We start from the raw sequence: 144,179 nt of genomic DNA, 5'->3' as shown, positions 1-144,179 counted from the left end.
ATGTGTCTAGCACATTTTACAAGAATAGTAAATAGAGGACAGATACCAGAATCCTGGACAACATTGATCACTATTCCCATACATAAAAAAGGAGACAGGGCATGGCCTGAGAATTATCACCCAATATCACTGCTGGATGCGATAAACAAACTCTTTGCCGGCATACTCCTAAAAAAACTAAAAGAATGGCTTAAAAGCTCTGTAAATTTTGATCACAGGTAATCAGGTTTTGTAGAAAACGTAGATTGCAGTTTAAATCTACTAATTCTCAACCTACTAAAAGCAAAGGCCATACAAGAAAATCAAAAATGGTTTATTGCTACAATAGACATGGTCGCAGCGTTTGACAGGGTAGATCGACAAACCGTGTGGTAAAAAATGACAGAAAAAGGCTGTTCGCCAGATCTGATAGAAGCCATTAGAGCTCTGCATACAAATACATTGATGCAAGTGAGATTGGACCAAAAGGGAAACCTAACGAGTGCAATTGCTAGAGAGGGCTAAAACAAGGATGCCCGTTAGCATCCATACTTTTTAACTTCTACATTTTAGAAGTAAAAGAGCGTCTGGAACCGTTAAGAGCATGCTCGCCAAAAATAGGTGAAACAAAAATAGGTCACCTCTTATATGCAGATGACCTAATAGTGATGGATAAAACTCCAATCGGTTTACAGAAAAAATTGGAAGCTCTAAACACATATGTAAAAGAAATCAAACAAAAAATCAATCTGGAAAAATCAGCAATAATGATAATTAAAAAGGCAGGTCCTATGGCAAGAAGAGCCTTCAAATGGCACATAGAGAATAAAGCAATAACAATAGTGAAAAGTACGAAATATCTGGGAGCAATTATAAGCGCCAACTGGAGTGACCAGCCTTGGATTGACCATCTCCAGCAGACAATGGATCAACTAACATCTCAAGCACTAATATTGAAAAGCAAGTTTTGCAAATTCTCAATATGCCCGATTGTGGAATTTTACAATGCGAAAGTAATTCCATCTATAACATACGTGGGCGAAACTGCCCTGAGGATCCCGTGGGAAACTTGGGACAGACTTGAAGCCAGATTTTGGCATAAAATCTTGAAAATCCCATCTTGCGTTCCAATAAGCATCATACGACATGAACTGGGATTGCATTCTATGCAAGTCTGAAATGTCTGGAAAGCACTCGCCACCTGCAGAAAGACAATTGTGTTCAACTGTCCTCTGCAATACTTAATATTGAAAAAAGAAACAGAAAAAATGCCTTTCTGGCCACTAGCCAAATGGAAGTCGAAATGCAAGGAAATACTGCAAAACATGAATGTAACAACTGAAGCACTGTGTAAATAGCCAAGGAAAGTAAAAATACTCTTGTTGTCAGTCGATTGGGCGGAAACAGAAAATGCACAAGCAGTTTCAAACTTTCAAACTTTATCTACTAAGATCACCAGATGTCCACAGATCTTGCCAGGATACCTAGAAAAAAGCGCTAACCAGAACCATAGAGATCTGATAATGCGCTTTCACTTGAATATCTTAAGAACGAAGATCAATCTGGCCAGATATGGCCTGGGAAAAGAAAAAGGATGTCAATTATGCAAACAAGACGAGGAATCAAAACGACATCTAATTTTGTTTTGTCCTGAACTGCGAACAGAAAGGGGATGTCTACTACAACCAATATTAACACCATTATGTGATCTAGACCCAGACTTATGGTGGTCAGCGGTGTATGATGAGCCGAATCAAAAGACCACAAAAAGCTTGGGAATGTTTCTGGAAACAATGCTAAAGAGGCTGGATCATGCCTAAAGAACAATTGAACAATGGACCTGTAAAAATTGAATTTTTTAGGAATAATCAAAACATATAGCCAAATCAGGACTGAAACTGATGTAGGAACAGAAAAAGAAGGGGGGTTTGGCTTGTGTTTGTGGAAGTGGAAAAATGTCTGTATAAGCAAAAGTTTAGATTTTTTTAAGCTGAATGCTTTAATAAAAAAAAGTTCCTGATTATACACCCTGCCCCATGATTTGTTCTTTTCCTGAGCGAGTTGTGTTGTACCTTGATTGGTTGATTCTATTTTGAATTGTCAATGGCCTTGCTATCTTATTATCCTAAAGCATTCCACATAGGTCATGATATAGTTGTTTCAAATTAGATTATCTAACTGGCAGAGGGCTTAGTTCAGTGTGGGGCCATTGTCGACATTTTGGATTCGCCAGGGTTTGAGTTTGTAGCTCCGCAGGGTTTAGTGAGTGTAGGATTCTGCTGTGTCCTGCATTCTCCTTCTAAGCAGGGGAAAGCTTCCTACAGGTTTGCGAGTGAAACTCATGCTGCCTGAGTGGTGAGCTTGAAAGTATGCTGTTTGTTCGGCTTGTCTGCAAACTTTTGTGCTTTTGTTCTGTCTTTTTTGTAGGCTCACGAACATAGCGAGCACCACAATTAGGCTTCTCATAATCATAGGGTCTTTCTTTATGACCATGCTTGTGTATTACATGGAGTTGCAAGTTGAACAATTTTCTCTGGCTACATTCCCTGTGGCTCAAAGAATGCTGGGACTTGTAGTTCTTTGTCGGATTGTGAGGGATTAGGTTTTCCACAGAAGATGACAATATTGGATTTGTATTTTATGCATTGTATTTCTAATAGTATTTATTTGAAGAATAGGGGTGTCTATTTTGATCAGAAATGACTTAGAATAAAAGAGATGACATACTCATTGGCATAAAGTTAGTGAAGTTTTAGCCGAGTTTTGAAAAAATCCACAGTTGGGCTGGCTTTGATTGTTCTGTGTATTGGGTTCCAATGGAGCAGGGCAAGTAGGGAGAAATAGCGGATGCTAGAGGAGGGTATGGGATGTTGAGGTTGCATGCAGAGGAAGATGGTGAGTAAACTGTCATGCCTGCACTGAAAACTGTATTTGTCACCCTACCTGTAACTAAGAAAAAAATGGCTGTAACAAGCGCCACAATGCCTCCGGGCTGCTGCACGCTCAACAAATGCGAATAAATAAATAAATAAATAAAATTAGACAGAAACTTGAGGAGCAAGACCATTGATAGTTTTGTAGACTAGGAGAAGGAGCCAAACAGCATGCTGTCAGTAGGAAGAAGTATGGTATCTGGGTCAGTTGCAGAAAGTGCAGATAGCAAAGTTGAGGACTTTACAAGTCCGGCGGTTACCCTGCTGGTGCTACCGACAGGTTGCCGCCAGACTCGTAAAATTTGACCGCCACCTGACTTCCTGGTGCCCCCCCTGAAGTCCAGCGGCACGGGAAGTCAGGCACCAGTAAAGTTTAAGTCCGCATTCGCATAGAGTCCGACTTGGAAGTTCTGGCACCATTGTTAACAGGGCCGGCGCTTCCATGAAGAGCATGCCTACAATGATGCAGTGCCCGTTAGGGTCAGTTCTGTCGGGCGCAGCGGCCACGGCAGGCAAACACGTAGTTTGCCGGTCCAGAAACAAGGGTGCCAGTGAGCTTACCGGCATCCTTATTTGCGGACCGGCAAACTTGTTATGAGGCCCTTTGTCTAGAAGTAGAAAGGAAGGCCATGGAGTAGGCTTGAGCAGTAGTCCAGTTTGCTGAGCACAAGAAGGGAGATTAGAGTTTTTGTAGAGTAGTTAATAAGAAAGGGACAAATTATCAGAATGTTGAGCAGGTTATGAGCAGCAGGGGCAATGATGAATTGCTTCAGTCGGAGGTCATTATCAAAGTGGATGCCAAGATTGCAGGCCTATTTTGAGCGAGCAAGAAGGTCAGGTGGGAAGGATATGGGATAGGAGAGGGAAGGGTTGGCATTGGAAGCTGGGAGAAAATTGACGGTTTTTGAAAGGTTCAGCATGAGACAGTGGAGAGTCATCTAGTGTCGAATTGCAGTCAGATAGTTTATAATATGTTCAGAGATGGCTGGAGTGAAGAAGGGAATGGACAACAAATATTTGAGCATAATCAGCAAAAAGGTGATAGTGAAAGTCAAAGGATGTGATAAGTCTTCCTAGGGCAGAGGGCCAAGGACTGATCCTTCGGGGACAATTGATGGAGAGGGGTGGGGTCTGAGGTTTGCCAGTTCCAACAGATTTTAAAGGTAGGAAGCAATCCAGGTAAGAGCAGATTTGCGGAACCCACGGTCCTGGTGAGTGAGGAGGAGAAAGGAGCTGTTGACAGCTTCAAGAGCATCAGAAAACTCCAAAAGGAGGAGTATAGAATAGAGTTGGAGGGTGAGCATTGGAGAGAAAGTTGGAGACATACATAAGTGCAGTCTCTGTGGAGTGTTTACTAGGGGACCCAGATTGAAGTGGACCCCAAGGCCATCATTTTATGGGACATTTGGGTCAGCGAAGAGTTTCTTCCTTCGGGGTGAGACAGTTGCAGAATTGAAGTAGGGAGGGAAGAGTCCAGCGGTGAGGGGGGACATTTAAAGAGCTCAGATATAAGCCCAAGTGATTGAGACTATTTGAGCAAAAGGGTCGATAGGAGCGCTAGATGGGTTGTTACTGGAAAGGATGGGCACTAATTCAATAGATAAGTTAGGGAAGAAGTAGTCAAGTATAGGAGAGGTAGGCTTGGAGAGATGAACAGAAGAAGAGTTGGGGAGAGAGAATGGCATTAATAGTGTCATGAATTCTAGAGGTTTTAGGGGAAAGGTAGTGGGCAAAGCCATTAGCAGAAAGGGAGGAGGCTATGGATATTGGCTTGACAAGTGTGAGCAACTATTGGAAGGTAGATGAAAGTTTGCGGGGTTGATTGACAAGGGAGGAGATTAGGTTTGTGAAGTAGGAAGACTTGGCAGATTCCAGGGCAGAGGTGTTCTAAGAATGGGGTCGGAAGGTGTGAATATGCGAACAGGATAGTGTTAGTCAAATGGAGTCATAAGTGCATAGTGAAAGCCAGAGAAAGTGCTGCCAATGGAAGAAGCATGAAAATGGGAAAGGGACAGGAGATAGGTCCTCACATCATCAAGGTAAGTGGTAAGAGAGTCCTGCGGGAAAGAGAGTACCTTCCTGAATTTCCTCTTAGTCATTGAAGAGGGGAGATGAGGAGTGGAAGGTGAAGGGACCACAATGTTAAAGCGAACAATGGAGGATCAGAGAGAGAAAGAGAGGGATCGATGGAGTGGGAGAGCAAATTAGAGAGAAAGAAAGAGTCAAGAGAGTTCCCACTGGAGATGGTAAGCCGGTCATGGAGGGAGTAGAGGGAGTGGTCATATAGGAGGGATTTAAGTTGTGGCAGATGGCTGCAGGGGGGAAGTCCATCAGCATGACAATGGGGAATTCTTTAGGAAATGACTCAGGAGAAGGGTCAGATCACGGAAGAAGGAATTTGGAGAACCAGGGGGTCAATAGGGAACCAGAACAGTGAGAGGAGTATGGGAGGAGTTGAATAGTAGCATATTAAAAAGAGGAAGAGTTGATGTGGCTAGTTTGGCAGAGTTGAAGGCCTTATTGATAAGGAAATCCACGCGGCCACCCTTCCCAACAGGTCTGCGACAGTTGGAAAAGGTAGCAGAGTCCGTTTGGAGAAATGCTAGTGCCGCCGGGTCTTGAGGGGAGATCCAGGATTCTGTGAGAGCAAAAAGTGAAAGTTGAGGATGAGTCAAAGTGGTCAGTGATGTAGGAAGACTTGTAGCCAAGTGAACGAGCGACAGGAGGTGAGGGACAGGAGCAGGTGTTGTGTGGTAGGCACGGGGATAGATTAGGTCGGAGACCCTGAGAGCATGGGAGTGTCTTATTTGAGGGATGCGGGTGCAGTGTGAAGGAAGAAGATGGGGAGGCTGGAGACTGATGCAGATGTTACACCAATTTGAGGCTGAAGGCTAAGAGAGAAGGGAAGAGGAAGAGAGGAGTGAAAAGAGAAATGGAGCGAAATCAAGATGCGTCAGGGAGGTTAGAAACATTAGGCAAGTGAAGACAGTGAAGAAAGGGTGCAGCACAGGATAGAGGGTGGGTAAGCTGAAAGGGAAGGGGTGGATAGCTAGCTGAGAAGAAGCTTGTGGACATTCTGAGCATGGGGCTCTAGGTAACCAAATGACAGCTAACAGACCCAAAACAGCAATTGGGGAGGAAGGATAGCTCAGGGGCAACACGTTTGTCTTGGAAGCAAGACAATGCAGTGGATTATGTGCATTATAAAAGAACAATATGAAATAACTATTATAATGCTGCTTGGACCTGTGAGGTAACAGGAGATCTACTGTGAAAGGATAGTCAATGGGTGGAAGAATCCCTCTGAGCAGAAGTCAGGTAAAGGATGAGCTTGCTGAAGTCCTGGCTTGAAAAGGGGTCCTGGCCCTATGCCCTTTCCAATCCTAACAGGCCCAAACAGGGTGTTGCCCTCTGCTACTTTTGGCCATTGGCTGCAGATGCCCAAGCTGAATGTGAAGGGAGACAGAATAAAGGCAGCAGGGTGTCACACGTTCCTCTGAGAGACAGTTACTGTGTTTCAGGTGACTTCCACACTTGCAGGCAAAGCCCTCAGTGTTGCAGGCCCAGGGAGCTTCGTTTCGTAGCTACGACCCTCAGATGGTGTACAGGGACAGCTGGCAAAGCACAATGGATCCCATCTCTGAAGGAAAGGGATGCTTGCAGGATCCCACTCGTTCCATCCTCTGGGAGACACATCGGGTACCATCCAGCATGGCACGCTCCTGGGTGTCTCATCCCCTTGTACTATTAAATAGGGAGTTCATTCAACTCACCAAAGGAGATAAAGGAAAGGAGGTCTTTTTGCCAGGGTAAGTCCCTTAAAGGAGATTCCAGCCCTTACCGCAAACCAGCCAAGCCTATTTTAGGCAGGCAAATTGTGTTCTCTTCTTGGGCTGTTAGAGATGTGTGCTGCAAAACTGAAGCGTACTTGCCACCAGGTTTAAGTCGTTGCAGATGTCTTGGGCTCCCAAAATGGTACAAGGCTTGGTAGTAAATAATTTTCTCTGAAAGGAAGGGCCAGGTCTCATACAGATTCATGAGATAAAAGTTAGTTGAAGTAATGCTGGGATTTGCTTGCACGGATATAAAGAGTGAAGAACCGATTACGACTCAAACAAAATTTGCATGGCATGGCTTTGAGTGGCGGTAATCCACTTTGGAATCAGAACCTCTGAGTAGACTTAATCATTCTTTCTTTTAGCGTGATTTGTAGCAAGAGGAGAAATTCACTCTTAGCTTGATTAGCATTCATAAAATCACCTCAATAAAAACAGTTTTTTGGTGGGGGTCGGGTTATCAGCAGAGTCCCCAGGTAATCTAAACCCCATGAGATCAATCTAACCTGGCTAGACAAAGTGTAATGCATACATGTGCCAGAAACTGTAACCGGTGTACAATACTCTGGGAAGATTTTTTGAGCCCACATAAAAGACACAATGATGGAGAGAGACAGCCTCAAGGGACAGACATCCTCTTCCGAATACAAACGTGGATATACTTTGGGTGTCATCAGCATAGTGGTCAATGAAGATGCTGCAGTCAGCAACTACATCCCTCAACATTACCATGAACAGATTGAATAGTGTTGATCACCGGGTGCGGCAAGAAGGAGGACATGGAGGGGCAACACTAGACTAATTGAAATTGGTTCAATATAAAAGATGAAAATCACTCTGGAACCACCCAATCAGCGCTTGCGTATTGAATGCCTCTGAGAGATCCAGTCATTCTCATTAACAGGTGCCGTCACGGCTAGTGATCCAGAGGATTGCATTGTTCTCCTGGGGGGGAACCGACTCTGAACTGTGCCTAGAAGTCTGACTGACATAATTGAACCAGTATAGGCCTACAACTGAGTTGGTACTGACTTCTCAAGAAAGTGCATAGAGCTGGGGTGGAAAATGATAGAGGCAGGGTCATCAAAAAATGATTCAATCGATTTGGAAAAGCACACTTCTTAAGAGAGGAGTTAGGAATGTACAGAAGGGCTGAAGTAACCTGCTGGGAAGGTGCTTAATCATGTGAGCAAGAATAATATCATACGCCTAGAATGGTGATTGCAGCTGAGACCAACCCTCTCTTTCTTTCCTGCTCAGAGGCCCATCAATTTCTCTATAGTTGTATGAGCTCATTTTAAGTGTGTGTGGGCCATGTGTTTCAATTTTGGGTCGGACATTGGGCCTCATTACGACCCCGGCGCTAAACCATGGTGCTATTAGCACCATGGTCCATGCCGGGGTCCGCCATGGTGAATGGCGGAATTACCGCCCCATTCCAAGGTTGGCGGGCGGTAATTCCCCATTCACCATGGCCCCTTCCCCATTCCCATTTGTGGCCCATAGGGCTCAATGGGAATGGGGAAGGCGCTAATTACGGCACCGTAAATTACGGTGCCGTAATTAGCTCCTACATCCCTTTGCGGGTTGGTTTTTTAACGCCTGCTAAAAGCAGGCGTTAAAGTGCAACCCACAAAGGGACCTCGTAATCAGGCGTTAAGGGTTTAACGGCGCCGACACCTTTTACGGCGCCGTTAACCCCTTAACGTCTGGGTTGTAATGAGGCCAATTGAGTGGTTTGTAGTTGGACTAACTGGGGACCAACTAAATCATGTATTCTGAATGCATGTCTGGCAACCCACAATAGAATAAGGAGATCTGTTTGTCACCTGGCTGGGTAGTTTCTAGGATCCAGTTATTAACAGTGGTTATGGATGATAACAAATTCTGAATCCCTTCCTGTAGCGGTCAGCTCATTATCTAGGAGTTGGGAATGTGCTTGCTATAAACTCAGTTTTCTGATTCTATCTTGAGAGCCAGATCATTTGGCAGAAATGGATCGTCCCGCTGTACTAACAGGTCAGACAAGTTAAAGGTATTCTCCACTCCCCCCCACCCTCCATGAAATGATATGATGAAAGCTGCCCTAGCCTTGTCATTCAGAAATGCCAGAAGACTGACACTGATTCATCAAAGCAGAAAATGTCTGTGAGTCCACACTAAACCGTTCAGAAGGGCGGAGTGGATACAGTGTAGAGTAATCACTTCAATGAGTGCGGACTGGGTGGTTATTAACTAAGGGAGAACTATTCCCCCCCTCTAGATCCTAGATTCAAAGGTGGGGTTAATTTATCCTCCATGGGCAAGGGGCATAAATTGACTTGCGATGCATTCACTTGCACTCCAAATTTGTCACATCTTGCCGGAGTGCGTTTGTCTCTTTCTTACTGGCTTGTACTTCTAAACACAAATCCCTGATTGCAATATCCAGCTCTGCCAATGCCACAAGGGGAAAGCAAATCATAGGCTTACCAGACGGTGCCCTGTCATCTACCCCGGGGGTGCATGTGAATCCCTCATTAGCTCCACCAAACACTCCAAAATCATTCAACGGCGGGTCTCCTACCCCACTGTGGATGGGTGATAATGCATCCTCCCCATGGCATGTGGAATGTCAAGGAGATTGTTCAGGGTGCTATGCTTTTACTGGACATGTAGTACACTCCAGTAAAACCGCATAATGGGTATATGGGTCCCAATGTGCTGGACATGCTGTGTGCACTCAGGATGGAGCAGAGTACTATTGAGATGCATTGAGATTGGAGCCGCCACAATCCTCTTTTTACCGGTCATCCTGACCTGCTGCCACTGCCTTTCCTTTTGGGGACAGTTACAAGGGGGATTAGCCAGGCAAGACATGGGCCCCAAGCTGACGTGGCAGCTGCATGCATCGCATCCGTTCTAGGGCCAGACACCCTGCTTCAATCCATGTTCAGCCTGCGGAGTCCCCTGCATCACTGCGGTCGTTCCCAGGAGAGAGCAAAGCTTTGCAACTGATGTACCACCCATCCCCCTTTACCCTGCATGTCTGACCCAGTCCTATCACTTCCAATTTGGAGGCAATCACACTGTGAGCATGGCCACTCTTTACTGGCCTCAAACAAAATTGCTCTGGTGTCAACCGACCTGATTGCCCTCTCCCCCCATTCATCTGTTGGAGGTCATTTTACCCACCCTATTGCACCTGCGTTATCTTTTGTTTATCACTACCGGCCCTATTGCACCTGATCTGTTTACTGTTGGCCGCTCCTGGTCCTATTACTTATAACTTATCTGTTTTTTGTTGTTCACTGCTTTCTCTACTGCATCTGATCTGCTTGATCTATCCTCACACACCTTATCATACACCCTGTCACACCATCTGACTCCTACTCAATTCTCTTTATCATGCTTCTTATGACCACACATCTCATTAGAGTCTTTCTCTCTCTCAGAGGCTCTGAGAGAGAGTTCTTCCTCTCTCTCAGAGCCTTTGCCAACATCAAGCTCTGTCCCACCTCTTTCCCTGTCCATCTTTCATGCCCACCCATCCTGCATTCTCCCAACAAACGACTCACTCACCACTCCTCTTCCTCACGCACACTACCCACGCCATCTACTGTGTCTATTTTACATCAACTTCTCCTCACACACCTCTCCATCCTATACCGCCTCTACTGACCTCACCCTGAAATACCCTGAAATACCCAATCCATCTGTAATGAGACTTCTTTCCTCACTGACCATTTTGATTCAAAACCCTCTGAGATGACCATCACCAAAACTGATCTCCACTCTGATCATTGAAGCTTTAGCTACCTTCTGTACTGACTGCCTCACTTTTTTAACCTCCCATTGCCTTACTTAAAGATTGGGTGGAGGGGATCGACCGAACATTATTAGTGAGTGATGTGGTGTTCCTTTAAGTTAGCACATGCAGCGGAGTGACGTAACTCTCTTGCATGTGGATACAAATAAAAGGGGCTGGTCACGTGTGCTCGGGAGAGCACGCGTGGAGCCTCGACGAGATGCAGAGCCTCACAAGTCTTCGGCTTGCCAGGTGGAAAGGGCTCATGGTGCGCAGGGTGGTTCCTACTGAGGGGCCTCTTACCACATTGGCGACGAGGTGGTCGTCCATGCTGACATGGACCAGCTGGGCCATGTGGCAGTGAGCGGAGAGTGACGGCTCATAGTACAGCTTTCTCTCATGCCAGCGCATACAGCATTTTCAGCTGCCATTTTTGCTGCATATAGGAGTGCTCGTGCACCTCCCACATCCATATTTTTGGAAATACCACAGGCATAAGGGTGCTGACTGCATTCCGGAGGTTTGGAGTCCTCCATTAAAAAATAAATAAAAAGAAGGTGAGAGATCATGGACTGAGAAGCAGGGAGGAGGAGCACATGGCTTTGGTGTCTCTCTCTATCACTCACCATTCTTATTTCCTTTTCAACTCACTCATTGGTTGTGGGGGTTGTTTTCTTTTTAGTGGAAGTGGTCTGTTACCGTGTACAGCTGGGGAGGATCTGCCTTTCAGGCTGTGCTCAATATTTACTTTGGCCCCTCTGTGTGGTGTGGAGGCGCAGGACTTGCTAGAAAAAAAAAGAAAGAATCCTAGTGGTGCTGAACATTTCTGGTGGGGTTTTGTTTGCTCTCACTCTGATTCCAACGTGGAGTGCGGCCCCTAACAGGGAAGGGCTGCTTGTGTGCTCACCAACATGTCGGTCGACTTATAAGCAGGTAGAGGTCCTGCTGGAATTCTGCCAGCTGTGCAAGGGGGCGCCCCAGTCCCGCCCCAACAGGGTGCATTGGCCCCTATGCTCAAGTTTGACATCTTGGGGTAGCCATCGTGCCTGGGTCCATGTTGGAAATCCTGGATTGATCGCATGAACATATATTTCAAGGCCACAAGAGAGACTGATGAAGAAAGAAAGGTGGCAACTCTCGTGTAATCAGCTGGATGGCAGTGCATCAGCTGTTTCAGTCGTTAGAACCCATGGATGAGTCCTATGCTGCAGGAAGAATTCACTGCACAAACGTTTTATGCCTCTAGCAGATGTAGACCATGAGAGGTTCATAATGTGCAGTGTCAGGCAAAAGTAGACGAGTATCTGGACGGGTTCCTTGAATGCCACCGGCGGATGGCCATATCAGGTGTGTGGGACAAGGAACAGGCCATGATTCAGAACCAGCTCATTCAGGGCTGTGTGTCGTGGAAGCTATGACTTCAAGTCCTTCAGGAGCCTGGCCTCATGCTGCCCTGTATCGTGGAGCTTTGACGGTAACATGAGGTGTCAGAGACGCGGGCATCAAGAATGGACATGGAAGAGAGGTATGCCATTGGCTGTGGCCAAGGGGAGAGGGGGGCCAGTTGGTCCACTGTGCAGCAGTGGCACCAGTTGGTCTGCTGTGCAGCAGAGGGACAGGAACAGCTGGGGTTCCAAGTCATGTTTGAAGTGCGGGTATGATCTGCCGTGCCCTGCAGAGTGCCCCGCAAAAGGGAAGGCTTGTGGACGGTGTGGCACGATGGAACATTTTGCCTACATGTGCAGGGCTCCGTTGCCGGTGGTTGTCCAGAGAGGACCAATTCGGGTTGGGTTCTTCTGACAACGTCCAATGAATGTGGCACTCGTGCATCAAGAGGAAGATGGAGCCACACAGGACCCGGAGGAAGAGGACGATGATGAAAACATATTCTTCATCTCGAGTGTGAAGGTCCTGAAGGCGAGGGCCAGTGAATGATACAGGTGGATGGGTCGCCAGTACTGGTGTTCGTGGACACAGTTGCATCTGTCAATGTCAAGGCCAGGGCACACTATGAGGCATTGAGAGAACCCCCAACCCTACAATATCCGAAGGCACAGATATTCACATTCAGGGGGGACCGGCCCATCCCGCTGGTGGGGGCGTTCAAGTCAAAGATCGAGCATGGCGACAGCTCATTCAAGGCACGCTTCTTTGTGACGGACGTGAGCACCAACACCCTCCTGAGCTGTGCTGCTGCAGAGGCGCTAGGCATCGTCAGTTTTGCCTAAAGCGTGTATGTGGAGTATGTACAGGTGGTCCTTGAGAGGTTTGGAGAGCTGTTCACAGGGATTGGGCAGATGGTTGGCGAGCCTGTGAGGTTACACATTGATGTGTCCATTCAACCGTTGATCTCAGGCATCAAAGAGTCCCTTTTCATCTGCAGGACCTAGTGGACAAGGAGTTGGAGAACCTTGTAAACCTGGACATCATCGAAAAGGTGAAAGGCCAGACGCCCTGGGTCTCACCCATCGTAATTGCTCGCAAACCCAAACAGCCGGACTCCATGGGGATTTGCATGGACATGTGGCTGCCTAACAAGGCAATCAAGCGGGAGAGGCACCTTACCCTGACAATTGACAACATCAACATGGAGTTGTAGGATGTAAGGGTCTTCTCTAAGCTGTATTTGAGAGCGGGTTACCACCAGGTTGTGTTACAACTGTAATCTCGATATATCACGATGTCCATGACACACCGAGGGCTGTATCTATACAATTGCCTCAGTTCCAGTGTGCCGTCAGCTGCTGAGGCCTTTCAAAACCTGATATGGGGGCCCTGGCGGACTTGGAAGCTGTCCTGAACATCAGTGATGATATCCTGGTGTTCGCCAAGTCGGAAGTGGAGCACATGGCACGGCTGGTCAGAACCTTAAAATGCATTCAGGCTCTGGGTTTGATGCTGCATCGAGAGAAATGTGAGTTCCTTCAGACGAGCATAGAGATCTTCAGATTTGTGTTCAAAGAAGGAGGGGTGCCCTCGGATCCCCACAAAGTCAAGGACATCATGGAAGCAAGGCCGGCTGAGAATGTAACAGAAGTTCCCAGATTTCTGGTAATGGTCACCTACTGTGCCCAATTCATCAAGAACCTCTCCACAAGGTCGGAACCACTGAGGAGCCTGACGAGGAAGGACACAACCTGGAAGTGGGGCCCTCTCGAGCAAGCAGCGTTCGAGGATGTGAAAGGTGCCCTCACTGCTGATGACACAATGAGATGTTTCGACTCCACTCTCCCGTCAGAAGTGGTGGTGGACGCCAGGCCGTCCGGTCTGGGGGCAGTCCTCATGTAGGCGGACGTCAAGGGGGAGGCGAGACCCATTGTATATGCTTGTCGCACTCTGTCAGGCACCGAGCAGAGGTACTCCCAAATTGAGCGTGAGGCCCTGATAGTACGGTGGGGGTGAAGGCATTTTGCACTCTACGCACAAAGGAGGCTGATGACGTTCATAACAGATCACAAGCCTCTGCTGCCCATAATGGCTGGCTAGTCCTCCAAGCCACCGGCCAGGATTGAGTGATGGATGCTGGCTTTGCTGGAATATGGGGTCTCACTGGTATACTGCCCAGGAGCGAAAAATGCAGCAGTCTATCTGTCGTGTCATCCCAAGGACGAAGGGGAGGGCGTGGATGCGTCCAACATTGAGGAAGCCAAATAGCATGTACAGCTTGTCGTGGAGTCTGCTACCCCGAACTCGATGCCCATTCAGGAGCTAGAAAAGGCGTCTGAGAATGATGAATGCTTCTGGATCCTTAGGAGCGCACTGCAGAGGGGGGAGTGGAAATCAGTGCTGGAAGGTCTAGGCAAGAGAACTCAGGAAGCTCGAATAGCATTGGAGCAGTTGTGGAGGTTCTGGGATGAGCTAACATTCACTGACTCCGGGTTACTGCTGCAAGGAGACAAAATTGTGGTACCCGCTCAAAAGATACAACAAGTGATCGAGATAGCACATCATGGTCACCAGGGGATGGCCAAGACCAAGGCCGGATGATGGCTGAAGATGTGGTTCCCGTACTTGGAGAAGAAAGTGGAGGAGTTTGTGGGGTCTGTGTCTGGTGTCAGTGGGCCTCCTCAGCGCAGAAGGACCCCCCCCCCCATCGAGTCTATGCCTCGAGGAACACGGCCATGGGAGGCAGTACACATGAACTTTGGATCCATGGGAAGAGATGTCCACTTCCTGGTCTAGATACCCAGAGGTGAGGATTGTGGTGTTGGTGGCGGTAACGTTCAACAAACTCTTCACGACCCATGATCTCCCACAGACTCTGTGCTCAGATAATGGACTGCCTTTCCAAGGTGAGAGCTTCACCGAGTTTCTGAGGGAGTATGACGTACACCACAGGAAAATCGCCCCAGTGTGGCCCTGCACCAGTGCCTTTGCAGGGCCCTCTACCAGTTCCTCAGGGAATATCGAGCAACTCCCCACTGTTCGACTGGGGTAGCTCCTTTGGGAGCCATGTTCAGGAGAGGCCCCAGGGGCCTGCTGCCAGATACGAGTGACCAGGAGCCAGACGTAATTGATGATGCTCAGGTGGAAGAAGAGAGGAGGTGGCAGAATAAGAATGAAAACATGACAATGGGGCTGCAGCAGCACCAGTTGGCCCCAGGGGATGAAGTGATCGTAAGGAAGAAACATCCCAAGGAAAGCTGTCACTGATGTATGAGCCGAGCCCCATGGACGTGGTTGCAGTGAAGGGGTCAATGGTGACGGCCTCAGATGGGACGGCAACTGTAACCAGAAATGCTAGCTTTTTCAATAGACTAGGAGAAGGCACACGGCTGGGGTTGTCCCCGGGCAAAGACTGTGCTGTGCCAAAGAACCGGATGAAGGTGGTGGGGCTGGCAGCCCTCAGGGTCCCCTGGATCGAGGGGGCACAGGTGAGGAGAGGCCGAGCTGAGAAGAGGGCAGGCGGTATCCCCAGCGAACTGGGAGGGGGGGGACCTGCCTGCCTCATTGATTATGTACTGGACCCCTGAGTCAAGCACCCTAGAGAGGGTGGAGACTGTGTCACTTGTCTGCTGTTGTGGGATGTTCAATTTGCTTGCCACATTTTTTGAGAGAGTGATGGTTACTGTTAAATTGCTGTTTGTTGTTATGAAAAAGGAGGAGTGTGGAGGCCTTTTAAGTTAGCACAGGCGGCGGAGTGACGTATCTCCGTCGCGTGTGGATGCAAATGAAAGGGGCCGGTCACGTGCGCTGGGGAGAGCATGCGTGGAGCCCACACGAGATGCAGAGCCTCACAAGTCTTCTGTTTGCCAGGGGGGGGCGCGCGGTGCTCCGGGTGGTTCCTACAGAGGGGCCACTTACCACAGGTGACAGAGGCACAGCATGATTCGCGCTGCGCCTCTGTCACTCACTAATAGAAAATCATTGACTGGCAAAAGAGCACCACCAGCTCACACAATGTAAAGATGTGACACACTGGTAGCCCTGGGGCTGGCACTGGCTCTCACAGGTGTCGACCCTGTCCTCTTATCTCTTTTAATGGAAAATAGATCACTGCAAACACGTGAAGACTAATGTTGCACGAGCAACTACTGTGATTGTTTCTTTCGTTTTTGGTGGAGGAGGTAGTGTTAAGAGTTTACAATTTCGGGGATGTGTTGTTGTAGGGTTGTGGTTTTTGGGTTGTCGCTGTTTCTATCTTGTGGGGCACGCTTTATCTCTCAGGGTAAGTTACCTGAGGGAGTCAGGTGGTACACATAGGGCCTATCTTAGACGAGAAGACATATTTAGAATGGTAATCATGGTTGTTATAGGTACTGTGTTTATTAATAGCATTACCATGAGTAGTTGTGCAAGCATTACACACCATTAGCATTTCAAGTATTAATATTGTTATGTACACTATCGTTGTGATTATCGCTATGCACCTATTATCGCTATTATTTTGGGTTACCATGTCATGAGGATGGGGTGCGATTGTCACACATCGTGGGCACTGTCTGCGTTATTAACTGACAGTGGTATGATCTGATTGTGGTTTGCATGTGGCATAGAGTGGCTGTGGCACGTGGTTAAATGTACTAGATAATAGTGAATTCGGTAACATGGGGTTCTGGTGTAGTAGCAGCATGGAATTATGGGTGTTCCATTCAGATTATTTTGTACACCGTCGCTAGTGCAAGAGTTCGAGAGTCATAGGATGTCTTGGAGTATTGTCCATGGCACCGTTTCAGGATTCAAGATGTTCATGGTGTTTAATGGTTCCACAGGGTTCTCATGCATAACTCAGGAGTCACTGCTGTGTATGCTGGGTTCCCAGATGTCCTTATGTTTGAGCGTTCAATCATTCATTACTCTGGAGTGGTTTCTCTGTGTGAAGTGTGCCTGTTGGAAGCCAGAAGTATCAGACCATGCGTAGTGCTCCAGTGGATTCTCTGTGTGAAGTGTGCCTGTTGGAACCCGGAAGTATCAGACCATGCGTAGTGCTCCAGTGGTTGCTCTGTGTGAAGTGTGCCTGTTGGAACCCGGAAGTATCAGACCATGCGTAATGCTCCAATGGTTGCTCTGTGTGAAGTGTGCCTGTTGAACCTGGAAGTATCAGACAATGCGTAGTGCTCCAGTGGTTGCTCTGTGTGAAGTGTGCCTGTTGGAACCCGGAAGTATCAGACCATGCATAGTGCTGGAGTGGTTGCTCTGTGTGAAGTGTGCCTGTTGGAACCCGGAAGTATCAGACCATGCGTACTGCTCCAGTGGATGCTCTGTGTGAGGTGTGCCTGTTGGAACCCGGAAGTATCAGCCGATGCGTAGTGCTTCAGTGGTTGCTCTGTGTGAAGTGTTCCTGTTAGAAGCCTGAAGTATCAGACCATGCATAGTACTCCAATGATTGCTCTGTGTGAAGTGTTCCTGTTGGAAGCCGGAAGTATCAGACCATGCGTAGTGCTCCAGTGGTTGCTCTGTGTGAAGTGTGCCTGTTGGAACCCGGAACTATCAGACCATGCATAGTGCTCCAGTGGTTGCTCTGTGTGAAGTATGCCTGTTGGAACCCGGAAGTATCAGACCATGCATAGTGCTCCAGTGGATGCTCTGTGTGAAGTGTGCCTGTTAGAACCCGGAAGTATCAGACCATGCGTAGTGCTCCAGTGGATTCTCTGTGTGAAATATGCCTGTTGGAACCCGGAAATATCAGACCATGCGTAGTGCTCCAGTGGATGCTCTGTGTGAAGTGTTCCTGTTAGAAGCCTGAAGTATCAGACCATGCGTAGTACTACAATAGTTGCTCTGTGTGAAGTGTTTCTTTTGGAAGCCGGTAGTATCAGACCAATGCGTAGTGCTTGAGTGGTTGCTCTGTGTGAAGTGTGCCTGTTGGAACCCGGAAGTATCAGACCATGCATAGTGCTGGAGTGGTTGCTCTGTGTGATGTGTGCCTGTTGGAACCCGGAAGTATCAGACCATGCGTAATGCTCCAGTGGTTGCTCTGTGTGAAGTGTTCCTGTTAGAAGCCTGAAGTATCAGACCATGCGTAGTACTACAATAGTTGCTCTGTGTGAAGTGTTTCTTTTGGAAGCCAGAAGTATCAGACCATGCGTAGTGCTCGAGTGGTTGCTCTGTGTGAAGTGTGCCTGTTGGAACCCGGAAGTATCAGACCATGCATAGTGCTGGAGTGGTTGCTCTGTGTGAAGTGTGCCTGTTGGAACCCGGAAGTATCAGACCATGCGTAGTGCTGGAGTGGTTGCTCTGTGTGAAGTGTGCCTGTTGGAACCCGGAAGTATCAGACCATGCGTAGTGCTGGAGTGGTTGCTCTGTGTGAAGTGTGCCTGTTGGAACCCGGAAGTATCAGACCATGCGTAGTGCTCCAGTGGTTGCTCTGTGTGAAGTGTGCCTGTTGGAACCCGGAAGTATCAGACCATGCATAGTGCTCCAGTGGTTGCTTTGTGTGAAGTGTGCCTGTTGGAACCCGGAAGTATCAGACCATGCATAGTGCTTCAGTGGTTGCTCTGTGTGAAGTGTTCCTGTTAGAAGCCTGAAGTATCAGACCATGCACAGTACTCCAATGACTGCTCTGTGTGAAGTGTGCCTGTTGGAACCCGGAAGTATCAGACCATGCGTAGTGCTCCAGTGGATGCTCTGTGTGAAGGTGCCTGTTGGAACCTGTAAGTATCAGACCATGCATAGTGCTCCAGTGGTTGCTTTGTGTGAAGTGTGCCTGTTGGAAACCGGAAGTATCAGACCATGCGTAATGCTCCAGTGGTTGCTCTGTGTGAAGTGTTCCTGTTAGAAGCCTGAAGTATCAGACCATGCGTAGTACTACAATAGTTGCTATGTGTGAAGTGTGCCTGTTGGAACCCGGAAGTATCAGACCATGCGTAGTGCTGGAGTGGTTGCGCTGTGTGAAGTGTGCCTGTTAGAACCCGGAAGTATCAGACCATGCGTAGTGCTCCAGTGGATGCACTGTGTGAAGTGTGCCTGTTGGAACCCGGAAGTATCAGACCATGCGTAGTGCTGGAGTGGTTGCTCTGTGTGAAGTGTGCCTGTTGGAACCCGGAAGTATCAGACCATGCATAGTGCTGGAGTGGTTGCTCTGTGTGATGTGTGCCTGTTGGAACCCGGAAGTATCAGACCATGCGTAATGCTCCAGTGGTTGCTCTGTGTGAAGTGTTCCTGTTAGAAGCCTGAAGTATCAGACCATGCGTAGTACTACAATAGTTGCTCTGTGTGAAGTGTTCCTGTTGGAAGCCAGAAGTATCAGACCATGCATAATGCTCCAGTGGTTGCTCTGTGTGAAGTGTTCCTGTTAGAAGCCTGAAGTATCAGACCATGCGTAGTACTACAATAGTTGCTCTGTGTGAAGTGTTTCTTTTGGAAGCCAGAAGTATCAGACCATGCGTAGTGCTCGAGTGGTTGCTCTGTGTGAAGTGTGCCTGTTGGAACCCGGAAGTATCAGACCATGCATAGTGCTGGAGTGGTTGCTCTGTGTGAAGTGTGCCTGTTGGAACCCGGAAGTATCAGACCATGCATAGTGCTCCAGTGGTTGCTGCATGTGTAGTGTTACCGTCAGAATTCAAGTTTTAGTCATTGGTACATGCGTGGTTCTGGAGTGGTGCTCTGTGTGTTTTGCTGTTTGTGTTGTCCGGTTCTTGGATGGTGCATCCTTAGCTTTCTTTTTCTTTGTGTTTTTCCGATCACTGATTCCCTACGCTCTGTCTATTCTGTGGTTACTTATGCTCTTCCTTTCTGGTACATGAAGTAGGTTCGTGTTGGTGCCCAACTATTCGCAGGGTATTGAACGGTGGTGCTCTCCCACGTGGCCAAATGAGCATTACCCTTTTCTTTTCTCCTGGCTTTGGCCGTATAGTTTTTGCTCCCTTGGAAGCCGTGTAAGTGCGCGTGCGTGCATATATGTGCGTGTGTGAGTGTGTGTGCGTGCGTGCACGCATGTGTGTGTGTGACCCTCTCTTCCAGTCCCTTCGGAGAAGGGCTGTGAAGATCCGGTCTGTGGATTCTAGGATGTAATGAGTGCCTGAGGTCAGCTGTGGAATTTTTGGAATGATGTGTGCAGAGTGTTCCACTGGTGGCAGATGGACGGTGGGGGCACCAGTGGGGTTTCCCCATGCCTTCCCTCTTGTACCTGTGAACTTACTTTCAATAAAGAAGACTTACCTGATACCCACACCTCTGCCACCTTCTTCCTGTGGACTCACTTCACTGATCACAACAAACATCCTGTCATGACACTGGCCATCTCACATCAAGGTGCTGAATACTGGAGTCGTTTTGAAGTATGCAGATTCCGGGGGCCAAGAGGGGAGGTTCAGTTACAGAGGGGTCTAGCCATCTTGGATTTTGATAGGATTCCCAAACGTCCTGCTCCCCCAGCCCACTTCTAGCAGACAAGGCTCTTTGGGTATGACATCAGTAGGCAAAGGACATTTGTCACAGCAACCTGAATTGGGCCCTTAAGAAAAGGCTTTCTCTGGCCCAAGCCGCTGTAGCACTTTGCCTTTTTCGTTGGTGGGAGACCCTCCTCTTAGTTGATTTATCTTTGGAATATTATTAAATAAGGATTTGCTGGACCCTGATTGGGAGTATAGGCTATTCCAAAGTGCTCTCCCACAGACGTGAAGAAAGAGGAAAACTCTTGTCCCCAATGATTCCAAGAGCATTTTTTGGGAGGACCAGCTGACTGGAAAAGACGTATTACAACTGAGAAACCGGTACCCACAACCCTGCTCGCTGAAGGTGACAGAAACTTGCAAGGGCTTTCTGCAAACCGTTCTGGTTGGGAAGGGGAGAAGAAAGAGCTCACCTTGTCCTGAGACTTGGCTGGGTCTCGCAGCCACCACTGAACTCGAAAAGCAGCCCCTGCCTCTCCCAATTGCCTCAACACTTGCTTGGGTACCTTCGGCTGACATTTTATTTTTTTATTTACTTTTTGCATTTATTTACAGCGCACATAACCGTAAGTATCTAGGCATTAGTTTAATTTGTGGAAGGGTAGGTTATTTATAATGCGCTTGTGTTTTTTGTTTTTTTTTCGAAGCCTTACTGCAGGATTCGAACCTGTGTTTTCTCAGCGTTGTCTTGCTTCCAAGACCCGTGCGTTGCAACAGAGCTATCCTGCCGTTTTGCTGCTGAAAACTTTGCCTGGGCACCCCATCTACAAACCCAGAGGGCCCCTTTATTCTAATAGCTGCTTTCCCCGTTTTCCCTTATAGAGGCGAATTAGCAGTGTATTTGTTAGTTGTGTGCATTTTTATTTAAGTAAAGGTCCTAATTTTATAGAACCTTGCTCGGACCACATTAACAAAAGTGGCAAGGAAGGTATACACGTCAGGCTGTGATGGCTTCCCCTTTATGATGAATATTACTGCCTGTTTAGTAGTAGTGTGGGGGCTGAATAGGCACTTTACACACTACTCATCCCTGTAATCCTGTAGAGCAGTACTCATTCCAACACTCTGGTGGGCAACGGTTGGATCTGGAAAAGACTACGCCTACAGCTTAGCCAGCCGAAAGGTGACTATGCAGGCATTGTTAGAAACACCGACGGGCATTTATCATTTTTGCACACTGGAACCGAACATGGACTCAGTGAGAGGCCATACGTCCAGTGCCCTTCGTGAGCTAGTTCAGGAGAGGGTGCAACGCCCATGGTGGTAAGGCTAGCAAACCCAAAATGCCGAAGAGCCTCCATGTTTTTGAGGAGGCTAGGGTGGGGATCTTGAGCCCTCAAGCTACAAACTCTTTCTAGTGGAGGGCATGATAATTAAATGGTGACAGTGATATTGATAGTTGTTCCTGCCATTCTTTCCAAACAGAGGGGAGTGAGTCTACGTCATATCCCCCCCTTCAGTATGATCATTGGTCTCTCCCATGTCTGAGTGCGGTCTCTCTGTGGCAGAGCTAGCTTCGAGAAAGCTCTTCCAAGTGGAAAGGAGGGTGGACCTAGCAGTGCAGAGGCAAAGGCATGAGAGGCAGAAACAGAAGGAATGAGTGGTGTTGCCCAGGTTAGAACTCGAGGAGCAGAAGGAGGCCCGCAAATAGATCCTAAGTGGGGAGGGAAATATTTCCAGTTGTAGCCCCTGAGGAAGGCCTACACATCATATACTAGGTCCTAGTCAAGCCATATGAGCTATTAGACTAGTGTGAATCGGTGGTGTTGGAGGAAGCGCAAGAAAGATTGTGGGGTGCAGCCCTAATGAGGCCCATTTATACCAAAATGAATGCTGTGGGCCTTAGGAAGTTCTGTAAGACCCCAGAGCAATGTTTTGGAAGATGTATTGAATTCAACAAAGGGGATGGACAAACCTTTGAGGAGTTTGCACATCTGTCCTTGAAGTATCGGAGTGAGTGGCTGAAAACAGAGTTGAAACTTTTGAAGAAATGTTTACCCTGATTGCATGCAAGCATATCTTTAAGGATTTTGAGGCAGAGGTACAGCAACCTTTTGTGGACAAGACTATTGCAGATCCTAGGGAGCTTCCAAGGATTGCTGATCGCAATGTGAGTATTGAGGTATAGAAAAAGGCACAGGTGAGCACACCCAAAGGAAAAGAAAAGGCTTCTGATGAAAACACAAGGTGGGTGATGACACAGGTTCCCACTCTTCTGTCATCCCAGACACATGGCTCATCAGCCGCCACAGAAAGCAAAAGTGATGGAACCTCTGGCACTGGGCATCCACCCTCAATACCCAAAGGATGTTTTCTGTGTGGTAATTTGATGCATAGGAAGGGTTCTCCCTCCTGCTTGAGCAACGCCTAGCAGAAGAAGTCGTACTTCGCTAAAGAGGGGCCGAAGTTTCCCTAGACTGACTGAGTGGGAACAGTACTGGGTCACCAAAAGAGCTCCCAGTTCCCACCAATACTCAGATTTGTTATAAGCAAATGTTCATGAATTGCAACCCGACTCCTGCACTGCATGACACATCTGCTAGTGTCACTGATAATGGGTGGAAGATGGGCAGTAGGTAAGAGGCCCAGATTGGAAGGTCACGGGGTTTGATGGCCTTAGACAATGCCTCATGGCAATTGTAGAGTTGACTGCAGAGGCAAAACGTCCTTTGGCTATGTGGCAGTCAAGGATTCTATTTTGTAGGGATGTCTATTAGGCAATTACCTTCCTGATGCTGACATAGTTGCTGCAGTGAGAACTCTGAGAGCAACAAGAGAAGAGGACGCTTGATGCGCTTTTCTGCTGAAGAGCGCAAGAGTCTGCAGACCCCGGTAGCTCCTAGTCCAGACCCTAAGACGATTAAGGAGACTGCTCATGTGGGAGTGGACCCAATGACCACTGATGATGTGCCTACTATAATGGCACATGATGCAGTGATCTCCGGGTTGCCTACCGGTATAGAAAAGGAACCTGACATGAAGGCCACAGAGGCTTCAGAACTGAAAGGCCTGCCAGAACTGAGTGAGTTGTCCTCACCTGGAGGGTCAAGACATGTCGACTTTTAGAAGGAAAGTGGGGACTGCCCCCTTCTGGTGGGTCTGGGGAAGCAAACAGAGGACCCAGCTTAGTGCAAGAGCCCTGTGTTGTTCCAAAACAGTGAGTGTTAATACGTGGCTAGAATGGCATTTTGGTGCAGCCAGTCTAACCATTTCTTAGTGTGACATTTTTTACTGGTAATCTCTAATCAAGCAAGCAGTATAAGTGGGATTACATGGCTAAATGGGCATTTTGGTGCAGTCAGTATACCTATTTCTCACTGTGGCATGACATTTGTACTGGGCAAGCATGATACATGTTATACTGTGGCCATACTGGCATTTTGTTGCAGCCAGTCTAGCTATAGCCAGCCATCGATCTCCTAAAATCTTCCCCTCTACTTGGGAGTGAGTTCTATGTTTCACTGGAAAACGTCTTCAGAACAAAGTAGTTAATGGGGAGGTGGGTCTGTGCTACTCCAGTGGTGATTCGGGAGATGTGACACTTAGATAACTCGGCATCATTCTGTTCCCCCTTTGGTGAATATTGAGAATCAATACAGAATGTTCGTGCCACAATGACAGAATTTCCTTGAAATTAGGAAATGGAATGTCTGTAAAGAAAACTTGCTTGCGCCCAAAGCAAGCGTGAATCTGCATTTTACCTTTGCCCGAATGTGGGTCAATGCTCTTATGAGTTCGGGGGTTGGCAATCGGCGCTTCACCAGTATGTCACTGACAGTCAAGAGCCACACATTGTATATTATTTCTTTATTATAGTGTTATGGATTGCGACATCACATTGAAAGGTGAACAGTATTGTATTTTCATTATTAGTGCCCTCAAATACATTCATTTCAACACCACCCTCCAGAAGCCTTTTCTGCACGAGAACATGGCTGATTACACACCCTCCGGCTGATAGAATAGGTGAATTGCCACAACCCTGCTGTTTTTACTTCAAGGTCTTTTTGTGCTATCTACACATTTATGAACTTTGGAAGTTACTACACATGTTTTATTTTGTAGGCACACTATTAACATATCTCATTGTTAGAAAGACTGTTGTATTGACTATTGTCAACCTAGATCCACTGCTAATTGTCATGTTATGATAGAGAAAGTGGACTACGGAAATGTACATCGTTCACATAGTAAACCCATGTTGTAGACGCGCATCTTTCAGGCCTAAACATATGGCCATGCATTTTTTTGTAGCTACTATACCATGTCATTATGTTCATTTATCTGAAGCAATACTGGCAAGGCTTACTCCGTAATAGTTTCCAAAATTCGTCTAAAATGTTTCTAACCAGGTAATCAGGGCTTTAAGTGGGACATGGCTAGCCGGGGCAGATAGTTGCTTGTTTTGTTCCTCCCCTCCCTTTCTGCACCCTCTCCCTCACCTTTTGTTTTTCTCTGGCTCTACCAGAAATGTCATCAGGCCTAGTACGGTTGTCGCCTGCCTGTTTCCATTTACTTCCCACTCTCCCCCTCCCTTCCTTATCTAAGTCTTAGCTCTTGCACTATCTGAAATGGCGTCAGGCCGAGTATGATAGTTAATTTCACATCCTTACTGTTCATGGCCTGTAAGAATGTCATTGTATTTTTCCTTGTTCCCTTCCCTTGCCTTGAAGCGCTTTGAAACACATTGTATATAGGCGCTATATAAATAAACTATCATATCATATCATCGGCAACTGAGACGGGTCCTTGCTGGGCTCACTAACGTCCCCTAGTTGTACGGTTGATCAGGCTGCTAGGAGAAAAAACACTTTTTTCTACTGCCTAAAGCCTCTCGCGCCTTATGCGCGAGAGCTTCAGGCTTTAGAAAAAAGGACCTTGGATTATAGCTGCATTTCCTTTTTGCAGCGGCGAACCCCACCAGGCATCCCTTAACTAAAGATCGTAGCACCATCACTATCGCATTCCATGTGACAGGGTGATGATAGCAGCAAACGGATGCCTGGCAGGGGTTGACGCCACAATTAAGGAGCAAAAGGAGAGGTGGGAGGTGGCCCTTACCCAAGTCCACTCGCCGCCTGTGAAGCCACTACCTTAAAGCCCCGCCCCTGGCCGGGCCCTTCCTCAATATCACATCCCACTTAAAGCACTGAAGGTACGTTTTATGCAATGTCAGACTTATTATCACATAAACTCACTATTAGTTGAAACACTTGTGTCTTGAGTTCAACCCAATGCTTCCTTTAACCCACACCAATGCATAAAATAGTAGAGTCCTACATTCGCATGGTACTGGACAATGTTTTGCACCCGAGTTGATAAATGCGAAGGCACACTTGGTTGAAGACATTTGAATCACACCAGGAGCTGGTTTACATACGCATGTAAGCCATGACCGTTTACAAGGCTGTTTAGAACTAGCAACGGCACCCCCTTTAAGGCACAGAGCTAGCTTACAGAGAATCAGGGGGTGGCGTTATGTTTGTAGATGGGCAGGTCATGGACTGAAGAGCCAGCTTGGACATGGGCGGTCAACAGGTGGGTAAACAAAACCTAACAATACACACAGGAGAGGGATGGGATGCCCAGGAGGGACACAACCTATCTTCACTGCCATGCCAAATAGTTTCAGCTTAGAGGCAGCACTCACAGCACCACGCATTAGCCAAAACTAAAGGAGGGCACACATTGAGTTCGCTGCTGATGGCACTTTGGAGTCAATGCCACGGGGCAATGCTCCTTTCCACTGCATAACATAGCGGGTGCTTTCATCCACACGCATTTGCCACTTCCATTGCCTCTTGGCTATTGTGCATGTGCACAAATACACTCACACAAACACTGCGCCTGAGCCTGCGTGGATTCAGGCGCTGTAGCTTGCAGGCACTGTTAACGTGAGATTCAGAAATGACTGCACAATTAAGAAAAACCTTTGACTTGGGCATATCTTTTAAGGCCCGGTTATTACGAAGGCTGTTATTGGTGTTAAGGCCCGACTGGAAACATGCTGTTGTGTATTGCACCCCGATGTCATACCTGCTGCAGCACTGATGGAGCACTGCTGTGTGCACAGTGTCTAGACAGGTCTGAAAGTGGCGCTATGCATTAGATGCCGGTTTCCTCTCTGCACTGTTAGGAACGGGGGGCTCTTTGACAGCCCCCTCAAAATGCTGCTGGCCTTCTTAGCTAAGCTTGCTGCTTCCGGGAGCCCCAAAATACCCTCAGCGTGGGTCGCATCAGCGAGGAAAGGAGGCGAACGCAGGCAGTTTGCCAGTTTGCAAATGCATGGTGTGAGCTTTACAATGGAGGATTCAATACTTTATTGTGTTTTGTATAGCACCAGTAAACAGTGTTTGTGCATGCACACAGCTGTCCGATGGGGAGGCGCGTTGTGCAACGCAACTTGACACTTTCTTTAATGTATGTTAATGAATATGATGTTACACTGTTCACAGGGGCAGGTGTGCTTTAAAGGACTACATGTCAAATGATGTCTCTACCATAATGTGTTACGTGTCAGTCCAAGCCGGATAGGGAGCCCAGCGGGTTCAGCCTTTGCTGTTGTGATCTGGAGGTCACAGGTTCAAATCCTGGCAAGACCGACCTTCAGCCTTCTGAGGTTGATAAACGAGTACACACTTCGGTTGGGTGAACATTTGATGTAAAGCGCTTTGGTGAAAGCGCTATATGTATAAATAGCACATCACTATTACAAAGCGTGATCCTGTGCATATTCGGATACTTCCATCTTGTATTAAGATATTAGGGACATTCAATTCCAACGCTGGTATATTTCTCTCGGATTTAGCTATTGAAGGGCTCTCAGCTTGACAGTTATCATTAGTCTACTTTTCCAGAAGCTAGAAAAGTCTGTGTTTGTAACCATGCGATATGTGAATAGACTAGTCAGACCTCAAGTGGCACAGCCCCACCCTCAGACAATTACACTAAAGATTGCCCATCGCTCTCTTTACACAACACAGATGCATGATGTGTTTGCAGAAATGCAAATGGACTTTTTCTGGTACAACCTGTCAACACATCAAATAGACCAAACCTGGGGGGGCACATGTTAGCATTGACACTAAATGCCCCTAGCATCTTAACACAAGGCGGAGGTATTCCTATACACTCTTTGGACTACATGTACCAAATCATGGAAAGACATATTTTGTCACGTCATGCCGTGGGGTCTAATCTTCTATGGATAATGGTATGTACAGAAATGAGTAATAACATATCTTTTAGGCAAGATTATTCCAACATGTACATTTAGTTAACCGGCATAGTCATTTCGATTTGTCATAGCAATAAACTTTATCGGAGGACTTCTGTTGATGCAATCTTCACAGTATCACCGCCTACGATCAATATTGGTTCAAATGCATTGATGATATGATTGGAATGGACGGGCAAGACTGGCTCGCTTGTGGCTGAAGTCCGGAAAGGGCAGCTGTCCAGGAGATGAGCGGTGCCGCTCTTGCCACATCGGTTGTGTCTTTGGAACTCACCAAATACTCCTAAAGGCACAGTTGTGAAAGTGTGAAAGTTCTGCCAGATCTTTGGCACAAGGGCAACTGATTATTATCCAGAGTCACAGCAAAGTTTTGCTAGTTGCAGGAAGGGGGCAAGTGCTAAATAAATTACATAGTCTGCAAGGCTGGCTCGCCTGAAGGCCACAGAAGCGCAGCGTGGTCTTCAGTGGGATAAGAAGTCCTTCGGCTGAACGCCAGCTTCAAATTGTCACTGCCGGAAGCGGCCGGCGATCTTCCACATGCACAATGTCATTTTTTTGCAGAGGGAAGAAACCCTGTTTCAAAGTTCTCTTGACTCGGCCTTCACATACATCATTCCTAAAAAGAAACAAACAAAAAAAGTTACAATTACCCATTTGACATCTCCTTGCAAATACATGCTACAGTTGTTTAGCCAACGTGTTTTGCGAGCAGTTTCTGCATAGGACAACACAAAGCTACAAGGCCAATAATCACACTGAATGCAGGTATGGGCAGGAGCATAGGTCCTGGCCTACAGTAACACATGGCATATTCTCCAGCTGTGCCTTGGCTCTCATTCAAGTGACCTTCTGAAAAAGTCTACTCGCTTGACCTGTTGTTCAATAATCACACATTATTGGGGGGAGGTGCATTCTCTCCTAATCTATAGTAGTCTCACCTAGATTAGATTGAAAATCTTCTGACCGATCGTGCGTCTCCATTCATTCCTACAATTAACCCATATGAAAGTCTTTCAATCTCTTCTTGTAGAATTTTTGATTCAAATCTTCTTGGTGCTCCCTGATCAATGTTCAACCTTTCGGAGAAGCAACACATTTTCCCCGGTACACCTCTGGTCATTGATCCCACTGAGTCTCGGAGAAGCAGCACATTTTCCCCGGTACACCTCTGGTCATTGATCCCACTGAGTGTCGGAGAAGCAACACCTTTTCCCAGGTACACCTCTGGTCATTGATCCCACTGAGTCTCGGAGAAGCAGCACATTTTCCCAGGTACACCTATGGTCATTGATCCCAATGAGTCTCTGAGAAGCAACACATTTTCCCCGGTACACCTCTGGTCACTGATCCCACTGAGTCTCGGAGAAGCAACACATTTTCCCCGGTACACCTCTGGTCATTGATACCAATGAGTCCCTGAGAAGCAACACATCTTCCCCCAGTACACCTCTGGTCATTGATCCCACTGAGTCTCAGAGAAGCAACACATTTTCCCCGGTACACCTCTGGTCACTGATCCCACTGAGTCTCGGAGAAGCAACACATTTTCCCCGGTACACCTCTGGTCATTGATACCAATGAGTCCCTGAGAAGCAACACATTTTCCCCGGTACACCTCTGGTCACTGATCCCAATGAATCTCTGAGAAGCAACACATTTTCCCCGGTACACCTCTGGTCATTGATACCAATGAGTCCCTGAGAAGCAACACATCTTCCCCCGGTACCCCTCTGGTCATTGATCCCACTGAGTCTCGGAGAAGCAACACATTTTCCCCGGTACACCTCTGGTCACTGATCCCACTGAGTCTCGGAGAAGCAACACATTTTCCCCGGTACACCTTTGGTCATTGATCCCACTGAGTCTCGGGGAAGCAACACATTTTCCCAGGTACACCTTTGGTCATTGATCCCACTGAGTCTCGGAGAAGCAACACATTTTCCAGGTACACCTCTAGTCATTGATCCCACTGAGTCTCTGAGAAGCAACACATTTTCCCAGATACACATCTGGTCATTGATCACATTGAGTCTCGGAGAAGCAACACATTTTCCAGGTAAACCTCTGGTCATTGATCCCAATGAGTCTCTGAGAAGCAACACATTTTCCCAGGTACACATCTGGTCATTGATCACACTGAGTCTCGGAGAAGCAACACATTTTCCCAGGTACACCTCTGGTCATTGATCCCACTTAGTCTCGGAGAACCAACACATTTTCCCAGGTACACCTCTGGTCATTGATCCCACTGAGTCTCGGAGAAGCAACACATTTTCCCAGGTACACCTCTGGTCATTGATCCCACTGAGTCTCGGAGAAGCAACACATTTTCCCAGGTACACCTCTGGTCATTGATCCCACTGAGTCTCGGAGAACCAACACATTTTCCCAGGTACACCTCTGGTCATTGATCCCACTGAGTCTCGGAGAAGCAACACATTTTCCCAGGTACACCTCTGGTCATTGATCCCACTGAGTCTCGGAGAAGCAACACATTTTCCCAGGTACACCTCTGGTCATTGATCCCACTGAGTCTCGGAGAAGCAACACATTTTCCCCGGTACACCTCTGGTCATTGATCCCACCGAGTCTCGGAGAAGCAACACATTTTCCCAGGTACACCTTTGGTCATTGATCCCACCGAGTCTCGGAAAAGCAACACATTTTCCCCGGTAGACCTCTGGTCATTGATCCCACCGAGTCTCGGAGAAGCAACACATTTTCCCAGGTACACCTCTGGTCATTTAACCCACCGAGTCTCGGAGAAGCAACACATTTACCCCAGGTACACCTCTGGTCATTGATCCCACCGAGTCTCGGAGAAGCAACACATTTTCCAGGTACACCTCTGGTCATTGATCCCACTGAGTCTCGGAGAAGCAACACATTTTCCCCAGTACACCTGTGGTCATTGATCCCACTGAGTCTCGGAGAAGCAACACATTTTCCCAGGTACACCTCTGGTCATTTAACCCACTGAGTCTCGGAGAAGCAACACATTTACCCCAGGTACACCTCTGGTCATTGATCCCAATGAGTCTCTGAGACGCAACACATTTTGCCCGTTACACCTCTGGCCATTGATCCCAATGAGTCTCTGAGAAGCAACACATTTTCCCAGATACACCTCTGGTCATTGATCCCAATGAGTCTCTGAGAAGCAACACATTTTCCCAGGTACACCTCTGGTCATTTAACCCACTGAGTCTCTGAGAAGCAACACATTTACCCCAGGTACACCTATGGTCATTGATCCCAATGAGTCTCTGAGAAGCAACACATTTTCCCCGGTACACCTCTGGTCATTGATCCCAATGAGTCTCTGAGAAGCAACACATTTTCCCAGATACACCTCTGGTCATTGATCCCACTGAGTCTCGGAGAAGCAACACCTTTTCCCAGGTACACCTCTGGTCATTGATCCCACTGAGTCTCGGAAGAAGCAACACATTTTCCCAGGTACACCTCTTGTCATTGATCCCGCTGAGTCTCTGAGAACCAACACATTTTCCCAGGTACACCTCTGGTCATTGATCCCACTGAGTCTCGGAGAAGCAACACATTTTCCCAGGTACACCTCTGGTCATTGATCCCACTGAGTCTCTGAGAAGCAACACCTTTTCCCAGGTACACCTCTGGTCATTGATCCCAATGAGTCTCTGAGAAGCAACACATTTTCCCAGATACACCTCTGGTCATTGATCCCACTGAGTCCCGGAGAAGCAACACCTTTTCCCAGGTACACCTCTGGTCATTGATCCCACTGAGTCTCGGAAGAAGCTACACATTTTCCCAGGTACACCTCTGGTCATTGATCCCGCTGAGTCTCGGAGAACCAACACATTTTCCCAGGTACACCTCTGGTCATTGATCCCACTGAGTCTCGGAGAAGCAACACATTTTCCCAGGTACACCTCTGGTCATTGATCCCACTGAGTCTCGGAGAAGCAACACATTTTCCAGGTACACCTCTAGTCATTGATCCCACTGAGTCTCGGAGAAGCAACACATTTTCCAGGTACACCTCTAGTCATTGATCCCACTGAGTCTCGGAGAAGCAACACATTTTCCCCGGTACACCTCTGGTCATTGATCCCACTGAGTCTCGGAGAAGCAACACATTTTCCCCGGTACACCTCTGGTCATTGATCCCACCGAGTCTTGGAAAAGCAACACATTTTCCCCGGTAGACCTCTGGTCATTGATCCCACCGAGTCTCGGAGAAGCAACACCTTTTCCCAGGTACACCTCTGGTCATTGATCCCACTGAGTCTCGGAAGAAGCAACACATTTTCCCAGGTACACCTCTGGTCATTGATCCCACTGAGTCTCGGAGAAGCAACACCTTTTCCCAGGTACACCTCTGGTCATTGATCCCACTGAGTCTCGGAAGAAGCAACACATTTTCCCAGGTACACCTCTGGTCATTGATCCCGCTGAGTCTCGGAGAACCAACACATTTTCCCAGGTACACCTCTGGTCATTGATCCCACTGAGTCTCGGAGAAGCAACACATTTTCCCAGGTACACCTCTGGTCATTGATCCCACTGAGTCTCGGAGAAGCAACACATTTTCCAGGTACACCTCTAGTCATTGATCCCACTGAGTCTCGGAGAAGCAACACATTTTCCCCGGTACACCTCTGGTCATTGATCCCACTGAGTCTCGGAGAAGCAACACATTTTCCAGGTACACCTCTAGTCATTGATCCCAATGAGTCTCGGAGAAGCAACACATTTTCCCCGGTACACCTCTGGTCATTGATCCCACTGAGTCTCGGAGAAGCAACACATTTTCCCCGGTACACCTCTGGTCATTGATCCCACTGAGTCTCGGAGAAGCAACACATTTTCCCCGGTACACCTCTGGTCATTGATCCCACTGAGTCTCGGAGAAGCAACACATTTTCCCCAGTACACCTGTGGTCATTGATCCCACTGAGTCTCGGAGAAGCAACACATTTTCCCCGGTACACCTCTGGTCATTGATCCCACTGAGTCTCGGAGAAGCAACACATTTTCCCCGGTACACCTCTGGTCATTGATCCCACTGAGTCTCGGAGAAGCAACACATTTTCCAGGTACACCTCTAGTCATTGATCCCAATGAGTCTCGGAGAAGCAACACATTTTCCCCGGTACACCTCTGGTCATTGATCCCACTGAGTCTCGGAGAAGCAACACATTTTCCCCGGTACACCTCTGGTCATTGAACCCACTGTGCCCTGACCACAGAGTGCAGTCATCCACTGAGTCTTTTCACTTCCTCATAGCAGGAGGGAGAATGCTTTGCTCAAAATGTCCAATACGCAATGAGGACAACAGTGTGTAGGTCCCTGGCCATCTCCTGTATATTGTGGTGATGCAGCTTTAAAACTTTCCATGCACGCATCCCACAGATGATTTGGGACACTGGTTGCAGGAGCAGCAGATTGTGGGCTTTTGCCCTTAGCGAAAGAATATGATAAATATTTCTATTGGACAATCTGCAGGTGGTTATGTATGTAGGTGATTTATATCGCCCCCACACTCCTACAATTCAGAAAAGAACTCGAGACCCACCTCTTCAAGGAGTCTCTCCTCCTCAACACCTAGGTCATCACGTCGCCCCTCGCGTCCCTTGACTCGCTAGATGCTGCCCGCCCTCTCCTCCCCGCCACCTAGTACAGCTTTAACCCTCCTCTGCCCCCCTCTGAATCCTACCCCCCGCTGTATATCTGTTCTGTTACCACTGACAAGTGCCTCATTATGCATCTGTAATGTTGTACACCTCTGTAAAGCACGCTGTTATGTATCTGTACTGTTGTATACCTCTGTACAGCACTCCATTATGTATCTGTATTGGTGTATACCTCTGTAATGCACTCCGTTATGCATCTGTATTGTTCTATACCTCTGTAAAGCGCTCCGTTATGTATCTGTATTGGTGTACACCTCTGTAAAGCCCTCTGTTATGTATCTGTATTGGTGTACACCTCTGTAAAGCCCTCTGTTATGTATCTGTATTGGTGTATACCTCTGTAAAGCCCTCCCCTTATGTATCTGTATTGGTGTATAGATCTGTAAAGCCCTCTGTTATGTATCTGTATTGGTGTATACCTTTGTAAAAGCCCTCCCCCTTATGTATCTGTATTGGTGTATATCTCTGTAAAGCCCTCCCCGTATGTATCTGTATTGGTGTATAGATCTGTAAAGCCCTCTGTTATGTATCTGTATTGGTGTATACCTTTGTAAAAGCCCTCCCCCTTATGTATCTGTATTGGTGTATATCTCTGTAAAGCCCTCCCCGTATGTATCTGTATTGGTGTATAGATCTGTAAAGCCCTCTGTTATGTATCTGTATTGGTGTATACCTTTGTAAAAGCCCTCCCCCTTATGTATCTGTATTGGTGTATATCTCTGTAAAGCCCTCCCCGTATGTATCTGTATTGGTGTATACCTTTGTAAAAGCCCTCCCCCTTATGTATCTGTATTGGTGTATATCTCTGTAAAGCCCTCCCCCTTATGTATCTGTATTGGTGTATATCTCTGTAAAGCCCTCCCCGTATGTATCTGTATTGGTGTATACCTGTGTAAAGCCCTCCCCTTATGTATCAGTATTGATGTATACCTCTGTAAAGCGCTCTGTTATTTATCTGTATTGGTGTATACCTCTGTAAAGCGCTCCGTTGCTTCTCTGAGCTAGGTCCACGGTCAATAAATACCATGATAATAATAATTATTATTATAGAGCAAACCTAGCAAGAAAGTGACAGAGCGCTGTGCAAATAAGCGACTGGAACATAGAAGGTGCGGGAGAACTCGTGTATAATCGTCTCTGTTTTTCTAGGAGCAATGCCGAGATAAAGACACAGTTTGTTTGGGATCTGAAGTTTTGCTGTCCCTCGCTGTCACTCGGAACAGTTCTTTCTTTCTGGCCTGGAAGTGATTTAGTTACGTATCATTAATTTTATCTCAACATTGACGAGTTTGCTAGGTGCGGCTGTTGAGTGTTGAGCATTGTGTCTCTTGTCAGCTAATTTTCAAACTTTCCCCCTTGAGGATTTTCTGTGTCAGTAGAAATTTGGACCACCATGATGCTGGAACATTATGCTTGGCAGGGACGCCATTGGTATTCTCTGTAACATTTCCAGCACAGTACATGCCTTATGCATGTACTTGTACAAACACATCCCACTGCTTAACAACCTTTACTTGGCCGCGGACCAACCCGATCATCTAGGAAATGATGGGTTTGGTGATGGCTAAACAAGATGGCGACTTGTCCTCAGGTTCTGTGTAACCTGGTCTTGAGCTTGAGGGAACTGTGCAGCGGATACTTTGCGACCCAGATCTTTTGCTGAACACTTATATAGATTGCTTGATGGCACAGGGTTCATGAACTGGTGACATTGTCTAAGACCAGTCCAGGGAGAGTGTTGGCGCTGGATATTAGTGGCTCTAGGTTTGGGAGGAGTACGTGGTTGTGCATTTTGACACACCCCAGGTCCAATGCACACCATTCAGGTGAGGTGTTGGCTTTGGTCATCTTTGGGACCACCTAACTGAATGTGTGTCTTATTTGGGTGGTACTGCTTGCCACCTAGTTCACGGTGCAATTATATAATCCCAGATCCACCCAATCCATGTACTGTACCAGTTTGAATTTAAGATCTAACACATGCATAATGTGAGAAGTGAGGCACTAGGGGCAGCATTACATAAGCAATACCAGATCCATGCTTACCCTAGTGCCAGCACAAGTACAACATTTTCCCCAGTGCAAAATGAATTGAGAGAACAAGTGGGCAATATTACAGAATATTTGCCCTGGTGTGCGTGTAGTTTGCAATGGACCAAAAAATTACCTAGTGCCAAACACATTATTTCAATGGGTTTCTGCAGCAGGGCCAAGGACTAGGACTGCAGCAAACATTGCCCTCGTACGAAAATGCTTTGGAAGAATATTTTTTTCTCTAGGGTACTTTTTGCCCTGGTGCCAATTGCACTGGCACGGGTGCACATTTTCTGTAATAATGCCCATGATTTTTACACTGGGGGAATTGTTTCCCCAATTGCTAATTGCACTTGCACCGTTTGCAAAGTTTCTGAAATGCCATACTAGCTGTTTTTGCAGATCACCAATTTTCAGAAATGTGTTGCCCCAATGTACATGTTGACAACCCGGAGGTCTACAGCACCGGGCACCTCTAAATGTGTCAAAGGACATGTGTTACCAGGCAGGAGTCCTCTCGATGTCCATTTTTAGTTTTGGCCAGGGGAGTTGCTAGGTCTGGAAAAGACCCGGGGCTACGCTGATGTCGGAACTGTTGGGACTGGGGGCTAGCTAATCTTTTGGCTGTAGCTCCTGAGATTCTATCCGGGGCTACAACCAAAAGATCAGGGGCTATAGCCCCCTTAGCCCCCCCCTAGCAACGCCCCTGGTTGGCTATTAGGTGGCGCTGAAAGCACTACACTTAAGCCGAAACTATTGTCATTAAAATAAGAGCTTTAACGTAAGAGCTTCAAACAGAGGCTTTGAATGAGTGTCTGCGATGCTTTTCAGTTTAGACAACATATGAGGATGGATACTTAGGCTTTTCTTGGTTTTTGGCTATGGGTCCACCCATTCAACGCCCATCTCTCAGGCAAATATATATGATTTTCCACCCATTCCCACCCTCCCCGCCCAAAACCACACCCCTTTTGCACTCTTTCAATGCATTTGTATTGTGTGCTGAATTTTGCAGTCATTTTTACTTCCAAAATGGCGGCCACCATAGGCTGATGTTTCCAAAATGTTATTTTACTTGTTAAGTACGGAGGCTGCCACCTTAGCAGCGTCATGAAGTCCTAGGCGGGACACTAGTGTGTTACTGATTGGTCCTTAGAAGAGTGCCACTCTGGCAGCTTGTTTGTCGATCAGCTCACACTGATGGTGTTGTACATGCCTGTCCTACCGGCAACTGCACTTATCTGTATTTGCTTTCATTTTGGTAGCGAGAAACAAAACGTTCTGTACATATCCATGCTTGGCTGACACGATCCCAACTTTGGGTGCCATAGAGTGGTAGATGAGATGCAAGGACTGACACATTAACCAGCAGTGACAGAACGTATTTGCACATGATGCAAGATTTTCAATTGCATTATTAACATCTATGCACAGGTGATGGGGTGGGATGGGCAATCATGTGGGGAGGGGGCTATACAGTTTAAAGACTGCAAACTCTTTGCAGGAAAAGAAGGTGCTCAGCCTAGAAGCTCCCACCCTATGGAGGCTGATGACCCCTAGACGTTTGCAGAATTCAGCCTTGATCATGGTGTAAGTTAGGACCCACACAAACACAGGGGAATGCATACAGCACATAATGCTGATAGTAGAACACTGGTGCCAGCAATGGCAGACCCTCCCAGGGGGCTGTTGTCTCGTGGCAACCTCTACATAATGTCCCTGGAGTGGCTACAGGACCCAAACACCCTCCACCCTCCAGCCTCCAGCCACAAGGGCCGTATTACATACAGCGAAGATACAGTGAAGATATGTTCGCCCACTTCAAGAACTGATGCCCAGTGTGGGCTTGGTTTCCGTGAGGGAATAGTCAGGATATATGTCTTATTGCATGAAAGCAGGAGGTGATGAAATAGAGAAGAAAACACATACTAGCTACTAATATCAAATGGCTTTGGGCAATATTAAATGCCTGTGAATATGAAATTCAAACAACCTTTATGATCAAACAACTTGAGACTGTTTTCAATCCCTAGTCTTAGATTCCACTGAAAACTATTTATTTTATATTAATTATCAGAATTTGAGCAGGGTTCAACACTGAGGGGGTATCTTGATGCCACGACCAGAGTGGTCAAGAGAGGTCCGGAGAGTTGGAGTTATGGGAAAAGCCTGTTCTTCAGGGATCGCCAACAGGGGAGGTGGCTAGGATGCGGCAAGCTATTCCAGAGACTCACGACAAATGCTTTCAACCCACCACCATCTGATCGGGACCGGTTAACCGGAGAGCAGGTTTCTGGGTGATCAGTGTGGATTTTTGGAGAGGGTGTATTGATGGAATTTAGATACGGTTAAGAGGCCCTTTTTTGAAGTAAGCACGAGGGACAATACATAAGGATTTGCGGTCACTAGATTTTGATACAGGCAGCCAAGGGAGAGAGAATGAAGCTGGGGAAATGTGTTGTCTCTAGCACATGGCTGTTTTGGTTTTATGCAGGCCATTCTTTCGGACTTCCGGGCTTCCGGGCTTTAACCGCTGGTACATCCCACGGCTGCAGACTCCACAGCTATCTCATTGATTGTAGAGCTGGTCTCTAGCCCCAGTTGCTGTCCCCAAGTCAGATGCTGCCACCTGTCTGCTCCTCTCTCCCTCAGCAATTTCCACTTTCCCCACTGCTCATTGTTCTCAAAGAGATGCCACGGGGGACCTATGTGAGTAGTGATGGAGAGGATTCTGAGAAACTTGACTGTCATGTAATTTATATCCCAATTTCTTTTATCTCAGCGGTACCCAAATCTGGGGTTCGCCTTATGCCAACATGGTGGAACACTTTACCTTTCGCACAGTATAAAAGGAGATTGTTTATTTCCATCTACTTGATTATTATAGAATGATACAATGTTTTATAAATATGTCTGTTTATTTCTTTGTAGAGCACTCAGTTAATTATTCATTGGCGCCTTGGCAGATTCCAGCAGTGGTTTCTCCCAGGTGTCTTTGTAGAATAGGTGGGTCTTGAATCTTACGCTGAAACACATCAGGCTTTGGGTGGTCTTACGTTTTCTGGGAGTTTATTCCAGAGCCAGGAAGGGGTTGTAGTCTTTATTCCAGATCCGGGAAAGGGTTGTAGCGAATTGTCTGCCCCCTTAGGCCCTCGCACACCGTTTATGAGGATTAGCGGGCAGTTGTCCTCTGTGGAGCATAGGGTTATGGTGGGTGGGTATCTTGGGTTCATGTAGCCAGGGAGGTCTGGGGCCATGTAGGCTCAGATTACCTTGAAGATCCTGCCTGCACCAGAAGCCAATCTTCATGCCAAAGATGAGCCTACCCTCAGCATTCTTGGCTTTTTGTAATCCTGTGATTTGATAGGAGGGGAGGCTTGCGCAGAAGGAGAGGAACTAGGGCTGCTTTGGATCCACACTGGAAAATATTGACCTGTGTTAGGTTTCCAAATGAAAGGATTTGACAAAGATGTTTCTAAATATCCATTGGCACAAGCTGCGTGACATAAGCACAGATAGTTATAATGCGCTTAATACCCAGAGGTTTCTAAGTGCGGACCCGGGGATCAAACCTGCGTTGCTCGGTGTCCTCTTGTTTCCAAGGCGAGCGCGTTGCCCCTGAGATATCCTCCCGGTCCTTGTATCCATGGACACCAGATCTTTCATCCGTTCCTCAAAGATGAAAGTGCGGAGAGTAGATTGACAATTGTGCTGTGTTGTTTTAGTTAATGGTGGGTTCCATTTTATTCTTCCACGTCTTAATTAACATACCATTGGCTGCTCAGAGTTCGCTCTTCTGGACAAGAATGTTTGACCAACCTTGAGAGCAACTGTTTTTGATTAATTAGAAGTAAGGTTTCTTCGAATTCCAGCTCACCTGAACAGTCATATCCCATTTCTCTTTGCTGAAAGCTCAGCACTCATCCCTCATGTCTCGCCCCTTAATTGACAATCCCCAGCCTGGCCCAGTATTGGCACAAACATTACATTTGAGAAGAAAGCCGATGGGATTATAAGCCTTTTGCCTAACCCTGGTCTCATTCACTCACTAGAAAGAAACCTAGGGTCATGTTTTGATAAATTCAGAAAGAATAAATCAGCATGAGAAAAGTGACCCGCACTGCAGATTATTTGCATACGTATTGGTATTCTGAAAAACCAATTGGACTTTTCTATTCAATGGGTCAGAGAGCCTAACCGAGCCAGAATGCATTTAGTTGGCATGGCTGGATTATAATCGTCAATGCATTAATTCATGCCTTTATTCATTCAGTCATGCAAGGAAGCACCTTCAAGGGCACACCCTCTCTCCTTGGCTAAATATGAGCGGGTTTCCCAGGTAGCACAGTTGCAGTCACTGCATTTAAAGTAGGCCTTCATGCGAAGGGTTTGCCTTCTGGAAATTCCTATTGGAATTTTCACTTCTGATCTCCAGGCAGGGGGCAGCATAAGCGATGCTTCTTGGTGGTGAAGGAAATCTTTCCTTTAATGAACTTGTATTGATTAAGTTAATCTGAGCTGAACTCGATGTGCCAGTTGGCTTCCATGACATTCTGTAATCTAGTTCTCCACAATGCTAGAGCTTAGTCGGAGGACCTCCCGCCAGCACAGTTAGTACAATGCAGACTCTGAAACATACGAAGAAACCCCAGATATCTAATGGGGTCTTGAGGTCTGTGAAGGATGAATATAGGTGTGTGAGTGACGATTCTGGAAACTTCACATCCTGCGAGGCGTAGTTTATGGTGATCCTCAGGAGACTGAATGGCTGAGGAAACCTATCAGGATTACAATACACTGATCTCTGTAGAGTAGGTACCAGGAGACAAAAAAACCAAGTCGGGAGGGTGGGAAAGGGTATCAACAAAGCAGTCAGTCAAAACAACTTTCCCCGTTTGTTAAAAATAACCTTCTTTTGATTGTACCGTCCTGAACAACTTTAGACCTACTGTCTACCATTGCCATCTAAAGTTTTGGAGAAGATTGTGACTCAACAGCGGCAGAGATTTGTTGAAGAATAAAATATTCTTGATTGTTTCCAGTCTAGTTTTCATCCCAAACCTAGAACGAAAATAGCTCTTATGATATCTTGACATTTAGTGTAATGTTAATGTTAATGTCAATGGGTCTTGTACTGCACACTGTTGCCACTTGCGTGGTCTCTTGGCAATCTGGTGGATATGCAAAGGAAGGGGGACTTCAGGGAAGGGGGTCTTCAGGGAGGAGGGTTTGTTAGTGGGATTGAGATGGAGAAGAGCAAGACAGCTTTGATATGCGGTTGGCAGTTTAATTTCGGAGAAACTGGTCAGTGAGCATTGGTGCCTTTTCGGTTGGTAGCCGTCATGTAGTGTTGAGGTATGATTGTGTATGACTTGGTTTCATGTTGGGTGTTGTGAAGTGTGTGCTGTTTTTGGTGCGATAGAGGTGTGGTTGTGTTTAGTTCAGAGTTTGACAGTGAGTATGAATAATGGTTCGTTTTTAGTGTGGTTAGTTAGTAGCAACATATTTCCATCCCCCAACAATCCATCTAAGTGAGATACCTTTTTTTTCCAATTATCCATCTACGTGCAACACAATCCATCTAAGTGCAAGAGATTTCCTACCCCAACAATCCATCTAAATGCAATACATATCCTACTCCTAACCATCCATCTAAGTGCGACACATGTTTGGTGCTACTTGAAGGTGTCTTGACGATGCCTGCATAGAGACTGCTACTGTGGCCAAGCTTGGAGATGACCAGGCCCTTAATGACTTCAACTTTGTGGTTAAATTCAATTGAAGTTAAAAATCCTTTGTAACTGGAAGAGTGGGAAATACGTGTTCATTGTGACTACGTAGCAGTCGATAATGATCACCAATTTCGTTGATGACTGTGACGGCGTGTGTGCATTCTGCAAGCATGTTAGCCAGGGGAATGGGAGACTAGTGATGGAGTTTCAGATGCATGCATGCCCTCTCACAGATGTTTGAGTCAGTTCATGTGGGCAAAAGATGTGTGAATAGAGATGTTCAAACGTTTCATCGCCTGTAAATAGGGGTGCAGATGTTTGATGCAGAGATCACATTTTTCACAAAGCCTTGGTTGCTCCACTGTCACTTAATAAGGATTGGAGATGTGTGAAAGCAGATTCTTACAGTCTGTAAGGTCACTGATTAAGGACAGTAGATGCATGTAGACAGAGCCCCAGATGACCCACGGTCACTGCAGATATGGGAATTCACATTCCCAGTTGCTCCAAAGTCAGTGGAGAGTGATTGCAGATCAGTGAGTTTCCATTCTCAGATGTTTACAGTCTGTGCTGGACAAACCCAGGTGTACAATGTATCTGTAGTGTAACTTGGAGCCATTGACGGGCTCAGTCCGTGAAGCATAGATCAAGGTGTGTGAATGCTTTCAGAAGGAGATTCCCGCAGAAGGAGAATTCTGGGCTCTGAAAGCAGATGAACCAACTTCTATAAACGCAGGGTCATGGTGTGCAAGTGAAATGTGCATGCATAGGGTCTCTCAACGCTTTACAAGAATCAGGTGGGTTCTCACACTGTTACTTTGTGAATTTGATGACTTCAGGCATGTAACTAGCAACCCTCAACCGAAATACAGATCAGGTTCTATTGCCTTTGGCCACATCCTACCTTCTCTGTATGCGTTAAACTGCTTAGATTGAGGGAAGGCGGGACTAAGTATTCGCTAGTTCTAAGTACCCCACACTTATAAGAAGTAGAGTCTTAACTATGGACCAACTTTTGATTGGCTGGGATGGTATGATATGATATAATATGGCATGCATACCGTGCCTATACACAAGTGTTTCAAGGTGCGACTAGGCAAGGGAGAAGAGACACAGGGAGAACAAAACAATGTTCTTACTAGGCCTAGTGACATTGAGATTGCGCAAGTGCAGGGAAGAGGGGAGGGGAAAAGTGCTGGGGGTGGAGGATGGGCAAGTGCAGGGCATGGGATGAACAAGAAGTAGTGCAGCCAACAGGTGGCAAGTGCGTATGGTAAAAGTGCCACGGCAAATGTCAAATAAGTGCAGGAAAGGGGACTGTAGGGTTACAGATACAGACCACAAGTGCAAGGGATGCCCGGAGGCAGTGTGGGTGTGCATCCGGGTGGGCAGGGCCCTGGGCCTGAATTCAGAGGGTGGCCAGGTGACCAGGGTGGTATCAGACAGGAGAATAGCAACGGAGACGAAGAGAGAAGACAGAAGCAAAGACAAAGGTCTTGAGGTGCTTCCGGAACTGGAGATGATTCTGCTCACGTTTCAGAGAGGCTTGTAGGCTGTTCCAGAGGGAGGAGCCACCCGAAGAAAGAGATCTGCCCTCAACTCGTTGCATGGAGAAGCGACTGACCCTCAAGGAGTTTGAGGTGGAGGAGCGAAGAGCTTGAATAGGAAGATATTTACGAAGAGAGAGTTGGAGATATTTAGGTCCCAGGCCTCAGAATACCTTGTGGACAATCCAGACGGTCTTGAACTTGATCCTTGATGCCACTGGGAGCCAAAGGAGAGATTTTAGGGGTGGAGAGATACGATCCCTCAGCTGGAGGCCAAGGACAATTCTCGCAATCCTGTTCTGGATGAGTTGTAGAGGATGGAGAGTAGAGGCAGGCAGATTTAGAAAGAGGATGAACAGTAGTTCAGCATAGAGAGAACCAGAGCTCTGGAGACAGTGAGCTTCAGGGGGCAGGTGAGGAAAGGAAGAATACCTCTGAGGAGGTGCAGCTGGTAGTTTGACTTCTTAGCAACGTCAGAGATGTGAGGAGAAAAGGAGAGTGAGGAGTCAAAGATGAACCCTAGGTTCTTAGCCTCACAAGTGGGAGCAGGAAGAGGGCCCAGCGTGGGCGGCCAGAAAGAGACAGGAAAGGAAGGTGCAGATGTGTCGATGAGGAGGATCTCCCTCTTACTGGCATTAAGGCAGAGATCATTGGCGGCACACTGCTCCTGGATTGCAGACAGACAATCCGGGATGAGGGAGGCAGAAGAGGTGGCTGAGGGGAGCCGAAAGCGAGCTCAGTGTCAACCGCATAGCACTGAAAGTTGGAGCAGAGAGCAGCGATGCTGTGTGCGAGAGGTGCCAGGTATTGGTTGAACTTCCAATTCCTGTCAAACATACATTTCCCTCTTTCCTAGACAGATCCAGTTTGCCCCTATTGGGCAGAAACATGCACGCAGTTTATACAGCGGTACGCATGCCTACACCGTGCTCATTGGACCCTCTTTGGAAAGTAAAACACATTTTGAAATGAAAGATTATTTTTCTAGAGACTAATAATGGTGAATAAGTGTATTTTTTTCTGGGTGGTATTTCAAGTTATTATAGGGTAAGAGTATTAAGAAGGAACAACATCTCCACCATGACATCACAGCTTTCTGTGTGTATCACCTGCCGGTACAGACAAGACTCACAGAATTAGCATTTTCGAAGTTTGTAATGAGTGCAATGTTTATGGACGACGCGGCGTTTGACTTCATTATGCCTGTATTCTTAAACACGTGTTACGTCACATTGTGTGTTATTACACGATGCAGAACCACTTATACATATATTATACAAATACATGTATATGCCATTCTATGCAAAACATAGATAAGGGAATACGCGGGTGTGTATATATCATGCCCCTTGAAATAGATTTTTGTCATGTGTTGCTACACAAAACACCAAAAAAATAAAAATACATTACATACATACATATACACACACACCAGAAACAAACAAAGAAAAGGAGCGAATAATGGCAACACTATTTTGAGATCTGCCACCATCCATGTCAATAGATTTTGCTCCACCAGGTGTCGCTAAATATATATATATATATTTATTTAGCGATATATATATATATATATATATATATATATATATATAACTATATTATGGGGCAGGCATTCATAACAAAATAGTTCCGGTTAAAATTAACTCCATATATGGAAAACACTTTTTTGGGAGGCCCATAGTATATATACCTATGTATGAGTATCTATATATAGCTACACGGGCTGCATTTAATATGTGTATGGCTTTGCCATAAGCTACTAAGCCCCTTTGCTGTTTTATGGAGCTCCAACTGTTCTGCTGTGCTTCATAAACGAGTTTCCTCTCTCACAAAGAAACCTTTGGCCCGCTTTTTCCTGCTGCCTCGAGAACAGCTGCTCCCAGTGTTGTATCCTGACCGCTGATGAGGTCCTGAAAGTGTTTTTTTGGAACAGATGGCCAGGAGAGAGAGCTGGGGAATGCGCCAGCAGAGAGCTGGGGAATGTGCCAAGTCCCGCGGTGACTGAGTGCTTTGGGTTCCAGCTCGCGTGCCTTTCCCCTGCCCTCTGCCCTAAGTGGCGCCAGCAGGACTTCCCAACTAGCGCGTTGAACATCTGGAGTCTGGGACTGCCAGAGGGGGAGAGAGAAAAAGCCCAGGCTGCAGCTCGGCTCTCATGTACTCCCAGCGACATGACGGCCTCTGATCAAAAAGAAAGCGGGCAGCCGGCCCTGGGAGCCTCGGCGAGGCATCCGCGCGGCCTCACACCACACACGCACCGCGGGCCTGCTGCAGGCTCCACAGCCCAGTCACAGACTCGTCTATTTACGCGCGCTAGGTAACGCGCCAGCAGGGCGCCTGGAGTCCACTTCACGGCGCTGAGTTGTTAAATCTAAGCTGTTTCTGAGCCGGTCAGCCCCCTCCACGCAACAATGCAACAACTGTTTATATTTTCTATTAACAGCAGTCACTGTTCTCACTTTTTAAAATAGTCTCACCCCACCCACCACCCTCCACACCCCCTGAACATCCTCCGGGCCCCAGAGACACACAAACCCAACAGTTTGAAGATCACTGGGCTTGTGGCTAAACGAATGCAGGGCCCCCTTGCCTAATACCTCATGTATCTATTTAGCTGGTTTGTGAAGTGTCTGCCTACTCCTTGAGGCCTATTCAAAGCGCTGAGAATGTGGGATAGTGCACTAGACATCCACGTGGTGAACAGTACTCCACGATGGGGGACTTTTTGGCGCTTCATCTTTCCTTTGACTATAATGGTGCCATCTTCCACGAGTAAACGGTTGTGGTTGGGAAGACCCCAGGACTGATGTTTCAAGGTTATTCTTGTAGGATGGGAGATGAGTCTGGATGTGGACCAATGGTGTTGCTAGGTCTGGGAAAGATCCGGGGCAATTCTGTCGAGAGTGTCGGGGCTCGGGGCTAGCTAGCCTTTTTGGTAGTAGCCCCTGAGCTTTTATCCAGGGCTGCAACGAAAAGACCCGGGGCTATGGCCCCCTCAGCCCCTCCTAGAAACATCCCTGATGTGAACCACTCCAGAGGCAAGGGGGTACGGTATCCAGAGGCAAGGGGGTACTGTATCCAGAGGTAAGGGGGTAATGTACTGGGATGGTTGGTAGAGCCACCATTTGTTCACTGGTGGAGTGTCAGAGTTGCTGCAACTGAGAGGAGCCACTGGAAAGATTTGCTTTGCTGCAATCTGTGTCCTTTAAGAAGCCCTTCCTTTACAAGGATCACGGATGTGCTACTGATCTGGTTCTCTGTAGTAACCCAGGATGGCTGTGCCCACAACAGCCACAAAGTATTGCCTTGCCTAGAAGTGAGCTTTGCTTGAGCTCCTAGAATGTTATGATGATAGTTTATTTATTTATAAACTGTGGTGTGAAACAAGGATGCGTTACGGCACCAATATTGTACAACTTGTTTGTTCACGACATACCTAAAATGCTATTATTGGAAAATAACTGCCCCACTAAGATTGGACCCTCCCACTGTGTGGTGCTAGCATATGCGGACGACTTAGTCATTTTGGACCACACCATTAGCGGCATGCGAAGATCAGCTGAGGCATTATGGTCCTATACTAAATCAAATGGGCTGGCGATTAATCTGAATAAAACACAGATGGTAATGTTCAGTTCTAAGAAGACAGCAAGAATCGGTCTAAACATATTTGGGACGGAAATCAAATATACCCCATACTACAGATACCTGGGTGTCGAGGTTGAGCCCAAGGGGCAATATACCATCTGCAAACAAATTAGATCCACAAGGGCTGCCCAAGTCACAGCACTTATTTACCGTTTTTCTACATCTTATTCTGGTTATACCATCTGGGCAGCACGCCAACTTTACCTTCAGGTCTTAACACCGATGATAATCTATGGCCTTGAGGCACTACAATTGATAGACCTTAATTGGCTTCAAACCCTCGAAGGAAAATTTGGGAAAAAAATACTCGGACTCCCGGGCTGTATCCCAATGGCCATCCTCAGATTAGAGCTCGGCCTTATTTCCTGGAAGTCTCTTGTACTCAGGAAAAGAGCTGAACTATATCTAAAAGTAACATCGGATACAGCCAATTTATTGTTAGCAGCGATCCACTGCGAAATTAACAAAGTGTCTTCATATTCTATTATGAAAAAGAATATTATCAACTACCTCGAAGCTATTGGCTGGACACAAAAACAACAAGCGGTCTCTACTCCTTTGCTGAGAGCGCTAGCCAAGAAATCTGAATTACACGACTGGATCAGCAATTTTGCGCATTTGGAAGATCTGAAGCGCTACAAATTTGTGCAATTCATGAATTACACTATTAAAAAACCATTACCATACCTGAATCTATGCCCTTCACCACGGCTACGTCGATTCATTCTTTTGCTAAGGATCGATCAGCTACCTGTACTGGCCATAAGTGGGATTAAGAACAATCTCCCCCTACCTGAACGTTACTGCAGGCTGTGCAAGGACAAAACGGAATCTGAAACGGGCAAACACGTCCTCACTAGATGTGTCGCTATGGCAAAGGTCTATACAATATTTTATACAGACTTTGTCCATAACTTGGAATATGTTGGCAGTAACGAATTCTGGCACAGAGCCGTTAATGCAAAGGGAAAAGGAATGAAATTATACATTGCTATGTATAATGTTTGGACGATTGCTGAGAAATCATTGGACATAAACATATAGCAAATGTCAACTCTGGGATGTCCCTTGGGAACGTCACTCCTAGGAAAATAGGAAAAAACTAATATTCATCCATTGGTGGATTTATGGATTCCTTTCTACTAATCTATGCCTTTTATGCTATTATTTTTTCTATCGACTCAATATGTCAATATTATTTTTAATGAATGATTGTTGTTCGAATGTAATTTCTTACGTCATGTGAAAAGCTTATAATAAGCTGTAACACATTAGTAATAAATTAAATTAAATTAAATAGTTTATTTACATAGCGCCTAGACACAATGTGTTTCAAAGCGCTTCAAGGCAAGGGAGAGAAGAAGGGAAAATACAATGACATTCTTACAGGCCATGAAAGGATGTGCAATTAACTATTGTACTCGGCCCGGCGGCCTGCAATTGGAGGGTGTGGGGGCAGTTCCCAGAGGCAGGCATGACCTGTCCCCCTAGTAAGCTAGTTACTATTGTTCGGGGATACAAATTCGACCATGCTGTTTTCCAGATAGCCGCAATGAATTACACCAATTGTCATATGATGAATTGCACTGAAAACTGCATGCATTTCTGTGGGGCACTATGAAAAACCGGAGTGGATTTGACTGGTCCATGGGTGGAGTACACCATTATTTTAGGTGACAGTTAAGATAGGGGTTGAAGGGCTCTACCTAGGCGCAGTGTGAGACAACAAGGCGTTATGTACGAGGTGAATGCAGGTACGTGGGTGACTATAATCCAGGTGCCTGTAACCATTGGCTCTCCAGATGTGCTGTACCTCAACTCCCATCAGCCCTAGCCAGCAGAGCCAATGGTGAGAGATTGTGGGGGTTGTACTCCAAGATATCGGGAGAGCCACAGGTTGCAGACCCTTGTACAAGGAGACAGTAGGGTTTTGCAGCTGAACATCAATGGAGCCAGATTAGGCCTTGGTTATTGGTTTCTTGGTGGGTACCATATATACAAGGGCCTCAGTAAAGAGCTTCTTGTGGAAGCCCCCTAAATAAAATATGAACACATAGAGTCATAGACAGTAATTGCCAAGAATGTGCATTCCGGTGTGTTAGCAAGAAGATGAGCTGGTGGTGATTAGTGGGGAACTCTAGACATCAGGGGCAAATATATAGTAAAAGACCTGTGAAGGAGTTGCTGTTAGTGGTGGACAGGCATATAGTAAAATCCTGATTTCTTAGCATTTGAAAATCAGAAGCTTTGTCTGGTAGGTGGTGCTTTAGTGCTACCATTAGGTTTGGCGCGTTGGTTTCTTTTTAGCACCACCTAGCGAGGCTCTAGAGTTTGGGGTCTTTAGCACCATCATTAGTTTTAGTTCTAGGATGGCGCGATAGCACCCAAGAGAAGGAGCCATGGATATTGCTATAATTATGTGGGATGTGGCATCCAACCGACAATCAAAGGAACTAGGGCCCGGGAGGAGAATCCATACGGGGAAGTGCAGCGATGCTGTTCACGGCTGAGCAAGAAATGTGGATCCGTGGGAGTGCCGGGATGCTGTTCACGTCTGAGGGAGAAGGCTGGATCTGGGGGAGTGCCGGGATGCTGGTCACGTCTGAGGGAGAAGGCTGGATCTGGGGAAGTGCCAGGATGCTGTTCACGTCTGAGGGAGAAGGCTGGATCTGGGGGAGTGCCGGGATGCTGTTCACGTCCGAGGGAGAAGGGTGGATCCAGGGGAGTTCCGGGATCCTGTTCACGTCCGAGGGAGAAGGGTCGATCCGGGGGAGACAGCCATGCTGTTCATGTCTGAGGGAGAAGGGTGTATCCGTGGGAGTGCCGGGATGATGTTCACGTCTGAGGGAGAAGGCTGGATCTGGGGGAGTGCCGGGATGCTGTTCACGTCTGAGGGAGAAGGGTGGATCTGGGGGTGTGCAGCCATGCTGTTCATGTCTGAGGGAGAATGGTGGATCCAGGGGAGTGCAGCCATGCTGTTCATGTCTGAGGGAGAAGGGTGGATCCAGGGGAGTGCAGCCATGCTGTTCATGTCTGAGGGAGAAGGGTGGATCCAGGGGAGTGCAGCCATGTTGTTCATGTCTGAGGGAGAAGGGTGGATCCGGGGGAGTGCCGGGATGATGTTCGTGTCTGAGGGAAAAGGGTGTATCCGGGGGAGTGCCGGGATGATGTTCGTGGCTGAGGGAGAAGGGTGGATGCGGGGGAGTGCTGTGATGCTGTACACGTCTGAGGGAGAAGGCTGGATCTGGGGGAGTGCCGGGATGCTGTTCACGTCTGAGGGAGAAGGCTGGATCTGGGGGAGTTCCGGGATGCTGTTCACGTCCGAGGGAGAAGGGTGGATCCAGGGGAGTGCAGCCATGCTGTTCATGTCTGAGGGAGAAGGGTGGATCCGGGGGAGTTCCGGGATGATGTTCGTGTCTGAGGGAGAAGGGTGGATGCGGGGGAGTGCTGTGATGCTGTACACGTCTGAGGGAGAAGGCTGGATCTGGGGGAGTGCCGGGATGCTGTACACGTCTGAGGGAGAAGGCTGGATCTGAGGGAGTTCCGGGATACTGTTCACGTCCGAGGGAGAAGGGTGGATCCAAGGGAGTGCAGCCATGCTGTGTTCATGTCTGAGGGAGAAGGGTGGATCCGGGGGAGTGCCGGGATGATGTTCGTGTCTGAGGGAGAAGGCTGGATCTGGGGGAGTGCCGGGATGATGTTTGTGTCTGAGGGAGAAGGGTGGATCCGGGGGAGTGCCGGGATGATGTTCGTGTCTGAAGGAGAAGGCTGGATCTGGGGGAGTGCCAGGATGATGTTTGTGTCTGAGGGAGAAGGGTGGATGCGGGGGAGTGCTGTGATGCTGTACACCATTTCTGTGATTGTTTGCATTTGGCTACCTGGCATGACTGTCTGGGATCTCTGCATGAGACATGGTAGGAGGCCTGTATGTAAAGCAAACATCATAATCATTATTATTATTATTATTATTAGGATATTTATTGAGCACAGACCTAGCTTCAAGAAGCAACAGAGCCCTGAATCAATCATAGGGGGAAGAACACAGTGAGAGAAGCAGAGAAAAAAGGAGCAGGCAGCTATCGGGGGAGGCTGGGCAATTGGCAGCATGAGGGGAAGATAGTGGGGAGCAGATCACTGAGTCTCAGGTAGGATGGGGAGTGCAGGGTGTGTGGACTTAGGTGTTAAGGAAGAGCCCTTCCTTGAAGAGGAAGGTCTTGAGCTCTTTTCGGAACTGAAGAAGTGATGGGGCAAATCTGATGTTGACGGGGAGGAAGTTCCAGAGTCTTGGAGCAAAGACAGAGAAGGCATGTCTTCTGCATTTTTCCTTCCTGCACCGCAGTAATTCAAGTCTGCACATTTCCTTACTTCAGGTGGATCGCAGGGATCCAGAGATGCAGAGGTTCTCGGTGTGGTAGCTTGAGGGCTTCAGGATGACAGCCTTGTAGATGATGCAACAGGATTTGAAGATGATACAGACTTGCCGTGGGAGACAGTGCAGTGCAATGAGGGTCGGGGTGCTGCGGTCCGATTGGCAGAGTCCTTTAATGAGTCTTGCTGCAGCATGCAGGATACATTTCAGCAGGGCCATTATTAATGTGGGCAAATAAAGACATCTTTGCAGTAGAATGCGGAGGCATGGTTAGGGGTTTACCTCAAAGCTTCTGCTCACGAAGCAGCCTCTCCTGCCAAGTTGTCAAAGTGCTCGTATCTCTTAACACATACACACTGCAAAAGCACAGGGTTCCTTGCTGTAAACAGCAAGTCATGTAGCTAGACAGAGAGCGAGAGAGTTAGAGACACACAGATACATGGATACGGACATATTGTGCGTGCTCATGAGAGGGGACTGGCCATTGTGACTTGGCTGGTCCGTCTTCAGCGCAACCGGTCACTGAAGGCAGTTTCACAGAGTTCTTGATCACGGTTCAGAGCATCATAACACACAAAAAAGAGTGCTTGCATCTCCCGAAAGACCCTTGTGTGCACTTTCACATTTGTGAAAGCACATTAAACATGCATGCACATGCATGTACAAATCCCAAAGACCTATAAATCAAAATGTGATGGGCGGTCTGGAGCAAATATGTCTTAATCACTGAGAATTCTCCTTGGCGGCATTCCATTCCCTCGTGTGTATACCCTCTGTGTCATTACAGAATGGGATGACACTATGAAAAAGGGTCTTGACCCTAGGCCCACATGGACGAGTCCTGCCCAAATTGCCCCTCTGCATGGCAACAGAAGAAACCTCTGAGCGGTTTCGGACTTGTGGAGCCTCATCAGTGAGACGCCACTTGTTTGCCCAGGCCCAGGAAGCTCGCCCCCCTGTCTAGTCATGCGCTCTTCCACTTAGAGGGATCCCTTCATTGCCAAAGCCATTAGGCTGCGACTGTCATATGCCAAATCCTACCACAAACGCCCCCAACACATTCATGGCATGACTAACGGACAGCAATCACGTTCACAACGTAACAACGGATACCAATTCTTACGATACTTAACACAATACAAATACACAGTCTTTAAATTAAAAAAAGGGAAACAAAATGCTGTCCTGCCATCCTGACATATGGGACCCTTTCCATTAGACTGACAACAGAGGCAAACAATTACTACTAAGACACACCATGGATGTTCATTTAAGCATTTCACAATACCACAAACATACAAAAAGGTGGAAATAAAGACATATCACCTAGGTGATGTTTTAACCTATACATTGGGCATTTACCATGAGCAGAAACCTAAAATGTAATGCGATGTAATGTAAAGGGGTCTTACATAGCACAGCTTCTGCCGTTTTGGCAGCTTCTTGGCGCATTAAAAGTGATGGATGTAAATGCATGAGCCAACGCTTCTTAACAACTGAGAAATCCACTCGGTAGTATCCCAGGCCAGCGAGTGCGGTTTCATTGAGAGGGTAACCCCAATTCTGGAGGTGTCTGGCAGACACGAGACCACCACCCCACTCCCATACTCACACAGGCATCTGCCGCTCTGGTGAAGTAGCCCCCAACAGCGACCTAGGCACAGCCACGTGTGATAGGTGTGCTTTGGGTTGTGGTGGCTGCATCTACCCACCAGGATGTGAGCTATCTGGCTCATCACAGATTTATTCAGAAAACCCGAATGACCAGTCCACTTTCCATCTCCATTATCCCAGGCCATGCTCTAAACCAGTGAGCCAAGCCAGTGGACCGCAGGTGGAAGGCTCGCTAGATCTTGCCCTTTCCAAAGGGGCTTTATTCTATTATATATGCAATTGGTCCATTCGACCAAACCTGCGTGAACAATATGCATGTTAGTATAGGCATGAAAATGATGGGGGCCAATGTCATGCATAGTGTCTATGCGATAGGCCGGGACTATGCAACCTCTGGCACGCCAGATGTCTTGGACTGCAACTCCCATCAGCCCTAGGCAACCTAGTCAATGTTGAGGGATCATGGGAATGTTAGGGGGGACAAGATATCTAAATGAAAGGGGCCCCTGCCAAATGAATGGGACAGAATGGTGTGCCACAAAAGTTGGGGGCTGGGGGTACAAACATCCCCCCCGCCCCAAAAAAAAACATTACACCCATGGTCCAGCGAGGCTCAGCTGTATGCCAGGGAAGACTGCGGTCCAATATTCAAACGCACGACAAAGTGGCCTTGCATTCTGATCGCTAACCGAGGACTGGCTCGTCATTTAAGACATTGGGCAATTAATACATGGAAGGCCCTGCTCAGCAGTCACTAATGCTTTGCTAGATCAGGAAGAGACACATTTGAGGCGACTGGCTAATGAGCTGCGACCTCCGCAGGGCCCTAACTCTTCAAAGGAACACTAGCAGTGGGACGAGCAGCTGGGAGAGCAGGCTGGAAAGACATCTCTTTCAGCGCTAATCGAGTTTCAAATACCTCGGTATTCTAACCTCTCCGAGGGGCCCGGGTCGTTTCTAGGGCAAGGCACGAGAAGTAAATTGCCTAGGGAGTCATCTGAAGATGTTACCAGATTTAAAGTGCACAGGATTTTTGGGGAGCAATGTCACTTTGCATATTATGGAACAAGCAATGGCGAAACCAATGGGTTTTGGCTGCTATATGTCAAGCTCAGCCTCTGATGCTCCACTAAATGGAATACGATGACTAAAGCACAGCAATTAAAGTTTCACCATTGCTACTTGCTCTGTCAAACAAAGCAAGTAGAACAAAGCAAGCACTGCTCTGTCAAGCCTATGTGTGACAAAATGACTACTGCCTGCAGAAGTACAGGGATGAATAGTGGCTAAACTGCCTACTCTGTCCCACACTACTACTAAAACAGCAGCGATCCCAATCATACAGGTGGAGCCGGCACAAACCGCCAGGTGCAGCCCCTTGTCTCTTTTGGTAGCACAGGCAGAGTGCAGGCTATATCTTCAGGAGGGGTGTGAGCTGATAACAAAAGCAATTCTAAAACCGTTCCAATAATAAAAGAAGATCCAATCAAGGTTCTGTAAAAATGTGGTCTTTAATGAAACAATCAATGCAGCCAACTCATTAACACCACTAAATACCCACGCCTGAAAAAGAAAAACAGAGAATGCAAACGTTTTAAATGGAAGGGTGTTCTGGGTTGATAAGTGTTCAGACAAAATTATTTCTGCAGCAATGTCACTGTTCAAGAATATGTCTTTAAAAGATAAGAAGGGTCGCTTGGCTTAAAGGTCAGTATGGTCCTTTGAGGCAGACTAGGGGGATAGGCCTCTTCAAATACCTTTTCTTGTCTTGGGGGCTCAACAGCATCAGCGGGGCTCCGATCCTCATTTCTGCAATTGAGCATTGTCTACAAAGATAGAGTTCATTGGTCCCAATGGCGAGTCGATGTCAAGCTAGTTCGAGGTGCTGCCTGTCATTGGATCGAATCAGCCTTCCAGGTTGGTGGAGTCGATGGCTTCCAGCACTTCCATTGCGGTGATTGAGTTTGGAGTGAAACTATGCTTCTGTGGAGTCGAGTTGGCCTTTGAGACGGCAAGTTCTGTGTTTCCATCAGGTTGAGCCGGCGTTCAAGTCAGTTGCTTACATGAAGTTGATCTGGCGAAAGGGTTGATTCGATGCAGTCTGCTGCAAAAGGTAGAGCTGGCATCTGGATGACTCAAAGAGCAGGTCAAATGTTCAAGAATGTAGATGGCCAAAAGCAGCACCTCCGGTCCAAGTGCAGCTCAAAGAGAATCGAGCAAGAGCGAGCCAGCTCCAAATTTTCTGGAGGTGGTAAAACCGGGATATATGGCTGGGAGGCCCAATCCAGAGTCAAGACAAATCCATACTTCCATATTTTCAGTCCAAGAAGTGCACCTAGAAAAGGACCTTCACCTCCAGTGAGCAGGATCCAGCACAGTCAGCAGAAAGGCATTGGGCCAGAGCAGTGTTATCCCCACTGTTCTCTGGGGATGGTTAGAGAACAGAGATTTGGAATAGGTTGTTTCCCCAAAAGAGTTCCAGACGAATTCTTCTTGTTTTTCTTAGAGTCAGAGATAAATCAAGCCTGGTCAAGGCAAAACCAAATCGCGCCTTGAAACACTTGTGTATATGTGCGTTACTTTGTCTGCAGGAAGTGAGGAGGGGTCAGGAAGTTGCAGAGAGCCCTAGCAGGAGCCAAGATCAGCGAACCCCTCTCTCAACCTACCTCTCTCCATACCTTCCCATGTCTAATAACTTCAAAGAGAGGACTGCAGTGATCAGCACCCTAGTGTGAATGTGGCTTTGTTATGTCAGGACTATCTTTGAAGCATTGGTTCCCAGTTGACCTACCGATGAGGAGTTCTGTGCCTTGGAAGGAAGGTTTTGGACTCCCTCAGGGAGATCAAAAGGGCAGCTACCAGGCCACTGTTCCATGTGGTTGCTGTGGAGACTGCTATGCCAGACTGTCTGTTCAAAAGCTGACACAATAATACAGCTACAGCATTTAGCTGTGCTATCAAATTGTGTGCTACCAGTTGCCACCATGCCCTACCAGGCATGGTTTACTTTTACAATTCAACGTGCCAACTGGCCTGACTAGGGTACTAAATTATTTTTTTTTCTGATTAAGAGGGGCTGAGGGACATTACAAAGCCAGCTCTGCCTGTTGAAACTTTGTATTCCAGCAGCTGTCAGGAATACATGTTACCTCTGAACCTGCCCTGCTATAGATGTCAGAGGGGTGGCACTTGTCATGAAGCTTTATGAAATGGGGTCTGATTACCGGACACCATTTTAATTAATACAAATCAAAAAAGCTTGGGATATCCCTCCCTCACCAGGCGGCCTTCAGTGACACTATGACCGCACTAACCCCCTCCTTTGAATTTACACCAAAGGCAACAAGTGGTGAATCATGAACTTCCGCTTCCAAGCTCGAGGGGCCAGACAGGATACACCGAATGTTCGCCTTTTAGCAAATCGCAGTGCCAGAAACATCCTAAAGCAGGAAGTGATGCCATATCGCCCCGGGTGGATGTGTATTCACACACATTTACATCAAACACTATTCTTACCAATAGCTTTGCTACCGTAGGTATTGCTAAAGTGACACCTATGAGTGACATTTTTCTAAACTACTGTGGTTCAGGAAAAAGTAGAAACCCCCATCTGTGTGACTCTTTCTGGTAGCACGGCTTGTTCCCGGTCTTTGCGATTAGCGTTTTGTCTGCTGTCCTGTGCGATACGAAACCCTCTACTGGTGGTACCACCCACCAGTTACTGAAATTGACAATGAAACCTGAAAAGGCTCAAACAGGCTCACAATAAATGGTGATTCTGTCGCGCTTATTGTTTCATAAGTATCATCAGCTCAACTGTGGAAGCCAGCTTCTAGGTTTGCAACATTCCCGTCCAGGGATCTCTCCATACTGGGAGAAACGAAAGCAAGAGACGGGGCTGCATACCTGTCAGTTGAGTTGTCATTTTTCATTCAACCCACATCATGGCAATATTCTCTATTTTTAAGAAATACAGTTTTAGATCTGGACGCAAATAATCGGCCCCAGAGTAGGTACCTGCGACCAGAGTCTCTCCAGATGCTTTGGACTATGACTCCAAATCCCTCATCATAGACAATGCCTGCTATATCTGCTGGGAGTTGTAGTCCAACATATCTGGAGATCCAAAGCTAACGGGTTTCCCTAATGGAAGCATTCTCGGAAGAAGTTCAAGGGTTTGTGTAGCATTCAGACAGTCGGTGGTGGGTGCCGGCAGGTTCTGTGTGCTCATTCAGATTTTGGATGATTTGTTTCAAGAGCAGGTTGTGCCGGTCCGTTTGGAGACAAGAGGGGGTCGTCCTAGGTTTGGGCTTCCATGGTGGTGGCAGCTGGCCAAGACGAGGCCTCTGATAATGTCAGGTTCAGAGTACCCCAATGGTTCAATGGTGGGGGAATGAACCAATGGGCACACCCAAGTGTGGAGCAGAGTGGGGGGTAAAGAGACAATGCATTAATGATAATGACTGACCCAATTTGCTCTCACAGAGTGCTATGTGCCACGTGTTTGGTGTCAGGCAGTGCCCCAAGGCGAGTTACGCGTATAAAATCGTGGGAGGGACATGTGCATAGAATGGTGGCAACACAACGCCTCTCCACTGCCCCCACATATGGACTCAATGCTATGCACGAGGAAGTCGTGGTGGTCTAGTTGCTACTCTATATTAACAGACACTATAAAATGGTCTACAATGCATCTCTGTGGTGCTTTGGCATCACAAAGGATTCAAGCTGCCTATTCATGGCTCCTGGATACTTCACAATGAATTGTATAGAGAAAGTGCACCAGCATGTAGATTTGTAAACATATCAATAACATGCGTGCCATCACGCCCCATTGCATTATGAAGATGGAAGTCAGGCCCTGTTTCTGTCTTTCAATGCGGGTTCTTGCAGTCCTGTATATTCAATGAGGAGTTCCAGGCCTACATGTCCCAGGATGCAATCACTACCGAATGGATTGTGGTACATTGGCATGTATGACATGTGTTCATGTATTTATTAGACAGTGTTCCATACGTTTCCCAGAAAATGGTCAAATGCCAAGGACTCCAGCAGGCACCCCAACAGACCCCAGTCCATTTGGAAGATGGTTGTCCAGGCCTAGTTTTTAATTTGCATTCTTGTACGAGCAAGTGCTAAAACATGAAAAGCAGGGGGCAGGGCAGAGTGGGAGGAGGGGAGTGCAGGCCAGGGAGGAACAAGGAAGGTGGACAAACAAAGCAAAGAGCGATCCTACTAGGCCTTGCAGCAATTTGGAACGTGCGAGTGCAAAAAGGAAGTACATGGGAGGGTGTAGAGAAAGATGCAGGAAGGGGAGGATGTGACAATGCTAGGGTGACGGGAGGAGAAGGGAAAGTGGTGCAAGAGGGAAGAACAACACAACAAGGGAGGAAGAGAGGAGACAGTGGGATGGGCAGGACATTGCACAAACAAAACATTAAACTCACAACCCTGGGCAAAATACAGAGAGGACAAGCAGCAGGTAAACAGACCATATTGGATGGAATGGCGCCATGTATGTTCTAGAATGTTGGCCACCAGCAGCATTGGCAAAGATACAGGGTCCTCTGATGATCAGAATGGATTTAAGGGGCTACAGTGGTGGAGAGCTTGCCGACTCACCGGCGCGCGCTGAAGCAAAATCACAGTTGTCGCGCATTGTCGCAAGAATAGGGAGGCCCGCACAGCTATGACTTGGCTGAACTCCCATTATTATTTAACTGCCCATGCCCACAGACGTCCGGCTGCCTCGCCATCACTTCCCTTTCCCACCCCAAGGCCCCACCCTAGCCCGCCTTCCACATGACATTGTGGACCGTTACAACTTGACAATATTCCCCCCTTCTTAACGACATAGTCAGGTACTAGCCCATTTCTTCAATGAGTCTTATGGGTTTAGTCTTTGCTCGGACTGGCCGGTCTTCTCTTGACGACTCGGGACTGAAGCGGGGAGAACTGCTTGATGCTTTCATGTCTTCATCCTCTGAGGTTTCTCCATCCCCCATGTAGGAGTTCCTCTGACCCAAACATTGTCACGGTCGTCCCACAGAACTTTCCATGTTGTCAGGTCACCTCCACATTCTTTGAAGTGCAACACATTCTGAGTGATCTCACGCCCTTCATTGTCTGCAGCAGTGATCATGGTGCCCCTTACTCTTATGGCTGTGAGGGGCCCTAGTGCAAACTAGGGATCTTCTTTTCTCCGTTGGGTCTGACACACTATCACCCTGTCACCTTTCTCCACGGTATGCTCCCGCGCACCCCTCCTCCCATCAGCTGCAATCTTCATCTTGCATTTCTCTTCTGCGTCTGTGGCTCGGATCTCCTGGACTTCTGGTGTAGACCCTTCTGGCAGTTGGGTTCGTAGTCTCTGACCGAACATGAGGCTAGCTCGGCATTTGCCGGTGGTACTGTGAGGTGTGTGATCAAAGTCCTGCAGAAGTTGGTATAATTTCTGCTCAGATGGTTTGTGGGACATGTAGGCAACTTATAACGTTCTCTTGAGGTTTCCCATGAAGTGCTCAACCACACCATTGTCTTGGGGCCAGACGGGTATGATCTTTCCATGTTTGAACCCATATACTGTGCAAAATTGTCAAAGTCCACACTGGTGAAATGCACCCCATTGTCGGACTTGAGAGGACCTGCGGGACACCAAATGTTGTGAGTATGCAATTCAAAACAGGGATGACCGCTGCCACTGCCGTGGATGACACGATCTGCAACTCTGGATACCTTGTTTATTCATCAATCACAACTAGGGCGTAGGTGCCATCAGAAAGAGGCCCAAAGAAATCAACTGCTAGTTCTTCCCATACTCCTCCTGGGAGCGGGGACATGAGCAGGGGGTTCGGGCGCGGGGTTAGCACTATCACACTACAAATGGCACAGCTCATCAACGTGTCTTCCACTTGCCTGTCCAGCCCCGGAAACAAGATCTTCTGCCGCAGCAGCTTCTTTGTGGAGACCGCCCGGTGCCCCTCGTGAGCCAGGTCTATGACTTGTTGGCGCAGTGACTTTAGTACAATTTTGCTCCCCTTCATGACGATCATGCCCTCAGTTGTGGTGAGTTTGTCCTGTATCACTAGCATGATACCAACGACCTTCTGCAATGTCTCGTCAAGGTGTCTGGCCCTCTCTTTGGTGTGCTTCCTTTTGTCTTGATTGATGCACTAGGTGATGATGGCCAGTACTGGGACAGCTGCTGACTCCTGCTGAAGGGTCTTCCATGCCACCGGGAATAGCTTCATTTGATGGATAATGTATTGCAGATACGCGTCTGACTGAGTGTCCGGGATGCAGGGGTCCCGTCGGGTGGCGTGAAAGGTAGTCGGCTGGGGTTTTGTCCTTCCCTGGCCTGTTGCGGATTGTGAATATATAATCCTGGAGGCACAACCCCCACCTTTCAATCCGTGAGGCATTCAGGCTTGTGGGTTTCCCTAAATAGTGATGAGAACTTGGTGGTCTGTGACTATTGTGAAGGCCTCTCCGAAGAGGAACAGGTGGAAATGTTTGCAGGCCCAAACAACTGCTAATCTCTCCTTTTCTGCTTGTGAACATTTTTGCTCACTGGCCGTCAGGCTGTGGCTGGCGCATAAGACAACTTTCTTGATGTGCAGGGTCTTTGGGTCATGTTGTGGTAGTATTGCTCCTAGCCCCGCCGGGCTGGCGTCAACTGTCCTGTCTGTGTCCTTAGTGTAACTGAGATATGCCATGTCTGAGGCCTCTGCAATGCGTGCTCGGATGTCCTCAAAGCTGGCTTTGCATTCGGGCGTCCAGACGCATTCTTGATTGTCTTTGGTCAGTTCTCGAAGCGGGGCACTCACCGCTGCAAGGTTGTCTAGGTAGTGGGAGCAACAACTTGCCCACTTGAGGTCTGAAACATTTGCCAGGCGAGGACCTTCTTGTAGAGCTTTGACCTTGTCTGGGTCAGGGCACATGCCCTGGCCAGATTATATGTGCCCAAGGAATTTAAGGGTCCGTTTTCCAAACTCACATTTGTCCTTGTTTAGGGATACACTGGCTACTTTCAAAGCCATGCAGACTGCATGTAGTGCGTCATCATGCTCCTGTTTCTTTTCTCCAAATACCAGTATGTCGTCACTACAATTTATACAATGTGTTTGGTCACCTAGTGGATCTCTTACTGAAAAATTTTAGCTGCTGAGGATGTACCAAAATGTAGTCGCTTGTAGCAATATAGCCCCATGTGGGTCACAAAGGTGGTAATGTATCGGTCCACCTGGGCCAGCTTCAGCTGGTGGTAGCCCTTGTTAAGGTCCAATTTTGAGAATATGGTCGCTCCATTGAGAAGGTGATCATGCCCGTTATTCTCGCGGCTTGATGCCGTTCTCGCTGTATGGCCATCAGCACATATTCACGCACAGAAGGATGGATCCTTATGCCGATTTCTTCAGGACTGGGACGATCGGGGAGACCCACGGGGTGGGTCCCACTGGTGGCTCAATGATATTGAGGTCAAGTAGTCATCTTATTTCTTCCTCTACCTGTTTTTGTATATTGATTGGGAAGCCCCTGTAGTGTTGGGCAACCAGTTTGACCTCTGGGTCAGTGTGAAGTCTTACTTTACAGTTTCTCAGCTTGCCCAGTCCCTTAAAAAGGTTTGAAAAAGCCTTCATAACGTCCCCATCGGGGGCCAGGTATTTGTGGGCCATCAAATGATAGAGGATGTGGACGAGCCCCATGTTGACTGCTGTTTTAAAACTCAGAATACATCCACTGTTGGCTTCTGTGGAGAGTATGTGTAGTTGAATGCGAGCCGTGTGTGACTTGTGGGCACAGACAGTTGTTAAGGTTCCTTTACACGGCAACCGCGTGTTCGAGCCATAGGGAAATATGTCCACCAGTGAAGGTCTTAGTTTTGGTGGGTGTGGGAGCCAGTTGTAGGACTCTTCGCTCAAGATATTTACTGCTGCCCATGTCAATCAGAAATTCTGTCGGTATGTTGTGGACTTGGAGTGTTAATATGGGGCTGTGTTCTTTCACTGTCTCATTTTCCAGCGCCCATACATACCCTCTCTACCTCTGGTCGTCCTGGGACGACGAAGACTCGCTCCCTGATGGTGAGGGCACCTCCAAGTATCTCACACTCCGGCGAGGTCTATATGCAGTTTTCCTGTGTGGGGACCTGTGTGACTGGGCTGCAGCTGGCCGCTCTCCCCTTCCGCCGGGCGGTACCTCCTGTACTCGTAGCCCAATTTCCTGTCATCAGGGTGATAGTTGGAGTGCCGTCTGCTGCTTCTTGGGGATGCATCCTGTCTGGTTGGTGTGGGGGCGTTCCTGCAAACTGTCCATAAATGATCATCACCACCACAAGCTGTGCATTTCTGTCCCAGGGCAGGGCACGTGCCCTTGTGAGGGAATTCATAGATGCATTTGAAACATGTTTTGGCAGTGTGGCTGACCTTGTCAGGTGGCGTCGGTGTCCGTTTGTTGATGGTCTCCAGCTCCCTGGGGTTTGAGGATATCTTCACCCGACACAAGTTAACCACCTGCAGTGATATTGTTGAGTCAGTGCGTGCCATGGCCAGGATTTCGTTGATGGACCTTTGTTTCTGGAAATGCTTCTTTTTGAATTCAGTGGACTTGCATCCGACAATGACTTGGGAGCACAGTGCTTCCTCATTTGAATAGCGATGGAAAGCACAGTGTTTTGTGCAGATGCAGAGCCTCATGACATAGTTGTCTAGGGTCTCGTCTCTTTCTTGCATGGTGGCGTGAAAAATGTGTCTCTCATAGTCCACATTGGTGTGTGGGGCAAAATATGTGGCCAGTGCGTCTTGAATCTCTTGAAACATTGCTTTTTCCTCATCTGCAGGCTCATATAGTATATCCCGTACTGCTGCTCCCACCGCAAGGGTAAGGATGTTCTTTTTACGTTTTTCATCCATGGGGCCATTCCCCACATATACTTTAAAGCCCTTCGCCCATCTAATCCACATGGGCCGCACATTTCCTGTGTCAGTGAGATCGAATGCCTGGGGTAATTGCCATGGTGGTCATATACCCTTGTGCATTGTGGAAAACATCAGAGGGGCGAGCACAGACTGTGGCAGGAATATATTCCCCAGACATGTTGTCTGATGGGACTTTACTCTGTCTCCCCCAGTCAGTTCAGTGGGCACTATCCCAGTGTGTCCCCCGCCTCACATCTAGTATGCTCAGACACTTCAGCATGCAATTGCTGGGCACTTTGTTAGGAGGTGTCAGACTTGCAGGCTCTGCCCAGTCCTGTCTGCAGTGTGCGTCGGGGACTCTAGGGAGCCACACGGGCAAAAATGGCTTTCAGTTTACCGCTGCTGCCCGGGCTGACTGACAGACACGTGCACCGCTTATCATGCAGTCACGACTTGAGTCCGGATCACCATTGCGGCCCGGATCCTCTCATCACTGCAGCCCGGGTCGTGCACTGGTGATATTGAGGGCCGCTCCTGCGGGCCGTCTCAGGAGGGGTGTGTGCACCAGCCTGTGCACACTCAGGACCTCACGGGGTCAGATCGCTGTTGTCGCCAATGTTGGAGAGCGTGCAGGCTCTCAAGCGCGCGCCAAGGTAAAACCAAAGTCGTCACGCAGCACTGCAAGAATAGGGAGGCCCACACAGCTATGACTTGTCTCAACTCCCTTTATTATTTAACTGCCCATCCCCACGGACTTCCGGCTGCCTCGCCGTCACTTCCCTTGACCATCCCCCACCCTAGCCCCGCCTTCCACATAATGATGTGGACAGTTACAACTTGACATACAGAATACTGTCCCAATCCAGTTATTATCACCCACGTGCCTGCTTCTACTTTTACCAGACAGAGCTGTAGGGTGACATGCTATCCATACCTCATCGTACACTCATGCCAAAGTAATAACTTCCACTATGCTATCAACATGCCGTCTGTGCCGATGCAGGGGACAATCAGGCCCGCTACATCTTCCATGAATAAAGGACTGCGATAGGCAAAAGAACATATATGCCAACATGACCCACGCCATTCGAGCGCTGCTCATCCCAAAAAAAAATTCCCTTTGCATTCTGGTACTTGTAGTTTTGCTTTCCCAATTAGAAATCCAAGTTTAGAAGTCCCAGAATGCAAAGGAAAACACAAGCCTGCATGAGCATTTCCTACATAGTGGAAACGTGGCTCTATGACATGCGTGACACCAAGAGCCAGTCTTGGCTTTTGCTATTGCAGACTGCGGCTTGTTTACTCTGTCACATAAAAAGCATTGGCATTCAAGTCCCAGGAAAGTGGAAAGCCAGGATTGGCTCAGTGTGGCATACATGGCCTGGGCCACTTGCCAGCTTTTCTCCTGAATGACGGACTACATTATGGCAGCACCCTGTTGCGACCAAGGGACGCCAGGTCGGGTGTGCTGAACGCATACATGTATTCAGATGTCCAGCAGTACAAGGTTGGGAGACAACCTGCTTCTCGTCAATGCTATTTTAAAAATAAGCGATCCTTATTCATAAACCAAGTTTAACAAAGCGAGAGAGATCGTCTTCCACGTACATTCGATCAGCCTTTTGTCTTGCTTTTTTTTCTCCATATATTAAAGTCTATATTTTCTCTCAATAAAAAAAAGCTTTTGCCGTTCTGGTGTGCTGATATCATTGCACTGCGGCGAGGGGTGTGGGGGCGGGGCGGGCTGGTGCCATACAGTCTGCCGCTCCACAATCAAAAGGGTTCTCCCAGCCCTTCTCCCCTCCCTGCCCCTCCGCCCCCTGGCCCCGCCGAGACAAATCCCACATGCAGAGGCCGGTGGCTGGAACCACCTGCGGTTAATCTGTGGAGTCCATGCCCAGGTTCTTCTCGGGTGAAGCGGCCGCAGCTGCTGCCTGCAGGGGTTCCCCGGCTTGCACACTGGGCCTTTCTGCACAGACTCCACGCGTGGATGCCGCTGCCGCTGCTACCGTCAGCACGAGAAGCGGCGTTGCAGCCGCCATGCCATCTCCGCTGGCGAGCGTGTGTGCAGCAGACGTGTGGGGAATAGAGGCTACTATAAAAAGAACTCGGAGGCAGCCACATGGACACCAGTAACACGAGCCTACTGGGAGCCCTCGGATAAAAATGTCATTGCATTATGTTTTAATGGGCAAGCTCCAAGGGCTGCTTACTTTTCAATTGCAGTGGCAGCATGTAAAATTGATATGAGTAATGACTTGCTGCTGTTAATATTATTCATCGGGCCTCATTACGACCCTTGCGGTACGGAGTGAACAGCGCCGTAAAAGGTGCCGGCGCCATTCACTCCGTACAGCCGCATTACGAGTTCCCCTCGCGGGACACAGTAAGCACACCTGGGAAAACCAGGCATGCTTACCGGGTCCCGCGAGGGGAAGAGGGAGCAAACAACGGGCCATCTCGTAATGGCCCGTTGTTTGCTCCCTCTCCCATTTCCATTCAGCCCTATTGGGGCTGAAATGGGAATGGGGAAGGACAGTGTCCGGGTCCTTGGAGGGAGGAATTACCGGGCCGTCCGAACTCGGAATGGCCCGGTAAATCCTCATTCCGAGGACCCGGACCCCGACGTGATTCCGGCGGCAGCCATGCTGCCAATAGCGGCATGGTTACCGCCAAACTTGTAATGAGGGCCATCGTCTTTTACTGGCTGGTCAAATCCATGGCAACAGGCTCAGTGGCGTCGCTAGGGGGGCTGAGGGGGCTATAGCACCGGGTATTTTGGTTATAGCCCTGGATAGACGCTCTCGGGGCTACAACCAATAGGCTAACCCGAGTCCCGACAGTCCCGACATTAGCGTAGCCCCGGATCTTTTCCAGACCAAACAACACCCCTGAAGGCTTGATCGGCCGGTAACAGCCCGGACGGAGCTCAAGTTATAGGCCTGAGTGAAGTGAGGGCCTTTTCACCGGACTTGTACCATTACCAACCGATTGAGTCCACCGACATGGGTATCATTGCCATTCACATTCTTGGGTCAACCACAAAGGTGCACAAAGTGTAGATCACAAAAAAGGAGCTACTGTTCTCCCAGCCAGGGAAGGCTGAAATGGAAGAAGGGGTTCCCCCCCATGGCTCAAGTCGGGGGTACATGCGGGTGGATGGCATTCCCCCCACTTTTTTCAGAGGGTGAACGCTGTCCTCTAGGGTATTTTGAAGGCTGTGTGTAAAACAAGACACTACATTATGATTTTAAGCGTGTCCTTGGATTGTGGGGTCACAGGTTGGGCATCTTACTAATACACCATATAAACTGAGGAAAATAATGAACAACTCACTAAAGGTGAAATGTCACATTTCGGGACTGCACTCTCCAGGGAAAACATTGGCCTTGATTCTTGGGGTTTAAAACGTGAACACTTTTTAACATTTTCAAATGCTATTAGAAGAAAATTTCCTCTCTTGTTTTTTTGTGTATGTTGATTTAATGAAAGTCAAATGCTGAATGGCCGTGTTCAATTTGTATTAGCCAATTGAATTACATTTGCTTATTTCACCTTATTTATGCTAATTTCTGGTTACGTCACATCTCATCGTGTATGTCACGCCACGTTTCTTTTTAGGACTTAGCCCGTGGATCTCCCTATTTTATTTCCATGGCCAGGGGAGGCAGAGAATGAAGCAGAAAGATGAAGGGGACTGGTGGATGGATATCGAGGAACCTAGAAAAACAGATGTTAGGACAAGAAGGTTGGGTGATTTGAGGGTCATCGAGGTCGTCAGATGCATAGCTTGGGAGCTTTGAAAGCATAGGCAAGGAAATGTGGACTGGTGTGTCATAGCTCTCAACCTTTTGCATCCCAAGGGCGGAGAACAGATTACATGGTGGGTGACACCCACCAAAAGCGTGCGAGAGGTATGGTACGCGGAGCACGTATCTCATTCTAAACATGGACTTGGATCATTATTGTTAGACGGTAAACTGAACCAGTTGATTAGTCAGCATCTCCAACCCCAGGTGCTAATATCCTAATCTCAATATTATTGTATTGTATTTGGTTATTGATGATAATTTTCAGTGTTACGAATGTGTAGGAGTAGGGAGTTCCATATGATAGGCACTTGGACGGAGATTGAGGATCTGCCCATCCTGGAGGAGTTGTGAGGTGGGACCACTAGGCAGTATTATGTGCGAGATGCGAGATTCCTCGAGGGCTGGTAGGAACGGATTTTGTCTCAGGAATTCCAGTCCGGTGTTGGGGATGGCGCGGTGGCTGATGCACATGACTTTAAAGGTAGTGCGTCAACCAATCAGGAGCCAATGGAGGACTTTTAGTGTAGGGCTGATGTGTTCTCTGGTGGGTAGGTTTATGAGCAGGTGTGCTACCACGTTTTGGATTCTTTGGAGTTTCTTGAGTTGTGATTCCGAAGCGCCTAGGTAGAGGCAGTTTGCGTAATCTAGACGGGACAGGATGATGGCCGAAAAACAGTGGGGATAGGTGAGGTATGGGAAGATATGCCTGAAAATCCGTAGATGGAAGAGACAGGTTTTAGATATGATGGTGGTGTGTTGGGTGAGGGATAAGTCTGTGTCCAATGTGCATCCAAGGTTTTTTACCACGTTTGAAATTGCCGGTGCTTGTCCTAGTGATTGAGGCCATGGAATCGGTTGGGGAAGGAGGGCTGTTTTCCCGCAAACTAGGATTTCAGTTTTCCCAGGGTTGAAGTTGAGGTGGTTGGTCGTCATCCAGTGGTCAATATCCGAGAGCTATGATGACAGGTCCGAACTGCTGGAGCCTTGAGATTTGGGGATTTTAAGGATGATCTGGGTGTCGTCTGCGTAGTTGTATTTAGTAAGATTGTATGAGCGGATGATTGCGGGCAGGGGTTTTAGGTACAAGTTGAAGATTAGGGGAGATAGGGATGCTCCTTGTGGGACACATTTTCTTACTGGTCGCGATGTAGTTGTGAACTGGTGGAGGAACATGATTTGTGATCGATTTGAGATAAAAGAGAAGATCCATGAGAAGGCGGTCTTTCAGATTTCTAGCGTTTGTAGCCTGTCTAGCAGGATAGTGTGATCAATGGTATCGAAGGCTGCAGAGAGGTCCAGTAGGATGAGTACAGCGCAGCCTTTTGTATCGGCTGTTCTTTTTAGGTCATCCCATATGGAGACTAGGGAGGATTCTGTTCCCCTGAGTGGCCTGAAGCCTGATTGTGCAGGGTCTAGGAGGTTGTTGGCTTCTGCGAAATGGCCAAGCTGTTTGTATGCCGCGCTGTTGTATGCCGCTCGGTCCATGAGTTTGGCGATGAAGCATGTGCTGGAGATTGGCCGGTAGTTCTGGGGAAGCAGTGGGGCGAGTGTCGGTTTTTTGAGGATGGGTTTGATGTAGAGGTTTTTAGGGCTCTCCCGGGAAAGATCCTGGTGTGAGTGGTTGAGGATGATGCGTGCAACACTACCTGCACAGGCAGAGGCTAGCATGTTTTTGAGGAGTGACGGTTGGCAGGGGTTTTCAGGGGAGCCTGAGGGCAGATATCTGCTATGAGCAAGATGAACTTCTTGTGTGTGATGTGAGAGAAGGAGTCAAGGATTTGTATGGGGGGGGTTTGAAGGTCGGTCTGAGGACGGGAAGGTGGCCTGGGTAGAGCACATCTGCTGGAACATGTGATAGTAGGAACATGTTGTAATTGAGTGCCCATTTCCAAATGTTCTGGGACAATTTGGACAGCCCTAGAGAGTGAGTGCCCCGCCTGGTGTTCAGATAGTACATGGCAGTGGTGCTGTCTGTAAGGACCACAACTGTCTTCCCCTAAATAGGTGCTAGGAAGACCTTCAGGGCTATGAACACTGCTAGTAGTTCCAACAGGTTGAAGTGATTGGATGCTACTGATGGGGGCCGCACGCTGTGTGCTGTCTGTTGAAGGAGATGAGCTCCCCACCCCGACAGAGATGCATCCGTGGTGTGGATAAGACTAAAGTGGCATTTTACATTGAGTTACAGAAGTCAATGTGGCTAGGAAAGCTACGTGGCTGCATCTCTTTCTGTGGAGATTTGGGTGCAACCTATAGTTCACAGGTTACAGAGGTTACGCTGCCAGTAGAGATAAGAGTTGAGATAACTCGGCTCCAATGTAGACATTGGTATTTTTACGTGCAATGAAATTAGCGCTAGTTCAGCAACGTTTTGTAGAAGTCCCAATGTAGGGACTATAATCAGAATGGTAGTGGGTGGGCACAGACTCTGCAAATAAAATGGCCTCCAGGAGGCTGCGAGCCCTGAAAATAGTGGGATACTGTCATCAGAGAACTAGTCCTCAGTGGTTCTCTTCAGGTTGGTGGTCATGGAACTGGAGGGAGGAGATGCTTCCTTGAACGGGGGAACGCATCAAACAGTGCAAGGCTCACAACCCCACAAAGGTGGACTTAGGGATGGAAATGCGCAGGTCGAAAGAGACTAATGGGGGAGCAGAAGTATTTTTATTTTGTTTTATTTGTTCTTTTAACATGATGTTTACACTTTGGGGGAGCATTCCAAAGCACTAGGGTGAACGTGGGAAAGGTTTGAGGAAATGTTTTATGATCCCTATGCAGTGAAGAACAGCTCTTCTGAACTTGATAGTTCCAGCCAGGGAAACATGGAAACACTTTCCAAAGGAAGGGGCGGCGGCAATCCAGCCCATAGTGTTGTGGCAATCCAGCCCATAGTGTTGCGCTATTAAAGACCTTTCACTAGCAGCATCAACTTGGCCACATTCATTAAGCTAGCAGAAGAGCACAGGCTCTTGTGGGGTAAACCCCTGCAGAGCTGTTAACTGTCCCCATGTCAACATTATTCAGTCTTTGATTTTTAGCCCATGTTGCTTGGCATGCAGTAACATGTAGATTTCCATTTTCTCGTATACGTACGAGTACACAAGTGCCAGAATGCAAAGCGTTTCTGCTTAAGAAGGCAAAACTGAGGAAAGATGATGTGGCAACAGCTGGCAACTCTGCACTTGAGCTCATAAACGAATTATTCAGTCAAGGGATTGCAATGGGAAAAGCATTGCAGAGGTTACCACTTCACACCATGTAACCGGGGACAGCTGATTGTAGCCCTTTTTTAGCTTCAGCTTTGTTTCAGTCATTTGGTGTAACCCAGCCCTGCAACTTCCAGAATGCAACTGGTTAAGAAGGAAATCCCAGTACTGGGATGCACAGTGTCCCTGATGTAATGCATACATCGCCATCCAAAAACTGAACATTTGTCAAGAAGGTGCAGGGAGAGTATTTTTATGAATAGCAAGCAATGCCCAGGATTGCAAGGGCATTCTGCCGGGTACAATGGACGGGTCCATGGGGAAGACATGGGACCTATTTTCGGAAATTGTGTTGATTCTAGAACTGATGATAAAAAGTAAGAAGGACTGTTGAAAAGCTACTAAGAATTCTGAATAATGGTAGACCAGAAAAACTCTCCTATTTGTTGTCCTCTGGAGTTCATGGAGCCATACAACATGTTGCAGTCACTTCCTTTTGCAACACGCATGTCTGAAATGTGGGTCAGCGTGTAGTTAAGCATGGGGTTGACCCGAGAGATGATGCACTTGAGACTCATTTAAACACATTCTCTAGAGACTTCAGTGGGATCACATTTCACGCAAAGCTTCCTCAATCTCCATCATATTGATCAACGCCATTGACTTCAATGTGATCACACTCCAAAAATACAGCACATGGAAATATATCATATAATAGGACATATAACTCTGCATTCTCTGCTTTAAGACTTGAATTGGTTCAAAAATCCTGTAAGGTTTTGATGGAGGGGTTTCTATAAACAGCCGAATCATTACATGATTATGCCATTAGGGTGGAGGGTCTACTTACCTCTCCAAAGAGAGTGAAAAAAGCAATCTTTGAATTTGATTGGATAAAAAAATCAGGCCTTAGCTATCGATTACCATCTTTTTTAAAATCATTTAAAATATGAAATTAAATCCTACTATGTTCTACCTTTTTATTTACAAAAGCACCCCTCTAGAAAATATAGACAAGATATTTTGCGTTTTAAACTAAACGTACTCTCTACTAGAGAGGAAATGCGTGCTAGGGAGAAATAAACTGAGGAATGATCGCACTTGTAGGTTTTGTGATAATGAAGTAGAGACACTTTTTCATCTTTTGATTGTTTGTGAGGTCCTGTCTGAACTACGTTATGAATTCTTTGGTAGGTTTGTTTATGATGAATGTTTTTTAAAGACAGAGCAGTTTTGGTCAAGAATTTAAATAATAATGAAAATTGCAATTTTAAGTGTTTGCGAAAATATTTTCAAATAGATTATTGATTCTATGTAGGAAGGCTTTTTGCTTATGAATTTTATATTTCAATGATGTTGTTTTGGGTTAACTTGCTTGTATTGTAATGAATATGTTTTAAGTATTATTGCAAAGGTTTGTTATGAACTGTATACAGTAAAATAAAAAATAAATGATGTGTCGAAGGCTGGGTGCAAAATAAAAATTAAAACTCCTACTCAATGTAAACTGAAAGCATCATTTTCGTTTCCACAAAGAGGTCATAACATACATATAAATATATGGTAAGACTAAGAATCTGCAAACTCCCACAAAAGAGTTCGGGGTACAGAGGCAAAGGTTCTGTTGCTACCAAATCTTTGCATGCCAATTTTTGGATCACAGACCAGTTGCATCACAGACCATCCCCCGTAAGCCGTTCCATAAGCCCTCATGGGGGATGGCAGTGGCCAGTCCTCTGTCGTATGTCGCGTCTTCCTGCTAGAACTTATTCACCAATGTTATAATGTAGAATGTTATGTACATAGTTCTATTTCGGAGTGTTCTTCGTGTATGGTTCGGAACCTGCATTCAGAACCATACAAGAAGATGCCTGTATGAAGAAGGTTGGCTGTTGGGGACCTCCTCCCAATAAACTGCATTTAATGACAACAAACGACGTCTGAGCCTCATCAATGAAAACTGAGACTGGAATATAAACCCTATTCTAAGAAAAGGGAGATGGTCTGATCAATTTAGCATGGCAAAAAAACAAAATAAAACGTATAGCACAAGAAGAAAAAAAAACGGCCAAAAGGAAAAGGAAACACAGATACAACGCAACTCCCTTGCTAGCCACCTACCCAGCCATTAACGTCGGCCTGATTTACGGTCGCTCTTGACAACGGGGCCTAGAATGTGCGGGGAAGTTCAACTCAAGTTTACAGGAGTCCTTTTGTCTTGCAGGGCTGGAGAGAGACATCAATCACGGCTCTAATTTACCCATGTCCCTTCTGAGGAAGAAGGCGCGCTGGACGCTCGGCTTCCTCCCAGCACCGCCTGTCGATGATTTGCCGTAATTGGCTCGGCTACGGTAAGCAACCTGGAGAGCAAGGCGCTCTCTAATTAGTTTCACAGTTGGTTCTTAGAGATACGAATGTTTATAGGCCTTAATGGATTTATTATGCTGGAACCTGCCATGGACACATCTTATCATGGGCTGATTGCCCTCAAGATATGGCAGGTAGACAAACAGACTGTAAAGGTGTGGCAGGGCCTGTGGTGTTTGTTTACACAGTGTATAGCACGCTCAATGCAATGTAAATTGTCACGAGGCGTGTGCCAGGCTCACCTTGGCAAGACTTACTTTGAAAATAGTATGCTCCATACATAACTATAGGCACCACAGCTGCCAAGTGACCTCATGTCATGCATGACATCCTGAGCCAGTCCTGGCCTTTCTGTGTTGGATTCTGGGAATTGTAGTTTCATTTTCCCATTATAAGTATGCAGCCAAACAAGTCCCCGTATGCCAAGTGAAAAGCCAAGACTAGTTCAAGGCATCACACATGGAATAGAGTCACTTGGCCCTGTTTTTCTAGTTAAACCGGTTCCACATTAGGCCCTCTTTTTCTATGAAAATTGGGTGCACACTACGCACCAGCCAGGAACCTCTGATTGATAAATGAACAACTGTTCAACCAACAAACCTTGAAGGGTCTCAAACACAGAGGCCACTACTGGGATTCCAAGGACCCAAAGTCTGAAACGCGCCGAACCCAAGTCTGAGGGTAGAACCCAACCACCACTGGTAAAATACACCAGGAATACATCTGGAAACTGAGCAGGATAACAACAGGTACAGTACTTTTTATATGCAGGAAACATAAACTTGGTAGTTGTGCTAAAGCCGATGCCATGGGACTGGCAAAATCTATGTTATGTTATGTTAAAGGATCTTTATACCCCGCACTATCACCATGCATGCTCTCTTGGCTCTCTGGCGGATCTGTAAAGCAAGAGGTTAAGGTGTGGGGGTAAGTTAGTAGGGCAGAGCGGGGAAAAAAAGAGGAAGAGGGCTGTGATTTGCTGTTGGCAGCTTCCGTTCTGTTTACACCGTTCGCTAAGCCTAGGTGTCAATGTTCGGTCAGTAGCTGTCATGTCCTGTTGAGCAAGCAAGTCTACATGTGGTTTGTTTTGTTGTTGCGGTGTAGTGAAGTGTGTGCGGTTTGTTGTGTTCTCCAGGTATGGTTGTGTTTAGGTTAGAGTTTGAGAGGTGTATGCATAGGGATGAGTTTTTTAGTGGGGTTGGTTAGTGGCGATACTTTATCGTGCCCCTCAGTTTTGGCCACCTATGGTACATATCTCTTCCCATGTCGTACATTGTGGTGTGCTAAAGTTTCCACTCCTATTTTCTGTCCAGAGGTGTGGGTCGTTAACAGGGCTATTTAGTGGTGATACCTTCCCCGCACCCCGTGTTCAGACTAATGGATGTCCACATCACTTTAATCCCTGGCACATCCTGGTGTGAAGCAACCATCACTTCCACGGGCCCCTTGAGGAGGGAGCACCTCTTCCCTGTGCCCTTGAGCTCCCTGTGCCCCATGTTCAATCTGTTCGGTCGCCACTCTATCCCCTTTAATTCTAATGCCCTCTGTCTGTGGTTCAATAAGGTAATCCCATCTCTCTCCTTTGTTTCCGGTAGGGCTCTTGATGGGAACGGGGGCACCTGGGTTACCCTCCAATTCGGACGCCTCTCTACTTCCCTGTCGTTTGCTGTGGTCTGGGCTAGTCCCGTCTTTACATTTGTGTGTTCATTCCATGGGGCGTGGGTGTTGTTCATTAGTTTTCATCCTGTTCATGGCTGATGAGCCAGGTTTTTAGAAGTTTTCTGAAATTTAGATGGTCCTTTATGGTTTGAATTTCTCTGGGGACGGATAGTTCATCGGCTAGGCAAGAGAAGGCTGATCCACTGAGTTTTTTCCTCATGTACGGTTTAGGTTCCAGGCGGGTGTCATCGCTGGATCTGAGTGTGTGAATCTGAAGTGCGCTCAGGTCCCCGACCGGCAGCCGTGCAATGAGATCGAGAGCGCTGAATACTGCTGTAAAGTTAAGGGACGAGGGATCCGCATAGTCCTTTTTCTTATGGGTTGGTGTGGGAGTACTGTGAAGAACTACCATGGACTCACAGCAGAGTGCATGCACCAAAAGAGCAGAGGAGCAGGTCCTTCCCCTCAGTCCATGCATCCGTGTTTCTGGGTAGAGGTGGATCCAGCTACGTTTGCTTCACTGGGGAGTGCTACAGGCTATTGTCTCTTTAGACTCTGGTCGTGGGGCACACCCAAGATATAATAGGGGCCTAGAGTTGGGCATTTATATTAAATGCTTGAATTTTGCCTTACTTACACTGGTAGGGAATTTGTGCAGAATAACTCAGCCGCAGAGCTAGCTGAGCCCTTCTTCCTTCCAAGGTCAATACAAATGAGTACCATTCAATCGGTTAATAATAACACTGGTTCCTATTGGAAGTGGGAGGAAACCATCATGAAGCACTATATATTAGAACACAAATTATAATTATTATCGATACTTGTCTCCTGCCATGTTCTGTAAGGTTCATAACAGGATCTCTATAACTCCAATCCTTGAAACCATGTACAGTGTCTGTTTGCTTCAAAGGAACTCTCTGGCAGCCAACGGAAGAGTCATTTCCGTTACAAATAGTTCACGATATAACCTATAGCTTGGTGATCGACTTGGGCTCCACCCAGACCAAGGGTGGCTAAAGTTTCTGTGTTCCTTGTTGTTAGGCAAAGATGCAGCCAATCAGGATGTGTGACTCTATAACAAATACGTGGACCTGCAAGCTCCAGTCCAACTCCTGCTTCTGGCGCAGATGTTGAACCCACTAAAATCATTCTTTGAATTGCCTCCTCCCTGCTAACATTTTTTTTGTTAAGTCCCCTATTACCGGATCATCTTAACATCACACGTCTCTAGGATAAAATTCGTGGAACGTCTGCGATTGTGTTTGCAGTTGGATTTCCATCAATGCGCCAGACTTATACAACGTTTTCATTACTGCCAGAGTTCTGGTGATGAAGGGTCTAAGAAGTATATAGTATTGTATAATTTCGTGTCTACATATACCCAGAGGTATCCTTCTTCATCCACAAATTCATAATCTTTGTTGTACCACAAATGTGCTTTGACAAACCTGTTTCAAGAACAGAGATGTCAATTAAAAATAATAATTATTTTTATAATTGTACTCTTTTAAAGCGCTTAACAACGACAAGTGGTTTCTAAGCACAGGATCAGGATTCAAACCTGTAGTGCCCTGCGTTGTCTTGCTTCCAAGAAAAACGCATTGCCCCAGAGCTATCCTTCCTCCCCATTCAGAATTGATTACAATAACGTATTTGCCGATGGCAGAGGCATTTCCCTGAAGTGTGCCTTTACAGCGCCACAAAGATGAGAACAAGGGGTGACCCATTTTATGAGGATGTGAACAAAGTGGAACATAGATCAGTGACAAAACAACAATTAAAAAAAAACTAAGAAACAGGTGACATACAAAGGTAACATTAACCAAGGGGGTAAAATCTTCAAACCACATAGGAGTACAATACAAGTATACAAAATTACTTGATCACATTATTATGTGTCACTGGACAGTGTGATGGGGATCAGATAGGGAGGATGAGTTAGCGGGCACGGGGAGCTCCCTCTTTAGAAAGTAGGGGGCATTTAAGAAGTTGCAGACACTCACTTGTGTAGGTGAAGCAGTCCCACTGGGCCCTGTTCAGTATAACTGCATCATTAATGTACACTAAAACTACAACTGATAGGAACTGTATGGCAAGCTGTTCTTCGTCTAAGAAAAGGGTCTGCAACCTGCATCTCTCTAGGTTTTTTGAGGTACGACTCCCATGATCCCTCACCATTGACAATGTCGTCTAGGACTGATGGGAGTTGTAGTACAAAACTGCTGGACAACCAAAAAGCATGAACCATCTGAGTCCATTGACAGAGGGGAACCCGAGAGATGACGGCCAAGGAGCTCACACTTTTGCAGTAATTTAGCATTTTTCTGATAGATTACTGATATGTTCCGTTATTTTAAAGAAATGGTGGATGTTTGCTTCCAACTCTTTTTAACCATCGCTCATTGCAGATAAGTTCTGTGGCCGCTGTGGACAGCACAGGAGGAGCTAAGCTTTCAACAAGTAGCTGCTCCCTCATGTTGTTCTGTCAAAGCTCTGACAGAAGCAATGCAAACTGTTGATTAGCAGCTGGATACCAAAGGCAGCTAGAAGCCAATGGGTCTTGGCTGCAAAGGCAACACCAGGCCTCAGCCTTCTAATTGGGAGCACGCCAAGGTCTGACAGGGACTTGACTACAGAACAATTGGTCTGTAGAATTCTTGGGGTTGGGAATGTGTTTAATAGAAACACATATTCTAATAGCCCCTATGATTAACCCCTATGCATAGGCGTAGCCAGGATTGTCTAACAAGTGGGGCTTGAAGGAAGCTCATATGTGCTGAGGATGTGTTTTTGAATCCCAAATTACATAAGAAATCATTATAAGTTCTGCCCACTCCCCACAATCGCCAGATATACAAAGTCAACGCTGTGTCCCTACTTTTGAAATAATGGCCCCTGTATTTAAAGGCCACACTTGAGCCCAACTCGAGTCAATCGCAGAACTAGCCGAGCACCACAGATGGGTTATTCGATCTTTTCATCATCAACATTTGTTTGATCTACTACCAATAGTTACACATGCAACCGTACAACCACAATTGCATACCCTCCCCCAAATCCTCTGGACATTCACGGCTTTAATCCTACTCCCGTTTCTCTGTCCCTCCCAACGTTTCCCCCACAGACCATGGTCTGGTTTACTCCCGTCATTGGCACACTATGCCAATATCCAGACAAGGTTTTGTGACGCGAGACCACTTTGCTGTTAATGGATGCTACATAAAAGCAACACAACACACACAACACAACCCCCAACACTGCCCTTGATTGCAGACCACTATACCACCCTGAGACCTGTCTTCCTTGCAGGGTTGCCTGCCTGAGTTTTGTAGTAGAAAGGGCCTATCAGAGTTTCACCAAATATTTGTGGTATTGTCACTGTGGGAAATATAGAATCGAGTAGTTGTATGCCCTCAAATCATTTCTGAGTTACAGGTGTGATATACAGTGACTCTTTTCATGCTGGCCCTGATAGCCCAATACTTATAACAGGAACATAGTGGGGCAGGTCCAGCTTTCCATCGTGCTGAGCAGGTGAGCGCTCCATAGCAGAAGATCCTCTGGGCCTTTTTGGTCATTTTCTTTGCTTTTCTGTGCCCCCCCAGGCCCGTGTGCAGCCCTCTCCTTCCCGACCCCTTGCTTCCCTATTCCCGCCTCCCCAGCCCTCCCACCTCCCCTGATTGGTCCTGATACTTCCCTGCTTCCTGGGCCATAACGACCCTCCTCGCTCCCTGCCCGCACTTTCCATCGTGCTGAGCAGGTGAGCGCTCCATAGCAGAAGATCCTCTGGGCCTTTTTGGTCATTTTCTTTGCTTTTCTGTGCCCCCCCAGGCCCGTGTGCAGCCCTCTCCCTCCCGACCCCTTGCTTCCCTATTCCCGCCTCCCCAGCCCTCCCACCTCCCCTGATTGGTCCTGATACTTCCCTGCTTCCTGGGCCATAACGACCCTCCTCGCTCCCTGCCCGCACTTTCCATCGTGCTGAGCAGGTGAGCGCTCCATAGCAGAAGATCCTCTGGGCCTTTTTGGTCATTTTCTTTGCTTTTCTGTGCCCCCCCAGGCCCGTGTGCAGCCCTCTCCTTCCCGACCCCTTGCTTCCCTATTCCCGCCTCCCCAGCCCTCCCACCTCCCCTGATTGGTCCTGATACTTCCCTGCTTCCTGGGCCATAACGACCCTCCTCGCTCCCTGCCCGCACTTTCCATCGTGCTGAGCAGGTGAGCGCTCCATAGCAGAAGATCCTCTGGGCCTTTTTGGTCATTTTCTTTGCTTTTCTGTGCCCCCCCAGGCCCGTGTGCAGCCCTCTCCTTCCCGACCCCTTGCTTCCCTATTCCCGCCTCCCCAGCCCTCCCACCTCCCCTGATTGGTCCTGATACTTCCCTGCTTCCTGGGCCATAACGACCCTCCTCGCTCCCTGCCCGCACTTTCCATCGTGCTGAGCAGGTGAGCGCTCCATAGCAGAAGATCCTCTGGGCCTTTTTGGTCATTTTCTTTGCTTTTCTGTGCCCCCCCAGGCCCGTGTGCAGCCCTCTCCTTCCCGACCCCTTGCTTCCCTATTCCCGCCTCCCCAGCCCTCCCACCTCCCCTGATTGGTCCTGATACTTCCCTGCTTCCTGGGCCATAACAACCCTCCTCGCTCCCTGCCCGCACTTTCCATCGTGCTGAGCAGGTGAGCGCTCCATAGCAGAAGATCCTCTGGGCCTTTTTGTCATTTTCTTTGCTTTTCTGTGCCCCCTTGGCCCGTGTGCAGCCCTCTCCTTCCCGCCCCCTTGCTTCCCTATTCGCAGCCCGCGCGAGGTGAGGAAGCCCATCCGGGCACGCCGCCTATTTCTCGGGAGCCAACTGGGCCCCCAGGCCCTCCGAGCGTCCCTCTCCCACCCCGCACCCTCGTCCTGATTCCCGCTCCCCTCCCGCCTCCCAACCCGCCCATCCCCGCTCTGATTGGGCCGTGAGCCCTTCATCACTTGTCCTCCCAGGGCAGCCCTCTGCCCGGCAGCCCCAGCGGGGCCGCCTGGGTCTAGTGACCCGTTCAGTGCACCCGCTCCTCTTTCACTTCTGAGGAGCAGGTGAGTGTTCCCCCCCATGAGCGACCCCATTTGAGTGATTTTGGGGTTGATTTGCTCCCCCGGGCCCCGCGTTGCCCCGTGCTTTCCCGGCCTCCCCTTTCCTGGTTTCTCCCTCGCTCGCCCCACGCCCATCAAGGTCCCGCTCCCGCCTCCCGACCCGCCCATCCCCTACCTTCATCACTGGTCCTCCCAGGGCAGCCCTCTGCCCGGCAGCCCCAGCGGCTAAGGGCCCCGAGGCCAAGGGCGGCTCCAACAGAGGCGGCTCCAGAAAGTGTCTGCAGGTGTCCGCAGGGGACGCCAAGGAAGCCAGCAACCAACAGACACCAACAAAAACCGTGAGTGTGGCATGGATGGGGAGTAGAGCAATCACTCTACTCCAGAAAGTTCCTGCCACTCTAACTTACCTATCAATGGCCTAGACCGCTACAGACCCGCACCATGCATTATTAGAAAGATGTGACCACCAGCCCAAACCTATTAATGGCGGGACATCAAACACTGCCTGCAGTATAATGCTAACCATACCACGAGTGAACCACAAAGACTAGCCTGCGCCAAATCTAGACAGAAATATGATTGTTAGCATGGATTCTCAAGTTTTATGAATCCTAGCATGTCCACATTTGGATAGAATTGTGATTGTTAGCATGCCCACTCTCAGATGGAATTGTGAATACTGGCATGTCCACACTTAGACAGAATTGTGAATGTTGGCATGCCCACTCTTAGATGGAGTTGTGAATGTTAGCATGTCCACATTTGGATAGAATTGTGAATGTTAGCATGTCCACACTTGGATAGAATTGTGAATGTTAGCATGTCCACACTTGGATAGAATTGTGAATGTTAGCATGTCCACACTTGGATAGAATTGTGAATGTTAGCATGTCCACACTTGGACAGAATTGTGAATGTTAGCATGTCCACACTTAGACAGAATTGTGAAAGTTGGCATGTCCACTCTTAGATGGAGTTGTGAATGTTAGCATGTCCACATTTGGATAGAATTGTGAATGTTAGCATGTCCACACTTGGATAGAATTGTGAATGTTAGCATGTCCACACTTGGATAGAATTGTGAATGTTAGCACATCCACACTTAGATGGAATTGTGAATATCGGCCTGCGTCGCATCTAGATGGAATTGTAAATGTTAACATGTGAAAGATGCATTAAGAAAGCGTGCCCTATAGCCTCTCCATGAATTTAGAAGTGTACCCAAGATCCTCTGTGACAGTTGCATTTAGAAGTGTGCCCAATAGACACTCTGGAAAGTTGCATCTAGAAGTGTGCCCAATAACCTCGCTGTGAATTTAGTAGGGTTCCCAATAGACACTATGAAAGTTGCATTTAGAAGTATGTCCATTATCCCCTCAGCGAAATTTAGAAGTGTACCCATAGCCTCCCTGAGAGTTGCATTTAGAAGTGTGCCCAATAGTCTCTCTAGTAAATTGAATTTAGAAGTGTTCCCAACACCCTCTCTGGAAAAGCCTCTCTGAAAATTGACTTAATAGTGCGCCCAGAATCCACTACGTAGAAAATGGAATTTAGAATTGCGCCCAATAGCATCGCTGTGAAGGTTGCATTTAGAAGTGTAACCAATACCCTCTGTGAAAGTTGATTATAGAAGTGTATCCAATAGACGCTCTGTAAAGTTGAATTTAGAAGTGTTCCCAATAGTCGCTCTGTGAAGTTGAATTTAGAAGTGCTCCCAATAGTCGCTCTGTGAAGTTGAATTTAGAAGTGTTCCCAATAGCATCTGTGAAAGTTGACTATAGAATTGTATCCTATAGACACTCTGGAAAGGTTCATTTATAAGTGTGCCCAATAGCCTCTAGTAAACTGAATCTAGAAGTGTGCCCAATAGCCTCTCTGTGGAAAACTGTATTTAGAAGTGCGCCCAGTACCCTCTCTGGGAAAGTTGCAATTAGAAGTGTGCTCAGTGAAAGAGCATATAACCGATCATACCACACCACCATGCTTACTCTCTCCTTACATCACCACTCAACTAGAACACAGAGATACTATGACACCATTCGGTATAACTGTTCTCATACCAACATTCCGCCGCTTACTCCACATCATTCTATGTAATCACTGCTGGTTCCACACCCCCAGCCAGGCGTTTTCCTCAGGCCTAACGCAGCCACATCCGTTCCGGATAAATCCTGCCAGAACGAACACATTCTCCTGATCTCTCAACCACCACACCTACCGCTAAGAAGCAGCTATTACACGAGTACCGCACGAGCTGCACACATACCCGGTGCTCACACGCACCTTTTGACTCTCCCTACTCTCTCTACTGATCTGAACTTCGGTTCCCAAGGGCGTTCAACCTACAAGCGCCTTCAGACCATACCAATGGTATATAAGGCGCTATATAAGTGCAAAATAACATAACATAACATAACATAACAATGCATAGCCTGGGAATGCAAAGACTGCTTAAGAAGCCAGGACTGGCTGCCACCCATGACATGAACTGCTCGGCAGCACTGTCCCTAGCTCTTCAGGCATTCAGAACGTCACCCGCGACGAATTCTGCATGCTCTTTAAGTGTCACACATGATATTGGATGCATTGTGTCGCACGTGTACGCCATTCTCCCATTGGTGTTTTTGCCGCATGTTTAGGGCCGGGCAAATGCTTTTTTGCGCAAATAACAAATTCAGTTGAGAAAAAAAAATGTATTTAATTACGAAATATTTTCCAGCAGATTGACGCTAGTGTATAAAAAAATATTTATAATAGGAACTGTATTTTAAAAAGTTAATTTGTAGCAACAGTTTGTTTTTGTCACAAATATGTTTTCTCGTGAAAAGAACTGATCTGTGTTTTGTTTTGCAAAATCACGTCCTTTTCTAACAAATCATTTTTTTAAAATTAAAAACCCTCTTTTATTTGTTTTAACAAATAATTAATTAATATGTGTTTTTTTCCAGGCAAGCATTATAGGTTAAACGGGAATGGCTTTCAAATCGCCAGTGACACAAGTATCAGGCTATAAACTGCCTCTTACGCTTTTGGGGTAAATCAAATTCCTTTAGCCCTATATATGTCATGTTGCATGCAAATGTTATGTTTTTAGTCTTGTACACACAAGTAAGCAGTGATAATAAGGAGCTTTGCCTTGGCCTCTTTACATGCACATGACGGCTCAAGCAAAGAAGGCCACAGCAAAAAGAGGACGACGTCTTGCCAGCCTGTCTGTATTATTCAAGGCTAGCGATTTGGGCCTACCTTCCCTCTGTGGCACTCCTTCTCAGAGGGCATGGCAGACTTGCGCAGCGCTTAAGAGGGCACGTCCTTCCCAGAATCGCCAGTATGTGTGCTGTGGTAATGTAATGTTCCCAGACAACTGCTTCACCTTGCTGGTGCACACATTTATTTATTTATTTATTGCATTTTTTAAGCACTCACACAGCCTGGGGGCATCGAGGCGCTGTTGCAGGAATATGACTTAGTTGGTATTTATAACACGCTTAATACCCAGAGGTTTCTAAGCGCAGACCCAGGGATCGAACCTGTGTTGCTTCTTGTCGTCTTTTTTCCAAGGCGAGCAGGTTGCCGCTGAGCTATCCTCCCGGGACCTTGACTCTTTGAGGGCCTCGAATAGTGCAGATTTCAGGTTAGGCAGCATACATTTTCATAAGACAAACCTTCACCCAATGTGAAATAATTTCCATAGCCCGGTGTTCTCCTTAAAACCCAACAGATTTGCCAGAGTTGGGAACATATTTAAAATATATACTTTAGATAGACAAAAGAAGATACACAAATACCCTGCAAGCATCCCTCCCTCCAGCAGCAAGTCCCAGAAACCAGGTGGATGATAATGAACTTCCCCAGGCTCGTTTCCTACCTTCCTTTTCTTCGACCGCCCCTCCGCTTGCAAGGTACGAGTGCACTGCTCCACACACTCGGCAAAGCTCATGCTGCTGTGGTCCACCGTGTAGTCCAGGTCTGCCAGCTTGGCCAGGGACAGAATGTAGTTGCAGGCTATCCTCAAGATGGCCAGCTTTGAAAGCTTTTGGCCGTAGGAGTAGCATGGCACCTAGAAAATAAATGGGAGCCGGAGTCAGTGACATCTACGAGGGAACACAGACAGTGATGTAAAAAAACGCACTGTTGGCGCAAGCCAATAACTCATTAGAAGGCTGCCTTTAATCCTAGGTCAACTGGATCTCTAATGAACACGACATCTTGCACTGATCAAGAGGAATTCATAGCATAATCGTAATGTGAATGGCGCAAAGACCCCAGAGATCAAAAGAGAACTTCAAGTCCTATTAATGGACCAGTCATGCTATGTGCCAGGCCGTTAGTGTGCAGCATTGATAAAGTTGATGTGGGGCTTGGCAGGGGTACCTTTTTCCTCGCTCTCTTATCCGTCACGTGATAACATGCTGTTTGAGTCTACATAGAGCCAGGTTGTACAGTTCTAGCTAGCACATCACGCTCCCCTTTGTGGCCTGCGCCAGCGGTACATCTGTTCATGCAAGCAGCCATACTTTTCTCAGCTGGAATCAATTTCCAGTCAATTTCTTTCTCTTCGCTTGTTGCATCTATGCTAGGCCTGGCCCGCAGCAGACGAGATCTTTGTCGTTCTAGGCAAGTCATTGAATGCATGGCTTCCCGCTCCCGATCGCCCACGTAGAGGAACCCTGGATAGAATTATTGCACGTGAATCGCACAATAGTGCGCTGCACCGCCACATTTTTTAGTACAGAAATTAAAGGCACTAAGAAATTCAGTGGCTTGGTTACATCTGAAGAGAAAGCCAAGAGACTAGGTCATTAACTACATCCCAGGCAAAAACCCTGAATATCTCTAAAAACCTAAGTACATGGCATGTCGCTTGCATTAGTCCTATAAAAGGTATCATTCTCTGGACAAAGGTTATATTTAATTCGGACCAAGACTATATGAAGAAAAATGCAAAATATGAACACAACTGCTAACTTTGTAGTTTTCTGGGAATACCCTGGCACCCGCTCACTGGTCCAGCAAAGAGGCGACAGATATTTGCAGCTTAGGGATAGTCAACCTTTTGGACATGTCTTGCTCAATGACATGTATCTTTAGGAAACAGGGCACTGCTTCAAGAGGCTGAAAGCCTAGCTTTTCGATCAATGATATGCAGTGTAAACTCAGGGTGAAATGTTTCAGGAGATGGCATCTGCTCTCAAGGAAAGATGCCCCCTTTCCTTCTGTGGGATATGGGTGAAATGTTTCAGGAGACTGTCATCTGCTCTCAAGGAAATTTGCCGCTTTTCCTTCTGGAGGATATGCAGTGTAAACTCAGGGTGAAATGTTTCAGGAGAGGACACCTGCTCTCAAGGAAAGATGCCGCTTTTCCTTCGGGAGGATATGCAGTGTAAACGCAGGGTGAAATGTTTCAGGAGACAGCATCTGCTCTCAAGGAAAGATGCCCCTTTTCCTTCTGGAGGATATGCAGTGTAAAATCAGGGTGAAATGTTTCAGGAGAGGACACCTGCTCTCAAGGAAAGATGCCCCTTTTCCTTCTGGAGGATATGCAGTGTAAACTCAGGGTGAAATGTTTCAGGAGACAGCATCTGCTCTCAAGGAAAGATGCCGCTTTTCCTTCTGGAGGATATGCAGTGTAAACTCAGGGTGAAATGTTTCAGGAGAGGACACCTGCTCTCAAGGAAAGATGCCGCTTTTCCTTCTGGAGGATATGCAGTGTAAACCCAGGGTGAAATGTTTCAGGAGAGGACACCTGCTCTCAAGGAAAGATGCCCCTTTTCCTTCTGGAGGATATGCAGTGTAAACTCAGGGTGAAATGTTTCAGGAGACAGCATCTGCTCTCAAGGAAAGATGCCGCTTTTCCTTCTGGAGGATATGCAGTGTAAAATCAGGGTGAAATGTTTCAGGAGAGGACACCTGCTCTCAAGGAAAGATGCCCATTTTCCTTCTGGAGGATATGCAGTGTAAACTCAGGGTGAAATGTTTCAGGAGAGGACACCTGCTCTCAAGGAAAGATGCCCATTTTCCTTCTGGAGGATATGCAGTGTAAACTCAGGGTGAAATGTTTCAGGAGAGGACACCTGCTCTCAAGGAAAGATGCCCCTTTTCCTTCTGGAGGATATGCAGCTTAAACTCAGGGTGAAATGTTTAAGGAGACGGCATGTGCTCTCAAGGAAAGATGCCCCCTTTCCTTCTGGAGGATATGCAGTGTAAACTCAGGGTGAAATGTTTCAGGGGACGGCATCTGCTCTCAAGGAAAGATGCCGCTTTTCCTTCTGTTTCGTTTCTTTTCTGTCTTACTGCCCTTTGATTTTTTCATGCAGCACAAAACTCCCAAAACGAAGGTAGCTCGGCGGTCTACATTGTGCTATGAACAAAGTAATTAATCAAACATAAATAACACAATATGACAACGAGAGCCTTTGAGTAGCTGAATACTGTAAGTGTGATGCTGACCAAACCCTACATAAGGCAATTTGAAACATTGCATGTTCAACAATTCATCCGCCAACAACCTGAAATCTGTGCAGTACCAAGATTTGACGTATGTGCATTCTAGGTGAGGGGAGGATGTACAACATACTACCCATATGTGTGTATGCATGTTTGCATGTATGAGCATTCATAAAGAGCACGCAGAGCTTGCACGCAACAGAGCGCCATGCAAGGAAGATCTACAGCATACATTACGAGTGTTCAAGGGTCGTTGAGGTCTGAATACATGTTTCTGACGGTGAAACAACCGAAGAATCACTGCAATACCACATTCATTCCTTTAGTTTGAATGTAGACTCAAATACAACCGAAGAATCACTGCAACACCACATTCCATCCCTTTCGTCTCAATGTAGACGCAAATACAACCGAAGAATTACTGCAATACCACATTCCATTCCTTTAGTCCAGGGCCGGACTGGGAACCAAAAGTGGCCCTGGAAAATGTTTTCAAAGTGGCCCCATATTTCGCCCAATCCTTCAAACAGGGGATTGCAAGTATCCCCCAAGAAATTCCTGAATAAAATTAGTCAAAATGAGTGCACTTAAAGCATGTTTTAAACATACTCAGATTAAAAAGTAATGTTTTAAATAAGTTCATGATCTCCCAAAGTAGATCTTCAATGATAGAGGGACCTGGAACGTTCCATATTTTGCAGATGAGAAAAACGAATTCAGCCTTTTTTAAAGATGCCCAAACAACATGCATCCCTAATCCATTCCCTAATCTATTTCACCCTATCCCGTGCTGGGAAGGGCACACAGATAAAAACTTTCAGAAACGAGCATTGGCAATGCCAAGAGTTTTGGCTTTTGTGTAGGCATGGGAAAGGCATTTTGCCAGGCACTGCCACAGTGGTATTAACTGTCCATTGATGGTAGCAGCTGCAAAGTGGTGTGAGTACCTGGGTATACAATAGCAGTGCCTGCTGAATGCCTAATATTGATACACAAGCTTAAACTGTTGGCTTTGCCAATGCTTGTTTTTAACAGGACTTCAGTGAGGGACAGACATAGCACTTATACATGGAATGCCTCCTGTCCTTCCACTGGACTCTTTCGCAACCTCTGCCAATCTCTATCTCTTTCTATTCACCTCTCTGGCCCAACTCACTCTGCAAGGGCACACTCTGGAAGTTCTAATCTCTTCAGACCTTCCCCTTTCGATCCCTCTCACCACTCCTCTCTCCTGGAGCGATCACTTTCTCCTTTCCTCCCAGCTACCCCTCAGGTCAAGCCAACTCCAGTACTGCCACCTACCTTCACGGTTATCGGACCCATGAAGCATGTGTCAGTTGAGGCTTTTGCCACCCCCCCCCTTGCCTGACACAGCCTTTTCCATGTTCCACTCTGCTATATCTGATACTCTCGATGTTCTTGCCCCTGTCATGAGGATCCGCTTGAAGCCCAAAGCCAAGTGCAACTCTTGGTACGACTCAGACCTCGCCACCCTCAAACGCAAGTGCAGGGTACCTGGCCTAGTAAGATCGTTGTCTCTGTCTTCCCTCTGTTTCCCCTCCCTTGCTTCAGCGCGCCTTGAAACACTTGTGTATAGGCGTGTTATAAATGCCATATCATATCAAACCTGGTTGACATTTGTATTTCACGAGTAGCTTGTTTGTAGTTCCATTTCAGTCATTAACTCTCAGAAGACTGCTTTGAGAAAAAACTGGCAGGCATTTAAAGCACACACTTTGATGCTAAGGCTTGATAAAGCTAACTCAAAAACATCCCAAGAGGACGTGTTCTGGGTGGAGAAGGGCAGAAAGCAGGTGGGAAATGGCCATCGGGATTAACATGGCCATGGGCAGTCAATGGGTGGATAAATAACCAAACAACATGTACACGCTTTGTGTCCCAAAAGACGCCATAGGGTCAGAAAGTGAATGGTAGGATTCGGGGAGTTGATGCTGGGAGGACGAGAAGATCTGCCAGACAAGATCTGTGAATATAATTTAGAGGCGAGTACAATAAAAATATGAGCGATGCTGTGGTCCGTACACTGCACATCTGTATATGTATACAATGAGAACCACACAGTCCACAATGTAAATCTCAATAACAAATATCCATAGCATCACTCTCCCCGGGTCCCCTCCCTCCATGATCCAGCTGTGTCTGCACGGATGTTTGGCCCCATGCTTTGCTGGGAAGTCTACATTTGAAGATGTACTTATGCAATGTCCTGGCCAGCACCACCCATCCCTGCTTCATGGTGATGGGATTTTTCAAAATGGAGGTAGGCAAAGAAACAGTGACAAAATACAAAATTTCAGGGGAAGAGAGACAAAACACATAAAGGAGCAAAAAAAGAGGAGAACGTGTGAGAAAGAGGATGAAGGGAGGAGAGACAAATTCTAACAGAGAGGAGAAGTATAACAATAGAGAATGCTATATTGGAGAGATAAAATCAAAGAGAGCAGAGAAAAAGATTGTCAGGGAGAAGGAGGTGGATAAGAGATAAATGTTTAGAGAGAGGAGTGAGCATAAGAGGAGTGAGAGAATTCAAGAGAGGAAAGTGAGCAGGTGGAAGATAAAAACAATGTGCGAGAGAGAGAACAGGAAAGAGGAAAAGGGCTGACAATAAGGAGAATTGAAGCCTGCCTACTACACTAAGGAGGTTGTAGGTAGCCCAGAGAATTAAGCAATAAGGCGCGGGGTGGCCCCCAGCATTCTACTTCTTGCAGTGATTGTTTGATGTGCTGCTGAATGTTCATTTCTCCTCCAGAGGCTCCCTTTCTTCCTTTCCAACAACCTCCAGGCTACCCCACCACTGCTCCAGCTGCAGTGCCCTGGCATTATGCCACTCTAAAAATGTGAGCAATAATATTTGCCCTTGACGTTAGTAATATATCCACATAATTTAAGTGTTAACGTAATGCATTTAAGTGACAGGGATCTATTAATTTGTTGCTAGCAGTTGACGAATGGTGAGTTGTATTAGCTTTTTTCAAGGGTATGGCATGTCCACAGCACAATCACAAAGACCCAAAAGTGCTGCCATCAAATACTAGATGCAGCCTCATATGGCTAGGAACTGCCATCTTATGACAGGCTCAGCCTGGGTTGCCTGGGTGCTGCCAAGAACACAGCATTGTATGCCAGGTATATACATGAAACAGGGTGCAGCATCAGAGTACACCAATAAGTACACTGCCACTACCGCAAAGAGAGATATTGGGGAAATTGCAGTAATAATGGGGAGGGAGAAAAGTAATGTGTAGAGAAAATAGTCTGTTGGACGGTTTCAGCCTCTTAATGGATTAGCAAAACCCTTACAAGTTTACTGTTTTTGCAGCAGGGAGGTGGCTGGGCAAATGTAGCTCGGAAGGTTGTTCCATAAGGCAGGGGCCGCCGCTGAGCACCCTATGCCTCCCCAGCACCCTATGCATCCCCAGCACGGCTATCGGGAGAATTTAGGAACAGTGCATCAGTCAGATGGTACCCTGTGCCTAGGTGTTGCACATGCATGACAGATCGAGTGCTTGTGCTTTGACAAAATGCGTATGTGGCTTTTTCAGGCTGCCATGTGTTAATATACTGGGCGGGGCAATCAAGGTTATGCCAGGTGTTGCACTCCAGCTATTATAAGTATTGAAACGCAGCCTTTATACCGGCTAAGGATCAAGTCCTGCATAACTGTACTCATAGGCAAACACTCCAGCTTCTGGGGGGCATCTAAAGTGCAGCTAGTGTGGCATAGGTGAACTTTAATAGGGGAACTAAATATATCCTATTACTTTGTATTATTATGATGAGCTGCCCGTTGCCTTCAGACCAGGTGTTTGAGTAGACCATCCGTGCAGAACTACAAGTCCCACAATGCAATACTAACAACTCATCGACTACTCATCCTAGGAGACTTTAATCTAGGTCTCAATGATGAGAAAGATGACAAAGCTCACACTGTCGCCAACACAATTTCAGAATTAGGACTCACCCACCATATCACACAACCCACACACAACAAAGGCCGCATCCTTGACTGGATAGCTGACCTCAACTGCAACACTACCATCCTTTCCAACACTCCATGCGCTTGGACTGATCACCACCTTATTACCTTCACCATCAACAAAGGCACTCAAACACCAGGGCCTTCCTCCAATGCCCCACCCACACTCACAAGAAACAACAAAAATATCACACTAGAGAAACTCCTCCCGTTACTCCAACCCATCATCGACTTCTCACCCACCATGACCAACCCTACTGAACTAGTAGAGTTATACAACACAACTATCCTTAAGGCCATAAACACCATAGCACCACTCAAGCTTCGGAAAGCCAAACCACGAGCACACCTCAATTCTTGGTTCACCCCCAAACTAAAAACACTCCGCAAATCCAAAAGACAAGCTGAATTAGCATGGAAACAGTCACCATCCACTATTAATAAGACATCTTACGCACTGGCATCGAACATCTATAAATCAGCCATCATCCAGTCTAAAAAAAACATGTACAATGAAAGAATCAGCAACGCCAAATCTAATACCAAAGAGCTATTTAATATCCTGAGAGAACTCGAATCACCCTCCCCCACTCCAGACACTTGTAACAAAGACATCCACTGGTGCACGAGCATCCAGGAAGCACTCCTAGGCAAAATTGCCACACTACAAGCCAAAATCCTGACAAAGAAAGAAAGCCTCACCTCACTGATAACATCACCCCCTCTACACACACCCACACCACCCCCCAAAATGATGACAATAACCTCTTTGAGTTTTCCACCATAACCATCAAAGAGGTTGAAGAAATAATCTACTCTCTTAAACCGTCCAAATGCCAAGGCGATACCTGCCCAGCCCCAGTCATTAAAGATGCAGCCAAACAACTTGCTCCCTTCATCACTTCCCTCATCAACTCATCTTTCACCTCCAACATAGTGCCCAACAACCTCAAGGACTCCTGGGTTCTTCCTTTACTTAAGAAGCCCACCCTTGACCCTAATGTCCCCACCAACTACAGACCCATTACGACCGTACCCTTCCTACTAAAAATCCTCGACAGAGCTGCCTATCTTCAGATACAGAACCACCTTGAGAAAAATAACTTACTAGGACTCAGACAATCAGGATTCCGCCCCAAACACGGCACTGAGACTGCCCTGATTGACCTTAAGATACAGATGGACAACATTAAAGACAATGGTAAACTAGCCATCCTTCTCCTTCTTGACTTATCGGCCGCCTTCGACCTGGTCAACCACGACATCCTCTGCAAACATCTATCCTCAGCAGCCAAATTTTCAGATAACGCCAACGCATGGATCCATTCCTTCCTTAACAACAGATCCATGAGAGTCTACGCACCCACAGCCTCTGCCATCCCAGCCCCAGTCACTTGCGGTGTCCCCCAGGGCTCCTGCGTCTCCCCAACTCTATATAATGTGTTCACGAAACCCCTCTTTGACATATTGGACCGCTTGGGTGTCATCTACACCAACTACGCAGATGACACCCAAATACTGATCCCTTTAACAGGCGACTACTCCACCGACCTCACTGCTCTCAACAACATCTATTCCATTATCCAAGAATGGATGGCCAAGCATGGCCTATGCCTCAATGACGACAAGACCGAACTTCTTCTCCTAGGTTCCCAACCCAGACTTAATAAACTCGACAAACTCTATCAAGCATTCACTATAGACGGCAATAACATCATCGTCTCTAACAGCGTCAAAACCCTAGGAATCTACCTCGACTCCTCCCTCACACTGACAAGACAGATCAATTCCATATCATCAGCCACTGCTTACACCTGTAAACTCATCAATGCCAGCAGACCTTGCCTCTCACCATCCAACTGCATCACCTTAGCCAGAGCGCTAGTCCTTTCCAAAGTTGACTACTGCAATGCGTTATACTTGGGAACCAGTCAGAAAAACATCAACAAACTACAAGTCATACAAAACAACGCCTTGCGAGCAGCCCTGAACATACCCAAACATGAACACATTTCGGACGCCAGACGCACCTGCCATTGGCTATCCATACCACAAAGAATTGAATATAAAACCATCTCACTCACACACAAATGCCTAGCTAACCAAGCACCCAGATACCTATCCGACAATCTCAATCACCACACCCCAGCGCGCCCTACCAGATCAGCTCAAACACATTGCTTAAATATCCCAAGATTTAAGCTCCAAAAAGCAGGTGGCTCCAGCTTCCCCGTGCTTGCCTCCAAACTTTGGAATTCACTTCCACTCGAGCTGAGATCAGAACCTTCCTTTCACAGATTTAGACACAACACCAAAATTTGGCTTCTATCCAAAGAAACGTAAACTGCCTAGCCCTACCTTACTAGCATGCACCAAGACTGTAAATTTGTAAATATGTAATCGGTTTGTACATTTCTGTTGTATTATTCTTGTTGTATTCATCGCAAGCGCCTGGATGCCCTAGGGCCAGGCGGCGCTATACAAATAATAAACTAAACTAAACATACAGACCTGTGTGAACCATGTGCGTCTCATTGTGGTGCAGCACGGAGCAGTAAAAAAAGAAAAAAAAGACAGACACATCAACATTCCTGCTGAAAGACAGAGAATGACGATTCTGCATAAGGATAGCTGTCATTATGCTGTGCAATTTCATACCATATGTACACATGACTGTGTGAAGGCGGATGAGCGTCACTCGGGCTTGTTGAGCACCCTCATGAGGGCCGGCGCCAGCGTGCGCAGTCCTCTTCAAACACATGTGAGAGGCGCTGGCTTGGTCCCCTTTTCGTGCCGCTAATTCATCTCACCGTGAATGCTCTGGGCAGAGAGCGGCCTTCCTTCATTCACACCAAGTGCCCAGGCCTGCTCTATCGGCAGGAGCCCATTGCAGGCAGGCAAACAGATACGGAGGTTTGCTGCTGCCTTATGTAGACCCACGGATTACATGATGCAGCTGCATGATCCATGTTACATGTATCATGCAGCTGCTTCATGTAGTACAGGTCTAAGGGCAGATATTCGTATTGGCACACATTTAAAGACAAATCGCACCTGAATTGTCAGCACCTGGACTCAGTTGTCGAGCACTCAGCAACACTGAGGTGGACACTGGCAGCCCAGGGTGTGCAGCCGGCACTGTCTCCCACCACCAAGTCAGCTGCTCCCTAAATTATCTCGTTTTCACCTACCTTAGTGGTTGTGGCGTTGAGTCGTCGGAAGGCACAAGCAGCAGGCAGCTGCCTGGCTGTGGCCTGTGGCTGACTGGCTGGCTGCTGCCCTGCCAGTGCACTTTAGCTGCCCAGCTGCAATGTGTGTGTAGCAGCAGGCAGGGCACGTGCAGTTCCCAGGACCTCATCATCCTGCGCAGATACAAGCTGCTGGGGAAGAAAATAAATGTGGCAGCACCACGTGCCTCGGTCGGTGGTGGCAGTAGCCAATTCAATGTGAATCATCCAAGCGGATCACGCGATGCATGTGATCGTTGCTCCTCTAATGCGGTATCCTTCCGCACCTTGCCAAAGAGGCCCTATGCCCAGAGGCCCACCGGGGGATGTCCCGGTGTCCCGGTGGGGCAGTCCAGCCCTGCTTTAGTCTCAATGTAGAAGCAAATACAACCGAAGAATCACTGCAATACCATATTCCATCCCTTTAGTCTCAATGCAGACTCAGATACAACCGAAGAATCACTGCAATACCACATTCATTCCTTTAGTTTGAATGTAGACTCAGATACAACCGAAGAATCACTGCAACACCACATTCCATCCCTTTAGTCTCAATGTAGACGCAAATACAACCGAAGAATTACTGCAATACCACATTCCATTCCTTTAATCTCAATGTGGATGCAAATACAACTGAAGAATCAATGCTATACCACATTTCATTCCTTTAGTATCAATGTAGACGCAAATACAACAGCCGAAGAATCACTGCAATACCATATTCCATCCCTTTAGTCTCAATGCAGACTCGGATACAACCGAAGAATCACTGCAATACCACATTCATTCCTTTAGTTTGAATGTAGACTCAGATACAACCGAAGAATCACTGCAACACCACATTCCATCCCTTTAGTCTCAATGTAGACGCAAATACAACCGAAGAATTACTGCAATACCACATTCCATTCCTTTAATCTCAATGTGGATACAAATACAACTGAAGAATCAATGCTACACCACATTTCATTCCTTTAGTCTCAATGTAGACGCAAATACAACAGCCGAAGAATCACTGCAATACCACATTAGACGCAAATACACAGTTTCCCAACATTCGACATCTGAAGCTACAGGAGACTTGCCCTAAGGAAGTGATGTCACTTGCGTAACACGACAAGCTACGTTACAGATCACTTGGGCAAAATCTCACTCTAATGAAAACCCAAAGCATAAACGTGTACCCAAAAAATACAGGCTGAAATTCGCCAACGCAGATCCAACTGGAAACCTAGCGGGGGTAGGGTATGGCAGCAATGTGTCATGGACTCTCCTACGGTTGTCAAAACATTCGAGCCCTTCTACTGAGAAAGAACAAGGCGCATGACTGTTCTATGCGACGGTGACCGCAAGGGAAGGTACTGTCACATGTTCTCTCCCCACCAAAACGTAAACATCCATCTGCACCTTAGTCTTGCCTTGTCCACAAGGGCAGCCCCACACTAAAACGGCGGCCAATGCTAATCTGAACAAGAGTAGCAACAGCAACCACCCGCACGTCTGTCAGCCTTGGTCACTGCAGGTGCTCCTGAGTGGGACGCCATCCCATAGAGCAGGTTCTCGCAGGAGGTGCTTTCACATTGTTGGCAAACTTCTCCTTCCGCTGTCCACAATGCAGACATTCATAACATTGCCTACCCATACATTATGAGCAAAGGGAGTATTTTTGAGTAACATAGAACAAGAAAAACACCTCATGCTAGGAGACCAGCTAGAAACAGCAGAGGGCTGCAACACTGCTCCGCATGACTGTCGATATAAGGGACAAGGGGCCTTATTACAGGTTTGGCGGTGCTGGAAAAAAGTGGCGTTCATTCCGTTACCACCACTTTTTTTGTCCCACACTTCCGGATTAGGATTTTTTGCAGATTTACCACTGGCGGAATCACTGCGCAGTAAATCCACCTGATTTTTGGAGGAAAAGTGGCAGATTCACCTCCTGCTTGTTGCCAGACTTGTGAGTGGCCGGGAGGATCCCTGATGCCAGTTTTGAGGGAACGTTATATGAGGCTTCGGTGATACGCTAGTAGTGTGCTAAAAGTTCAAAGAGTGGACGAATCATGAGTAAGGGTGCTTGATGGTCCCTTGTAAGACATAGGGCAGTTTAGGTCAAGAGAGAACTATTCTGACAAGTGTATACATTCTCCAGTAGAACTCGGCAAACTCTTCTCCTCCGAGTGTAACCTTCCCGACCCACCGCGTACTGTTGATACCCAGACTCGTCTTAAGAACTGGCCATGAGGTGATAGGTGCTCCCTACAAAAGAAACAGTTAATAACCATCACAATGCAGAAATGTTTCCATAGCCCCACCAAGCGCTACATGCGTAGACTTCAGGGCTCAAATCGAGGATACACGCGGGTGGACGGAGTCCCCCACTTTTATCAGAGGGCTCCTTGATATGCTAATTTCTGGTGATGCCACATTCAATTGGTATGTTAATGAGCCCACCCCACTTTATTTTTTAGGACTTGACCCCTGTGCGTAGTGGAATTTTCAAATTAAAAGGCACTGTTCAGAATTCAGAGTCTCGGGAGGATAGCTCATTGGCAACGCGCTCGTCTTGGAAACAAGATGAGGCAGAGCAACACAGGTTCGATCCCCGGGTCCGCACTTAGAAACCTCTGGGTATTCAGCGCGTTATAAATAACCCATTACAATTACAATTGTTCAGATCACTTTAAAATATAGAAACATTAGCTACACAATTACTTTTTTGCTGCGTGCCTCACACCGTAGGTGCAGGAAAACCATAAATCTGTGATACCCGCACACATAAAATAATAATGTTCTTTAAGAAAGGATGCAGAAAGTAAGACCACCATTAATTCTCCTTGGACAGCCAGTCAACTCTGCAATGGCTGCTGAATTTCCCTATCTTCTAGTTCATATGGTTTATTTTTGCACTGGGAGTTCAAGTATTTTAGGGTCCCAGAGGGAAGGTAGTTGGCTGGCTTCAGACGAGTCCATTGGAACATTTGCTTTCACTGAACTGTCTCATTGCTTGTGCTGAGGAATAAGCGAAAGGAATTCCAGGAGGTTCACATAAATGTCCAAAGCTCAATACTTACTCCTGGCTTTATTACATCACTCACTCAGAACCTTTTTTTCTGCACTAGAGAACTTTCCATCAACCCTGTTATTCTTTCAAGGGTGGATGGTGAATTGTAGCCGAGATGCGTTCACCCCTGAGAAATCGTTTCCAACGTTCATCTTTTTCCAACAAAAACAGCGGAAATTTGTATTCCGTGGGGTGCCACACACCCCAAATCCGAAGACCTGCATTAAGACAATAGAGGCGCTGTTCTTTGATGCACCCTGCAGGCGAAATTGTACAATTCACTCTAACATCGAAATTTGAATACGGTTTATCAGCGAGTATACATTGGTGAGGATGGTTTTTGATGTGATTGGCGTTGGCTACAAAGCTACATGTAGTTAAATGTACTTTATCATTTTGGGAACAAAGATGGGCATGGTGGTTGGCGTGCCCCAGGACATATTAACGGAAAGAAGGGAATCTAGACCTCAAACGGCAAATCTATAAAGAAAGGGATAAATAGGCGAAGGGAAATGGCCGCAACAGGACCGCTCATAATCGTGCACAGCAACCTCCACACCGATAAAAGACCTTTCTCCAAAATAAGTGGTTTATGTCAGAACTATAAAGGGAGACCTTAAATAAGTGAATCGATTATAGGTCAAATAGACATTCTAAAAGGGTAAGGAACGTGTCCGTCTTACTATGTTATTTTAGAACAATAACTTAATGAATTGAGCCATTAACTGCAATGCTATAATTTTTTTATATAGACACAATGCAGTTTACTATTACACAAAATTCCATGTACATGCATATAGGTCACTGAATTATATACCATATCCACATGGATAGGGCAACTTCAAAACAACACAAAAGCAAAATGTTGAACACACAAATGAAATCAGTATGAAAGATATCTCCACGGATAGGCACTGCGGCGTGGCTAAAAACGCCAGTAACGGAATTACTGCTGCATTACCACCCCATTACTGCACCATCGTACTACTATTATTTATTATTATTACATGTTTGGTGGTAAGGTGGAATTAACATCTAGCAAAAATCCTCCACCTTACCACCAAAATTCAGCAATATCTGTAGAATTGCAGCCAGTGGAATTACCGCCAAAGGTCATTCTGCTGAAAATCCCAATGAAGTCGTATGGACTCCAAAAATGTGGATTAACACCACCCTATCACGGTAAATCCGCAGGACCAAGTGACGGTTATGGTAATCGAGTCTGGCAGTGATTCGTCAGATTTACCGCCAACTACTATCAAACTCGTAATGTGGCCTTTTGTCATTTTCTAAACTCGCATAGCCCTATAATATGCTAGAACCCTCTGCTGACTTTTTCCACTAGTCAGAAAGCTTGTAAAATAGGCTTCATCAGGTGGTGTACCCTGTTCCGAGCTTTTTTTTGGCTGCTCACTCCTGCAACTCCATTTTCCAAGCTCTATTTGTTTCCATTTATCTTTCAACAGCATCCCTGGCCCTCCTCCTACCTCCCCTGTATTGCCCAAGTCAGCAATATCCCGCCCCTGCAGTGGAAAGGAATAGGGGACTGGTTGCACAAATGAGCTCCTTTTGCATTTCCAGTGGCAGTCATTTTGTTTTGTTTTCATTATGAACAACTCATTCATGCACTAAGTGCACTGCATTCAGAGCGGCGAGGAGTTCCCCGTAATGAAAACAAAATATCTGGGCGTTAGGCCTGGTTTGCAATTCCCGTAACACCCTTGGCTGTGGTCTGTTCCAGAAGGGAACAGCGCCTCAGTCTTTAAGAGTCCTTGCTTCACAATGCCCTATAAACTCGTGCTGGTGGACAGTTGCCCAGCTCTTTCATTAAACTCACCTTAATGTGAGTTCTCCTTCATTTCTTCCTCCTTTCCTTTGTCGTCAACTGCACCAATTGCCCCTTACTTAACACAGAGGAGGGACTCCTTACTAAACATAGAGGAGGGACTCCAGAGTCTGAAGGAAATCCACCACAGTCGTTTAGATGAGGCTCAGAGGATCGCTGGACAGTTTGGCAACACTTGTTTTTTTGTGATTTTCCTGCTTAACTGAGACCGTAAAGCAAACAACGCTTTATGAAAATATTGACCAACCAATGGTGTCTTTAACTAACAATGTTATTTAGAGGATTAATTTTTGTGGAAGCAGCGTTTGGCATCTGTTTAGGTGACATGTTGCAGGAGATGTGGAGAATTGTAGAATGATTAACTCTTCTGCATCTTTGCCCATCTTGGCCTGCTGCTGAGTGCCAGAATGACCTGCTGAGAGCCAGAATGACCTGCTGAGTGCCAGAATGACCTGCTGAGAGCCAGAATGACTTTGAAAGCTTACAGAAAACCCTACTAAGAGATGCCCCTATTCAGAGGATAGTTCTATGTGTGTCAAATGGAATATTTGCTGCAAATTGCTGTTTCTGCAAGGATTTCTGAAGTGCTTGCTGTTCTGGATTTTCAATTCCTGTAGTCAACCACAGCTGAGCTGCATGATCACCGGCCTTCTACGCACCCCAGCGAATTTAGGTAGGGCCCATCTCCAAGCCTAAAGAACACACACAGACCAAGCTAGGATGCAGACTTCCGACTTCAATGACTGCCCTGGCCACTGCCGGGTATGACCCCAAGGTATAACCCCCTCGTATGTTAACAGGGTTAACCTTATGTTTGCTTTCAGAGAGCATAGCAATGCTGATTCACACTCATGCACAGGATACAAGGAGAACTGCTCTAATTGACGCCACGGTGGGAAAGATGGATTGCGTTCCAGGTTATTTCACCTGCCCCTCGAAAAGATCCCTGAAATATTTGACTGACCTATCTCCTCTGGCGGCCAACCTCCACACAGTGTTTGGACATGGCACTTGCAGGCGAAGCAGAGCATGTGCCAGATTGTTAAACAGCAAAGCTGGATTTCGCAGGGCACGCCACGCATCCACACACACAAGTTTTGATCCCTTGGAGATTGCAGGTTGGTATGAGGAAGACATCTGCCGAGAGGCTGTATGTTCTCTCCGGGGGCCTCGGGGAAAGGTGATGTAAGCTCTTCTCGCACTCCTCACCTTTTACGCCTCGTCCGCACTCCTGGTACATTGATGTCACTGGAATGAGTCACCTTCCATACACGGGGTGGGTTAGGCAGCTGGCAAGGGAGTAAATGGAGCAGCTGCGCAGATCTAAGGCCTCTGATCAACCTGCCGCCACAAATGTTCCTGACGGAATTAAAGTGCAAACAGGCCGCGTGCCCAAGCCCCGTGGAGGGAGGAGGGGATAAGGTTACATGGGGGGGGATACACATAGTTGGAATCAAGAGGCAGCAATCCGGGAAGCGCTATGTGGGCCATGTAGTCTAATAGTGGCGGATCACCCTGTCGACTACCAGAAGCCCAATATGGCATTCCAACAGGCTCATACGTCAGAAGAGGAGTCGATAGGATGACTCCTGACCACAGTACGCTGAAAACCAATGCTACCATGATCTAAATAGGCCAGATGGTCTCTGTCTGCATTTAATCCAACGCCACAGAAATGCAGTAAAAATTGATAATTATTGGAGAAAATGAATTGTATCTGGTGGCAGTGTACTTTTCAGTCCCGAGTTTCAGAACAGCTGTCTAAGTCGCGGTCTTCTGCGAGCTGGACGGAGGCAATGCCCTACTTACAGAAGTAGCAGATGGCCCATTGGCCCTTCTGAAAGTCGTGCATCCCGCTGCAAATGTCTCAACACAAGACAAAGAAATGTCAACCACTTCCCCTCATCCTCACTGGCTACCCCTCCAATCACAAGCCATGTTCAAGACAGACTGCATCGCCTACAAAGCTGTCACAAACGAAACACCACTCTACGGGTTAGAGACACTCACCATCTCCAGAGGCGGGTGGCCCACCAGTAGCCGCAACATCACCGGCAGGGGCGTTGCTGGGGGGGATAAGGGGGCTATAGCCCCTGATCTTTTGGTTGTAGCCCCGGATAGAATCTCAGGAGCTACAGCCAAAAGACTAGCTAGCCCCCAGTCCCAACAGTTCCGACATCAGCGTAGCCCCGGGACCTTTCCAGACTTAGCAACTCCCCTGATCACCGGACTGAAAAGAAGAAACTGCAAGAGAAGAACCACTAAGACACAGGGCCTTTCCTGCTAGGCATCCTTTCTCTGTGCCAAGTTGCTAACACAGATAAGATGGTCGCCTTCCATTTTGCACTTCAGGAAAGACGTGAAAAACCTACTCTTAAAATAAATCTCACCAATCGCTAATCACTCCACTCAATTCCACTTCTCTGCTTCTGGAGCCCCCTCCTCCCCTGTACCCTCTATTCATCCCAGCTCCTCTGCTACCGCTGCACCCGGCCTGTTACTCTCTGGGTGTAACCCCTCTGTCGATCACTCCATTGCTTCCAGCTACGTTTGCGCTATAGAAATAGCATACACACAAATACGCGTCAGGTCTGGTGAATTATGCTTTCACATATGTCCTCTGAATTTCATCATTAACAAATCCACTTGCCCTATGTCAGCGGATGGGCAATCTTCATCTCTCATGACACTTTGGACTACGACTCCCATTATCCCTTACCATAGACTATACTGGTTATGTCTCAAGGGGGCAAACCAATCTGAAAACCCACAAATTGCCTACGTGTGTCCAAGAGGATCCAACTGTAATGCGAAGGAAGTACATGGCAGAAGAGGTGTTATATCAAAGACGAGGTGGGCATTTTGCCAGTGAATGGGCAATGCATGAATCATCAGTAGGAATAAGAGCCACCCAGGCCTGGTTTGTGGATCAGGTGTGCCAGCTGTCAAATGTTAGCCGGCACAGTCGATGGCTAACCCAAGAGACACCGAGCTTAGAATTGTTTATCTAATTATGTTGGGTGAGGAGATGGGAGCACATGTTATGCCAGTGATGACCATATCATGCGGTAGCTACTAGGGCGGGGAGGATGGGTCAGGGAAAATGCGTTTATCTTGGAAGCAAGACAAGCCAGTGCAGCACAGGTTCAAATCCCGGTCATGTGCTTACATGGGAGAAGGGAAGAAGCTGAAGCCTCCACTTTAATCAAACAGACCTTTGGTAATTTGTGACGTGACCTGAAAGCAGGCACACCTTCTCTGCCACATTTGGCATTCTGATCCCTCAGATATATTTCAGAAATATATTAGGAAAACAGTAAAGAGTTATAACTGTTACTTATAAGTGAAATGCTATGCATTTATTTAACAAAATGTACAGATGTAGAGTTAACTAACAGCAGCTAGAGTAGTTTCCAGTTGTGAGCCACATTTGGTAATAGTCATAGCAATGGCAATAGAAAACAAATACAAAAACCATTATACATACAAAGCCCTGCTATATGCAAAAGAATGCAGTTATCCTGATCGTGGACAATGAACAAAAAGATCAGTTAGTGTGTTAATTCAGCAAAAAGGGGCGGGTTGACATTCTGATAAACACTATGCTATATAATGAAAACAGCACATCATTCATGCCCATAATTTCTCATATCAACGGCAACTCCTAGGGTTCGAAATTGCCAGGAGCCTGGTGCTATTTAGCTCCTGGTTATAGGTAGGAGAGGCATGGCTAGCTTGAAACCAACAGCTATAATTAGCTACTTTTGACTTCGGTGCCATACAAACCTAGTTATGTGATATTATCTGTGTATGCTTGGGAATGTATATAAAGGAGAACAAAGAACAAACCCAAGGTACATTTAGAGCACATTGGCTAATATAAAATGGACAAAAAATGAATTTGCATCTTGCGCAAAGTTAGATTTGTAGCGCACTATGTAGTATCTCCTGGCTCCCCAGAGGTAGCTCCTACCTGACTGATTATACCTGATACCCAGGAGCTGATTTTTGCTCCTGGTCAACAAATCCCAATTGCGATCACTACTATATGACTGTATGATATATAAAGGAGGGCAGGCTATGCCCTCAAGGCATAAAGTGTGCATGTGCACTGGGCAATATAAGGCATCTTTTCGCCCTGCACCCCATCCTCACAGCACCTGGGCAATTATGTGAGTGCATGATGAACAGCTGTTAAATGGTGAATGCCCAGCAAATGACTGTTCAATTCCTGCACAGAAGCCAAAACTATTGACTTTGTCGATCCTAGTTTATGTAGAGATAAACAACACAATCGTCATGCCTATGTTGATCATTTTCACTAAAAGAGAAAGAGGCAGGATGTTAGCGTTTGACATTTGGATGCCTCGCGTGCTATTTCTGTGCGTTTGGTGCAGGATCAGAATTCCTTTCCAAAAAGGGAGAGCAGAGCGAGAAGACGCCATAATCATGCCATGCAACAGTGCTAAGCGCTTGTGTATGACCGGTCCCAGAAGGGCGGTATCGCTTTCAGACCTAAGACAAGGGCGCCCAGCTGCACAAGAAGCAGCTCTGTGATGACAGGCGTGGGGGATGATTGGATGGACTAGGCCAGAGGCACAGGTTTCAGGGAAAAGACACGCCAGGAGAAAGACAAAATCAGCTGTGTGCATAACCAGAGAGCGAAGTTGGGGTGAATTAAAAGGTACAGCGTTAATTTTCGCTCAAATCAGTCGTAGCTCCCTTGCTTTTTGTCACACTGAGAACGTTATTGAATGGCAGGCGAAGGGTACTTTTGATTTTTGCTGCCTTATGTGACAAATCCAGGTAATTTGTCTCTTCTACCCAAGGGGGGCCACCCCCTTTGGAACTAAGGAAGTGAGCCTGCTACGCTTAACACCCCCTAGAGGACAGAGGAAGCGGGATCCCACTGGGGGTGACCCCACCTTAGGGGAGAGGATTTTACTCCACCGGCATTTAACATAGAATCCCTAGTGTTAGTTGGCTATATGGGAATTGAACAGGACAATAATGTGCAGGGCCCTTTAAAAGTGAGTGGTTTGGGGGTAAACATAAAGGTTACAGGACCCCAACTCCAAGTGAAAGAATCAGCCAGAGGGCGAGCAAGGCAGCATGGAAGCACAGAGGAGTGGACGTTTCCCTTCGCTGAGGAACCCTGAGGCAAGCCACACAGACAACGTGGTGAGCAGAGAAGCACAGAGGCCTGTGGAACACTGCCACTTCCAGGAAGGCAGGGAAGCTAAGGAGCTTGGAGCCGCCGAAGAGAAGCGAGTCAAAGCCGCAGCATACCGCCGTCCTCCAGAACCGACGCCAAAGTCCACCGAAGACAGGAGGAACCGCTGCAAGAGACCCGACTATGATAAATGCTAAGAGACCGGTGTCACGGTTCTGCACAAGCCCGAGAGACCCCTTCCTCTAAGGAGCACTTATGCCGAGAACCAGGTACGCTGATAGACCGAAGAGTGGGAGGAGGGCGGTCGGTCCTCGAGAACCGAGATACCCACGAGAGGGTCAGGGAACTGATAATCCCAGAAGGACTGAGAAGTCAGATAGCCCACACTAGGCTGAACATCAAGATACCTTATGAGGGGCTGAGAACATTGAGAACTTCAGAAGGGCAGAAAAGCTACGTAGTCCAGGCTAGTCTGAAATTCGAGAAACATGTGGGGGTGAGACCATTGATAACTTCAGAAAGGCTTAAAAGCCACTTAGCCCACGCAGGGCTGGGATTTGAGATCCCCTAAAATAGGGTGGAAACATTGATAACGTCAGGAGGGCTGAAAAGCCATTTAGCCATTATGGGCTAAGAACCAAGATACCCCATGAGGGGGTGTGGGCATTGATAACTCTAGAAGTCCTCAGAGGCCACATAGCCGATGCCGGGCTGAGAACCAAGATATTCCACAAGAGATTGGGAGAACCGATACTTCCAGGGCGCTGAAGACCCAGGTAGCCCTAGCCGGGGTTGGGAACCGAGATACCCAACCAGGGGGTGACAAACCCAACAACCCAACCAGGGGTGAGCAAGCGATACCGGAAAAGCAGGCAAACCCGGACCAGTAGAGCCTGCTATCTCCAGCGAGGAGAATATATACAAAGACAATAGACAAACTTGAGATTTGAATGATTTGAACCGGCTAGCCAGGCTGAATGCCTTGGAGAAAGGATAAGTACATTTGGCTGGAGGTCTAGACCAGGTACCACCAGGGAGAGAAAAAGACTGAAAGGACCCTTTTGAACTGTTTTTATCATTCTTGCGGTCTGCGAGAGAAGAAAGACCTCTTTGGGTGGGGCTCAGAAAGCAACCACCACTAGCCAACTAATGGGGTACAATGTTCCCAGGCCAAGGTTATGTTACCTTTTTGTATTAGTGGCAGGGACAGATGTTAGGCTAGATTGGGTTTCGACAGAAGACAGATTTTTGTGTAAAACATTGTGTCGACCACCAATTTGTTGTTTTATTTTAAGATTAGGGAATCCATCATCATAGCAGTAGCAGTAGGGACAGGAGAGGCATTCTTTCCTTTAATGAAATTGACACAGACAAAACGGTTGTAAGGGATTTTAACGAGAACATTTTTAACGAGGTTTGTTTTACTGAAACCAAAATACAGAAACAATACCTACTTTTTCATTTGGGAGTGGACTCGCCCACCCAAGCCCTCTGTTTCCTCATTTTTTTAAAACCCACCCCAACCTCATGTCCACCTGTTTTAGCCCCTTGCACCTACTATACACAAATGTAAACTTCTTTTTGGTATTTTTTCGGTATTTTGGTTTCAGTAAAACATTCCTTGTTAAAACATTTTTCGTTAAAATCACATGATACCAACAAAACATGCCTTCTTACCTGTCTCCTGTGTCTGATTTACCACACCCCTTACTGCGGGCTTAAACATGGGGCCTGCTGAGACTGCTCTACTGTTACGCCCTGCTGTGCTCTCTTGCAGATGCCATTTTGTTGTTGCTTATTTCAGTAGTCTGCCTGGGACATGAAGCCAATTCCCAACATAGCCCTGCTCCCGCAGTGAACAGTGTTTGTCCTGTGTATTTAACCTGATAAACATGAAATTGCTGCAGGCATAGCTGTGTGTGTAGGTAATAGATGGGCATGAGGGGTGGTTTTAGTCTTTGGCGTGTCACTTAAGAGGTCTGAACGGTGGGTGTTTAGAAAGGGGAGTGCGTATGAAGCTATATCCTGTGGGGGGGACAATTACTGAAAGTAATGGTGGTTGAGGAAATGATTTGCGAATTGGCAAATATTGTGTCGACAGCATAGGACATTCGGTTGTATGCTGCGGATCGCTGTGAGTCATCCTTACATTTATGACAACTAGCTGTAATGTGTACGTGTAAGAGGAACATTTACCAATCGTTGAATTAATATTTTGGTTGGTGCGGCGTGCGCTTCACTCTGGGCGAAGTTTGGTTTAGCACCCCTTCCTCAGAACCAGTTATGGTAATGGATGGAAACCACTGACTGGTTCGTGTTGCCCTAACACGCTTCATCTACTCCATCCTACGCGCTTGAACCACGGTTATTTTATGTTAGATATAGAATTGCACATGCGTGGCAATCAACTCTGGGGAAATATCCTACTGAGGGGTCCAGCCCCACATCTGATAGATAATGAGACCGAATCTCGAGGTGTCTATGATGTGACTGGATTCCGTTCTGGAATATAGCAATGTATTTTTGTTTGAATGTTTCGGACGGCTTACTCCGTCCCGTTCATTCAAACAAAATACTTACTTAAGATGGCCACTGTGGAGATGGAAGGCGGTGCTCCATGTGGAGATCCTCTTTCATTTCCACGGCGACCCAGGAGCTTGAAGTGTCTGCGGCGGCGGTGCTGCCGCCAAAGGAATCAGGTAATTGCAGTCGGGGGATGGGGAGGGAAGGGACCGGAGACCGGAGAGAAGGGGACGGTGGGGGAAATATGGCGGGGCAGGTGTGAGCAGCCTTCATGTTGCTCGGAACGCAGACTTGGATTGTGAGACTCAGCCGACAATTGGAGCAACGTGATTGGCTGGCTCCCCTGCCACGGGTTCCAATAGTAAAATGCTGTCGTTACAAGTTTAAATCAAGCTATGGATGTGTAACGGCCTTGAGGTGTGGTTAAGAGAGTGTAAGAGAATTTTAAGGTATTTTTACCAGATCATCTTAATTAACTGCTGACGCAAACGGAAATGGGATGCAAGATCGGGGCCTGTGACAGAAGTGTCGGAGCCAAGAGTTGGGAGTGTGCAGAGTGAATGCAGGAGCTAAACACATACAGATGTTAGGCACTGCACTCCTAGTTCACAATGACAGTGATACAGAAATGAGCAAGAACGGCGAGCAGCCGCTTGTCAGATAACGAGACCTCCAGTTTTTCAAATATAACTGACACAGGTGTGAATGGAAACGGTCTAATATCAGGACTTGCTAAACAACTAGCATGCATGGATTTCGTGGCCTTAGACCGCCACTCGTGAAAAGAAGCACACTGGTGTCATTTCACCATAGGTGGTACGGAAATGACATCACGTGTCATTCAACGCCTATGGTGATATTACAGGAAGAGCCATCACATGACCATTGATGTTGTTGATGTTGCAGGACGTGACATCACTATGATACACGTACAAAATGCGGTCAAAGAACATCTTACAATAATTAATTTGTAAGATAAAGATCACAACTTCTACATGTTATGTCGAGTTATTGTATGGTGTGGAGTTCTGTAAAGTGCACAAACAGCCCTAGGCATCATGGCACAATGGGCGTGAAGTCTGCAAGACTCGTGGGCCTCCAGTATATAAGAAAGGTACGGAAAAGTTGTGTTTCAAAAGACAAGTTTTTAATGTTCTGAGCACACACCATGCAATCAATGTAATGATTCAAGGCCAGGAGAAATTGGGTCATTTTAGAATTTGAAGCAACATTCTAGCTGCTGCATTTTGAACCCCTTGCAGTCTAGAGAGGAGTCTCTCTGGCAGTCCGAGGTAAGCACTATTATTGTAGTCTAGGTGTGATAGAACAGATGTGTTTAAAATGAAAGCCTTGGGGTCAAACGGAAGGAGATGCACCACGCGGCTACGTTTTCTCAATGTGAAGAAACCTGATTTGGCCACCTGGGCTATGTGTGGCTCCATGGACAGATGTTCGTCCATGAACCCCTCCACAATGCGTACTATTGGCGAAGTTGGGTAGGTTGCAAATGATGAAGGCCGAAACATGGACTTCCATGGAGTCACGTGGCCTCGAAGGGAATTCTCGCATGTGTCACGTGTGTAGGGAAAGCACATGAGTCCACGTGGACCCCTAAACGATTACCCTACCACCATTTACTGCTCCACAGAGAGTTTGACCATCAGTTCCGTGATGTTTCCTGCATCAGGGGTTCATGCACGTAAGTGCCCATTCTCCCCCTCCCCCCGGGCTCCTCATATGTGAGAGACTCGTCGGAGAGGGAATAGGGGGTGCAGATCCTTAAATTAGACTCGTGGAGATGTCTACCTTTGTCCAGATGGAACAATTGCAATTATTTGGACAGAATTTGGCAATCTCAGGAGGCAATAGAGATGGACAATGAGTCCTACTGGCTCACTCCATAGTGGGGGTTCGGCAACTTGGCGATGCAAGGCTGAGATGTCTGGCCCCTGAGCCATACTTACTCTGAGAACACATGAACAGTCCACCCCGACCACAAATACCTATGCTGGATACAAGCCAGCTTCACTGGGATCATAATCAGATAATGGAGGTTCGAACTGGACCGATCCCCCTAGCTTAGCGCACTCCCTAAATTGTCCTCCCAAACTCTTCGAATAGGCTTCTAAACGTTTGGTGGCCCATTAGTTATTGTGCCAGAGTGACTGAGTATCTTATTCAGATGAGTGTTTGTGGAATCTCGGTCTGCCTACCGGAAGAGCTGTGCCAGCAACCTTCAATTCTGGTGCTATCCCACAGGCTTCCTACTAGCTGCTACCGCCCAGTCCTCCACCCGAATGCCAGTGGTTCTCTACCCCACCAGCGTCTTCAGCCCGCGAACCCTACGTTTCGTTCACCCCAATGCATGTCATTTGCTCCTGTGCCTACCCAAAGTCTCTAAACCTATTCTCCTTCCACTCACATCCACTTACCTGTGTGGGGGCAGGAGGACAACACTCTTCCGGATCTTGGGAAAGCCTGATCAGCTTTTAAGTGCTGGCGTTCTCCGGCCAGCATAGTCCCCAGCTGGCTTTCAGACGGAAAACGAAAACCCCAACACCACTTGCACACCTTACTTAAAATTATAAACAAGAGGCTCAGTTGCCACTAGGTCAGTCCATAAAAAGTTGTTCAGTTGTCTCCAACTAGGACAAAAGAAGAGCTTCTAAACATGGAAAGGTAACACAGGTAGGCTAAGTAGGGGTGCATCCAAGAAGTGGTTACCACTCAATTTCCTGTGCGTCCATAGAAACACTTCGACAAGGGGTCAGAGGCCAATAATGTAACTGCTAAGGGCAACGCAAATGGGGTGAATGAATGAGAAGTTGTGAACAAAGTCCTGGTGGCACTTTCTTTAGTTTTGACTTAACATTATTGGTGTACAGTAGTGGCCTTCACACAGTGGGCCTGACTCCACGCAGGGGAGCGTGGATGCTCTAAGAAAAATTAGAATTTGGCCTGCTCCAATGAGACAATATGCTCAGTTCCATAATTTGGTGGCCTGACCAACCTTTTTTTTTAGCTAGGTGGTGCTCATATAAATTGGTTTGGAAACCACGGCCACAGACTGTGTACATTGAGGGATGAGAATGTGGTGGCACAAAACAAATGGACAGGTGTCCTTAGGCTGCAAAGTGATTGCTCGTAGGAAGTGCTTTAGTGCCGCCATTAGTTTTGGCTCGAAGGTGGCGCTTTAGCTGAATCATTTTGGTCAGAGGTGGTGTTTCAGTTCCACTTGTTTTAACTCCAACTGGCAATCCTACACAGTTCTGACTTCTAAGTGCCGCTTCAAAATGAGTTTTTGCCCAAGATGGCTCTTGAGATCCACCAACTGAGGCTACATAGTTTAGCCTCAACGATGACTCGTCAGCACCAACCTTAACTTGTGGATGGTACCTTAACACCCAACCGTGGGAGCCAAGAATATTCTTACAGATGGATGCTGCTTGTAACAGACAGTCTAATGAAAGGCACTGCAGTTGAGAAGGTGGGTGGACCCAGAGAAGTGCAACAATGCTAAAACCCACTCTTGTGGGGACACTCTTTTGGCAAAGGATGGCTGACTGCTAAGTGGCCCCTGCCAATGCGACTCTTTGATCCAGTCCTGGATTTCAATTTGCATTCTGGATCTGGACGTTTTTTCTCATTCCTAACTATGGGCCTATATGTCCCTGCGTGTACATTGAAAAGCCACGAGTGGCTGAAGGTGTCGGGCATGACAGTGGCTCAGAAGGGACGGCAGGATAGCTCTGCGGCAACACGCGGGTCCTGGAAGCAAGACCACGCTGAGGAAACACAGGTTCGAATCCTGGACCCACGCCCTTCCACAATGAAACTAGCCTAGACACCTACAGGTTATGTGCGCTGCAAATAAATGCAAAATACAATAAAAGGCAGCTATGCTGAGGGATCCTTCTCAGTCTCTCAGTCTGGGATCTCGGAAGGGGCCTGGACAGCTGAATAAGCCCCTTCAATGGCACACTCTCGCGACTGCCTAGTGGTACAACCACCATACAAAGCTCCTTAACACAGAAACAGCCCGATTTGAGCTTTACAGTGACAGAAGAGCGGCCTACGTTACTAGTAGGCCTTGGAGGAGGAAGGAGCACGATTGCGGAAGTCACTGGAGCACTGCCCTGGTACTCTGATGCTACTCAGGCAGTGCACTCGTATGTCTGCTGTTACTGAGGCACAGCACTCCTCCCACCTGCTGCTGGGGCGTACTCCAATGTCGTAAGACACTTCCCTATTGGTTGCTGCTCATGGGCACTCTGCTGTTACTAAGGCGCTGATGCTGTTGAGTACTCCCTGAGAGGCCGCAGTCTTAGTGGGCGCTTGTGGACATTCTGCTGTTACTGGGGTACTGCAGTGCTGGTTGGCTACTCTGTTGGGACCTAGGCATTCTCTCTTTACCTATTGCTGCAGGATGTCCCGCTATCTCTGGGAAATCGACCCCCTTAACTGCTGCTTGTTGGTGCTTTGTTGTCGCTGTGGTGCTGCTAGCCCATTCGTTGCTGATGGCCGGTACTCTGCTGTAATTCGGGCACTAGTGTCACTCCAAACGGCATTGGCATAAAGGCTAGTGCTCCAGTGACAGCAGAAGCCAGAAAACAGTACAGGCTAGTTACGCAATCAGCAATGCTGCACCGGCCAGTAGCCACTAAAAGGATAGCCCATGCGTTGCTGATGGGCGAAGCTCTTCTCTCTCCTGGACCTTCTCCTTACTGTTTCAGGGTGTTGTGTTGTTACTGAGATGCTTGTCTTTGCTTGCCACTGTTGAGTGGTTTGCAGTCAATGACGTGCTGTCCCCTGGGTAGTTGATGTTGCTGTCACTTTGATCACCATTGTAGTGGACTCTGCTGTCGCTGAGCAACTGTGTATTTTCTGATGATTGTTAGTCTTCTGTCATGATGGGCCTGCCTTTTTCCTTGTTGCTCTAGGGTACTCTGCTTTCAATGAGGTGCTTCTTCATTGCTTGCTGTTTTGGTGGTGCATATTCACGGGGCAATGCCCCTAACACCATACCTACTCATACGGGCCGCTGTGTTGTCTATATGGTGTGTCCACGTTGCTGGCTGCTATTGAGCAGTGTACAGTCCACATGGCACTTCGCTGTGGATTGCTGCTGTCCCTTTACTTGCCATTATAGGGCGTTGCACCGCCTGAGGGCTGCTTTCTCTTTGCTTGCTGAAAGCCTACCCCGCAGGTTGCTGCTGTCTCTTTTTCTACATGTTCCTGGTGTTTGGCTGTCACTAAGGTGCTTTCTCTTTGCTTGCTGAGGGCCTACCCCTCAGGTTGCCGCTGTCACTTTTGCTACACATGCCTGGTGTTTGGCTGTCACTGGGGTGCTTTCTCTTTGCTTGCTGAGTGCCTACCCCTCAGGTTGTCACTGTCACTTTTGCTACACATGCCCGGTTTTTGGCTGTTACTCGGGTGCTTTCTCTTTGCTTGCTGAGGGCCTACCCCTCAGGTTGCCACTGTCACTTTTGCTACACATGCCCAGTGTTTGGCTGTCACTAGGAGGGCTGCTTTCTCTTTGCTTGCTGAGGGCCTAAGGTTGCTGCTGTCACTTTTGCTACACATGCCCAGTGTTTGGCTGTCACTAGGGTGCTTTCTCTTTGCTTGCTGAGGGCCTACCTACCCCTCAGGTTGCCGCTGTCCCTTTTGCAACACATGCCCAGTGTTTGGCTGTCACTGGTGGCTTTCTCTTTGCTTGCTGAGGGCCTACCCCTCAGGTTGCCGGTGTCACTTTTGCTACACATGCCCGGTGTTTGGCTGTCACTAGGAGGGCTGCTTTCTCTTTGCTTGCTGAGGGCCTAAGGTTGCTGCTGTCACTTTTGCTACACATGCCCGGTGTTTGGCTGTCACTAGGAGGGCTGCTTTCTCTTTGCTTGCTGAGGGCCTAAGGTTGCTGTTGTCACTTTTGCTACACATGCCCGGGTGTTTGGCTGTCACTAGGGTGCCTTCTCTTTGCTTGATGAAGGCCCACCTACCCCTCAGGTTGCTCTTATTACTTTTGCTACACGTGCCCAGTGTTTGGCTGTCACTAGGGTGCTTTCTCTTTGCTTGCTGAGGGCCTAAGGTTGCTGCTGTCACTTTTGCTACACATGGCCAGTGTTTGGCTGTCATTAGGGTGCTTTCGCTTTGCTTGCTGAGGACCCACCTACCCCTCAGGTTGCTGCTATGACTTTTGCTACACATGCCCGGGTGTTTGGCTGTCACTAGGGTGCTTTCTCTTTGCTTGCTGAGGGCACACCTACCCCTCAGGTTGCTGCTATCACTTTTGCTACACGTGCCCAGTGTTTAGCTGTCACTAGGGTGCTTTCTCTTTGCTTGCTGAGGGCCTAAGGTTGCTGCTGTCACTTTTGCTACACATGGCCAGTGTTTGGCTGTCATTAGGGTGCTTTCGCTTTGCTTGCTGAGGACCCACCTACCCCTCAGGTTGCTGCTATCACTTTTGCTACACATGCCCGGGTGTTTGGCTGTCACTAAGGTGCTTTCTCTTTGCTTGCTGAGGGCACACCTACCCCTCAGGTTGCTGCTATCACTTTTGCTACACGTGCCCAGTGTTTGGCTGTCAGTAAGGTGCTTTCTCTTTGCTTGCTGAGGGCCCACCTACCCCTCAGGTTGCTGCTATCACTTTTGCTACACGTGCCCAGTGTTTGGCTGTCACTAGGGTGCTTTCTCTTTGCTTGCTGAGGGCCTAAGGTTGCTGCTGTCACTTTTGCTACACATGGCCAGTGTTTGGCTGTCACTAGGGTGCTTTCTCTTTGCTTGCTGAGGACCCACCTACCCCTCAGGTTGCTGCTATCACTTTTGATACACATGCCCGGTGTTTGGCTGTCACTAGGAGGGCTGCTTTCTCTTTGCTTGCTGAGGGCGTAAGGTTGCTGCTGTCACTTTTGCTACACATGCCCAGTGTTTGGCTGTCACTAGGGTGCTTTCTCTTTGCTTGCTGAGGACCCACCTACCCCTCAGGTTGCTGATGTCACTTTTGCTACACATGCCCCGGGGTTTGGCTGTCACTAGGGTGCTTTCGCTTTGCTTGCTGAGGGCCCACCTACGCCTCAGGTTGCTGCTATCACTTTTGCTACACGTGCCCAGTGTTTGGCTGTCACTAGGGTGCTTTCTCTTTGCTTGCTGAGGGCCTAAGGTTGCTTCTGTCACTTTTGCTACACGTGGCCAGTGTTTGACTGTCACTAGGGTGCTTTCTCTTTGCTTGCTGAGGGCCCACCTACCCCTCAGGTTGCTGCGGTCACTTTTGCCACATGTGCCCAGTGTTTGGCTGTCACTAGGGTGCTTTCTCTTTGCTTGCTGAGGGCCTAAGGTTGCTGCTGTCACTTTTGCTACATGTGGCCAGTGTTTGACTGTCACTAGGGTGCTTTCTCTTTGCTTGCTGAGGGCCCACCTACCCCTCAGGTTGCTGCTATCACTTTTGCTACATGTGCCCAGTGTTTGGCTGTCACTAGGGTGCTTTCTCTTTGCTTGCTGAGGGCCTAAGGTTGCTGCTGTCACTTTTGCTACACATGGCCAGTGTTTGGCTGTCACTAGGGTGCTTTCTCTTTGCTTGCTGAGGACCCACCTACCCCCCAGGTTGCTGCTATCACTTTTGCTACACATGGCCAGTGTTTGGCTGTCACTAGGGTGCTTTCTCTTTGCTTGCTGAGGGCCCACCTACCCCTCAGGTTGCTGCTATCACTTTTGCTACACGTGCCCAGTGTTTGTCTGTCACTAGGGTGCTTTCTCTTTGCTTGCTGAGGGCCCACCTACCCCTCAGGTTGCTGCTATCACTTTTGCTACACGTGCCCAGTGTTTGTCTGTCACTGGGGTGCTTCCTTTTTGCTAGTTGATAATCTCCTGAGCCCCAGGCTCCGCACCTGTGTTTGCTCCTCTTGTGATTGATTGCAGGCGCAGTTCCCTGTTTGGCAGATGTTGATGGCAGGTGCTGTCCATAGCAGTCCAGCTGCAGCCATGCCGTCGAACCTACCCTCGCGCATTACTAGATTTGCGCCGACCCCTTTATATGCGGTTACTCTCCGGTGCTAAACCGACCTTGTTAGCCTGTCGTTTCTGTCAGGGGCACCACTTGAAAAAGAGGGTAGTAGTGTCTCCGGCGTCGCACACCGAAGCATGAACCCCTCGCTTCACTACCCGGACAACTTTGGCATGGCACCGTGGGTAGGATGCTTGCTGTTGATAGTGCGTGTTCAAGCATTCGGGGACACTGAGGGGCTTGCATTTGTCACTGGTACTTGAGCACATTTAGTTCAACGCGTTGTGCATTGTGCACACGTGCCCCCTTGGTAAAGCGCGCGCACATACAAACACAAGCCATGCAGTTGTCCAGGTCGTTATTTAAGACGTGCAAAGAAAGTATTGTGGTCGATATGCCTCATTATTATCTTAGTACTGCAGACCATAGCAGTGTTCCTGTCCATGGACCTACCCCGGTCACCCACCGCACTGCGCCCCAATTGTCACGTGACCACCACTACGTCGCTAGCACCCCCACGTATCCTACGGCTTACATCACAGCTAAAACCCCTAATGACGTCATTCACATTGGGGACCGTCCTATATTGAGTTCAGGTTACCTTCCTTGCTACAGCGCCTTGCGGCAGTGCAAGGTGGCTTCTGGAGTATCAGAGTTCACTCACTATCTGACTCAGGCTCTCACACTCACTCACCCATATACTGATGTATACTCCCTTTCCCTTCAGTCACACCACTCTCCTGACTCAAACGTGCCCGCGTACGCATACTCTCACTCACGCAAATCATCACATAGACATTCAGCCACTCTTCCGCCTACTCAATCTCACACACTACTTCACTCTCTCGCATATGTCCTCACCCGCTCGCTCTCCCGCTCATACTCACATAGTCACTCCCACTCAATCGGCCACTAAACCAAAAACTCGATAACTCAGACTGACTCACTCCCGCCCACAATGTCACCCATACGGTCCCCGGTCACACTGGACACTGCGGTACACATTCACTCACTCACATACTCACTCGCCTACTCAAATACCCACATGCATACTTGCTTACAATTGCATACTCGCTAACACACTCACTTGCTTACACTGACTAACTCCCACTCACGCCCGCTCACCCTCTCACTCGCTTGCTCACTCACCTACAAACTCGCTCACGCCGGACATTTGAACAGTGTGTGTATTTCAATGCAACAGCAATGGAGCGTGCAGCAAACCCTTCTGTCTGGCAAAGGTGCAGCGTACACCATGGCTGGTGTTTGTGTGCCTCTGTGTTTCATACGTGGCCTGGCTGGGGGCGCTATGCATGTGGAGCATGGCGTGGGGGTGTTTACTTTGCGCATGTGAAACTGATTGTAAACCTGGCCATCGCCGAGCAGTGCTTATCACGCATGGATACTTTGTGCATCGGTGTGCATCACACACCCTCGCCGTTGAAGTGCTTTGCATCTATGTTTCAAGGGTTGCTTGGTGTGAATATCGGTATTACTCGGGGATGAGCAGTGTGGCCTGGTGTGCCTCTATGGGCAGTCCTGTGACATGCCTTGCTTGGCTATCCTCCAGGCATGTTAGCTGTGGGTCTGTGTATAGTACATCTCAGGGGTGTTTGCTGTGGGTCTGCGTATAGTACATCCCAGGGGTGTTTGCTGTGGGTCTGGACACCCCAGGGGTGTTTGCTGTGAGTCTGTGTATAGTACATCCCAGGGGTGTTTGCTGTGGGTCTGGACATCCCAGGGGTGTTTGCTGTGGGTCTGGACATCCCAGGGGTGTTTGCTGTGAGTCTGTGTATAGTACATCCCAGGAGTGTTTGCTGTGGGTCTGCCTATAGTACATCCCATGGCTGTTTGCTGTGGGCCTGTGTATAGTACATCTCAGGGGTGTTTGCTGTGGGCCTGTGTATAGTACACCCCAGGGGTGTTGTTGTGTGCCTATATATAGTACATCCCAGGGGTGTTTCCTGTGGGTCTGTGTATAGTACATCCCAGGGTTGTTTGCTTTGGGTCTGTGTATAGTACATCCCAGGGGTGTTTGCTGTGCATCTGGACATCCCAGGGGTGTTTGCTGTGAGTCTGTGTATAGTACATTCCAGGGGTGTTTGATGTGGGTCTGTGTATAGTACATCCCAGGGTTGTTTGCTGCGGGTCTGTGTATAGTACATCCCAGGGTTGTTTGTTGTGTGCCTATATATAGTACATCCCAGGGGTGTTTGCTGTGAGACTCTGTATAGTACATCTCAGGGGCTTTTGCTGTGGGTCTGTGTGTAGTACATCTCAGGGGCTTTTGCTGTGGGTCTGTGTGTAGTACATCCCAGGGGTGTTTGCTGTGGGTCTGTGTATAGTATACATCCCAGGGATGTTTGCTGTGGGTCTGTGTGTTGTACATCTCAGGGGCTTTTGCCGTGGGTCTGTGTGTAGTACATCCCAGGGGTGTTTGCTGTGGGTCTGTGTATAGTATACATCTCAGAGGTGTTGTTGTGGGCCTATATATAGTACACCCTAGGAGTGTTTGCTGTGAGCCTGTCTATAGTGTTTGCTCTGGGAATAGACATATTTACAACAAGGCCGACTAGGCCCAGGCCTAGCACAGCAGATTTGTTTCCGAGTCTGGCTGATCCAAAACACTGCAAGTAATTCTGAGCTGTTAGCAGTCATTCTGCTCTAACAGCCAAAGTCTTTGATGACCAAACCTGTATATAAGTTTGATATTTACGTTATCGTTAGGTTGATTTTTGTTTAAAAAATAAATAAAAAGGAAACACGTGTCAAGCCCAGCGTGCTTTAGATATTTAGTGATTCAGTCATACAACTCTCACAGACATATAGAACCGATATAAAGCTCTTTGGTCATTATCTTCCCAAAATTCTCTTTATTATGCAAAACAGCCAAAACCGCATTGGTTTTATTGGTGCTACTTCACATTATCTTTGGAGTTCTTTCTCACCAATACACACATTCACTGTTTTAAGGAATCACTTTTATATTCAAATACACAACATGCATTTTTTTTAAACATTGCAAAAATTAGGGTTTTATCCTTCAGAAAAGGTTATAAATGATGCACCATTTGCTTAAGTCAAACACAAAGTTCCCACAGGTGTCACTAAAATGATGTTCAGAAGCAAGCACTCATTTTCCTCCCAGGCCCCACATTTCAGAGGTCTGAGGCCACCCAAAAGGTGCAAGCATGAAATAGATCATAGAGAAGTTAAAATGGCGAAGAGTAAACCTGAATGTTCAAGTGCATCAAGAGACCTCTAAAAGGATACCCAAAGCCATAGATGGGTGAGAACAAAACCTGTGTGCCAAAGGTGCACACTGTTTCACAGCTGTAAAGCTGTCCCATAAAGATATCCATTCAGCCATCTTTACAGAAGCTGCTCAGTGCGAATCAGGCAAATGGCAACCATGCTGGGTTTATCATGTGTCTTTGATGACATTCTGCTGCACGCTCAGTACTACCAGGAGAACCAACTGCAAAGTATGCCACACAATGCATAACTATGATGCTTATAAGTAATGTTTACATTAATTACATTTTAAATGCAATGTAGGACTTTTACTGTGAAACAGAACTTCCAATGACAGCAGGGCATCTATATCTATACCCACACATCTCAAAATGTTCCTCTGTATTGTACAGTCCAACCAACTCTACGGAGTTAACAAACATTTTAAATTATCTTAAATGCAAGCTGGCAAGACCCATGGCCTAAATCACACACACAAAGGTAATATTGTGCTGGAACGCCTTGATCCGTTGCTCAATTTTACTCTTGGAGTGTTGAGTATTTTGAACAATTGCAAAAACAGCAATGATGTAAACAGTGTGTACCAATTGTTTTAAATGGTGCCTGCATGGTTCAGCTACGAGGAATGCTGTTGCTTCCCACAAACGAATGTTCAGGCTCTCCCTTATACATTACTCCACCATGCCAATGCTCAGCCAAAGATTTCAAGAACCTTCTCCAACTATCTTTACTCTACTGAGGTGTTTATGCCCAAGCAGAGTTTACAAACTTCACTTGGGATTTGGCCCTTTTTAATTTGGCGTTCCAGTTCAAGGGATTGGAGGTACATCGTTTGCAGCAGGTAACTTGGCTTATTCCCATTTTGACCCCTGCTAACACCAGAGCTGTAACCATGAGAAGGGGTTGAGTTATTTGTATAAGTTGTGCCTGTACCACTTGCATATATGCCATATGTAAACTTTACCATTTGACACCGATGTAGAAATTCAGTTTAGTGAAGGGTGTAGTGAGCTAAAATCTATAGAACAGGGGAATTGGACCCATGCTTGTTCTCAGTAGAGCGTCTCCCATACTCCTTTGTAATTGTGTAAAACTTGGGGTTTCACCCTAAGTGGTCGAGGGTAATCCAGACATGGAGCCCTTGCTCACTGTGCCTTTCAGAGGCTCAGCTTTGAGGCTGCCCAGCAAGGCCGAAACACGTGTCTGGGGTTGCTGTTGGTACTTTTGTTCAGAAGAGAACTGCCTAGCATTACGGTGCTGGACTGCCCAGTTGGGCGGAACAAAGACTGATATCCAAAAGGGTAGTTCTACTCTGTGTAGGGTGTAGTGAGCTCAATTGTGGCTGTACACCTCCCTGAGTGGAAGAAAATCTATAGGACAGGGGAATTGGACCCATGTTTGTTCTCAGTAGAATGGCTCCCACACTCCTTTGTAATTTTGTATACATTTAGTTATGTTGCATTAACATTACACCAGTCTAGGTGCTTCTCATAGAGTGACAGCAGGGAATTTGTGAGAGAAACAGGATATTAGCACTTAAACCAAAATTCCTCGTTCCAACCTTCTCTCACTTGTGTCCAGTTGGCAGACAACTTATTTTCTTATTGCTTCCTCTAAAAGATTGTATTCAGACCTAACCAAAAGTAGACAATTAGCTGTAACAATTACCTCTAGTGCGCTCAAATGGAGAACACACTGCCTTCTCCAAATATTGTACAGCAGAGATCCTAAAACACTCTTTCAACTAAAATAGCATAGGAGATGACAGGCTTGAAATAAAAGAGAGGAAGCTAGAATTTTGTAATCCCTGCAACCTTAAACACGTGTTATAAATGTTATGGAGACAAAATGGGGATTAAGAGGTGTAGTTTGGAGAAGGCAGACAGAATTTATTGAAGGGTGGGAATCTGTTTAAGGTGCAGAGCCTGGCAGAGGTGGAGTAAAGTTTGGGGGTGCATGCACTAATTTGGGCCTAGGGAAGCAGAAAGCCTAAATACGCGACTGCCAGTGGGTCTGTGTATAATACATCCTAGGGTAGTTTGCACTGGATCTGGACATCCTACGGGTGTTTGCTGTGAGTCTGTGTATAGTAGATCCCTGTGTGTTTGCTGTGGTCTGTGTATAGTACATCCCAGGGTTATTTGTTGTGGGCCTGTGTATAGTACATCCCAGGGGTGTTTGCTGTGGGCAGAGTACAGTACATCCCAGAGGTGTTTGCTGTGGGTCTGTGTATAGTACATCCTATGGGTATTTGCTGTGGGATGTTTATAGTACATCCTAGAGGTGTTTGCTGTGGGTCTGTGTATAGTACATCCTACCGGTGTTTAATGTGGGTCTGTGTATAGTACATTCCAGGGGTGTTTTCTGTAGGTCTGTGTATAATATATCCCATGGGGGGGTGGGTGGGGTTGCTGTGAGTCTGGAGATGCTAGGTGTGTTTGCTGTGGGCCTGTGCATAGTGCATCCTAGGGGTGTTTGCTGTGGGACTGTATATAGTACACCCCAGGGGTGTTTGCTGCGGGCCTGTGCATAATACATCCCAGGGGTGTCTGCTGTGGGACTGTATATAGTACACCCCAGGGGTGTTTGTTGTGGGCCTGTGTATAGTACATCCCAGGGGTGTTTTCTGTGGGCCTCTGTATAGTACCTCCTATGGGTGTTTTCTGTGGGCTTGCATATAGTACATCCTAGGCGTGTTTGCTGTGTGCCTGTGTATAATACATCCCAGGGGTGTTTGTTGTGGGCCTGTGTATACTACATCCTAGGGGTGTTTGCTGTGGGCCTGTGTATAGTACATCCCATGGATGTTTGCTGTGGGTCTGGACATCCTAAGCGTGTTTGCTCTGTGCCTGTGTACAATACATCACAGGGGTGTTTGCTTTGGGCCTCTGTATAGTACATCCTATGGGTGTTTGCATTGGGCCTGTGTATAGTACATCCCAGGCGTGTTTGCTGTGGGCCTCTGTATAGTACACCCCATGAGTGTTTTCTGTGGGCCTGTGTATAGTACATCCTAGACATGTTTGCTGTGTGCCTGTGTATAATACATCCCAGGGGTGTTTGTTGTGGGCCTGTGTATAGTACATCCTAGGGGTGTTTGCTGTGGGCCTGTCTATAGTACATCCCATGGATGTTTGCTGTGGGCCTGAACATCCTAAGCATGTTTGCTGTGTGCCTGTGTACAATACATCCCAGGGGTGTTTGCTGTGGGCCTGTGTATAGTACATCCCAGGTGTGTTTGTTGTGGGCCTTTGTATAGTAAGTACATCCCAGGGGTGATTTGCTGTGGGTCTGTGTATAGCACATCCCAGGGGTGTTTGTTGTGGGCCTGTGTATAGTACATCATAGGGGTGTTTGCTGTGGGCTTCTGTATAGTACATCCTATGGGTGTTTGCTGTGGGCCTGCGTATAGTACATCCCAGGGGTGTTTGCTGTGAGCCTGTGTCTAGCACATCCCATGGATGTTTGCTGTGGGTCTGGACATCCTAGGCATGTTTGCTGTGTGCCTGTGTATAATACATCCCAGGGTTGTTTGCCGTGGGCCTGTGTATAGTACATCATAGGGGTGTTTGCTGTGGGCTTCTGTATAGTACATCCTATGGGTGTTTGCTGTGGGCCTGCGTATAGTACATCCCAGGGGTGTTTGCTGTGAGCCTGTGTCTAGTACATCCCATGGATGTTTGCTGTGGGTCTGGACATCCTAGGCATGTTTGCTGTGTGCCTGTGTATAATACATCCCAGGGTTGTTTGCTGAGGGCCTCTGTATAGTACATCATATGGGTGTTTGCTGTGGGCCTGTGTATAGTACAACCCAGGGATGGTTACTGTGGGTCTGTGTATAGTACATCCTAGGGGTGCTTGCTGTGAGCCTGTTTATAGTACATCCTAGGGGTGTTTGCTGTGGGTCTGGACATCCGAGGTGTGTTCGCTGTGGGCCTGTGTATAGTACAAGAATCCAAAGCTGTGTATTGCTACACAGCAAGCCCAGATGCACTCAAATAGGGAAAAAGATATCCCTCTATTAAACATTTGGTGCAAAAAGAGGCGTACATTTTACGATGTGTTAACAACGTGTGAACTTCTCTTATTTGCAACAGAAACGTAAATGTGTATAGTACATCCCAAGGGTGTTTGTTAAGGGCCTTTGTATAGTAAGTACATTTTAGGGGTGTTTGCTGTGGTTCTGTGTATAGTACATCCCAGGGGTGAATGTTGTGGGCCTGTGTATACTACATCCTAGGGGTGTTTACTGTGGGCATGTGTATAGTACACCCTAAGGGTGTTTGCTGTGGGCCTGTGTATATTACACCGTAGGGGTGTTTGCTGTGGGCTGTGTATAGTATATACCTGGGGTGTTTGCTGTTAGTCTATGTATAGTATATCCCAGGGCTGTTTGCTGTGGGTCTGTGTTAAGTACATCCCAGGGGTGTTTTCTGTGGGCCTGTGTATAGTACATCCTTGGGGTGTTTGCTGTGGGTCTGTGTATAGAATATCCCAGGGATGTTTGCTGTGGGTCTGTGTATAATACATCCCAGGGGTGTTTGCTGTCGGCCTGTGTATAGTACATCCTAAGGGTGTTTGCTGTGGGCCTTGTGGGCCTGTGTATAGTACATCCTAAGGGTGTTTGCTGTGGGCCAGTCTATATTACATAATAGGGGTATTTGCTGTAGGACTGTGTATATTATATACCAGGGCTGTTTGCTGTGGGTCTGTGTATAGTACACCCCAGCGGTGTTTGCTGTGGGTCTGTGGATAGTACATCCCAGGGGTGTTTGCTGTGGGTCTGGACATCCCAGGGATGTCTGCTGTGGGTCTGTGTATAGTACATCTCAGGGGTGTTTGCTGTGGGCCTGTGTATAGTACATCCTAAGTGTGTTTGCTGTGGGCCTATGTATATTAGATAGTAGGGGTGTTTGCTGTGGGACTGTCTATAGTATATACCATGGGTGTTTGCTGTGGGTCTATGTATAGTATATCCCAGGGCTGTTTACTGTGGGTCTGTTTATAGTACATCCCAGGGCTGTTTGCTGTGGGTCTGTGTATAGTACATCCCAGGGGTGTTTGTTGTGGGTCTGGACATGCCAGGGGTGTTTGCTATGGGTCTGTGTATAGTATATATCCCAGGGGTGTTTGCTGTGGGCATGTGTATAGTACATCCCAGGGGTGTTTGCTGTGGGTCTGGACATCCCAGGGGTGTTTGCTGTGTGCCTGTGTATAGTACATTCCAGGGCTGTTTGCTGTGTGTCTGTGTATAGTACATCCCATAGGTGTTTGCTGTGGGTCTGTGTATAGTGCATCCCAGGGGTGTTTGCTGTGGGTCTGTGTATAATACATCCTAAGGGTGTTTGGTGTGGGCCTGTGTATAGTACATCCTAAAGGTGTTTGCTGTGGGCCTGTGTATATTACATTGTAGGGGTATTTGCTGTAGGACTGTGTATAGTATATCCCAGGGCTGTTTGCTGTGGGTCTGTGTATAGTACATCCCAGGTGTGTTTGCTGTGGGCCTGTGTATAGTACATCCTAAAGGTGTTTGCTGTGGGCCTGTGTATATTACATTGCAGGGGTATTTGCTTTAGGACTGTGTATAGTATATCCCAGGGCTGTTTGCTGTGGGTCTGTGTATAGTACATCCCAGGTGTGTTTGTTGTGGGCCTGTGTATACTACATCCTAGGGGTGTTTGCTGTGGGCCTGTGTATAGTACATCCCATGGATGTTTGCTGTGGGTCTGGACATCCTAAGCGTGTTTGCTCTGTGCCTGTGTACAATACATCCCAGGGGTGTTTGTTTTGGGCCTCTGTATAGTACATCCTATGGGTGTTTGCATTGGGCCTGTGTAGAGTACATCCCAGGCGTGTTTGCTGTGGGCCTCTGTATAGTACACCCCATGAGTGTTTTCTGTGGGCCTGTGTATAGTACATCCTAGGCGTGTTTGCTGTGTGCCTGTGTATAATACATCCCAGGGGTGTTTGTTGTGGGCCTGTGTATAGTACATCCTAGGGGTGTTTGCTGTGGGCCTGTCTATAGTACATCCCATGGATGTTTGCTGTGGGCCTGAACATCCTAGGCATGTTTGCTGTGTGCCTGTGTACAATACATCCCAGGGGTGTTTGCTGTGGGCCTGTGTATAGTACACCCCAGGGGTGTTTGTTGTGGGCCTTTGTATAGTAAGTACATCCCAGGGGTGATTTGCTGTGGGTCTGTGTATAGCACATCCCAGGGGTGTTTGTTGTGGGCCTGTGTATAGTACATCATAGGGGTGTTTGCTGTGGGCTTCTGTATAGTACATCCTATGGGTGTTTGCTGTGGGCCTGCGTATAGTACATCCCAGGGGTGTTTGCTGTGAGCCTGTGTCTAGTACATCCCATGGATGTTTGCTGTGGGTCTGGACATCCTAGGCATGTTTGCTGTGTGCCTGTGTATAATACATCCCAGGGTTGTTTGCTGTGGGCCTCTGTATAGTACATCCTATGGGTGTTTGCTGTGGGCCTGTGTATAGTACAACCCAGGGATGGTTACTGTTACTGTGGGTCTGTGTATAGTACATCCTAGGGGTGCTTGCTGTGAGCCTGTTTATAGTACATCCTAGGGGTGTTTGCTGTGGGTCTGGACATCCGAGGTGTGTTCGCTGTGGGCCTGTGTATAGTACAAGAATCCAAAGCTGTGTATTGCTACACAGCAAGCCCAGATGCACTCAAATAGGGAAAAAGATATCCCTCTAGTTCTATTAAAATTCATTAAACATTTGGTGCAAAAAGAGGAGTACATTTTACGATGTGTTAACAACGTGTGAACTTCTCTTATTTGCAACAGAAACGTAAATGTGTATAGTACATCCCAAGGGTGTTTGTTAAGGGCCTTTGTATAGTAAGTACATTTTAGGGGTGTTTGCTGTGGTTCTGTGTATAGTACATCCCAGGGGTGAATGTTGTGGGCCTGTGTATACTACATCCTAGGGGTGTTTACTGTGGGCATGTGTATAGTACATCCTAAGGGTGTTTGCTGTGGGCCTGTGTATATTACACCGTAGAGGTGTTTGCTGTGGGCTGTGTATAGTATATACCTGGGGTGTTTGCTGTGGGTTGTGTTAAGTACATCCCAGGGGTGTTTTCTGTGGGCCTGTGTATAGTACATCCCAGGGGTGTTTGCTGTCGGCCTGTGTATAGTACATCCTAAGGGTGTTTGCTGTGGGCCTTGTGGGCCTGTGTATAGTACATCCTAAGGGTGTTTGCTGTGGGCCTGTCTATATTACATAATAGGGGTATTTGCTGTAGGACTGTGTATATTATATACCAGGGCTGTTTGCTGTGGGTCTGTGTATAGTACACCCCAGCGGTGTTTGCTGTGGGTCTGTGTATAGTACATCCCAGGGGTGTTTACTGTGGGTCTGTTTATAGTACATCCCAGGGCTGTTTGCTGTGGGTCTGTGTATAGTACATCCCAGGGGTGTGTGTTGTGGGTCTGGACATGCCAGGGGTGTTTGCTATGGGTCTGTGTATAGTATACATCCCAGGGGTGTTTGCTGTGGGCATGTGTGTAGTACATCCCAGGGGTGTTTGCTGTGGGTCTGGACATCCCAGGGGTGTTTTCTGTGGGCCTGTGTATAGTACATTCCAGGGCTGTTTGCTGTGTGTCTGTGTATAGTACATCCCATAGGTGTTTGCTGTGGGTCTGTGTATAGTGCATCCCAGGGGTGTTTGCTGTGGGTCTGTGTATAATACATCCTAAGGGAGTTTGCTGTGGGCCTGTGTATAGTACATCCTAAAGGTGTTTGCTGTGGGCCTGTGTATATTACATTGTAGGGGTATTTGCTGTAGGACTGTGTATAGTATATCCCAGGGCTGTTTGCTGTGGGTCTGTGTATAGTACATCCCAGGTGTGTTTGCTGTGGGCCTGTGTATAGGATACGTCCCAGGGCTGTTTGCTGTGGGCATGTGTATAGTACATCCCAGGGGTGTTTGCTGTGGGTCTGTGTATAGTGCATCCCAGGGGTGTTTGATGTGGGTCTGTGTATAGTACATCCCAGGGGTGTTTGCTGTGGGTCTGTGTATAGTGCATCCCAGGGGTGTTTGATGTGGGTCTGTGTATAGTACATCCAGGGGCTTTTGCTGTGGGTCTGTGTGTAGTACATCCCATGGGTGTTTGCTGTGGGTCTGTGTATAGTATACATCCCAGGGGTGTTTGCTGTGGGTCTGTGTGTTGAACATCTCAGGGGCTTTTGCCGTGGGTCTGTGTGTAGTACATCCCAGGGGTGTTTGCTGTGTGTCTGTGTATAGTACATCCTATAGGTGTTTGCTGTGGGTCTGTGTATAGTGCATCCCAGGGGTGTTTGCTGTGGGTCTGTGTATAATACCTCCTAAGGGTGTTTGCTGTGGGCCTGTGTATATTACATTGTAGGGGTATAGGGGTATTTGCTGTAGGACTGTGTATAGTATATCCCAGGGCTGTTTGCTGTGGGTCTGTGTATAGTACATCCCAGGTGTGTTTGCTGTGGGCCTGTGTATAGGATACGTCCCAGGGGTGTTTGCTGTGGGCATGTGTATAGTACATCCCAGGGGTGTTTGCTGTGGGTCTGGGCATCCCAGGGGTGTTTGATGTGGGTCTGTGTATAGTACATCCAGGGGTATTTGCTGTGGGTCTGTGTATAGTGCATCCCAGGGGTGTTTGGTGTGGGTCTGTGTATAGTGCATCCCAGGGGTGTTTGCTGTGGGTCTGTGTATAGTACATCCCAGGGGTGTTTGCTGTGGGTCTGTGTATAGTAAGTACATACTAGGGGTATTTGCTGTGGGTCTGTGTATAGTGCATCCCAGGGCTGTTTGCTGTGGGTCTGTGTATAATACATCCTAAGGGTGTTTGCTATGGGCCTGTGTATATTACATTGTAGGGGTATAGGGGTATTTGCTGTAGGACTGTGTATAGTATATCCCAGGGGTGTTTGCTGTGGGTCTGTGTATAGTACATCCCAGGTGTGTTTGCTGTGGGCCTGTGTATAGGATACGTCCCAGGGGTGTTTGCTGTGGGCATGTGTATAGTACATCCCAGGGGTGTTTGCTGTGGGTCTGTGTATAGTGCATCCCAGGGGTGTTTGATGTGGGTCTGTGTATAGTACATCCAGGGGTGTTTGCTGTGGGTCTGTGTATAGTACATCCCAGGGGTGTTTGGTGTGGGTCTGTGTATAGTGCATCCCAGGGGTGTTTGCTGTGGGTCTGGACATCCCAGGGGTGTTTGTTGTGGGTCTGTGTATAGTACATCTTTGGGGTGTTTGCTGTGGGTCTGTGTGTAGTACATCTTTGGGGTGTTTGCTGTGGGTCTGTGTATAGTAAGTACATACTAGGGGTATTTGCTGTGGGTCTGTGTGTGGTACATCCCAGGTGAGTTTGCTGTGTGTTCGCGTAGCATGCTTTGCTGTTACTGCAGGTGGTCGCTTCTATGGCCATGCGCTATCTCATTTTGTTGTGAATTGTACTTTGCACTGCTGCCATGTGCATGGCCTCCAGGCGCATCGTCAATGGGCAATGGATGTGTGTCTTAAGTTACACCACTCTGGGATGCAGAATGCACGGCCAGGGATGCTTCCTGCGCCTCACGTGTGCCTCTGAGCTCCCTGCTGTGGGTCTGTGCATACACTGGAATGCGTGCTCCGGGTGCGTTTATCACCCTGGGGTGCTTGCTGCGGGTCTCTAGCAGACGCGTGTGGTGGGTGCACAGTGTCTATATCACTGATGGCTGTTTGTCGTGTCCCTAGCGGCCTGACGCCGAGGTATCTGTCAGGGGTCTGTGCATCACTCGGTTCTGTACCTGCTTCCTAAGCGCCTCGAAGGCAGCGCTGATGGTATGCACCCGCGTCCTCTCCCGGGCATTTGCCAGCAGACGCCGGGTTTGCTGGATAGCCCGCACTTCGCTGGGGGCTCCGGCGGTGGGCTCACCGCCACCTCTCCTGGGTGAGATGCTAGGGTCCGAGCTGGGAGGGCTGTACACGACCTGGTGCTGATGGGAGACTGGCGCGTAGGGTCCCTCCGGGGGTCGCTGAGTGCAGAACACTATGCGGGACGGCAGAGCCTGCTGCTGGTCCGCGAACGCCCGGTGCTCGAACCCGTGCAGAAGGGCCTGGCTCGGGAAGGGCTCCCTCCTCTGCGAGGGGGGATGTGGGGGAACAGCCGCTCCTGCGGGGAAAGCACCGCTCCTCAAGTCCATGGCAACAGCAGCAGCGTCAGTCCTGGAGCTAGCCCCGACCCCTCTGAAATGGGGGGCTTCCTCGTCAGACGTGGAGGGTCTGTCCTGCAGGGGCCCCTTCCCCGCAGGCTGGGGTGCCTTGAGGCTGCTGGTCACCTTGCAGCGCTTCAAGCCGTGTATCTTCATCCCCTCCTTGTCCTTCCTCTTGAGTTTCTTGATGCCGTTCACCTCCTTGACTAGGCTGCCCCACGCCGCCTGCTCCATCATCTGCAAGTTCCTCATGGTGCGCTCTCCACAGAGTGTCCGCGGACCTGTGTGGTGCAGCTGTCCCAGCAGCTTGGACTTGAGCGCCTTCCCCTTGAGCAGTCAGAGTGTCCTCTGCAGCCCCGGCCGCGCTGCTAGTAGCCTCGCTGGAGCCGGCACTCTGAGCCCCATCTGTGTTTGTTTAGCCTCGGCTTACACAGAAGCCCCGGTTAGTGAGATCAGTCAGCAGGCCGCCGGTGACAGGGGGAGCCCGCCTCACGCAGCCAGGAGGCCGCGCCAGCCCCACGCCGCACAGATGAGCCGCTCTGAAGGAACAGGAAGCGCTCTTTATTCCCAAAACAGCTGTTCTGCCAGTCGCCTCTCTCCCATTCTCGCTCGCACAATCTGTTTCCTTTAAAGAGTGTTATTTATGGGTGCCTCTTTCAGGGGCATCCACTGAAAGGGGCCAGACGTGTTATGGGACGTGCTCTGTGATGTAATTCCATGTGAAACGGTTTTTTTTTCTCCCCCGACTGGTTTCCTTTCAATTCTTTCCGCTTTCACGATTTGATTCCCAAAGACTCCCGTTGCTGAATAGGAGTGAGGCGACGTCTCTTTTAATCAATGCTTGCCATTGGCTAGGCGAGCAAGGGCCCACCAACCTCTATGAAGTGCTTGCACTGTCCTAGACGTTCCCCTACTCTCCTATTAAAAATATGGGGTTTCCTGATAGGGGCCGGTGCTGTCCTATGGAACCCAAACCGGCTCTAGTCCCGTTTAATTCGGCATCTGTGACAGGCGTGCTGTTACTGCCCAGTCAACACTTTCAACTTTCAAAAGAGAAGTGCTGGTTCATTCTATAGCAAAACACTGGCAGCCGCCGAGATGTGTCGAGACTGTTCCATTAAACATGTATAAGCTGAGTGGAGAGGTTCTACTCGGTATCGGGCAATGTTCCCAAGGGATTTACTGGCCCTGTCCTAAGAAAGGTATTTAAGATCGCCTGATAAGTGTTGGCACTGCCCAATTGAAGCTTTGAAGTGCAAGTACTTCCTGATGACACCTTCTGGAGTTCTGCTCACAAGTGCTGGTACTGTCCTACTAAACTTGCACGGGTGCGACTCGTGCACGTTTTTAGTAGTACAGTACCAGTACTTGTGAGCAGAGCTTCAGAAAGTGTCGTCAGGAAGTACCAGCACTTCAAAGCTTCAATGTGATGAATTAGACAGATCTTCATTAAAATGAATAGGGGAACGTCAGCAATACTCAGCACGGCACTAGGCTCCAACTTAGACACTCTTGGATTCAGTGCAAACGAAACAGCACTTGCTTTTGCCGAGAAGGGTGTCCAGTGAGAAAGTCGCCTTGGAAAAGGCTGCAAGGGGCGACATTTCCCAAAAAATGCTCCCTCAGTAAAGCCAAACACTTTCCCCAAATATTCTTGGATTGGCATTTCTAACATAAAATGATACCCCTCTTGGACTATTTGAGGCAAGCCGTGCAGCGACCTGAGGACGGACTTGCTGCTGTTTCTCATCGAGTGCAAAAAACTTTCAAAGTGTTAAGCCACGCCCATTCAAGGGCTGGACTTGTTCACTCACGCTCAAAAACGTGTTTGCACACGCACCCGCGCGCGTGCACCCTGAGCGAAGTACCTTGATCTAAGTACCGCTTTGCCCGCTTGCAGACACTGAAGACGTTCCGTGCAGCAAACTGAGGATGGACTTGCTGCTGTTTCTCATCGAGGTATTGGACATTTCTTGCCACAGCATAAATCCTCCATTCAGCGGCTGCCCACAGACTCATTTCGTATGTTTGTTTCAGTGCAAAAAACTTTCAAAGTGTTAAGCAACGCCCATTCAGGGGCTGGACTTGTTCACTCGCGCTCAAAAACGTGTTTGCCCGTGCACCCGTGCGCGCGCACCCTGAGCGAACTACCTTGATCTAAGTACCGCTTTGCCGGCTTGCAGACACTGAAGACGTTCCGTGCAGCAACCTGAGGATGGACTTGCTGCTGTTTCTCATCGAGGTATTGGACATTTCTTGCCACAGCATAAATCCTCCATTCAGCGGCTGCCCACAGACTCATTTCGTATGTTTGTTTTTGTTTCAGTGCAAAAAACTTTCAAAGTGTTAAGCAACGCCCATTCAGGGGCTGGACTTGTTCACTCGCGCTCAAAAACGTGTTTGCCCGTGCACCCGTGCGCGCGCACCCTGAGCGAACTACCCTGATCTAAGTACCGCTTTGCCCGCTTGCAGACACTGAAGACGTTCCGTGCAGCAACCTGAGGATGGACTTGCTGCTGTTTCTCATCGAGGTATTGGACATTTCTTGTCACAGCATAAATCCTCCATTCAGCGGCTGCCCACAGACTCATTTCGTATGTTTGTTTTTGTTTCAGTGCAAAAAACTTTCAAAGTGTTAAGCAACGCCCATTCAGGGGCTGGACTTGTTCACTCGCGCTCAAAAACGTGTTTGCCCGTGCACCCGTGCGCGCGCACCCTGAGCGAACTACCTTGATCTAAGTACCTCTTTGCCCGCTTCGCCCGGTGCCGCGGGTGCAGCTGGTACTCCTATTCAAGTTGCGACGCAGGTCTCTGTGTAAGCAGCTTATCTTATCTTATATTGATAGTAATTTGTTTTGATTTTACTACGTTTAATCATTTGCACTCATTGAAATCGGGCATGCCCGATCACGCTGCTATATCTTCCAATATGGCGGCCACATTCGCAAGCAACATCCAAGCACTACGCAGAATCCACACTTCCAACACATACCTATCGAATCCTCACTGCAAGAATACAGGTTGTGCTCTTTTTCAAAAGAACAATTATGCAAACACAAACCCTTCTTTTGGGCACTGCTCATTGCCCGATAGCCCGTTATGCTTATCGGATGTCACTTGCCGCGTCTCTGGACACCGTCAATGGTCTGGCACTCTCAATGTGGCTCTAATGCCTCAATTACTATCTGATTCCACTTTGCTTGCGGCAGATGGCAATCGACATAAGACCAGCAATGAACCGTTAACTTGCATTCCTCCTAACATTCAGACTTCTCTTGAATGTAATATTTCTGATAATAATGATGCCATCTCTATTCATGCTGGCCAACACACCTCTCCCATATCTGTTTATAGCACACATGATGAAGATCAACAACACGATTTGTCCACAATAAGTAGTGCATCTTGTAACACCTCGCAATATGTACATCCTACCCCGCGTTCTTATGCACAGAAGCCCCGTGACCAACCCAAGACTATCAAACTACCAACTATGCGAGAGATAACTCTTGCTGCATTAAATACGACGATCCTAAGTATGTTCAAACTGTTCGAACGTTTAGACGAAAAGATCTCTAATCAGTCTCATCAGACTGATACTATGTATGACTGGATCCTCTCGTCAAAGAGCTCTTTTCCTGGCATAGACCCAGGTCCCCCCATGCTCTCAGATCCTACCAGTACCCAGCCGCATATTTACCAGGCCGTACCTACCATTGCTGATATTATTCATCCCTTGGCAACATGCTGGCTCCGAAGCTTCCCAAAAACTCTATTGCTTCGTTTTTCAAAACCATTTCTACAGTTTCGCTTCCTGAGACTAACGGTTCTAAAAACAATCCCTTACTGCAACATGAGAGTTCTGGGGAAAATGTTACTTCACTGCCAACTAGTAACCTACACTATTCTCCGTTACACAACTTGGTTAAGGCCTTGGAAATCTCTTCTGCTCAAACAACTTCCATTACTTGCAAGCTGATTCCTTCGACTGTGTCAACCTCACTGGCTGTTCTGTGCACTCCTGATAGTTTGCCTATCACGACTGCCAACATTGCTCTTATCAAATCCACCATTGATGAGTACTTATCTGCAAAAAGTGCTTGTACTCCCTTCCTCGCTGGGCCAATTACTGATCATGCTCTGTCAGGATCTTCACACAGCTTCATCAGAGATGAGCAGTTAGGTTCATCCTTGATGCCCCTCTTGGCTGGAGATCAGCTCAGTACACACAGAGCTGCCCCAAAAGCTCCATCCTACTCGGATTCGAAGACATCCCAGATAAAGGCCATTGTGGAGGCTTTTCTTGACACACAACCTAAACCATCTTTGGGTCCCATCAATCACGTGCATGCACCCAATATGCATGCTCAAAGTCCCACAACGTCTGCCTTGATGTCTCATTCATCTCTCAATTCTCATATTCCTAACCCTCCCCTTACTGCTTGGCCCTTGAGCATGCCCGTTTTAACAAAGCAGAGCACTCTCTCGTCTAATCGACCATTGACACCAATTGTCACGCAGAACATGAATTTGAGTAAGGCTCCTAATAAAACACTGCCTCAGTTCACAAAGAGCTGGACACCTACTGGCTATTCGCTCATAATGAAATGCAGAGGTGGCAAATTCTCCTTATACGATCTCAATAGACAGTGCATTCTGAATATACTTAATGATGTTGACACGCTTGAAAATGTTTCCTCAGACGACATTGATTTAGTTGACTTCATTGCCGGTACAGATTTCACTGTTGTGCGCCTGTTGGTACCCTCAGCAATCGTTGCTAAAATGATATGGAATGCTAAAATGTCGCTTTTTGATATGGGATTTCTTATTTCCCAAGATCCGGATCGAACCCAATCGTTGTTTGTTCTGACAAATTCTCCCGAAGTGAGTCTGTAAAATCTATTCCAAATTTACGAATGTACTCCTCTACTAAAGGGGCCATCACTAACTTATAACCACAAGTAACACATGAGATATGTTCTGTGACGCTAGGCTGTTGGAATGCCCTTCAGAATTTATTGGATGTGTTCTCACATTTCTATGATATTCTGGTCTTTCAAGAAACTTGGTTCACTTCTTTGCCTGTTTGGGACAACTACTCAATAGCATTAGTCCCTGCTTTGAGAGGAAATAGGGGCCGACCCATGTCAGGCCTCTTGGTAGCAGCTAGACAAACTTCTCAATTTTCTACCATACCTTGGTGTGCTTTTGACATATTCATTCAATTGGTTAAAGTAGTAGGCTGTGGGGGCAATCTTGCCCTATTTACCATTTATAGAAATCCGGCAAAATTAACGATTAATACATTTCTCACGTACATGTTAGAGCTAGTTACATTGTCGCGAGACATCACAGCCACGCTTTTAGTGGACGACCTCAACATAGATTGCCTGAACCCTAGAAATGAAGCTGCTGTCCAGGAGGCCTTGATATGGTCCACCTTCATGTCTGATCATAATTTCAACATGGTTAATGGGGCAGTGACTGGTGATTTACCAGCGGCTACAAACTGGCAAAGAGACTCAAGCGTCAGCACAATTGCCTACATTTATGCTGACTCTAATTTGTTTCAAGACATCACTTCCTTAGTCATAACGCCTCAAATGCATAGTGACCACAAGTTTCTGTCACTACACTTCTCAAGACTGATTTCGTCGCCTTCAAAACATAAAAAATGGTTCTCTCAACCACTTAGTATTAACCAATCCAGAAATCGATTTTCATGGACTCTCAGCAACATCTGTGCTCTTGAACAATTTCTTGCTGCGATGCCTGCCTGTAAGCCAAGCACAGAATATACCCATATTCTAAATCAATTTCATAATAACCTTTTAATTATAAAATCGAAACCCCTTCCTCATCTACACTCTTTTGATATCGACTTACACACTAGGAGAACAAGTTATAGAAAGGAGCGAAAACTCTTGCTCTCTTCATCATTAAGTTTTCGCTTTGATGCAGCTAGAAAGGCTAAAACTTGATATACCAATTGGGTACGTGCACACAGAGCACTCCTATTTCAAAAGGATAGTGAGGTTATGTTTAACACCTTGGCTCCTAAAAAGTCTGCAGGTATATGGAAACTCCTGAATCACACAAACTGCATACATCAATTGGATGCGCAGGCAAACGGAGTACTGGAAGATCAATGGGTACTACATTTCTCGGAGTTATATGCCGATCCGGCATTTGACAAATTTGTTTACAACCTGCAATTGACTTCCAAATGGGCACTCAATTGTGATATAGATACCATCATTTATTACATCAAATTGTCCAAGAACTCTAGAGCAGTTGGACCGGATTGTTTAAGCAACATAATGTTGAAGAACAATTCGGAGCATTGGGAGCTCATTTTGTTCCATCTATTTCAACATACACTATTGACGAGAAAATTACCTTCTTCATGGCACTCTTCCATTCTTGTGCCAATATTCAAAAAGGAGGATCTGTCATCTCCCAAGAATTATAGACCCATTGCCCTACTAGATACTCCGGGAAAAATCTTTGCTAAATTTTTACTGCATGAATTCTCTGCATGGATTGCAAACCACCATTACCGCGATCCATGTCAAACAGGTTTCATGGCCGGAATAGGCACGGCGGTCAATTTGTTTTTGTTGAATTCCATAAAGTCACAATGCCAGTCACAAAAACAGCAGATCTACTTTGCATTTGTAGATCTGCACTCGGCATTTGACTCAATTTCAAGAGTCAAACTCATGACAAAGCTTGTTTGAGACAAATGTCCGCCCACAATCTGTGATCTCATTTACCGTTTTCATTCTTGTACTTCAGTTCAAATCAGACGTACTTTGAATAGCCTACTCTCACGTACCATCCCCACATCACGCTGCCTCAAACAGGGCTGCTTACTGGCGTCGGCCATTTTCAATTATTATATTCAAGACATTAAATTTAAGTTTGAAAACATTCCGTCTGACTCGCCAAGAATCAATGGTTCTCCTATAAGAGCTCTCCTTTATGCAGATGACATTGTGTTAATCTCTAAAACTCCTACTGGACTACAAAAACTGATATCCGCCTTGGACGCGTTTATAGTAGAGAATTAACTAAAAATTAACACTGCGAAAACACAAGTGTTGATGTACAATCCCAATCGTGGTCTTCATACTTTAAAACATTGGTCCATTGGCGACAATATAGAACTGTCTATGGTTTCAGCTTATAACATATCTGGGAGTTATCTTTGAACCTACATCAAAGTCTTTAAAACATCTAAAGCAGATCGATACCAAACTTCTCACAGCCATCTCCCAGACACGCATTCTCCTTGCCAAGTATGGTAACTTTTCTCTAATCCCGGCCTATACATTCTGGAAAATGAAAGTTATTCCTACTATATTTAATGGATTCGAAACGGGGTCTCCAATCCCGGTTGCCACTCTTGACAGATGGGAAGCAAAATTTTGGAGAAAGATGTTACATTTACCTCAATGCATCCTGATTTCTTGGCTGTGCTATGAACTGGGAACAAACCCGCTGTCCACCATACTTAATTGGAGGCTGTGTGCCTTTTTCAGAAAGTGCCTCACTTCAACCCACACAGATACTGTGCTTTCAAATTATATGTTCAGCACTGAAAATTCATTTCCTCAAAAATGGATACTTTCGGTATACAAAGTTTTGGTACAGGCAGAGGTCAAAATTGATCTCCTAATACAAAACCCTGATAAGGCAAAACAGAAAATCTATCAAGCGTCATGGATCAATAATCATCAGAAATGCCTCTCATACAAAAATGCAACAAGTCAACGTTTTCCTCCACACCCAAGAGGAATTACACAAAATTACTTATCTAAAGCACCGTCTTCACAATATATAGATATTTAATTTTGCGATTTCGTCTATACATATGGGAAACTAGAGACCTTCTATGCACGCAAAAACTTATTTTGCCCATACAAACTGTTTGTCGTTTCTGCCAATCTGCTAATTCTCCAGAACCATAGAACATCTTATTTCTCACTGTCCCAAGTTATGTAATCAAAGACTATTGCATTTTCATAGGTATTGTTTTGCATTTTCCATGTGTGAATCTAGTGAATGCTGGGATCGTATCTTTGGCTCTCCGTTATTGGGGCTTCAGATTGTGACTGCAATGTTTTACTGTCTCTGCAATTGGACCATGTCAATCACTCATAAGTCTAGGCTATTGCAGGACATGCACAGTCTAATGATTATGTTCGAGATGTACTTTGTCTTAGCTTTTTATTCTTGAGTTTTTCATCATTCGTTTTTATGTTTACAGCACTGAACTTTTGTGGTTTATTGTGCTATTGTATACATCTGTTTTTATATGAATATTGACACGTCTACTTGTGTGCAAAGATATATTTAACGGTTTTGTTAGTATAGATAATTTGTTCTTCGATGTATTTGCGTATTCAAAAGTTGATAATTCAACTAAATCAATAAAAAAAAAATATTTGAGACAAGTATTTTCGAGGTCAGGAAAAAAAAGTCGTCTACCTAGCAACTTTTTCCCAGGGCCCGAAAATCACTACAAGGGATGGACTGCCTGCCGTCTTTGGAATGCACTGTTCGTCTCTGTAGAGACTGTGTATTGACAGGTTAAGATGCTACACAGAAGAGTTAATCCATCAGTATACATAAAATAAATGTATTAATTAACAAAAAGCAAAAGCAAAGCGACTGTGATGCATACAAATATTTTTAAAAAATTCAAGGCACTTAAGATAGTACAGTGTATTACAACAGACTGCAAAGGTGAAATGGATGTAATATAAACACAAAAGTTGCACATTTTTCTAAACATGGTAGGCTTCTTGTTCGGAAAACTCAGAACTCGAACATCTTATTGAGGTTATTTGTATTCTAATTCTTTTATACCTGTGTAAATGTTCACAGGTTATGGTCTCAACATGTTTCTGTTCAATTCTAACTAATAGTGAACATTCTTCAGGAGGTTTCACCCAATTTATTTTGTATTGCTGTAGTAATAACACTAATTCAAATCTCATGATTCTTGTAAATACTCTTGGCCTGTCAATAGAAAACAAAAGGAATAGTGTAAGCTATTATTGCTTTAATTCTATTGAGGTTCTTGCATTGAACAAGTTACCTGTACTAGTTCTGTGGGGGCGCACAACACCGATCACAGTTGTTGGGGGGACTTCACTGGCTCCTATTTCTTGCCTGTTGCAAAAAAGCATAAACAGTTGCTTATATTATCGCCAATCGGCTCAACCAACGTTCGGTAGGAAAATGCCACACAACATGTGTGTAGTAAACTGAGTTTTACCCACCTGGTGGTTGAGTTTGAAGATTAACCCTCATGGGACTGGAACCCAGAGAGTGTTCGAAATATTTCTGTTATCTGAATCGATGGAGAATACCCTGGGTTCTCTCTTTGGTGCCGTCTTAGTGGCTATTGGCTCAATGGAGGCAATCCTGTTGAAAGATGTGGGGTGGAGTGTTTTAGAGGTTGGTGTTCCCACATACACTCAACTATATTTTCTTAATGCATCTGGACATACATTAGTGAGTCGTTAGGAAGTCATACCTTATATGGATTGTATTAGCACGTGCTCCCACACTAGCAGCCTTGGCCCGCTTAAGGAGCTGTGTTGCAGTCAGCTTAAAGGTTTGTCTGTCTCGAATCCATGCTGTGGACAAGAGACAGTGTGTCAGAGCAGATCTACGGTGTGTGCTCTCTATGCGGTAGGCATTCATTGGCTTCTGAGCAGCGCATCAGGTGTTACTTTGAACAGCTTTGATCCTAGGTCACTGTGGCTCTCTTAGATGCTGTATGCTGGGGAACATCTGTAGTACAATCAATCCATCCCGGAGCAGTGCAATTTGGTCGTCCGATCCTGCTACAAGTGAGGTTAGACGGCAGCGGCGCTGCTATTCCCGTACTCATGGAAACCGGGAATTGGTTGCCTAGGAACTGGAAATGCTTTTTGGTTTTGTGATCCATTTTCAATGTCAGCGCCTCCTGGTTACACAGTCTGCCATGTTAGAATGGTCAAATTCTATATAGAAAACCAGCAATTACTGGTTATCTTCCAAAAGAGTTAATTTGTCTCATTTGCGGCAGTTATAGGAACTAAATGTACTGCAACTGTACATTGGGTGGACATTACTGAACACGTGTGTTTAAAACCTTGCTCCAGTTTCAGTCGAATGGCCCCTTGGGTCCGGGCATGGCTGTTCTTTGTCCTTAAGATGTTGTGAACTAATCAATTAGATAAATTGAAGCAGTCTCTTCAACGACGATTGAGACGGTAGAAGAGATCCTCCTCAAATGAACAGAAGATGACCCGGTACCTACATCCTTTATTTTATGGTGCATCAAATTAGCACTTAAGAAATCGGTGGATTTAATATTTTGACCTGTCAACTGTCAATACACAGTCTCTATCTCACTGTTAACTGTAGATTCGACCACCCAGAAATAGAGACAGCACTTAGTTATTAGCTCTATAAGTGCAAACCAGGATTCCTCTTATATTCTGATTAAGCATAGACTAAAGCATTATTATTTCCGTGTTCCTCAAATAATTCTATGTAATTGACATGGGTCTAGTTGGGCCAATTTAAAGTTTTTGTTTTTTATTATCTGTTGTATCAATTGTGTTGTTTGAGTGTGTGTTTCGATATCTTTAGTTTGTTCTGTTTTTGGCTTCTTGAAACTGGTCATGCACTGGTGATATGCTTGTGCTTAATACATGTTTTCACTATTAATACTACTACTATCCTCTCGACGATGATGATGATGATATGTATTTATTAGGCATCTGCCATAAAAACATTATACTAAAACAGTGGTGTTCAAACTATGGGGCTGGCCCCTCTTGGGGGGGCCTGAAGGATGTCCAGGAAGGGCACATGGTTCTTCCAAAAGGGAGTACGATGACAGCATTTAATAGAAAACATAAGCAGATATGGCATCTGGTGGGCCAGCAACATATTTTTAGTCTGGGCTATTAGGTGGTGCTGAAAGCGCTACATTAAATGCCGAAACTATTGTCATTATTATAAGAGCTTTAAATATGGGCTTTAAAAGTTGGTCTGTAATGCTTTCCCAATGGGGATGTTTGCGAGCCATCAGACTGAATCCATTGGACTCTTGCTGTTGGTATTGTTGAAATCCATCTGAAAAGAACTATAGTTAATAAAAGTATAAAGATTCCTACTCAATTATTTTACATTATATTTGTGGAAGCACACATGCAATATGACCATTTGCATTAGCACTAGGAAAGGGGTGCTATAGAGTAATTTGCTGGGGTACTAATAGCATGTCCATTCACTTGTCCAAATGAATTGTAATGCGGCTCCTGCTTTAGTTGTGTTGATCTATCTTGTGCTGTGCTATCGCATCTTACCATACCTGAACTTATGTCATGATGCTTTGCTAGGTTATCTTACTTTATGCTCTTCTCTGTTTTATGGTACTTCTGTGCTATGTTATGCATGGCTTCTGTGGTGTGTATGGTATTTTGTGTTGTTCTGTACTGCTATCTAAGGTTATGCTATTCTATGCGTGAGTACACACATTTTCTGAACATACTACCTATAGTCGCTCTGACATGACATCACATGCATTGCTATGTGTGTGTGCTATGATGGTGTGGCAGAGTTGTTCTATCAGCTTAGTGTTTAGTTGCTATAACTGTCGGATGTCAGTAGTTGTGCTGGAGGGGTTAGCAGGCATGGGAGCCTAATTTACAAGCGTTTTTCAATGGGATTGGGCCATTGTAAAATGCTTTTTCTACATCAGGCCCATGGGCATAATATTGTTCGGAAACAAGGAAGCTAGCTATTGTTTATGCCCTTTTGTATTTGTTTACATTTCTTTAGAGCTATTTTGACTGACGCTGTGGCACGACACTGTACAACACGGAAGGGTAAAAATAAAACAAATCCTGGATGGCACGTGCGAGTATCGCACGCAGCCAGCTGATGCACCTCTAGATGCTTTGGTTTCAGCTCTGGGGAATTTCTTGCTCTCGGATGGTGTGTGTTGGAAGGCAGTAGTACTTCTGGCTTTTGTAGCCCAATAAACCCTGTTGTTATTTTTTGTGTGTTGGAACTGAACATCTTAGAAGAAGGCTATTCTTGAAGATCGTCAATATGACCTAAATAAACATTGTACAACTCAATTTAAAGTGTACCACCCATAATTGGTGTATATGTCCTGCTACACACCAATCTGTCAATAGAAGTGAAACGAATAAGTGAAGGTGGTCTCCTTTAGCTGCTCATATCTGTAAATAACACCATCTGTCACTTGCAGTGCTTGGCTGTTGCAGTAGCCACTGTATCAATGGTATGGTATTGTTTATTTATGTAGAGCCTACACACAGGCAAGTGTTTCAAAGCGCTCAAGGAGGGTGGCAACATGGGGAATAAACAGTCGCTCAGAGCCCTTGAAATTCTGAGACGAGAATAGTCTGCACAGGCATAGTAAGTGTGTAAAAAATAAATTTAACAGTTTGGGAGACAGCAAATAAGCCTAACAGCGATTCTACAGTTTTAACAATGCAATTTAGGGGTGAAGATAAGAGAGAACAGACAGACGATCTACAGGCACTGTGCGTACGGATCGTGCAAGTGCACAGACGGTCACAGGGAGGGGGAGGATTAAGTGCACCCGGTCGGTTGAGACTGGGGTAAGTGCAGAGAGAGCCACTCTCTAGGGTTAATTTCTCAAGTGCATTGAGTGTGGGTGGGGTGTAGGGCCCAGGGGCAAGTGCAAGAGAGGACTGGCCGGGGTGTCTGGGACCAGTGAAACTCTGAGGTACACCCGGCCGCCAGTCAGCACGCTGTAGGGAAGAGGAGGTAGAGAGGGAAAACAGAGAACTGAGTAAGCAGGGTAGACGGAGAGAGAAGGAAGAGGAGAAGAGGAAAGTCTTGAGGAGTTTCCAGAATTTAAGGAGATCCGGCTCAAGACGGAGGGCAGCAGGGAGGCTGTTCCAGAGGTGGGCACCTGCTGAGGATAAGGATCTCCCTCCAAATGTCTGCTTGGAGAACTGGCTCACTCCCAGAAGTAGGAAGGTAGATGAGCAGAGGGCTCGTGGGGGACAGTATTTGTGTAGGCACCGTTGCAGGTAGGTAAGTCCCAGGGCCCAGAAAGTCTTGTGAACAATGCAAAGGGTCTTGAATTTGATCCTTGCAGCACAGGGAGCCAGTGAAGGGATGTCAGTGCCGGAGAGATGCAGTGTCTGGGCTTCAGGCCAGAAATAAGTCTCACAGTTCTGTTCTGAGCTGGAGAGGGGGCAGGGCAGAAGAAAAGAGGTTGAGGAAGATAGTCGAGCCTGGAGAGAACCAGGGTTCTGGAGACAGTGAGCCACTGAGGGAAAGTGAGAACAGGTGGAGTAACTCTGAGGAGGTGAAGCTGATAGTTAGGCTTTTTAGAGATGTCTGAAATGTGAGAGGAGAAGGTTAGAGTAGAGTCAAAGATGACCACAAGGTTTCTTGCTTCGCAGGTGGGTGCGGTCGCAGGGCCAAGGAAAGCCGACCAGAGCGAAAGTGGGAAAGTGGGAGCAGGGGTCCCAATACAAATGATCTCAGTCTTAGTGGCGTTGAGACAGAGGTCTTTGCAGCACACCAAGACTGAATAGCAGACAGACAGATATGAGCGAGGAGGAGGAGGAGGAGGAGGCTGAGGGTAGCCTGAAAGATAGTTGCGTGTCATCCGCGTAGCGCTGGAAGTTACAAGGGAAAGTGACAATCACACGTGCCAGGGCAGCCATATAGATGTTGAAGAACCAGGGGGCTAGGTTAGATTCTTGGGGAATACCACAGGTTGAGAAAGTGATAGTCTAGTGAAAGGCTCTGAGTTCAACCTGGGATGGGCGGTCTGAGAGGAAGAAGGTTAACCATGCCAGAGCCTGACCTCTGATTCCAAGGGTGTCATGGAGATGTGTGATCAGGATGCCGTGCTTAACCGTGTCGAAGGCAGAGGAGAGGTCTATGAGAATGAGGATAGAGGGGGTGTTAATGTCAAGATTGGAGAGCAGGGCTTCAAGGGTGTTCAGAAGAGCAGTTTCCATGCCTCTGGGAGCGCTAAAGCCAGATTGATGGTCGTGGAAGTATCCAATATATTCAGTGTGGAGGGACAGCTGAGAGATAGGCAGTTTCTCCAGAGGTTTGCATAAGAAAGGAGTGATGGAGATAGGGCGGTAGTTTGCCGGAATGGTGGGTGTCGGTAGAGGGTGTTATGAGAAGAAGGTGCACAAGGGAGTGCTTCAGGGCAGTTGGGAAAGCTCCAATGGAAGTTTGGCCAACATTGAAACGGGCAGCTGATTGTGTTACTGAAACGCACACCCAATGTGGTATGTATGGGAACTGCCCCACGTGCAGATGTCTCTTTCTTGGTCCAGGACCTCACATGCTTGTCACATTCGGAGTCCAGTAATTTAAAAAAGGGTCTTTCCTCATCTTGTTTATTCAGTCTGTTGTCAGGCAGGGATTGCATGTGCCTGAACACCTGCCAGGTAGGGAATTCTATGTAGCGTAATTGAGAACCTCTTCTGAGCAATAATTCAGTGGGATAATGCGGTACCTGTAGGAAATTATGTCCAACCTGGAAGTTACAGGCGCGGGTCCCTCTGGAGCGCTCAGCCATTCATCCAGTTAAGGTTGGGAATACGGATAGGTTCGGTAATGCCATATGCGAGCTGGGGCTGTTTTGTCATGTTTCTGCTATTACAAGCCTTGTCCAATAAGGCAGAACAGAGAGAATGCCGTGCCCCCGCTTAAAAAGGGACTCGTCTTGTGATCGTCATCAACCGAAAGTACACCCGAAAGTAGTGTTGGGGTACTGGGGCAATTGGAGGACAGGAAGTCCAAACCAAAGCAAACTGTGGTGGTTCGTCTATGCCAAACTGTTCTGAATAGTATGGTTCTGGGGCATTGGTAGCTGTAAACCTAGGAAGCAGAAGAATAGCTGAGGGTAATGCGTTGCATCCTCAAGCACTGAAAGTATTTTTTTTCAAACATTCGGAACTTAGTGATTTCTTTTCTGGAACGTTGCCTCCCAATACATAACGCCCTCTTAACCAGAATGGTAGAACCTAAATGGATAACTCGGATGATAACTAATGTCCAAACTATTGTCATTGCCAATGCTTGTTTTGCAAGGGTGCGGGGGGCTCAGCAACAATATTTGTACTCGAGGGGTGTCTCAGATGAATACCACTGCACTAAAGTAATATTATAGCATATTTAAATGACCACAAGATATACACTGCATATAAAATAGCCAGCTTTAAACATCACATACCACTCTACAATGCAGCAGGAATTGATATCACTGGGTTGCTCTCATTAGCATTGACTTCTGTATAAAGCGGACAGCATCAAGCCTCAGCAATGTATCATTAGCTGCCAGGATCACGTCTATAGCTTCCAGTCTCCTTCCAGCTCCCAATCTGTGGTAGTATATCTAATATACCTTTTCCTTAAATTCATGTGTTTAGCACAGGACACCATAAAGTGGAGTAAATCATCGGTCCCACCCATTTCACAATCACCCTACAAGACGGTACCGACACCACTGCTCATCACGAGTTTCAAGAACATCCAAGTACATGCAAGTTATTGAGCATCTCAGACTTGGTGGGGGAGGGCACTTACTATTTAAATAGTTTTATTCTACTAAAGGATCTTTTATCTCCACCCACTTTCACAAGGAATTTAAATTGCTTGCTAAAGCCCAATCGCCTGCTCGCCAGTCCGCTTCAGCGGTTACCTTCGTTTTTCTTTGGAGTTCTTCCTGATGTTGCTCAGTTAACAAGAGCCTAGATTTGATAAACCCCTCCTTCCACAATATGTAGGAGCATGGTTGCACCAAGCTGAATGGCAGTCAACATCTCCTCTACTTAGATCAATACATATTTGTTTTTTTTTGTTATCATGATCCTGCAAACCTTCTATACCCACACGATTAAAAAAAAAGCAGAACAGTTACTCTAGAGCCAAAGTCTTACTGTCAATCATGTACAGATTGAAGGGAAGATTTGATGGAAAGACTTATCATTACCAAACTGTGTTCCTATTGTAACTGTTCCATAGGAACTGTGTATTGTGTCTATCCATGCTTGCTATTAATGGAAGCTATTACCGTTTTATAAAAATAGAGACCCTCCAAATAACTCCTTACGTCGTGACTTTCAAACTCTGATAAGACAATCGAAGCCTGGTGCATTTGTGGGACTTATTAAAAAATGTCCTTGTATTTTAGAAGGATTGTATCTAATTCGAGAGGAATTGTCAACAGATCATTTAGCAGTAAAAAATAATTGTTTTGAATAGAACTGGTACAATATGAACAACTCAATTCATCAACTTATATTCTTTTTTGGTTTAGTCCCAGAATCAAATACACTGGGTTGTGTGACCAAATGTCTGGAAAGATGTCGTGTTGCTCGTTGGAGATTTGTGTTTCCAAGATGCAGAATGAGCCTTTTACCTACAAGGGAAATAGTCAGCATCAGGAATAGATCATCAACACTAACACCTGCAGATATTGCAAAAACATCATGGAAATTAAGTTCCTGCACCACCTTATGACAAAATGCCCTTTTTTAAAAAAATGTAATGATCACAAAATTGTCTAAATGTGTGCACAATTTGGATTGGCTAAATACTGATGAATTTTGGGTACGATTATTTGCTAGTAACAATATTTTACTGACAGTTGCCGTTTTCAAGTTCTTGTAAATACATGTATTTATAAGGAATACCAATGTAAAGGTTACAACTTGATGATATATATATGTTTTTGAAATAATTAACTGTAATTCTGATAAACGTTTTTTAGAAATAACCCAAAGTTGTATGAGCATTTACAGGTTTGAATGGTGTTTGTACTTCTGCTTGTTTTTATTTACTTTGTATGATATTCAATTATTGTTTGTAATGTTTTATTGAACTATTACACAATACAAATAAACAAATAAATAATTTAATTTCTTACATGTGGATTTGGAAATCCAGCAACTGATTTGCTGATGACAAATGTAAGTGCTGCTGCCCCCGCCAATATTACCACTTGTTCGTGTGGTACTGCGGAGATGTGCTGGTGCTGTCCTATCCAACATGCTAACATACTGCTGTGGAATCTTGGTACGGTATGATTGGACACATTGAAGTCCTGCTGCGAAGTGCTGATCCTGTCCTATTACATATTCGGAAATGTGCTTACGTGGCACCTCAGGGTGCAAATTACAAGTTGCAAGCTACTGGCAGGCCTTAAAAAGTCACTCAGCACTGCAATTTTATACAGACACCCAGCACTCGAGTTCTTACTCGCCACAAGTCAATTATCACTAGCCAATCTCGATTGACAAGTGCCAAGTTTGAACCTCGCATGGGACTCTGCTATTAAATACATGTAAGACCTGTCAAGAAGGGCTTGCATTGTTCTTATACGTTCTAGCAGTGTCCTGTTTGTCCTAATGATTTCCTGCTGAGAAGTGAAGGTACTCTCCAATCCATCTTACTGATGGCCTATAATTCATATGCTATAAGCCGTGTCGAAGTTCTACTGTCCTAATTAACACATTGAAGTCCTGTGGAGGAAGCCTGCAATTGTTTTAATAAAGGTTTTCCAGAAAGGTCGAGAAATTGATAAAAACAGTGTAGTGACGCCTTAGAAGTGCGGGCACTGCCCTAGTGAAAGTGTTCCAGCCCTTCTGAAAAGTGCTAGCGCTCATTTATTGAGTATGCTCTGCCTACTGCTCAGAGGTGACTACGCTGTCCTTGTACACACTGGGTGACCTAGATAAATGTGTGGCTCCTGGAAGAATGGGAATGCGTATTGGAATGGAGCCGCTCTGCACACTGCGTCTACTCGCAGGGACTCCTGGTGGGATAGGTAGGTGATCCTATAGCACGATCTGAATGACACAAGGCCTAGCAAGATCGTTTAGCTTGTCCTCCCTCTGTCTTCCCTCCCTGGAAACACTTGTGTATTGGCGCGTTATAAATGACGTATCATATGATATATCATATCATACAGAGGTTTAAAAAAGATGCGCTGAGTGCATGGGCTACGCAGCACTTTCCACCACTGGGTTCTTGCACTGAAACATATCTGAGTAAAGCAGGGGCACCAGGATCGGACTGGGGCATAACATTGTCTCAGACACCAATGAAAAAGCGGCACATCGTTGCAAGTGGCCATTCATTCCTTTTGTGACAGACTGTTTGAG

General features: G+C 46.9%; 1 protein-coding gene across 1 annotated transcript; it reads right to left on the bottom strand.

Annotated features, from left to right (window-relative positions):
• Positions 1–24,160: 24,160 nt before the first annotated feature.
• ATOH8 (atonal bHLH transcription factor 8) lies at positions 24,161–126,584 on the bottom strand. The gene is made up of 3 exons (XM_069632170.1): positions 125,563–126,584; positions 82,113–82,304; positions 24,161–28,221 (listed from the first exon to the last, which is right to left on the bottom strand). Exons 1-3 carry the CDS (start codon positions 126,217–126,219, stop codon positions 28,216–28,218), a joined length of 855 nt encoding a protein of 284 aa, XP_069488271.1. The 5' UTR covers positions 126,220–126,584; the 3' UTR covers positions 24,161–28,215.
• Positions 126,585–144,179: the final 17,595 nt, after the last annotated feature.

The sequence above is a fragment of the Ambystoma mexicanum genome, chromosome 6q (assembly GCF_040938575.1).
Source record: "Ambystoma mexicanum isolate Mex_15411 chromosome 6q, UKY_AmexF1_1, whole genome shotgun sequence".
Lineage (NCBI taxonomy): Eukaryota > Metazoa > Chordata > Amphibia > Caudata > Ambystomatidae > Ambystoma > Ambystoma mexicanum.
The sequence above is the reverse complement of the archived record's forward strand: the minus strand, read 5'-3'. Positions and strand labels throughout refer to the sequence as shown.

Coding starts and splice junctions, on each gene's coding strand:
- ATOH8 (XM_069632170.1), bottom strand. CDS start 126,219: ATGAGGAACTTGCAGATGATGGAGCAGGCGGCGTGGGGCAGCCTAGTC. Junction 82,305..125,562: donor TCGAGGCGCTTAGGAAGCAG/GTACAGAACCGA, acceptor TTTATTTTCTAG/GTGCCATGCTACTCCTACGG.